The sequence below is a fragment of the Ovis canadensis genome, chromosome 18 (assembly GCF_042477335.2).
Source record: "Ovis canadensis isolate MfBH-ARS-UI-01 breed Bighorn chromosome 18, ARS-UI_OviCan_v2, whole genome shotgun sequence".
NCBI classification, from domain to species: domain Eukaryota; kingdom Metazoa; phylum Chordata; class Mammalia; order Artiodactyla; family Bovidae; genus Ovis; species Ovis canadensis.
In genome coordinates, this window is record NC_091262.1 from 62584299 (window position 1) to 62728477 (window position 144179).

The window sequence follows — 144179 nt, forward strand, 5'->3', positions numbered from 1 at the left end:
TTTTGCAAAGCACGCAGACCACCTTAAGGAGTCGGCCGCCTGACTGACCCTGGAGACCCGGCGCTGCAGGGACTCTACCAGGGCCTCGCCCTGCACAGTCGTCCCCCAGAGAACCCAGATGATCTTGAGTCAGGGGCCGGGTCCTCCACAAACCCTCTCTGCTCTCTCTTCACCTTCAGTCCTGGAGCCTGAAGGACAAAGCCCTTCTACTTACTGTTCTCTGTAACAGTGCAGTGCAGAGGTGTTTGCTGGGGAAAAGGCAGCAACCGGCCGGGCCTCCAGGCCACCGATGGTGCCAGTTCAGGGACCAGGCCACTCTGAGGAGCACCATCAAGTGTGCCTGACCTTGTCTCCGCCCTGTTACACCTGAGGGGAAATTCATGGTGATCCAAGAATTTTATAACAGCTGTTGACTAAGGAGGGGGTGGGGGGAGCCTTAAATTTGATAATTGTGTTTTATTCTGAAGATATCCTGAGGACTTAAGCCAAGCTTTCAACTAGCTGGAAGAGATTGCTCCAGCAGAAGTTAGAGAGGAGGTATGGTATATATCAGTTCGGTTCAGTTCAGTCGCTCAGTCATGTTTGACTCTGCAACCCCATGAATTGCAGCACGCCAGGCCTCCCTGTCCATCACCAACTCCCGGAGTTCACCCAAACTCATGTCTATCAAGTCGGTGATGCCATCCAGCCATCTCATCCTGTCATTCCCTTCTCCTCCTGCCCCCAATCCCTACCAGCATCAAAGTCTTTTCCAATGAGTCAGCTGTTCGCATGAGGTGGCCAAAGAGGTTTGCAACAAAAACCAGGTAGTTGGAACATCAAAAGATCACTGTTAATTAAAGAAAATCAGACATCTGAAGTTAATGAATTTAGCACATTGCTCAGTAGGGGAAGATGCAAGAGTCTGGGCTCATTGAAATCCTGTCTTTGATAGGCCGTGTGGGGCAGGTGTCCTGTTTTTGTCCATCCTGGATCCCCTCAGGGGGCACGGTTGGGTGTGGCTGTAGTGACCTCTCTCTTGATAGCCACAGCATCCTTCCTTTACTGGCATGGCAGGCAGCATTTTTCTCATCCATCCACCTAAGTTGTTGCATACTTGTGAAAGCAATAAAACAGACTCGGGTGTTTCGGAAACTATACCCACTCATATTTTTAAAACCTTTTTAAAAAATATACATTTGAAAACCAATTTCATCTGGCCAAAAGAAGCCTAGAAGGACGTAAATATGAAGGAGGCAAACATAGAAGTGTTCCAGAGCTCCAAAAGTGGCTGAAAGATGGATTTAATCATCTAGGGAGAGTTTAAAAAGAGAAACTAAAGCAGTCTCCAAACATTCCTGATGCTGCAAATAAAAAGAAACATTTTTGAAAGAAAAAATATTTTTAAAATTTGTATAATAATATAAATTTTAAAACTCAGATTTCATTAAGAAGAACTGGGTGGGTGAGAGGTAATAAGCAAGGAGAAGGTGATGGTGGTTGTTTAGGTGCTAAGTTATGTCTGACTCTTTTGAGACCCCAAGAACTGTAGCTCACCAGGCTCCTCTGTCCACAGGATTTCCCAGACAAGAATACAGGAGTGGGTTACCATTTCCCTTCCAGGGGATCTTCCCAACCCAGGAATGGAACCTATGGCTTCTGCCACATCTCCTGCATTGCAGGCAGATTCTTTACCATTAAGCCTCCAGGGATCCTCAAGGAGAAGTCGGAGGGGAGTTTAAACTGCTCTAAATGATAATCAAAGATATGGTTTTACTCTTTGGGAGTTAGACAAATGTAAATTTATGAATGCTTTTGAAAAACTTTGAAAGCCCAAGTACCACTAGCAAAATTTAAATAGGTGTGTGACTATCTCCGAAGGAAGATAAAAGCAAAGAAAATGAGATCCATATTTCAAAACAATGAAAACGCACAGAAATGGGAAAACAAAACATGAAACAAGATGACAGGTAACACCAAACATATTGAAATCAGAGGGTTGCAGATCGAGTCCCAAACTGCTGAGTTTAAGAGCCCTATATAATATCAAGTGACATAAAAAGGAAAGGAAAATGTATGAAAAACAAGGGCACAGGAGAAAGAAGCAGTGATGAAAATACTCATAACTAATTCATCCGGCCCCATCACTTCATGGGAAATAGATGGGGAAACAGTGGAAACAGTGTCAGACTTTATTTTGGGGGGCTCCAAAATCACTGCAGATGGTGACTGCAGCCATGAAATTAAAAGACGCTTACTCCTTGAATTGGTTCCAAATAGGAAAAGGAGTACGTCAAGGCTGTATATTGTCACCCTGCTTATTTAACTTATATGCAGAGTACATTATGAGAAATGCTGGACTGGAAGAAACACAAGCTGGAATCAAGATTGCCGGGAGAAATATCAATAACCTCAGATATGCAGATGACACCACCCTTATGGCAGAAAGTGAAGAGGAGCTAAAAAGCCTCTTGATGAAAGTGAAAGAGGAGAGTGAAAAAGTTGGCTTAAAGCTCAACATTCAGAAAACTAAGATCATGGCATCTGGTCCCATCACTTCATGGCAAATAGATGGGGAAACAGTAGAAACAGTGTCAGACTTTATTTTTTTGGGCTCCAAAATCATTGGAGATGGTGACTGCAGCCACAAAATTAAAAGATGCTTACTCCTTGGAAGAAAAGTTATGACCAACCTAGATAGCATATTCAAAAGCAGAGACATTACTTTGCCGACTAAGGTCCGTCTAGTCAAGGCTATGGTTTTTCCAGTGGTCATGTATGGATGTGAGAGTTGGACTGTGAAGAAGGCTGAGCGCTGAAGAATTGATGTGTTTGAACTGTGGTGTTGGAGAAGACTCTTGAGAGTCCCTTGGACTGCAAGGAGATCAACCCTGGGATTTCTTTGGAAGGAATGATGCTAAAGCATCATTAAGAATTAAAAGGAATATAAGGCCAAAAGCATTATATAGGATTGTTTTACATTAAAATAGGATTATTTTTCATTAATAAGTGATACAGTCCTTAGTACATGGACAACAGTCAAATCTCTATATGCCAACTAGGATTGTATCGAAAACACACACAGGAAATATGTCCATAGACATACAAGGATACATTTTCAGCAATGCAATAGTAGTAGAGAATTTTGACACTGTCTGCATCTTGGCCAATCAGATATAGGCCAAAAAAAAAAAAAAAAGGATGATATTTCAAGGAATACATAAGATCAGTTTATTGGATATGTGTATCATATTATTTATACCACAAACCGAACACCAACTCCTATAAACCTCCTAAAGTAAAACAGAAATCATTAAGATCAATTTAGAAATAGCCAAAATGAGAACACTTACACATTAAAAATACAGTATCACCAATGAGGTACTCTGAGGAAAATATTCACGAACATTCAAAGAAAGCATCATAATAAATGAGCTGAGAACTCCTAAGAAAGCAATAAAGCAAGGCAAGGGTAAGCACAAAGGAATTAATAAGAGAAGAAAGTAATGAAGATGAAAATAGAAAAATATCAGAATGATAACCCCAAAGATGGTTCTTTGAAATTAAAAAAAAAAAAAGGACAAATTTCTGTTGGCTCTAATCAGAAAGCAAAGACAGAAAGTAGTTACAGAGTATCAAGAATCTAGATAAGAGAAACTTTTTAAAGTAAAAGATTTAAAGTTTTGAAAATCTTGATCAAACAATGGAATACAGCTTCACACCAATTAGTCCAGCAAAAATCATACAAATCTAACCAGTGTTGCGCGTGTGTGGTGGATGCGCCGAGAGCGGCTTTGGTTTGGAGGGCAGGAAAGACCGGAGACACCAAGTAGCTCAAAAAGTTGCTTTTCCTTTGATCTGCTCCCAATGCAGCAAATAGTGCAAAGGGCATGATGCAGGTGGGTGGGTGTGGCTGCCTGTAACTTTTCTTGCTTTTCGTGGTGGAACACTAGAATTTCAGTCCACCATGTTAGAGAAGTACAGACTGGAGTGATCCCTGATTTTTTTATACCCTGCTGCTGCTGCTGCTGCTAAGTCTCTTCAGTCGTGTCTGAATCTGTGTGACCCCATAGACGGCAGCCCACCGGGCTCCCCTGTCCCTGGGATTCTCCAGGCAAGAACACTGGAGTGGGTTGCCATTTCCTTCTCCAATGCATGAAAGTGAAAAGTGAAAGTGAAGTCGCTCACTCGTATCTGACTCTGAGCGACCCCTTGGACTGCAGCCTACCAGGCTCTTCCATCTAGGCAAGAGTACTGGAGTGGGGTGCCATTGGCTTCTCCATTTTATACCCTAAGATACATTAAAATCCGGACTTAGATTTTGCTTTGCAAAAAGTCAAGTTGCCTTGCTTGTGCTTAATGTTCAGATTGACATTCCTGCTGTGCCAGCTCTGGGCCAGTCTCCTTGTCTGGGTCAATACTCTTACACTGTAGGATCCAGGTGTTTTCAATCATGTTGACTCAGGGGATTTGGATGCCAAAGCACAACATGGCATAGCTTTCCAGAGTAACACCTAGTACTCTGATAGGTCTGTTCATTTGTTTATTCACCCATTCATTTGTTAACCAAATATTTAACAGACTTTTATGTATCAAGCAATGGAATAAAGTCTGCGAATACTTTGGGGGAAAATTACTGCCCTCATTAGGGACAGCACAAGCTAGTGAGAAAGACAGACACAGTAAAAAAAAAAAAAAATTATCATATCAAATGTGCACAGGTAAGCTATGGGAGCAAGCCATGAGAAGTAAGGGAAGTCTTAACTGGGGAGCTCTTTAAGGACAAATATACAGTATTTGTCTTTCTCTGGCATATTTCACTTAGCATAATGTCCTCCAGTTTCATTCATGTTGTTTCAAATGGCAGGATTTTTCTCTAAGGTTGAATAATATTTCTTTTTGTGTGTGTATACACATATATACATATTTTTCACATTTTCAACAATACTATATTGCACACTTGTAATTAGCTAAGAAGACTAATTTCAGTTTAAATCTTCTCAAGATAAAATTGTAGATGCAACTGTAACTGTGTAGAGCTGATTCATAAATTACTTAGCTTGATTATGGTGATATTTTCACATTTATCAAAACATCAAGCTGAATACTTTAAATATATACAATTTTATATATCAAATATATCTCAATAAAATTGTTTTAAAAAATGAAAGAATAAGTATGAATTTTCTGGCTAAAATAACTCCAGGCAGAGTTAGCCTGTCTCTTCTCCCTCCTACATGAGTCTCTGAATTCTATCCTTCTCATTACCCCTCTCCCAGCATCATCCCTCTTGCCTAGATGTCCACAAGCACTTCTCAGCTGTCCTCCTTTTTTCAGGTATGACCTAAATCAAATCCCTTATGACTATACAATGAAAGTGACAAATAGATTCAAGGGATTAGATCTGATAGACAGAGTGCCTGAAGAACTATGGACAGAGGTTCATGACATCATACAGAAGGCAGGGATCAAGACCATCCCCAAGAAAACAATATGCAAAAAGACAAAATGGTTGTCTGAGGAGGGCTTACAAACAGCTATGAAAAGAAGAGAAGCAAAAGGCAACGGAGAAAAGGAAAGATATACCCATCTGAATGCAGAATTCCAAAGAATAGCAAGGAGAGATAAGAAAGCCTTCCTCAGTGATCAATACAAAGAAATAGAGGAAAACAATAGAATGGGAAAGACAAGAGATCTCTTTAAGAAAATTAGAGATACCAAAGGAACTTTTCTTCCAAAGATGGGCACAATAAAGGACAGAAATGGTATGGACCTAACAGAAGCAGAAAATATTAAGAAGAGGTGGCAAGAATACACAGAAGAACTATACAAAAAAGATCTTCATGACCCAGATAACCACAATGGTGTGATCATTCACCTAGAGCCAGACATCCTGGAATGGAAAGTTAAGTGTGCCTTAAGAAGCATCAGTATGAACAAAATTAGTGGAGGTGATGGAATTCTAGCTGAGCTATTTCAAATCCTAGAAGATGATGCTGTGAAAGTGTTGCACTCAATATGCCAGCAAATTTGGAAAACTCAGCAGTGGCCACAGGACCAGAAAATGTCAGTTTTCATTCCAATCCCAAAGAAAAGCAATGCCAAAGAATGTTCAAACTACCACACAATTGCACTCATCTCACACACTAGCAAAGTAATGCTCAAAATTTTCTAAGCCAGGCTTCAACAGTACATGAACCATGAACTTCCAGATGTTCAAGCTGGATTTAGAAAAGATTGCCAACATCTGTTGGATCATTGAAAAAAAAGCAAGAGAATTCCAGAAAAACATCTACTTCTGCTTCATTGACTACGCCAAAATCTTTGACTGTGTGGATCACAATAAACTGTGGAAAATTCTGAAAGAGATGGGAATACCAGACCACCTTACCTGCCTCCTGAGAAATCTGTATGCAGGTCAAGAAGCAACAATTAGAACTGGACATAGAACAACAGACTGGTTCCAAATCGGGAAAGGAGTATGTCAAGGCTGTATATTGTCACCCTGCTTATTTAACTTATATGCAGAGTACACCATGAGAAATGCTGGACTAGATGAAACACAAGCTGGAATCAAGATTGCTGGGAGAAATTTCAGTAACCTCAGATACACAGATGACACCACACTTACGGCAGAAAGCGAAGAAGAACTAAAGAATCTCTTGATGAAAGTGAAAGAGGAGAGTGAAAACCCCGGCTTAAAACTCAACATTCAGAAAACTAAGGTCATGGCGTCTGGTCTCATTACTCCATGGCAAATAGATGCGGAAACAATGGAAACAGTGACAGACTTTATTTTGGGGGGCTTCAAAATCACTGCAGATGGTGACTGCAGCCATGAAATTAAAGACACTTACTCCTTGGAAGAAAAGTTATGACCAACATAGATAGCATATTCAAAAGCAGAGACATTACTTTGCCAACAAAGGTCCATCTAGTCAAAGCTATGGTTTTTCCAGTAGTCATGTGTGGATGTGAGAGTTGGACCATAAAGGAAGCTGAGCACCAAAGAACTGACGCTTTTGAACTGTGGTGTTGGAGAAGACTCTTTAGAGTCCCTTGGAGTGCAAGGAGATCCAACCAGTCCATCCTAAAGAAAATCAGTCCTGAATATTCATTGGAAGGACTGATGCTGAGAAAGATTGGAGGCAAGAGGAGAAAGGGACAACAGAGGATGAGATGGTTGGATGGTATCACCAACCCAATGAACATGAGTTTGAGTAAACTCCATGAGTTGGTGATGGACAGGGAGGCCTGGTGTGCTGCAGTCCATTGGGGTCACAAAGAGTCGGACATGACTGAGCAACTGAGCTGAACTGAGCCTTACCAACCTCCAGATTGTCCACTCCAATCAGACATTTTCCTGCTTAAAATCTGCCATGGGATTCTCAGTGCCTTTAAGATAAAATCTAAACTTCTTAACCTGGCTTGCATGGCCCCTCAATATATGACCCGTGTCTATCTCAGCTGTTTCATCTACTGCATTTTCCCAGTGGATAAATTTGGAGAAGCAGATATTGCCCAATTGAAATACCCCGCTAGACTCTTGTAAGTTAGATTTTCTTGCAGGTTCCAACGGTCTCTTTGCAACACATCCCTAATGTAATACCCAGGTCTGGGAATTTGCTGTATATTCTCAGTGATGGTGACAATGCTTGTAGTAATGATAGTACTGGAAACAGACTATATCTCCATTTAAATTAAAGAAATCAGTCTGGGTGGAGAGGGAGAGGAAAATAGGTGGGAGGTGGGTGGGAGTGAAAGAGGGATATGTAGGACTTATTTACAAGGTTGAGCACCTCAACTCAATTTCAAAACACCTGCGGTGGAGGAGATAAGCAGCAGAGGGTTCTGGTAAGTGTAAATCCCAAATCAATAGGAGTTTGAGTCTTTGTTCCTGCCTGGAGTTCTATTCTAACAGGCAATTATAATGAAGGAGTCAGCAGTGTGGAGAAGGTCTATGAGAACTGGTGTACCTGGATGTAGGCAGAGAGCTAGAAAGAGCAACCGAAGTTTTCAGAAACTTTACTGAAGGATCCTGAAGTTACTTGAAAAATCACAAATCAGTATACCAAGCAAGAGGTCACTGCAGCATGGGGCAGTGATGGAAGCCCACAGCCAGTGGCCAAAGTGTGGACCGACTGAGTTTGGGAAGATCAGTAGGACCCCTGCAAGCAGGCGTGGGAGCTGGTCAGCAGAGGCTCCTGGCTGGGCTCTCCTGAAACATCACCAAGAGAGACAGTCCACAAGATACAGGGGCCACAGGCAGCGAGGGGAAGGCTGATGACCAAACACCAAATGGAATGGCCTTCCAGCCGAGCCAGTGATGACCAAATGACACTTTGTTGGTTCAACTGGCCCCATACACTTAGAGCAAGGAAGAATTGAGGAAAGGGGCAGACCACTCCAGATTGGTGGGTGACAGTTTTCATAAACAAGAAAATTCGCATGCAAGACTTGTCTTAGGTGCCCTCTAGATGAGCTGATCTCTGCACTCACCCACCAGAACCTTAAGAGCTTATACAGAGGCTTTAATTAGGTTCTGTCACCTTTTCAGTTCAGATAGACTCATCAACACCTGTTCTTTTAAGGCTGTGTCTTTGAAAGAGCCTCTAGTGTGGGAACAGTGGGCAGAGCATCAGGGGCAGGGGTGAGGAGCATTGATGTATTGGTCCAGTTCTCCATGCAACTGGTAGTCACATCCTTTCAATGAGTTCCTCCCATACCCTTTCCTCATCTCAGGACTCCATAGAAGCTCCATAGGAACTTTTAATCACCCCCAGGGAAAACAGCAAAAATAAGTCGTGGATTCTAGGGCAAATTACCTGGACTTACTCAAGTCTATCACTAAGTAGCTATGTCATCTTGCATGAGTCATTTGATCATTCTGTGCCTTCATTTCCTCACTGACAAAATGAAAATAATAATGGAGCCTGTCTCAGAGGTTGTCCTTAGCACATGAAACAGTGCCTGGCACAAAGTGAGTGCTCATTTCGTTATTAATTACTATTAAGTTTGTTATTCAGTTACAGTTCATGGTGTATTTGTGTACAATCAGTATAATATAATCCATGTACTTTACCACTTATCAGCCATGCACACTTTTATAAGGCCTTTAAGTCTTAGTTACTTTATCTGTAAAAGGCAGATAATAACGTGGACTGCCCAACAGACAATGAACAGTCAGAGAGGAGTAAAGCCTCCCATGACAAGGATGGCAACCAACACTTACAGGGCATTTAATAAGCGCCAGGCACTGTTCTAAGCATACTACAGGCACTTAATCATTTAATGCTCACACAACCCTATGAGTAGGTACTGTGATTTTCCCCATCCTACACCTGAGAAGCAGGTTCAGAGAGATTAACGTGCCCAAAGTGATTCAGCTGGGGAGTGGCAAAGTTGGGACTCAAACCCATGCAGTCATGCTCCTAAACATCTCACTCGGCACCCTCTGTCCCCTGCGTGTGTGCTTAATACCAACACCCATGGATTCTTCTTCTTAAAAGAGATAGACTATCTGTTTCCCCTTGTTTGCTAGATAGACAAACATTGATTATACTAAAGAAAAATAAAAGAGAAAGCATCTCTTAATCTAAACTCTGTTGGTTTACTCCTGCTGGAAATAGCAAATGCTCAAACCTTGATGTTTAAAAATAGCTGAAACACCCACTATATCTAACATTTACCAAAGCTGTTTATCCCTACAGATGATCTCCATTCATATGATAAGTTCACTCGAGCATGGAAACATAAGTCAGAGAATTTTTGGCATTTTAGGATCTTCTACTAAATACAACTTTCTTACACAAATTCTCCTGGTTATTGTTATTGTGCTTTTGCTTAAAAAATGAACATCATACTTTAAATCTATATTTAAATGGTAACCAAATGAAACATGACTGAAATATTAAATATTCTGCAAGAAATTGTAGGTCAAAAACGTGGTCAATCTGGAGATTTTAGGGTTATGTGTGACCTTGGAATCCCCTCCCAGTCTCTCTTAATTGTGCTGCAGAGTCCACAACTGCTTTTTTTTTTTTTCACAATTGCTACTTTTAAAAGAATTGATTTACAGAAAATTTTAAATTTTATGTATTTGTAATTTTCTTCTGGGAACACAGATTTTTAAAGTTTTCCATGCATGATGTGGAGATTAACTCAGACTTTCCAAATCTGTACACTTTCAACAAACTATTTTTTTACTTTGAGGGTCCAATTATTTTAGACAGGAGTAGAGATTAGCTGTAAAAAATCACACACTAAGGCATGAGCATTGATGCTTTTTAAAATCACAAAAAAATAATTAACAATATCCAGAATTTAAAGTGGAGGAGAAATACTAAAAAAAAAAAAAAAAATGACTTGTTTCCAGTTATGTAGTAGCTGCTGCCCCTGTGTGGTGAAAAAGGGTTAGTGCCTTCAAGCTATTTTCACCTCTTGTTTGAAATTTCTTCAATATTTTCTAACATTTCTCTGAAGTGTTTTCCTTGTTATTTTTATTATGTCATTATTTTCTTCCCTTAGTCGTTTTCTCTTTTGTTTATTGAAGGCCTAATAATATTAATGTGAAAAAACCACAGTGAATTAAAATTTTCACACAATTCAAGAACTAGTTCAGCAATTCTACAAATCAGTAGAAAGTGAAAATAATACAGAGAAATGTAATGACCTAGCCCTTAACAGAAAAAAAAAGCACAGACTAATTTTTGTCTCTTGACAAATTTGTTTTTCAGTCCTTCTAAAATCTAATAGTAAAGAAGACATGGCAGGAAATATTTTAGTATTAATTTCATTTAAGAACAAAAGTCCGAAATAAAGGACAGATACATTCTAATGTATGAATCATCTACCACAGAAATTTTTCACTGATTATTTGAAATGAAATTATAATTTTCTTTACAGGAAGGATAAACGAGAAAATACTTCATGTCTCCCTCCCTGCATATATCTGACTGGCAGGTTAGTTCTTTTTCTAACTTTCTAGAATCATCAGCAACTGATGTTTTTAGCACAAGGCATTGCTCTATAAATAATTTTCATCTCTAGTCTACAGCACTTATGCAACCTACATAGTATTGCATATAAAGCGAGTGAATGACAGTATCTCTGAGATATTTTTTAGCAACAATTACCGAGGAACACTTAGTGGTTACACAAGGTGTCATAGACTTGTGCAAAGAAGCTTCCAGTTTCAGCATGGACTCCCACCAGGGTGGGACTCTCGTCACTGAAACACCCTTCCCGTGGTTACAGCCCACAGAGAAGCCCCACCAGCAGGGCAGACCCAGTGGGCAGAGGAGAACATAACCACCGATATTCTGCACAAAGCCGCATGTCAGGTCACCATCTTCATTAACAGGAAAAGCAGACAGATGGCCTTGGCTAGCATCTCGAGAGGCAAATGTAGCCTTCCACTCGAATCCATTGATAAAGATTGGTCTCTTTGGGTTTACTTTGAGCTGTTTGTAAGCAAATCCTGTGACTTGGAATAAAGGTCCTAAAGTGAGAATTGTGTATCACAGAGCAGATGCCGTGGAGGAAGAGGTGAACAGGTCGGACCCAGGAAGCAATCTCCAGGTCCCAGGAAAAGAGTATATGGAGACTAGAACTATCCCAAGACATGCTGATTAGGAAGCTTCACTGAGAGAAGAACCAGAGACTGACAATGGAATTCTCTGTGTCTGTGTAGTTTACACTCTTCTTGTGGATAAATGTGAAACAAGTGACTTGGACTAAGATAACATAGATAGCAGGATACAACGTGAGCTGTAAGATAGACAGCATGCAGAACTGTGAATGAAATGATGAACGCTTTCCTCCTAGCAAGAATATGACTATTGTTAAGTGGGACTACGTCTATGACTTAAGAGAGATCTATTAGGTAGAAGTGGCGCCCAAATTATCAACCTGCTAGGGTCTTCCTCATGTGGTTGATGGATAGAAAATTACACACACTGAACAAGTTTAAAGGGACAGAGAAAAATACAGTAGCTCTCAAAATTATGATTCATGATCTCTGCTCATTCAAAGCACTAATTATAAAGACGTAGAGTGAATCATGTGTAATTCCCATTACTCATCAATATTAAGATTTTTTGTTAGGAATCCTCTTGGATACTGTTAGAAAGACACCCAAACCAGGTGAACCTTATCTGTTCCAAGTGAGCAGATAAGGCATCTTCTGGGACTCAAATGTGCCACCTATCTTGCTGTCTGATTAGTGTTCTCAATGCTGAATCCCTTTTCTTTCCAACATCCAGGTGAAAAGGTAGTATCATCATTGGCACTGTGACCACTGTTTCACCAAGTTAAACTCTTTTTCAATAGTGGGGATTTGATGTAAGGGCACATTTGCAACTGGTTCAAGAATCCGCCTGCAACGCAGGGGACAGGTTCAATTCCTGGGTTGGTAAGATCCCCTGGAGGAGGAAGAGACAACCCGCTCCAGTATTCTTGCCTGGAGAACCCCATGGAGCCTGGCGTGCTAGAGTCCACAGGGTTCCAAAGAGTTGGACACAACTGAGCGACTAAACAGCAACAACGACGACACATTTGGGAGTAAGGGTAAAGGATTCCATAAATACCCACGCTTCAAGATTCAGGGGCACCTAGGAACCCTACCCAGCCATGGCTCATGAACCTTCACCCTCTGGTTCTATAATCAACATGCCTCTTCCACTCTTTGTTTCTTCTCTATCATTTTTCCTCTCATTACAGAACATCTGCTGCTCTCTGAGTTTTCCTATTCAAATTTTAGAGGAAAGGAAGTATACACAGTCTAATTAATTGCCAGTACCCTTACTGGGATATCCTTACACTTGCTACTTGGAAGAAAAGCTATAACCAACCTAGACATCATATTAAAAAGCAGAGACATTACTTAGTCAACAAAGGTCCGTCTAGTCAAAGCTATGGTTTTTCCAGTAGTTATGTATGGAAGTGAGAGTTGGACTATAAAGATAGCTGAGCACCACAGAATTGATGCTTTTAAACTGTGGGGTTGGAGAAGACTCTTGGGAGTCCCTCGGACTGCAAGGAGATCCAACCAGTCTATCCTAAAGGAAATCAGTCCTGAATATTCATTGGAAGGACTGATGCTTAAGCTGAAATTCCAATACTTTGGCCACCTGATGCAAAGAACTGACTCATTGGAAAAGACCCTGATGCTGGGAAAGGCAGGAGGAGAAGGGGATGACAGAGGATGAGATGGTTGGATGGCACCACCGACTCAATGGGCATGAGTTTGAGCAAGCTCCAGGAGTTGGTGATGGACAGGGTAGCCTGGCATGGTGCAGTCCATGGGGTCACAAAGAGTTGGACACGAATGAGCGACTGAACTGATCCTTACTGGGAAAACTTTTTCATGCCAAATCACTTTATGGGTTAGCAGCCAGTCTGCAGCTTAGAGATGCCTTTAAATGATCCCATGCCTTTGTTTAAGGAAGAACCTGGGACTGACTGCTTATCTCAGCAGAAGGGCTGCAAGCAGACGACTTGCTGAGTGTTATAGGCGTGCTGATTGATATGTCTAGAATGCCATGTTAAGGATTTGGTTTTCTTACCCTGTAGTGGCAACCTTAGATTTTATTTATGAGTGGGTTTTATCTATGACAGGTGCAGAGCCATATATAACATGTAGCATGGCTACTTCATTATTAAACATATTTTGTGATTATATTAATAAATAAAAGTAAACTCTGGTCATGTTTAAACATATCTCTTTTCAGCCGTCACAGTTTCATGATCTATTTAATCATAAAAAATCCTTGCAGCAGCCCACATAACTATTGTTTTGTGGAAGGTCTTGCAGAAAGGTGGAGATTTGTTTGAATCCAGTTAATTTCCTTCATTAGACAGCTGGACAGCTAATGATATGGACATATGGACTTAAAACTGAAAGGTGCGGATGTAGCTGTCTCCCATAGAGGCTGAGTAAGCACAATGGGCGCCGTGAACATTCTTGCCAGAGAACCTGTAATAACAAAGCGTGAGCTCCCTGAAACCATGCTGGACTTTAGACTCCAAATGGAAACTAATCATTAGAGTCATTTACAAGCCACATCAAAAGCTGTATGATACTCAATAAGTGAACATAATCGAAAGTGCAACTGTAAATAAATATATAAGAAGATGACAGAGTGGGAGGTGGGAGGGAGGTTCAAGAGGGAGGGGACATCAGTATACCTCTGGCTGATTCGTGTTGATATATGGCAGAAACTAACACAGTATTACAAAGCAGTTATCCTCTAGTTGAAAATAAATTCAAAGAAATAAAATTTTTAAAAAGGAGATGACATAATACACACAGAACAGCAGTCTGTTGGTGTAGAGACTGCTCAGACTGTTGAGTTCCTTTTTCTAATTCCATGCATATCCACGTCTGTCTAACCCATAATGGTTGCCTAGTGTGTTAACTGCTCAGTCATGTCTGACTCTTTGCGACCCCATAGACTGTAGCCTGCCAGGTTGTCTGTCCATGGGATTTCCCAGGCAAGAATACTGGAGTGGGTTGCCATTCCCTTCTCCAGGGTATCTTCCTGACCCAGAAATAGAACCCAGGTCTCCTGCATTGCAGGCAGATTATCATCTGAGCCACCGGATATCCATGTCTATCTAACCCATAATGGCTGTCTAAGCAACTGATAAATATTCAGTTCAGTTCAGTTCAGTCACTCAGTCGTGTCTGACTCTTTGCGACCCCATGAATTGCAGCATGCCAGGCCTCCCTGTCCATCACCAACTCCTGGAGTTCACTCAAACTCACGTCCATCGAGTCAGTGATGCCATCCAGCTATCTCATCCTCTGTCGTCCCCTTCTCCTCCTGCTCCCAATCCCTCTCAGCATCAGAGTCTTTTCCAATGAGTCAACTCTTCGCATGAGGTGGCCAAAGTACTGGAGTTTCAGCTTTAGCATCATTCCTTCCAGGACTGAGCTCCTTTAGAATGGACTGGTTGGATCTCCTTGCAGTCCAAGGGATTCTCAAGAGTCTTCTCCAACACCACAGTTCAAAAGCATCAATTCTTCGGCACTCAGCCTTCTTCACAGTCCAACTCTCACATCCATACATGACCACTGGAAAAACCATAGCCTTGACTAGATGGACCTTTGTTGGCAAAGTAATGTCTCTGCTTTTGAACATGCTCTCTAGGTTGGTCATAACTTTCCTTCCAAGGAGCAAGTGTCTTTTAATTTCATGGCTGCAGTCACCATGTGCAGTGATTTTGGAGCCCCCCAAAATAAAGTCTGATACTGTTTCTACTGTTTCCCCATCTATTTCCCATGAAGTGATGGGACCAGATGCCATGATCTTAGTTTTCTGAATGCTGAAATATACCTAGTGAAGAGCATTTCATAACATGCCTTCACTTTCACAGTCCTAAAAAATGGGATGCATCTTTCCTAAAATAATTAAAGCTATTCCAAAGTCTATTACTCAGAATCTTATTTTCTCAACATCTTTATCAAAATATAAAAGCTGATTCTGGGTTTTACCAAAACCCAAGATTCAATGAACACATTCTCTTTAGGTACATGATACTGTACTCCCATTAATATTTCAGTAACTTAATAACCTTTGTAATAGAGATACTTACTTGCTGAAAAGGGATATTTGATAAATCAGTTGGCTTAATGTTCTCATTAAAAATATAATTTTAGAATGATACATTTCAAGAGATCATACAGGATGGAATAACCTGGGCTCAGCAGAGGAGGACTGTGGCTGACTCTGTACTCCCCACCTACCTTGTTAGCACTTAGTCAAAATCTGCATTTATCATCACCAGGTGATTCTTATGCCTGGTCAAGCTTGAGAAGCACTGTGCTATGATTCTCTCATCTCCATTGAGTTTTTCTTCCCAGATGTTTTCAAACATGCAAATAACTTGACCTGTCAACATCTCACAAGGATTTTATGAAGATTAATTTTCTGCAGATTATTTTTAAATTGCCTTCGCGACAGGAACTATCAGCCCTAAACCAGTAAATCTAGTGAAATGTGATCGTCACTCATTGGAGGTTCTTCAATCAGAACGCTTATCACTTCAAATGATGTCTTTGCTGTAACTCCTAAGTAATCTACAGATTTGTTATCCTTAGAAAAATGTCTAACCCTTACAAAAATTGTTGATTTTATGGATTTCCCTGTTTTGCTAAAACAAACAGTGCAGTCCTCAGACAAGTTTAAATGTACACATAGGATCCTACTGCGGCTGCTTCACCCTGTTAAGGCAGCTGAGCAAGATCTTGACACAGATCAGAAAATAGAATTCATCCCAGCAGCAGCTCAGGTCACATTTTCCCTAGGAAACAGATTCGCACCCCCTGGCTTTTCATGCCCTTGTCTCTACCTAGAAGTGTACTCTGATTACTGCAGTTGGAAAACACACAGGACTCTACCGTGAAGTAGGTACATGATGTCCTGCTTGTAAAGTGTATTGCTAAACTAGCACAGACTTCCTGCATTACGGGCTGCCCCGCTCTCATTTAATGACAGTAACAGAGGGCCAGATGGCTTTGTAGGTCAATGGTTATAGTGTTGTGTAAAACAGATTTAAATATTCACCATCAAATTCTGGTCAGGGCTTCTTTTTGGTATGTCACATATTAGTCCTTCCCAGTTCACTATCTTTTCTTTAAAAGTGTAAGTCACGTGCAGGGCTCAGCAATCTACAGCTCTCCTGTCTTAACTGGCACTGCAAGCGACCTACAGAGGTCAATCAACCATCAAGGATATTGTGAGGGAATTCTCGAACTGGGTAAGGAAATAGGGCTTCATGATCTCAATGGACTCTTTTCACTAAAATTTCTCAACTTCATTAAGTACTTCTATGTTCATAAGGAGTAAGCATATGATTTTAACATCAAGTTTTCCCTGAAATCCATTAGAGAATAAATTTTAGATGGCTTGGTAATTAAACAACTAAACAATTATGCTTCTTAATTGGCCTGGACCAAAAAATTTGAATAACTGTTCATTTAAGATTTCCATTAAAAAACTATTCAGAATATGAGCTGATACTCAATTTCCTTCTTCGCTTTCAAAATGCATTTAAGACTTTCAAAGCTTATTATCTTTTTGGTTTTATGAAGCATCTCCTCCATTTATTTTCTATCTCATTAAAATTCTTATTTTACCTTTATTCCCTTTCTCCTTCTTTCTTAGATTTATTTGTTGTTCATTTTCATTTTCCTGAGTTGATACAAAGTTCATCTATTTTCAATCTTTTTTCTCCAGTTGCCTTTAAAACAATATATCCCTATAATAATCTTTTTTTCCATACCACAAGATTTGATAGAGCACTTTTATTGTTCAATTCTAAACATTTTATAATTTTCATTGAAGTTTCTTATATAACTCATGAGAAAATAACCTTGTTTCCAAGGACAGCAGTGTAACAAAGTCAGAGCACTTGGTTTGAGTTTTATTGCCATATGCCAGCAATTCCAAATAATATCAGTGATAAAATACTCCAGCTTGAAAAAAATTTTATTGGTCTACAATCTATACAACTGCTATGGCTACCTCTGAGTTATAATATGTGTGTAAGTTTCTGATTATTACATTGAGAAAGTGAAGAGGAACTAAAAAGCCTCTTGATGAAAGTGAAACAGGAGAGTGAAAAAGTTGGCTTAAAGCTCAACATTCAGAAAACTAAGATCATGGCATCTGGTCTCATCACTTCATAGCAAATAGATGGAGAAACAGTGGCTGACTTTATACTTTTTGGCTCCAAAGTCACTGCAGATGGTGATTGCAGCCATGAAATTAAAAGACGCTTACTCCTTGGAAGGAAAGTCATGACCAACCTAGATAGCATATTAAGAAAGCAGAGACATTACTTTGCCAGCAAAGGTCTAGTCAAGGCTATAGTTTTTCCAGTGGTCATGTATGGATGTGAGAGTTGGACTGTGAAGAAAGCTGAGCCTGAAGAATTGATGCTTTTGAACTGTGGTGTTGGAGAAGACTCTTGAGAGTCCCTTGGACTGCATGCAAAGAGATCCAACCAGTCCATTCTAAAGGAGATCAGTCCTGGGTGTTCATTGGAAGGACTGATGCTAAAGCTGAAACTCCAATACTTTGGCCACCTCATGCGAAAAGTTGACACATTGGAAAAGACCTTGATGCTGGGAGGGATTGGGGGCAGGAGGAGCAGGGGACGACAGAGGATGAGATGGCTGGATGGCATCACCGACTCGATGGACATGAGTTTGAGTAAATTCCGGGAGTTGGTGATGGACAGGGAGGCCTGGCGTGCTGCGATTCATGGGGTTGCAGTCGGACACGACTGAGCAACTGAACTGAACTGAACTAAACTACCTATCCTTTCATAAACATTGTGTTTGTTCCATACTCGGAACTTAATTCAGAGAAATCCCATACAATCCAGTCCCAACATACAGACACCCTTGTCTTTGGAAGGTTAAATTAGTAACAATTTTTGAATCATTTCATCTCCCTTCAAGAGATTTTTTTTTTTTTTGGTCTTCAATATCCATTGGTCAAAGTATCCTAGTGTTTAAACAATAGGTTCAATAAACAGTGGTAATTACAATCATGAAGAAACAATTCACTCAGTCCTTATATGGTCACCCAGAGTTTTTGTTTGTGGTTAAATTTTTAAACAGTGAAACAGTGTGAACTTTGAGGTGTAATCTTTTTTGCAAGTGCAAATTTTAGTGTGCATATGGAAACCTTTACTGAGTTTTAGTATCTTTACAATTAAAACTTTCTTTTTGAACTGTTTTAAAATTTATGGACTGACCAAGAAAATAAAACATTACATTAATGGCACAATTTAGAAATTTTTCTTGGTGCAAAGTTTTAGATGTGGTTGATCAGAAATTAAAATAGTTGCAGTCTAAACAGAACTAAACAGTGTACAGTAAAACATTTTTAAAATTGCTCCTCCATTTTTAAATTGTGAAGAGCAGCACACAGCAGTTGCAGAGAATCAGCTATGCGATGACAAAAATGTAAGCTATGCATTTACATTGAATAATCAAATTTGAAGAATGCCAGGAAAGCAACAGATGTTGGTCTTAAATGATCAAAGAAATTAAAAGAGCAATGCTCAAATGCCTTGATCATTTTCACCATAAAAGGACATTTGTTCTAAATCAATGGATCAAATAATGTCAATGTTCACCAGCATTGAGGTATTTGTTCTCATTTTTGCAAAAGAAAAATTTTGGAGGATTTTTATCAGATTTAAAAGGAATTTATCTTCAATTCTCTGGTTTATATATATTAGTGGAATTTTTTAGTCCAAGAAGCATTTTGAAAGCCATTAGGATAGATCCTAAAGAAAGTTTTAAGGATCCAGGAATTGTGAAATGGAATATTTATGAATATCTAGGAAACTTAACTTTATTTTCCTATTTGTGTTTCTGTTGCTTTAAATAATAAAGCAATTACTCACTCAACTATGAATAAAGAATGATCAACCTGGCTATGAAAACACCAGTTTTTACAGTCTCAAGACACATTGGCAGAATGTACAAAAACAGTACATGTAATGTTATTATTATAGTGAAAGGCCAATAGATATTTTTCTATATTCATAAAATACACTAACAAAGTATTAATCCACTATTTCTTCCTTTTTGTGTTCATTTACCATTCTTTCCCATTTGCCATACTGCCTTCTTAATCTTTCTTGCTTTTTCTTGATTGATCAAATTACTTTTATTGTTTCTTTTCCTCTACCGGTTTGGAAATTACATATTCTGGCTTAAAAAGTATGTATCCTGGTTTTATCTTTGTTATCCTTAACTTCTAAAAATACATAGCTAATGTTATGTTGATTTAACAAAACCTAAAGTTAATATTTCTACCCATCTTCCAAACACTTCAGATGTATTAGTTACTATATATGTTTTTCTATGTTTACTTATGGAAAAAAATCCTCAATTTCCCAAGTATCACATTCTCAACCCAAATAATTTGTCTTTATTTCAGTATTAGCCATAGATAGGGATGGGGGAGTAAAAAATGTGATTTAGCAATGTAACTTCAGTATTACATACTTGTTATTGCATGCCTATTATTATAGTCACCAGATAATATGTTAGACAAGCTTTTAATATGTTAAACAAAGAAGGGACAATGCACATACGAAAGGAGAATGTATTAATTTCATAGACTATTAAAAAGCAAACAAAAAATAGAAGTATCTCTGAAATTACTTGATAAAATGCTCAAGATGAACACAAACCAAATATATGAGTACCAGAAGTATGTATGCATGTACATCAGAAACAGGGATAATATAGACATTAGAAAACAAATAATCCTAATTTGTCAGTATTGCTTGAAAAATAACAAAATATATGTTCATTTGTTTTTAAAGCCCAGTGCAATAAGCCACAGCACTTGATCTGTAGCAGGCAATAAAGAACACGTCTGCTCCCGTCACTATACTGACCCCAAACAGCATACCTAAGACTAAAGCCTAGGCAGAACTAGAGACCACCCTCCAGCCCCACCTTTTCAATTGCTTCCTTTGTACTATTTCTAGGGAGAGCTATAGATTTGATATATAGTATACAATGTTACCAGGTCAAAGTGTTTGGATTTTATTATGAGGGCAAAGGGAATGACATAATCATAACCCAGGTTTCAGTAAACTGAGGAGATGGAGACAAAGAGACTGGGGAAAGCAGACTGGTTAGAAAACTAGTTCACCAAACCAGGGGAGATATAATGAAGGTAGAACAGCAGTAGAACGGAGACCAGCCAACAGTGGCTTCCCTGGTGGCTCAGAGGGTAAAGGGCCTGCCCGCAATACGGGAGACCCAGGTTCGATCCCTGGGTTGGGAAGATCCTCTAGAGAAGAAAATGGCAACCCACTCCAGTACTCTTGCCTGGAAAATTCCATGGATGGAAGAGCCTGGCAGCGCATGGCGTTGCAAAGAGTAGGACACAACTGAGCAACTCCACTTAAACTTAAAAAAAAAAAAAACAGATTAGGGAGATACTAAAGAGCTGGAATTGGTACAGTCTGGTTACTAAAGATATTGAGGAGAGGAAGAGTTGAAAATGATTCCTTGGTTTCTGGTCTGGCCTGGACAACAAGCACATTCCTTAGATGTAGTCTGGGCTAGGAAATATGAAACCGAAGTTTATCAAGTGGAGAAGTAGATAAAGAAAATATCAGGTCGCTTTTGCAATCAGCCAATAAAAGAATAAATTCATTCTGTTACAACAAACTATAACTGTGCATAGATGAGATCTAAATTCACTTTTAGAGATAAGGGCACCAAGGGTAAGTAGGTTCAAGAATGAATTCCCAAACAGTTCTGGACACACCAAAGCTTCTCAGTGCTGCTCATGATTTAGCAAATATTCACTATCCACTCTAAATTCATAGAAAGGGTTAACATTTCTTCCTTCAAGTCTATTTAAATAGCTAGCATTTAGTAATAGCTAAAAAATAATCCAGATGGCTTCTTTCAAATGGTAAGTTAAAAGGATATGATGATATATTTGTTCATCCTTACCCCTTAAATACAGAGGTATTAACACTTTAGTTCTCTCAGCTGTAATGAGGACAGTTTAGGGGTAAGTACCAACTCACCACCCAAGAGAAGAAATAACAATACTTTCTTGAAGGACCCAAGTTAAAGGGGCCAGGCCAACTAAACATGTATCATCATCACAGGGACTCTTCTCAGGTCCTGACAGCAAAAACAAATAACTATGTGGGGGATGAAAATGCTCTAAAATTGATTATAGTTATACCTACACAACTCCATGAATATTTAAAAACTAGTGAATTGTGTGAGGTGAATTAACTCAATAAAGCTGTTATTTGTTTTTAATAAGTGACTTTTTGATCTATCAATAGCAGGTTTTATAAATGCTCTAATTTTACACTAGGCTTTTCAGGCTTACTAGATTTCAAAGTAAGCGGGAAAACAGAGAAAATGTATATTTTATTGGTATTTAGACCTATCATAGTTCAAATAAAATGGAACAGAGCAATTTTTTATTCTAATCAAATAAAACATATAAACAATTCATTTAAAGTATCTGTTTTACCATCAAATGATTGTGTTCATGCAAATACAATCATCGCACAGTCCTTCTAAGCCCATATAGTAGCACCACCTTTTATTGCAGTACTTGATGTAAATTTCATTGTCAAACATATCTGGCTTTAGCAATGTAAACATCTGCTACAAGTAAACTTTAAAAGGTAAAAGTGAATGATACTAATGAATAAATCAAAAGAGAACTGAGCATCATCACATGATAAAATTCAACAAAATATTAGATAATACTGTTTCAATAAGAACTACAACTTAATACAGTTCACGAAATGGAAGCAAGAACAGAAAGTAGTGTGTAAACTCCCAAGAGTTTAAAATACTGAAGGATATAATATAAAACTTACCTCAGAAAAACAAAAGGAAATAACAAAAGCATGCAGTGAATATTAAATTTGGTTTAGAAGTTACAATAGTCTTTTTACCACAAAGCCTTTCTAAAATGTACTGTGATGAAACTATTTCTTTTCTATTTCCCCTTATTAAAAAAAATATGTTTAATCACATAGTTGGGTCCTTTGTGGAAATTTCACATGTTATCAATTATGGGAATTATCACCCAGAAAAACTTTCATCTCTAAACTATTTTTTTCAAATGACCAAAAACATTAAATTATCTTCATGAAAATTACCATATATAAAGTCAAATAATTCCTAAACAAGTCATCATAAAAATAAATCTGCCTTAACAGAGTAGGTACAGAAGAAATGTATACATAAGTGCTGAATATCATGGAAAAATATTCAATAAATCGGTAAAATTGTTCACATTTATCATTACTGTTGATTTTGTTTACTTTCTGATTAAAATTAAGAAACAAGTTTTCAAAAAGTCAGGAACATTCAGTGCCACTTTGAATTTGTCTGCAACATACAAATGAGTTATATCCCTGCAGTGCAAGGCAGACTCTATTTTTACTTTTTAACATAATTAAGTTATAAAGCATCACCGACTAGATGGACATGAGTTTGAGTGAACTCTGGGAGTTGGTGATGGACAGGGAGGCCTGGCGTGCTGCGATTCATGGGGTCGCAAAGAGTCGGACACGACTGAGCGACTGAACTGAACTGAAGTTATAAAGACCTCAAATTTCTAAAACCAGTTATAATACTGTGGCAAGGAAAACAAATTTGTTCGTATTGCTCTTATACTCTAGCTTAATCTACAAACATGAACATTTTTCCAAATGTTGTCTCAAACCATACTAATACAAAAAGAGTCTACAGAGATCTCTGTTGATTTCCACAGAGTAAGTGAAGAGAAGAGAAAAAAAGAAACAAATACTATTTCATTCTCTCAATCTTAATAAGTTCAGCACATCAAGCAGCACTTGACACAGCAAGTTTTTTCAAGTGATCCATGAACACTTGCAAACTAACATCATCTGTGAGAATCGGTGCGCCAGACTCCTAGAAGAAAAGAAAGATATTTTCTATAATTAAAAACACAGGATGATACCTTAAAATATATAAGCAAATGTGTAAAAAAAAAAAAAGACAAGGAAATCATTTTAAGCAGAATAATGTCTACGTTCTTGTATAATAAAGAATCTGACTGGTCTTTGTCCCAGATTCCTGAGGGGGAGACTACATCCTTGGAATTAACCAACAGCAGCATCTGTTATTCATGAGCCCTTCAGATCACACTAGACTTTATGCTGTGAGATGAGATGACTCAGGATAGGGACCAGTCACCAGAAAGATCAACCATGTAATTAGATGGCTGGGCTTTAAGAGAGCCTGACCTCCAGGGAGGAAGGGATGGTGTGGGGTGGTAGGAGGCTAGATTTTCAATCAATCATACAAAACAAAGGCAAAGGGAAAAAAAAAAAAAAAACACTCGATACCAGAGTCAAGTGAAGATTCCTATTTGAGGAATAAATACATCAATACATCAGCTGGGAGAGTGACAAACCCCGATTCCATGGGAAAAGGAATTATCAGTTCTACAATAAAACTGTAATCATAAATACAGTGCTTTCCTGAGTTCTGTGAGTTGTTCTAGGGAATTTCCAAACCTGATGGGGAGTTGTGGGAACCCATCCTCTTATTCACCCCACCCACCCATCTCCCATCTGAACACTCTCCCTTTCTCACCACCCCCCACACATGAAATTGTAGCCAGCCGGTCAGAAACGTGGGTAACCTGGGATTCAACTTTCAGCTGGCATCTGAAGTAGGGTAGGTCTTGTTGTGGACCATATCCTTTAACTTTTGGGGTCTGCACTAACCCCAAGTGGTCAGAGTCAGATTTCTACTGCAATTCATCAATTAGCATTAGAATGGCTCCATATCCAATTTAGTCTTTAAAGTAGTAAAGTGTTAATTTGTCTTGAATGTATTGGTGCTTTTATCTCTACTAAGAAGTAAGCCTCCCTCATTGCTGCCTGTTTACTAAAATAAAATTTCAATTACACATATTTTAGCAGAACTGCCAGCTGGAAGGAAGAGAATTTATATCATGTTTTAAATAAAACACATATATTTTCATTCAAGTCATTTTCATTGATTCTTGTGGGTTCTATGTAATTAACAAGAGTTAGGGAAAATTCCTGACTTTTATTTAAATAAAAACCATGTTGATGAAATGATCTTAATAATCCAATCCACTAATAATGAAATTTTATTGTAGCAAGAAAGTTTCCTGGAGTATTTTATATCTGGATTTTTAAATTCTTCACCTGATATCCAATTTCTTATTTATGGGTATATATAAAAGTCTAAAATAAGGAAATTCAGTAATTTTCAGAGGATATCAGCAAATTAGTGGCAAACATGAGATAAGAATTTATAGCTCTTGTGGTTCTTATCTGGCATAGCCACAGACATGCCATAACCTCTCCTGAAAAGGAAAATCAATCTTATTATGTGTTTTCATAGGTGAATTCATAAGAACTTGAAAAACTACATAATGAAGGGAGACAACAGCCCTGGCATTAAGAGCTTAGAGACTGGAGCCAGACAGACTGAACTCAAATCCTGGCTCTGCTGCTTACTGCCTGTACGACTTTGAAGAAGTGACTTAACCTCTTTGAAGTCTTAGTTTCCTCATTTGTAAAATATAGATAAGAACAGAACCTATTGCACGTGGTTGTTATGTTGATTAAATGAGTTAAATTGTGTAAAGCAAACAGAACAATACCTGACAACGCAGTTGGCCTGCAACATTATTATCTATTTTAGAAAATCTGTTCTTTTATAGGCTGAAATACTTCTTATTCTACATTCACAGCTAACATAGGAAGTAAGGTATCAAAAATGTGACTTAAACTAGTAATAAGCCCATAGCTCCTTTTTTTTCTTCCTGTAATTATACCTGATTTTTCTTCCACTTTACACATTTTCCACCTCAATTCACCTAATCCCAGATCTATCTTTCCTAGTAAAGACAAAATATATATGGGTTTTCTACTTTATATACTGTGACCTTATTTGAAATGATAAATACTAAATGCTCAACTCAATCTTATCAAAAATTTCCAGTTGACTGATCTCAGTTTTTCAACTGTACCCTTTTTCTCTTTAACAAACACCCAGGATTGGGCAGAAAGGGCCAAGTTTTATATCATTTAGTATATGAAGCACTACAGCATCAGAGGCCTCCAGCACCATCACAGAAGCAGTGTGGCAGCGGTGCCCCCTTCAGGTCATCCATGGATAATACTTACACTGGATTCTTGATTTCTGACAAAAAGAAAACTAAGGTATTAGATTTCATAATTTTTAGCAAAATGCTTGGCTATCATGTTAACTCCCTATATTTCAATCATCAATTTAGCTTGATGGTTAAAAATTCGGATTCTGGAGTTAGAATGACCTAGGATCAAATCCAAACCCTTGTCACAGTTTATGTGATTTGGAGAAAGTTACTTTACGAAAGCGTCGATTTCCTCTTCTGAAAAATAAGATTAACAGTACGCACCTCACAAGAGTGTTTTAATAAACAAGAGTTTATGAAAATCTTAGTATAATGACTAAAACAGTACAGATTCAGCTTATTATTATCTATAAAAATATTAACATAATTTCTCTTATAAAAGTCATATGTCAAGAAAAACCTTAGGCTCTTGGTTTCTTTCTCACTTCTAATTATCACATTTATTTAATTTTGACATTTCACACAGCGTTACAAAAAAGGGATGCTTTCAAATTTAACAAAATATAAAGACTGAGAAACACTGATTTAAATACTTCAGACCAAAATTTCATTGTTTTTAGACACATGAACTAATTCAACACAGACTGAAAGATCTTTCAAATAGTTTGGAACCAATCTAAAAGGAGTTGTTTGTTTTGTTTTCATAAGATTCTATTCATAAAAGATAGGATCAAATGCCAGCTTCCCCCAAAGGTATAACTGTGACTAATTCTTAAATTTTCCTAAACCGGATGCATTTCCGGGAAAGATTATTACATTTTCTAAAATGTAATAATAAGAAGAAATCCAAACTGCTTTTAACTGCCTCTTTGAGGAAAAAACTTAATAAAATAATCTAAGGAGAGACAGACCTGATAACATAATTAAAACTACCATATAGTGTAAGGATATAATTTAACCGAATGACTGCAAATATTTAAACAAGGTTTTATCAAATGAATAAAAAGAACTCCTTTAATAACAACAAAGCATATTTAAGTTTCTCCAAAGACGATGGCTTTCAAAATTGATAGATGGATGGGTGGATGGATAAATGAATGAGTGAATAAGATAAACAATATGTATGTTTGTTCCTTGGACTGGGATTTCCTTCTCCATCATATTCACTCAGTGAAATGATCTTCCTCCTTCAGGGTCTGGCTTACAATGTTAGGCCTCTAATGTTCCTATTTCCAGGCAGTAATAATTAAGTTTCAGTTTAATTATTATAGGTTATATTATTATAGGTTTTCTTTCCTATCTTAAATATCTTTAGAGAGAGACTGTTTTCTCCAGTGATAACAAGGAAAACTAATAACTAATATTTACTGAGTATTACTGGGCATATCAAGTATGTGTCATTAAACTCTATAATAGATAAGGAAAAGAAGGCATATGGAAGTTTAGTAACTTGCAGAGTTTTCAACTACCAGCCCAGAATGACACATGGATTGATGCCTTTCCACCTCAACTCACCCAATCCCAGATCTATTTCTCCTAGACCAGACAAAATATATATGGGTTTTCAAATTTCTATACTGTGATCTTATTTGAAATGATAAATACTAATGCTCAACTCAATCTTATCAAAAATTTCCAGTTGATTGATCTCTATTTTTCAACTGTACCCTTTTTCTCTTTAAAAATATATCCATGATGGTTTTCCACCTCAATTCGCCCATAGGTTATAATAATATAACCTATAATAATTAAACTGGAACTTAATTATTACTACCTAGAAATAGGAACACTAGAGGCATAAACAAGAGCCCTAACATTTAAGCCAGTTCAACAGGTTCTTTATAAGCCTTCCATTTACATCTCCACGTTGTAATTTAAATCCCCCAAAACAAAGAACAAGTCATTATTTCCAAGAACTAAACCATGCTTTCTTAATGCAGAAAATCAGCCACAAGGAGATATGTTTTATTTGGACTTCATAACGTTAGCTCACAACACTTTGTTAATTGAATTACGTGAACACCAACAGTCATCTGGAGGGGAGGAACAACTACTCCCTTTAGAGAAAGATCTGTGGACCTGCCCCATAAACCCTAGTCTGCCACAGCCCCCCGCCCTCAGGTATTGCTTTCTGACACTGAGACTGACAGGGGCTCTTATGCGCAGCCAGTTTCACTCATCTGCTCACCTAGTCCCTACGGGCAATTGATAAATGACCCCTGATGAATACTGTTTTAAAGTATCCTTTAACTTCCCCTTCATATTGATTATTTACTATTTTCATTAACTCTATTTATTGATGCTATATTTTCTATATCCTGTGATTTTCTTTTCTTAAATTAGTTCCTCTTAACTTGTGGGATCCAGAACCAAAACCAATACTCAACTGACTAAAGTATAAAAGAAAGGCTAACTCGTGGACATCCTGCTGTCCAAATTTCCACATCACAGTATTATACTTGGCTTTTTGTCTCCCCCCACCCCCAACCAAGTAGAAGACGGTGAAGGATGATATTCAAAATCTATATGTACATGTATTATGTGGAGACAAATTTTTCTCACACGTGCTATGTAGCCTTTGAACAATTTCCAGGAGTAAGTTCCTTTCCTTGCTATTAAAAAAAAAAAAAAAAAAAAAAAACCTCCTCACTTTTCAGGACTGTTAGACCATGGACTCAATTTATCTATCTATATCACAAAAGCTTCTTAACTCCTAAAGCATCTCCACAGATTCCCCTACTCTGATCTCTATTCTCTTGTCCAGATGTATTATAGTCAATATGTGCTAATGTTTAAGGTGCTGTGGAAAGTCAAAAATGAAAGTGACACAGGTTTTACCCTCAAGCAGTTTATATTCTAATAGGAAAAATAAGTGCCATCAGAAATGGATGGAGAAAGAGAGGGGGAATGAAGGGTCAGGGATATTCCATAATATCCAGTCATACAATCACAGAAAAAGTTTCATGGAGTCAGTAAACTTTTAAAACTGAGCCTTGAGGGATGGCTGCTATGTGTGACAAGTAGTGACAGGGGCAAGTTACATGCTCAGTATACTCAGAGTGCGGTAGGAAAGCCAGTTTGATTAAAAAGACTAAATAGTAGCTAAAAGTGGGCAAAGCTATGTGGAGCACACTACAAAGGACCCTCAATAGCAACACGGAGCTTTTAGAAACTCAACAGGGGGTTATTAAAGATTTCCAGGCAGTGCTTTGACTCAGAACTGTTTTAGGGAGACCACTCTGACCAGTGCCAAAATGGGAGGAAACGGCTAGAGCGGAGCCAGCAGGTAATTCCAACAGTCTATGTGAAGAGTAACAAGGGCCTAACCTTGATTAGTGATGGGGACAGGAGGGAATGGCTAGGGAAAATAAGTCAATTATTAGGGGCAGAAAGGAGAAAATGTACATGACTAAAGTTCCAAGCCCTGGCAACTCAGAGAATGGTAGGCTCCTCTGTAAAAAACCTCCAAGTCAGTAAGTGCAAGATGGTATGAAAGAGCTCAAGTTGGGGCATGCTGCTTATGAAACGTCTACAGGAAACTCAAGTGCTCTGCACCTGGTGGTTATAAACTCCAGCCTGCAGGTCACCGTGAAGCCAAAGCAAAGATGGAGACTTATAAGTTAGACTCAAATGAAAGCTGAAGCCACAAGAATGGATACAATCACCCAGAAAAAATTCTCTAAAATGTAGAGAAGTCAAGGCAAACTTTTGAGGCACCTCTGCATTCAAAGGGCTTCCCTCATAGCTCAGCTGGTAAAGAATCTACCTGCAATGCAGGAGACCTGGTTTGAATCCTGGGTGGGCAAGTTCCCCTGGAGAAGGGACAGGCTACCCACTCCAGTCTTCTTGGGTTTCCCTTGTGGCTCAGCTGGTAAAAGAATCCACCTGCAATACGGAAGACCTGCGTTCGATCCCTGGGTTGGGAAGATCCCCTGGAGAAGGGAAAAGCTACCCACTTCAGTATTCTAACCTGGAGAATTTCATGGACTGTATAGTCCGTGGGGTGGCAAAGAGTCGGACACTACTGAGCAACTTTCACTCACTCACTCACTATATTCAAAGAAAAGGGCCTGAATTCCAATTATTGCTTTATTTCTCTTCTAACCAGACTGGGCCCCATAGTCAGTTGTTTAACAATGCTCTCAAATATTCTACTGTCTTTGCTGTGTCCATCTTTCTTACCTCTAGTTCTAAATTAGCCCCAGTTCTTCCATCTTTGATGCAATGCCTAACTACACAGCGTGGCTAAAGAACATTACGGAACCATGCTCAAGAAATTGTTAGTAAATAAAATGGACCCTCAACACTGCTGTCTTTTATTCATCCTCTATTGTTTTCTTATATTCCTTATTGCTGTTTTTAACTTGTTCTGTTATCCAGTCCTTAACCCCAGCATTTCTCACTCTAGCAAATAATCTATTACTGAAAAGAAACAGGCTTCTCCAATGAGAGCTTTTCTCACCACCTCAAAATCTTTCTGTCTTCACCCTTCTTCTCACTCTTTGCTTTTGCAGAAAGAAATGTCCCGCCTCCCTACCAGTGCTTAAACTCTACATAATGTGATCACACTGTCTCCTTCTGAGGATCTTAAACATCCATACAGTGTTCTTCTGGATCTCCCCAACAATAGCTCCTTACACTTAGTCTACAAATAAGTTTTGTGCCCTTACTCTAATAACAATCATCCTCCTACTATTCATTCAGGCTAAATTTGCAAAATATTCATTTATACTTAATGACCTCCACTTCTTCACCACTCATTAATTCTTTAACAATCTATCCTCTACACAATGACTATATTAAAACTGCTTAGCAAGGGCACAAATAACCGCCTAGTCCTCAAATCAAGTATCTGCAGCATCTCAGTATTTGTTGTTCCCTTCTTTTTCCCCACCTAGTCCTCAAATCAAGTATCTGCAGCATCTCAGTATTTGTTACTCCCTTCTTTTTCCCCACCTAGTCCTCAAATCAAGTATCTGCAGCATCTCAGTATTTGTTGCTCCCTTCTTTCTCCCCACCTAGTCATCAAATCATGTATCTGCAGCATCTCAGTATTTGTTGCTCCCTTCTTTTTCCCCACCTAGTCCTCAAATCAAGTATCTGCAGCATCTCAGTATTTGTTACTCCCTTCATTTTTCCCATCTAGTCCTCAAATCAAGTATCTGCAGCATCTCAGTATTTGTTACTCCCTTCATTTTTCCCATCTAGTCCTCAAATCAAGTATCTGCAGCATCTCAGTATTTGTTACTCCCTTCTTCCTTCTGTAAAGTTCTCCCTCACCACTTAGGACATGGTGCTCCTCTCGGTTTCCTTCCACTTCTCTGATTACATATAAAATACTCCTACCACTTGTACTTCCTCAAGGTTCTATCTCATCCTTCCTTTGCCTCTGTAGTCTCCTTGGACAACCATCCACTGTGCTAGCTTTCAGTATCACTTGTCTAATCCTTGCCCTGACCACCAAACCCAAATTTTCAACAGCCTACTCATTTGGGCAGCTAGATGATATCTCAAACTCAAGGTCTAAAATGTTTTCTTTTCACTCTCATTCTTACTGGCACATGTTCTCCTCAGTTACCCAGGCTCAGAACGCCTTACTCCCTTGTTCTCCCTCAACTATTTTTCAAAAATTTAAACCTTAGAAAGTACAATGAATACCAACATAGCGCTAAACTTAAAATCAATGATGAATATTTTGCCACATTTTATGTTTGTATCTATTTTTTCTTTTCTTTTTCTTCTTATTGAATCATTTTTGCAAGTTGAAGACATCACAATATTTTATCCCCGAACACTTTAGGATATATCTCCCAAGATCACGGACAATCGCCTACATGACCACAACACCGTTATTACTCTTAAGATATTTATTACTATACTAGTATCTGACATACAGTCTATATATTTCACAAATCATCCCAATTATGTTCTTTATAAGCTGTTTGCTCTAATCCAGAATCCAATCAGAATTCAGATTTTGCATACAGCTATCTGGCCCCAGAGTGAGTTTTACTTTCCTGCAACTGTTAATCAAATCTCACTGAGTCTCCTCTCGAAATATAACTCAAATCTATTCTTTTTCACCATCTCATCTTCTTTCTCTCTCACTTGGATTACTTCAGCCGAAACAGTTCCAACTTACAGACTGCTTCCAACTAATCTTAAGATTCAGCTGTATTATCCAAGAGCCAAAATTGGCCCTCTGGCCAAAAAGCTTCAGTGACATTCCATAACTTAGCAAATAAAAACTTAGCTCCTCAGTCCTCAGCCTGGTATTCAAGAGCCGCCATAAGTGACTGCACAATTACATTTCCAGTTTATTGTTCACTGTTCATCTTGACATATACTCTTTATCTTAGTCCATACTGTCGTCTACCTAGAATTCTGTACCCCACACAATTTCTACTTATTGCAGTAACAAGCACTCTAAAGGAAATATCTTTTCCTTTGCCATCATGAGACCCTTTCCCCTCCTTCTCCTCTCTCCCCCAGTAACACTTTAAATTTTCCTAAAAGCACACAACCCAATCTGCATTGTATTTTTAACGACTTAGGTATGTGTTTTATTTCTAATACTAGACTACAAGCTCTTCAAAGGCAGGGATGATAACTGGGATCCTGAAGTAACCAACACAGAGTCCTGCAGATTGGACACTTGATAAGTGGTGATATAGTGTATCAGGAGGCAGAATTTCTACCAAATTAAAATATATTAATAATGATGTCCAGGCCTCTAGCCTCTCTTGTTCAACCACAATCCCTGACCACTCCCAGCGTCCTGTGGCCTTTTGCGGTTCACAGCCTAGCATTAAGTCTGAATCATCACCTTCTAGTTCATTTACTACACACTTTATTGCTTTTTGTCTCAAGGGAAACATGTTAGCTTGAAATATGAAAAGTTTCTATATATTTGATATAATCACTTTTGTATTTTCTGTGGTGCCACCAAATGCTAATTCTATTTTAACCTCTTTTTTTTTATTATTACTTTTCCAACAGAAACCATTACCAAAAACAAAGGCAAAAAATGTAGCTTTCACTAAAATAACAAACTATAAAAAACACAAAGAAATAATTTCCACGATCTGCTATTTACACTTACCTGTCCCCAGGCATACATATTATTATGAGTCTGTGAGGGGTTAACTTTTGAAAGCAGGAAACGAGCCTTAAAAGCAAAGAAGAAATAATATTATCCATCAAATATAAGATTTGGTCAATATAAGCTAAACAAATACATTATGCCATATAAAATCAATTCTATTTACTATATTTCCATAAAATTAATTTTATTAAAATGAAACTTAAAAAAATGAGATAAATCTTGAAATATGTAAACCACTATATGTTACAAATAAGTGTAACCTCTCCAAATCACACATACATAATAACATTTACAGTAACAAATACAAATTGTAGAATTCAAAACTCGGCATATAAAGAGTATGTGTGCAACAATTATGACAAAGTTAGTGTGACATTTACCAAACATCTGGTCTGAAACATCAACAAAGGTTCAAAGTTTCCAAAAGTTCAAAGTCTCTACATGTTCTTTCACTTTAAACAATGACTCTCAAACTTTTTCAAACTATAGGCTATTCCATGAGAGCACTTGCCCAACATTTTGCCCATCTATCCACCATGCCTTATCATCATGAAATAATAACCAGAATTGAAAAAGAATATAGCAGTACATGTGGTGAGACATCAATGAGAGAACAAGTCATAAATTATTATTTCACATTAAAAGAACAAGACAGTCCTATCATTTGAAATTTAGTACCATACAACATCTTTTTCTACTTCTAAAGAACATCTCGGAGAAGGCAATGGCAACCCACTCCAGTACTCTTGCCTGGAAAATCCCATGAACAGAGGAGCCTGGTAGGCTGCAGTCCATGGGGTCGCTGAGAGTCGGACACGACTGAGCGACTTCACTTTCACTTTTCACTTTCATGCATTGGAGAAAGAAATGGCAACCCACTCCAGTGTTCTTGCCTGGAGAATCCCAGGGACGGGGGAGCCTGGTGGGCTGCTGTCTATGGGGTCGCACAGAGTCGGACACAACTGAAGCGACTTAGCAGCAGCAGCAGCAAAGAACATCTGGATTCAAATCCCAATTCCTCCATCTACAGTTTTCCTTGGCCACAAGTAACCTAGTCTCAGTTTTATTACCCGTAAAATGGAAACAATAATAGGACTGCTAGAGAATCAAATGAGAGAAGTTATGTAAAGTGTTATCAGCTTTGCAAATTCTCAATAGGGCACAGTAGCTTCTATTATAAATATAGTAAAACCCTAATAATAATTGCTATCATTTCTGAATAATAGTTACTGATATCTACTACCTACTTTGCAATACTGTGCTAGGCACTAGGGATACATCAATAAAGCAAGGTCTGTACTTTCTAGGAACGAGTGAAAAAAGCTTACAATAACCTATAATTAATTTATATACCTCTAATAAGAATTAAAAGGCAGCAGTAAAAGTGATTCAAGAGTTGGGCTTTCCTAGTGGCTCAGTGGTAAAGATTCTACCTGCCAGTGCTGGAGACACAGGTTCAATCCCCAGTTTGGGAAGATCCCACATGCCTCTGAGCAACTAAGCCCGTATGCTACAACTATTGAGCCTGTGCTCTAAAACCTGGGAGCCACAGCTAAACCCATGTGCCACAACTGCTACAGCCTGCACACCCTAGAGCCCATGCTCCACACTAGAGAAGCTCCTCAGTGAGAAGCCTGCACACCAGAACTACAGAGTAGGACCTGCTCACTACAACTAGAGAAAAGCCTGTGCAGCAACAAAGACCCAGCGTGGCCAAAAATAATAAAGAAAAAAAAATTTTTTTAACAGAAAAAAAAAAATGAGTGTATGTTATGGGGTCCTAACTGAGTCTTCTGTAAGGCCAAAAAGGGCTATATGTATGTCATTTAACCTTCATAACTCTAAAAATTACACAACTTTTTATAATGCCATAATGCTTTCCTATTACATGACATTTTCTAGAAAAGTGAAATGATAGAATGAGGAAAACAAAAATTATGTTACCACAAACTTTATATTCACAGACTTTGTCAGTAAACAAAGAGATCTGAGAAAAGTACACTAAATTATTTCCTAAGTTGTTCATATCTACTTGCTCAACTAAAGCTGGCATATCACCAAAACACCACCCTGGCTCTTTACTAGAGCTGAGCTGGAGGAAGAAGATGGGAGAAACCACCACCTATAGTCAGCTAGTCAATGATCTTACTGCTCTGCTCTCAAAACTAAGGCAAGAAGAAAGCACACCTTCCCCTGGAAACCATCTACCCATCTCTTTCCTTTTCATTTGCCTGGGGAAGCAGTCTATTCAAACTAACGTCAGAAGGCAAACAACAACTCATTGTAAAATCAGCAACACACATGCAAACAAACGCAGAGTATTACCTGACTGCCACCATGTTCAGTGTCAATGTATCTCGGCATTGGAAACCTGGAGTGAAGGATTTCCTGGGCATCATCCACTGGGGCTTGCAGAAGGTGGCGGAAGTTTTCATATTCTGGCATGTCCTGGTATCCTGACTTGCGCCACTGAGCTATGGTCTAATTTTAAAATGATTAAAAGAATTATTACTTTTTTCCTTGCCTAACCAAAAAATATTTTTTTTCAAATGAAACAATCCTCAGAAAATAAGAAAATCACAGAATATTATCCCATTTATTTCTAAGTTACTAATTTTTTAAAGTTACAATATTAATTTCAGTATTCTTGAGTAAACAGATGCAAAATTAGGATACTTCTTCTTTAAAAGTAAAAAGAAATAATAATGAAGAAAAAATTTTAAAACACTACACTTATCATATTAAAGTTAGCTAAAAGGTATCGCTGGGCTTCCCAGGTGGCTCAGTGGTAAAGAATCCACAAATCAATGCAGGAGACAAGGGTTCAATCCCTGGGTCAGGAAGATCCCATGGAGAAGGAAACAGCAACTCAATCTAGAATTGTTGCCTGGAGAATTCCAAGGACAGAAGAGCCTGGTGGGCTATAGGCCATGGGGTTGTAAAGAGTCGGACATGACTTAGCGACTGAACAACAACAAAAAGGTATCTACCTAAGCTTATGATAAGTAAAGGGGATTTCTGGTACAGAAGATTTCCTAGAGACTTTAAAATTAATTACTCTTATATTACGAATCTTTACCAATGGAGTTACATTCTCACAAGATACATAAAGGTAAAAACTTTAATAATAATAGCAATAATATTATAAAGATAATATACCTATAAAAGAGCATTTGAATCAATATTTTTAGGTAAATGACCCAAAAATGCCACTTAATTAAATCATCCAAAGATTTAACCTGGCTTGATTTCTAAGTTAAGTGAATCAATATAGAGAGATATATCTCTATATTTAACAGAGGAACAGTCATCTGAATTTCTGATTTCTCATTTATGCATGTTAACAAGCTATTTGAAGAAATAAAACTACTGAAAGACAAAAGAAATAATCAAAAATCTAGCTCTGTCACAGAGCTAGTGTCACAGGCATTATTCTTATAAGTTAAATAGCTCTAGTAGCTGGTATCAATTAAAAATAATAATCAATAGGTCTTTAAAAGTTCCATATATTTAAAGTGATATTTTGAATAAGATCTTCCTTGAGTGCATGCATGCCAAGTCACTTCAGTGACATCTGATTCTTGGCAACCTTATGGACTGCAGACCGCCAGGCTCCTCTGTCCATGGGATTCTCCAGGCAAGAATACTGGAGTGGATTGCTTTGCCTTCCTCCAGGGCATCTTCCTAACCCAGGGATCGAACCCTGGGTTATGTCTCCTATGTCTCCTGCACTGGCAGGTGGGTTCTTTACCACTAGCACCACCTGGAAAGCCCCTTCTCTATTACAGTGCAAATCTAATCATTTACAGTTATAACACTGGAAAAATATATCTGCACAAGTTACCTGAATACTAGACTATAACCTTGAGTATAAGTTTATGAAAAAGGAGATCTGTATTTCTCAAAGTATCTAGATTTCAGTGCTTTCTTACACAGAGGAAGCACTTAAATACCGCCTGAATGAATAAATACAGGAATGAATAGAGTTATGCTAAATAACCTAGATTAACTCAATTGCTACTCAAGTAGTCTGCTCTTTGCAATCATTTACCTATCCAATTAAGTTATAAATTTTAATTAGCTTGTGCTTTAAATGAAATCTTTAAGATCAACTGAATTTTTTCTTTACTTTAAATACTTTGTGTGGAATATTTGGAGGGTGGGGATGAGGTCTGTGTAGGGTTTTGGTTGCACCATGCAGGCTCTAGCTCCCTAACCAGGGATAAAACCTAGCCCCCTGCATTGGGAGTATGGAGTCTTAACCACTGGACCACCAGGGAAGTCCCAGAATACTTTTTAAATGGACACATGAAATAATAAAAAGGAAAGCCCGCCTACTGACTTTTCCCTTCTAAGTGTCTTCAGGTAAAACCCAAAAGTATGATATGCTCACTCTTACTTTCACAGCTATGCTTTGTATCAAATTCATTTCTCCAATTATGTGCAGACAGACGGACAAAATAACCACAGACAGGTCAACTGCAAATTAAGTCTAAAAATTCACAGAAGGAAGAATCGCATTTTACACATAACTTAATAAAAGTGGAAATAAAGTTTATCATAGAGGAGACACTAGTCATATAGCAAAGGAAGGAAAGCTTCTAGCAATATGAACTAAAATATGAATTTACTGAAACTACATGCATAGCTTTAAACACAAGGGAATCTTACCTCACCATGATAAATCAAAATCTGGAAAAATGTGTCCATGAGGAGAATACGATCTGCAAGAATGCTGCTGCTATCAAGAAGAACTGGCTGATGTGAGGATAATAATGAAAGAGGAAGAAGGAAAAATTAATTACTTAAAAATACAAAACTGATCTTTTTAGAATCTTTTAAATTTTTTAAATGTATTATCTTACTACTTAAAACCTCTTGCTATTATGAATTCTTAAAGGATGTTTCAATTTAATTTTCTGAGGAATCACTAAACTGAAGTAACAACTGAAAACAGAGTCTCAGTTCAGTTCAGTTCAGTCGCTCAGTCATGTCCGACTCTTTGAGACCCCATGAATCGCAACACACCAGGCCTCTCTGTCCATCACCATCTCCTGGAGTTCACTCAGACTCACGTCCATCGAGTCCCTGATGCCATCCAGCCATCTCATCCTCTGTCATCCCTTTCTCCTCCTGCTCCCAATCCCTCCCAGCATCAGAGTCTTTTCCAATGAGTCAACTCTTCGCATGAGGTGGCCAAAGTACTGGAGTTTCAGCTTTAGCATCATTCCTTCCAAAGAAATCCCAGGGCTGATCTCCTTCAGAATGGACTGGCTGGATCTCCTTGCAGTCCAAGGGACTCTCAAGAGTCTTCTCCAGCACCACAGTTCAGAAGCATCAATTCTTTGGCGCTCAGCCTTCTTCACAGTCCAACTCTCACATCCATACATGACTACTGGAAAAACCATAGTCTTGACTAGACGGACCTTAGTCAGCCAAGTAGTGTCTCTGCTTTTGAATATGCTATCTAGGTTGGTCATAACTTTTCTTCCAAGGAGTAAGCATCTTTTAATTTCATGGCTGCAGTCACCATCTCCAGTGATTTTGGAGCCCCCAAAAATAAAGTCTCACACTGTTTCCACTGTTTCCCCATCTATTTCCCATGAAGTGATGGGACCAGATGCCATGATCTTAGTTTTCTGAATGTTGAGCTTTAAGCCAACTTTTTCACTCTCCTCTTTCACTTTCATCAAGAGGCTTTTTAGCTCCTCTTCACTTTCTGCCATAAGGGTGGTGTCATCTGCATAGCTGAGGTTATTGATATTTCTCCTGGCAATCTTGATTCCAGCTTGTGTTTCTTCCAGTCCACTGTTTCTCATGATGTACTCTGCATAGAAGTTAAATAAGCAGGGTGACAATATACAGCCTTGACATACTCCTTTTCCTGTTTGGAACCAGTCTGTTGTTCCATGTCCAGTTCTGACTGTTGCTTCCTGACCTGCATACAGATTTCTCAAGAGGCAGGTCAGGTGGTCTTGGCATTCCCATCTCTCTCAGAATTTTCCACAGTTTATTGTGATCCACACAGTCAAAGGCTTTGGCATAGTCAATAAAGTAGAAATAGATGTTTTTCTGGAACTCTCTTGCTTTTTCCATGATCCAGCGGATGTTGTCAATTTGATCTCTGGTTCCTCTGCCTTTTCTAAAACCAGCTTGAACATCAGGGAGTTCACGGTTCACGTACTGCTGAAGCCTGGCTTGGAGAATTTTGAGCATTACTTTACTAGCATGCGAGTCTAGTCAAGAGGAAATCAGAGATGACTCTTAAGTCTGATGGTGTGCAGCACCACTGAGAGGGGAAAGGCTTTGGACAGAGAAAATTTGGAGATGGAAACATAGTTCTGAATATGAAATAGAAGGAAGTGGCCTGAACTGACATACATTTGGGTATCACATGCATGAAGATGGCAATTAGAGCTATGTAATTAGACTGCACCACTTCAAGGGAATCTAGAGAAGCCAGAGGTTGAGCCTGGAGCACACCAACATTTAGAGTTCAGAAAGGGAGAAGCCAGCAGGGGGAGTCTGAGAAGGAACAGGCAGTGAGGAAAAGGAAAACCAGTAGGTGCTGTAGGCACTGGAGAAAGTGAAAGGTGAAAGTGAAAGTGAAGTCACTCAGTCATGTCTGACTCTTTGTGATACCATGAACTGTAGCCCACCAGGCTCCTCTGTCCATGGGATTCTCCAGGCAAGAGTACTGGAGTGGGTTGCCATTTCCTTCTCCAGGGGATCTTCCCGACCTAGGGATTGAACCCAGGTCTTCTGCACTGCAGGCAGACGCTTTAACCTCTGAGCCACCAGGGAAGCCCTTGGAGAAGCCTAGAGCAGAAGGTTTTCAAGGAGAGTCCTCACTGTGTAAATGCTGTGTGAGTTCCAACAAGACAAGGGCTTGGTGGCCTTGATAAGAGTTGTTTCAGGATAATCTCAGGGACAAGAGTCTGACTAATATAGGCTGAGAAGAGAATGTAACGTGGGAACATATAAGCAACAAGGAACTCTCTGCATTTAGCCGTGACTGGGACCAGAGCAATGAGGCGGCAATTAGAGACAATGTGAAGTCCAGGGGCTTTTGTTTAACAGGAGTGACACTAAGGCTTCTATGTTAATGAGAATGATCATGAGGAGAGGAGTGACAATGCAGAAGAGAAAGAGGATAACTTCAAATGCAAAGCCTTAAGAAATGAAAGGGATTCATGGATTAAATGGAGAGTTTGAAATCTGACAGGAGCAGGCAGTGCGATTCCATTTTTCTTCTAAACAGTTTTTGACATTTTCCACATGTTTACAACTTACATATATTACTATGAAATTTAAAAAAAAAAAGTATTTCTAAGACTTACTTTCCTCATTCAAACAACTATGAGACCAAATGTATAGCTAGACCAATTAAAAATGCATTTTCTAGAAAAGTAAAAACTATGACAAATTACTTTAAAAAATAGCAACAAAATATAACTTTCTACCCACTATTTTTTTACAAAAGTGAAGGCAGCATTAGAGATCTTTAACCAATAGATATTATATTCTCTTTATACTGACCCTTCCTAAAGTTATTATTTTCAAATACAGTCATTACATACTTTTAAGTAAACAAATTGCTTTAATCATGAAACAGAAAAACTATCTATTTGAAAATAGGTTAAAATAATTGGGACAGTTCGCTAAGAAGGCAAAATGGATAGCTTTATCATTTTTCTGAGTATATATTTTTACAATCAACTATATCTTATGTTCCAAAAGACTATAGGAGAATGGGACTGTATTAAAACAAGAGGTTTTATTTATACAGAATGCCCTAATTGTCAGACACTAAACTCTGGAATACAGTTTCTAGAATCATCATCAACTGTAAGACATTGGTAAAGACATAAGACTAGTCATGAGCCCTATAGGATTTTCATCAACCCAATGACTAGACAAAATGATCTTTAATAAGTCTGTTTAAAACTTTTTTTTAATAAATAGTAAGTCTCTTATAGCTATTTATTTTTTAAAATAATTTCCTAATATAGCCTAGCATTTTATCTAGCATATAGTAAGCACTCATAAATATTGAGTATATATGAATAACAAGATATTCATGTTTGCATTAAATTCTCATATTTAATAAATATATTTCAAGAAAAACCTAGTTGTTTTAATAGCACACAGCACAGTAACAAAACCAATTTCTTTTTCTACCCCTCTTACCTCTGGTGGTCCACTAAAAGAATAAGCGTACAGAATAGGCTGAATCATGATGAGAGACTGGGTCAAGTCTTGACGCATAAAGTGGTGACGATAATATGAACTCTCATCAGGACTATTGTTGAAAACTTGCAAGAAAGGAGATCTTCTTAAATGAAACATAAACTACAAGATAAAACATGCGAGATAGCTTTTACTGATTTTAATATGGCAACAGAAGTTTACTACTATGAACACATTTTATTACAACTATGAAGACAAAAAAACAACTTACAATAAGAACATTCTAAATTGTATTTCTCAGAATCTTACCCATGATATTTATCAGTTACTTAAAAATGCAACTCAACAACAGCTAAAAAGTAAAAGAGATGACTCAAAAGAAAAACAAGACTAGGGACAAAAACCCCTTGTTTGGATTTAAGTCAAATATTTAGACTAAAGGCTTCCCTGGTGCCTCAGTGGTAAAGAATCTGCCTGCCAATGCAGGAGACACAGTTTCAATTCCTCAGATGGAAGATCCCCTGGAGAAGGAAATGGCAACCCACTCCAGTATTCTTGCCTGGAGAATTCCAAGGACGGAGGAGTCTGGCAAGCTACAATCCACAGGGTCACAAAGGAATTGCACATGACTTAGTGACTAAACAACAATAACTTAGACGAATGCCCTCAATTCCCTCACTATTTCCTGATATGAAGTGAGGTCCAAGAATTCTCAAAACACAAAGGGTTGCCTCCCTTAAGACAAGTGAGTGAGTGACAGTCACTTAGTTGTGCCTGAATCTTTTCAACCCCATGGACTATATATAGCCTGCCAGGCTCCTCTGTCCATGGAATTCTCCAGGAAAGAATACTGGAGTGGGTAGCCATTCCCTTCTCCATTAAGACAAGTAGACTCTGCCTTATTCTAATTCTCCAAAATCTCAACCAGAGACTTGGGGAAGTCTCCCCCTAGAAACATGGAGTTTCTAGGTTACAGATCAATAAAATATTTTCAAAAAATAAGAGTATCTCTGAAAAGAAGGTCGAAGCTTTAAACAAAGTTTTTGTGAGGAGCAAAAATTTGAATTTCCGTATCTCAATATTAATCATCTCTCCAGGTTAAGGTAAAATAAAATACCACTTGTTCCATAAAGATATACCAAATAATCCATTTGGAAGGATTCTTTAGAGTTTCCTTTAAATATTGTGTCTCTCTTGTAGTGTTGAATCTCACTTTCTTTTCTGCATTGTTTACATATATTACAGATCTCACCCTTCAAAATGAAAGCTCCTTGAAAACAGAATCCATGTCAACCATCTTTATTCTCCTAAATTACTTGCACTTCGTATATACTCAGTTGAATAAATATTATCTCTATTACTCATCATATAAACCTATACTTTAAAGAATATCTACCAAAATAACAGACAGATAGACTCCACTATCCAAGTAGAAAGGTTCTGTAAGATAAAGGTTCTTTTCTGTTTATCTGGGATGTCTCCATAAAGCTGTCCTCAGGCAACGATACCATAAGACTAGCAGACTGTTAAAATTACTTCCTTTTGGCAGTACTGCAATTAGTTAGATCCCTTTTATCAGATGGAAAGCTAATCTGCTTCATACCAAATTATGCTCCCCAATAAGGTTTTGGTGTAAATCTCTACTCACCACAAATATATGCTATATTCAAGGTTATCATAAAAATACTACTTACTTTTCACTAACTATTCAATCATAATACTATTTTCTTAGCTATCTCAAAACTTAAAACCTAACCAAAAGAATAATCCTGTAAAATAATAAAAGAAAACAGGAAAAGTGAGACCCAACACTACTGTCAACACTAAGAACACAGATCTTCTGTCTACTCACCTGTGGATAAAGAGAGAAAGTTTCTGAAAATCTGAAGGAACTTGGATCATCTTTGTGATACTCGCCAAACTTCTGACACTAAATAAAATAAAACTTGTTAATAATACATTCTCTGGCACAGAGCTAAAACTTCTGCCTATGTGTTTTCTATTTTTAAAAAGTTATTCTCTTTAGGAGGCAGATACTTGATACAGGATAAAACTGGGATATTATTTATAGACTTACCAAGAGAATGATTACCAAAAAAAGACAGAAATTTTAATTTTGGAAGCAAACAATACATTTGCTTCAGTGCAGAACAACTCATCTTAAAAGTGTTTGAATTTTTTTAAACTAAGTGTCTCTGATAGCAAATGAAGAGCTCTGGGTGATGGCCCCAAAAGCTCAATATGTGCCCCCTAAGACCCTACCTAAAAAAGACAACAGTCTACAGACAGAAAGATGTACTGTCAAGATACCATAGTGGCTCTAAAGGCAAAATGATGGTATAAAATTGGGTACACTTGAAAAAATGCCAAAAAGAAAGAGCTACTGAGGAAAAGAAAATCAAGATCAACAGGTAAACCAGTAAAGAAAGAACACAAAGGCAGAAACTAAAAGGCAATAAAGGAGACACATACTCTAGCAACAGGGAAGTAAACCCTCCATGATAATATAACAAAAGGCATCAAAATAACTGAGATAATCCACAGGAGAAAGTGCGCAGCACAATGCCTGACACTAAGCACTCAGTAAATGGGAACTTCCTCTTTGTTCCTCAGCAAAGTCTCTGACCTGAAAAGTTTCTATAGTACTTATGTAACTGGTCTGCTTCCTGGCAACCTCTATCAGTACTTGCATATGATCAAGGGCAAAAATAACAAGCAAAAAGTAACAAAAGGTTCACTGCTGAAAGTAGTACAGGGCTTTCGTAGCCTAAAATGTTCAGCTAAATCATTTACATAGCTATCTGTGCCATAAGGAACACATAAAAGGCATAATTGGTTTGATCACATTTTTGGCTTTCAGGAAAAATCATTTCAGAACCACAGCTAGCCAAAGGATAAAAAAGCTGCAGTCGCAGCACTAATCCTCAGAAAATAGATCTTGGTATCTGGGAATCAGAGTATTTCTGAGACAATGCGCCCTAACAACATCTCACTGATAAAACTTATAGATTAGGATAATAATTTTCACTGTCCAATATGAAAGCCACTAGCTATGATAAATTCAAATTAATTCAAATTAAATTAAAATCCAGCTTCTCAGTTGCACTAGCCATATTTCAAGGACTCAAGAGCCACATGTCGGCAGTAGTTCCATAATGGACAGTGCCGATGACAGAACATTTCCGCCATTGTAAAAGTTCTCCTGGAAGCACTGGTCAAAAATATAAAATATACTGGAGATCCAGAACATCAAACACATCGAAAAGATTCTTCAGAAAAGCCATGTCACACATCGTTTGATTTTATTAAGAGATCAGCAACTTTTTCATGTTTTTCGTTTTCATTTTTATTGGTCACTGCATTCCTTCTTTTGCTAATTCCTTGTCCATGATCTTTGCTTATCTTTTACCCCAATACTACTGATTTGCAATAGCTCTTATAGATGAAAATTTTCACATGCTACCATACATGTAATAAAGTTGGTAATAAATTGTGCTAATGGTATTTTTAACCACACAGCCTTGTGTTTCTTTTTTTTTTTTTCAGACTTGTGTTTCATTTGAATGTAATAAATCTTATAATATTTTTATTCATGGCTCCTGATTATGTTTCATATTTAAAGTCCTTTTTCATCCAGAGGTTAAATACATATTAACTTATTTTTATAAATATTGCCTATGCCACAGATAACAATATAAATTTTGTGTAATATTCACATACATAAATTTCTAATCTTTGGGTTACTGTTTAAAATTTTATTGAACACTCAAATGCCCTAGCATTAATTACTGGAATTGTGAGGAGTTCTTATTTACAACCCAACCAGAACACTACCACAAATGAGAAAAAAAAAAAACTGAAGCAAAAAGGAGGTATATCAAAGATCCACTGTTTCAGTTATTTAGTAGTAGTAAGATTGGGCAAATAAAGCTACAGTAACACAATTTTCTCGGAGAAAATAACAACACTTCTAAGAACTTTAGTCTTTAATTCAGCTATTAGTTATGCACAAAGCCAGCCACATAAATGGGCCCAAAGGGTCAAAGCCTAACCTCTGTAAGAAAATGGTAATGATGGAAGCAGTCCTTAAAAACAGCACAACTAAAGTGCCTGGTCCTACCAGTATACCAGAAAAAGTCCAGCTTCACACTGAAAGCTACTTATCAGTGGGTTTTACACAAGTTGATAACCCAAGTTGTACTATCCAATTTTGTGTCATATGTCATAACCTACAAAAGCAGTGACAGCTCCAGCAAAACGGAGAAAAGTACTTCACTACAAATCATAACCATATGACAAATAAATGTGATTACTTCAAACAGCTTTTAGATTCTCAAAGCAGTAAAGTATTTGTTAAAATTACATAGTCACAATCAGTGAAAAAGCCCAGGAAACAAGATATTTCAGAGAAAAATTTATTATCTAGAAAAGAAAAAGTCACACAGTGGATAAGAACCTAATAATGACCACATGTAAAATTAGAGTAAGTAAAATGCTAGGATAAGATGAAGTCTGAGAAATTAGAAAGGTTCCATTGTAAAACAATACAAAAAAATGAATGCATTCATGACATGTTACATGATGTTGAAGAGGTTTGTATAACTGCCTTAAAAATAACAGCTTCCCTAATCAAGCAAACAAGTCAATAGATTTCACCAATGTCATGCCAAGTTGCTAAATAACAGTGAAATTGCAGAGGACTTTTCTGCTGCCCTAAACAAGCAAAGGGCAAAACATATTTAATGCTTTGACCTTCTTATATGGAAACCGAAGTCTACCTTGGAGAAAATATGCTGGCATTTGTACTGATGGTGTCCAATTAATGGTTGGCTCCAAGAGAGGTTTTATGACTCTTGTCAAAAAAAGACAGGCTGATGTTGTCATAACACTGCTTTCTTTACAAAGAGGCACCAGCATAAAAACGCCCTCAAAAGTGAAAGAGGGAAAGCACTGGAAGATGCTACAAAAATGGTTACCTTTATTAAACAAAGACTGGTTCCCTCAATAATGTTTTAAATATACATGAAAATTTAGACAACATAAAAACTTGCTGCTGAGTAAATAGGAAGCATTAACTAAGAACTTAACCAAGCATTCTAGGTCATAACGCAAGTAATGGGTTCCTGACATGTTAAAGCCCAAGTATAATTATCATTCTTAACAACTTTACTAACATATACTTTGGTAGCCTAGACACAGATAATAAAGACTTGTCTATGTTTTGTCTGTTAATGTGTATAATTTTTATATTCTAATTAATTTCTCTTTAAACTTCCACTAAAATAAAAATAGAAAATTAAAACCACAGCAGTGGAGGAAACTATGTAAAAATACAGTAAAAACAAATACAGCAATTAAACTGGGAATTAATTTGGTATCAGTCCCCCCAAATAATAATAGGTTACATCATTGTGACTCCTTCATTTTAAGGAAGAAAGGCATTTTCATTTACTGGAAGAGATCAATGAACTCTACTATTCATCACTATGCCTTTCTCAGCAACTTGATCAGTAGTCCCTCACACAGTACTTCAGTTACACTGTCAAGTACCTTTGAAAGAGATTATCAGAAAACACTGACCATAAATAAATGCATACCGATTCAGAACAGTATGTTTACTTCTTACCAGTCTAATGAGCTGTCTGTCTAGCCATCTAAGCACATCTGGACCTTCTTCAGTTTCAGCTCTATAAATCGCCAGCCGAGCCATAAGAATGGCAGCTGCCTCCTGGTCAAAAGATGCAGCAATGTTTTGGATCTGAGTTTGAGCATCTGCCCAGCTAAAAACAAGAAGAAAACACAGAATTGCTGCTAAATTACTATGTTCATGATACCTTAGTTGGCTATTACACAGATTTAAATTTAAAAGATACAGAAAATTACTTCAATATTTCAAAATTCCAATATTACCTAGAAAAATTAGGTTTAAAAAAATCACTAATAGTAGTTTCAGTATAGTACTCACTGTTTTTCAGAAAAAAACATCCAAACCTAATAAAATCCTCTAAAATAACTGCATGTGCCTAGGTGCTTCAGTCCTGTCCAACTCTTTGCACCCCATGGACAGCAGCCCGCCAGGCTTCTCTGTCCATGGGATTCTCCAGGAAAGAATACTCGAGTGAGTTGCAATGCCCTCCTCCTGGGGATGTTCCTGACCCATGGATGAAACTTGTGTCCCTTACCGCTCCTGCACTGGCAGGCAAGTTCTTGACCACTAGTGTCCGCAGAAGCAGTACATTTCCAAACACATTCCTTAAAACATTAAGATCATTATACATAAAAATAACAGCACAGGTATGTGCATACGTATGCACACAGATACACGGGTTGGTATCACAACAAACTATGGAAAATTCAACAGTTAGAACTGGACATGGAACAACAGATTGGTTCCAAGTCAGGAAAGGAGTACATCAAGGCTTTATATTGGCACTGTGCTTATTTAACTTACATGCAGAGTACATCATGAGAAACGCTGGACTGGAAGAAACACAAGCTGGAATCAAGATTGCCGGGAGAAATATCAATAACCTCAGATATGGAGATGACACCACCCTTACGGCAGAAAGTGAAGAAGAATTAAAGAGCCTCCTAATGAAAGTGAAAGAGGAGAGTGAAAAAGTTGGCTTAAAGCTCAATATTCAGAAAACGAAGATCATGGCATCTGGTCCCATCACTTCATGGTAAATAGATGAAGAAACAGTGGAAACAGTGACAGACTTGATTTCTGGGGGCTTCAAAATCACTGCAGATGATAACTGAAGCCATGAAATTAAAAGACATTTGCTCCTTGGAAGAAAAGTTATGACCAACCTAGACAGCATATCAAAAAGCAGAGACATTACTTTGCCAACAAAGGTCCGTCTAGTCAAGGCTATGGTTTTTCCAGTGGTCATGTATGGATGTGAGAGTTGGACTATAAAGAACACTGAGCGCCAAAGAACTGATGCTTTTGAACTGTGGTGTTGGAAAAGACTCTTGAGAGTCCTTTGGACTTCAAGGAGATCCAACCAGTCCATCCTAAAGGAAATCAGTCCTGAATATTCATTGGAAGGCCTGATGTTGAAGCTGAAACTCCAATACTTTGGCCACCTGATGCAAAGAAGTGACTCATTTGAAAAGACCCTGATGCTGGGAAAGATTAAAAGCAGGAGGAAAAGGGAACGACAGAGGATGCGATGGTTGGATGGCATCACCGACTGAATGGGCATGAATCTGAGTAAGCTCCAGGGGTTGGTGATGGACCGGGAGGCCTGGCGTGCTGCAATCCATGGGGTCGCAAAGAGTTGGAAGTCCATGGGGTCGCAAAGAGTCAGACATGACTGAGCAACTGAACTGAACTGAACTGACATGGGTTGGTATATCTGACTTTAAAAATTCATTTCTCTTTATATGCCAAATTTATCCATTTACCTAATGAAAGACATTTTGGTTGTTACCAACTTTTGCCAATTACAAACAGAACTATTATAAACATCTGTGTGTAGGTTTTTGTATGGACATAAATTTTCAACTCATTTGGATAAATATCAAAGAATACAATTGATGGATATATGGTAAGAATATGTTTATTTTATTTAAAAAAAACTAACTACCTATTTGCATTCCCCTAGAAATGAATAAAACTTCCTGTTAGTCCACAAAAAAAAAAAAATTCATTTCTTCAATCTTATCAAATCTTTAATCTTATAAAAACAGAAAAATGGAAACACAAAAAATAAAATTTTCTCCCAGGCTAAATAATTATCATTTCCTAAACTGGAAAATGAATAAAGTATCAGAATTTTTTCTCATTGGTCTTTAATTCAATTATTAGTAATAATTACCTAATTAAAATTATTATGTATTCTTTTATCTCCATATGACACAATAAAACCAATCAAAAATAATAAGTAAAATTTTAGTCTAAGTGATTCATTTGCTATTATATATAAAACAGCACAATTTATTAAACTCATCTGTTCTATAAATTTAATCCAGTCAAGCTGATAACAAGGAGACCCAGCAATAGCTTTTGTTTGTTTGTCTAACATTTCACAGGCAGAGTTTTTTAATACTTCAGCTGATCCTGTTCCTAAGTACCTCACTTAAAGAAATTCTAGCAATACTTATAGCTTCATGAAAAGCTGAACCACTTTTACATGACTCAGAGCTCTAAGAAGGGATCCCAAGAAAACTCAGGCAGCAGCACTCAAATTCTTCTCCTTTTTCCCTCTGCTTTTAATTTTTTTTCAAGTAGACAAATAATTGTTTAATATTTTCCAGGTGACTTATAGCCATAGATTATCTCAGTGCAATGAAATACCGAGAAGCAGAAAACAATGAGAATGAATAAAGGAATAAGAACTGATAATTTTAAAGGTTATTTTTAGTACAATTTAAACACTTGGTGATTATACTAATAGTTTAATTACTTTTTAACTGAAAAAATATCATAGAACTAAAAACAAAGCTGTTGCTTTTTTGGCCACACAGCAGGGCTTGCAGAATCTTAGTTCTGCAACCAGGGAGTGAACCAGGGCCCACAGCAGCTGAAGTACCAATGGTTAGAACCACTAGAACACCACGGAATTCTCAAAAGCAAAATTGTTTTAAATGGGAATTTCCCCAACTTGTACGACCATGATATTCACTTGCTGAAACATTTTTCTCCTGACAACAAAATGGCTCAGCAGTGAAAAATATATTAGCAAGCAAACACATACAAATTTACTACTTAAAAGTTATTTAGCCATAAATTTAAAATTTTATTCCTAAAGTTTAAAGGGTTTGTTCACATGGCAAAATCTGTCTTCTGTATTTTCAATACTCTTTCACTATGATTCTTACCAGTAGTTTCAAACCAAACTTTCCAGATCAAAGTTATTTTCTCTATACAACACAGGATAACTTGACTGTATCTCAGGAACTTAAGTCCTTTACTTTCATATGGTTTATTCACTTAACAAATGCACTTGCCTCAGCCCCTAAAGTCATATTTCTAATAAATAAAGGGAAAAAATTAAGACTCGATTATTGAAAATGGCCAGGATAAGTTAATTTGAAGAAGCAGGTGCTTTGGTGAGACACAATGATATAAATGGCATCAAAACACATATGGTATCTCTCTACAAATAGCCTCAAAAATTCGAAGCAAAAAGAATTTGAAGATCTATAAATCCATGAAAAATTTCTTATGACAAAAGTTCCCTTTCTCTTGAAAGATTAACCTCTTTTTAAAACTTTTCATTTTAAGAGTATTTCAAACATAAAAGAAATGAGTAGAATGATCTATATATTCATCTATATATTCATTAAACAATTGTTAGCACTTTAACATTCTGTTTTGCCATTCTCTCTTCCTTTGTACACACACACTTTTTCTTTTGCCAAACTTTGTGAGAGTAAATTAAAGATAGATATATCACCTTCTCCTTAAATACCTCAGTGTGTCTCTCCTAAGAATAAAAAAGTTCCCTTATACAGCTCAGTTACAAAATTAATGAAATTAAACACCGATATAACTCCAGTATTCTTGTCTGGGAAATCTCATGGACAGAAGAACCAGGCAGGCTATTGTCCATGGCATCACAAAGAGTCGGACACAACTTAGCAAATGAACACCACCACCACCACACAATCTGGAGACTAGGATTTGGGGAAATAGTTCTTGATGGAAATTTGGCATAAAATGGAAAGTGAAGTGACCTAGCAATATGGAATATAGACTTTTGTAACAAATTAAAATTTGAGTATAGAATAATAGTTGCAAATATTCAAACAATAAAGTCCTTGGTTAAAGGGAAAAAAAAGATAAAATATTATTATCCGATATGTAGATCAAATTCAAATTGCCCCAACTGTCTCAACAATGTCCCTATAGCAAAAATTTTCCGGACAGGATTTTATCCAGGATTGCATACTGGCTTTAGTTGTAACATCTCTTTCGTCTCCTTTAATTTGGACAAGTCACTAACAGTTTCTTTGCCTTCTAAGACATTTTTGTTGTGTCTAAGCCAATGGCTTTGTCAAGTATCCCTCAATTTGACAAGCTCAGTTGTTTCCTTAAGCAAATATTTTGAATTCCAAATTAAGTTATACATGCATGTGGGGGTGGGATGTGTACATGTTGCTAAGTCACTTCAGTCGTGTCCAACTCTGTGCAACCCCATAGACAGCAGCCCACCAGGCTCCTCTGTCCCTGGGATTCTCCAGGCAAGAACACTGGTGTGGGTTGCCATTTCCTTCTCCAGTGTATATGTTGAGGGGGCATAAATAAATTGACCTATTTGCCAAGAATCAATACTTCAAAATTTATAGCATGAAATCTGAACAAACATAAAGGAAAGCTCAATTGGCACGTTTTCTTCAAAAGAATAATATATTCCCTTAACATTCATTCAAGGATTTTAAGTCAGAGCAAAGTTATAGCAGGACAATATATCTCATCTCTCTACATACTGCCCTCTACTATTTAACAGGCCATCTAACACAACACTCTGTTGAAACATTAGGCTGTGTCCATCACTCACCAAAATAGTCTCATGGTTTTCAGAAATGAAGCTGGAATTTAAGTACATTTCAATAAAAGGAGAGCTATTTCCTTCAGTGTGCATTTTCTAAACCATATCTAGATCAGGTTAAGTTTATACTGACGAACACTTCCTACCCAGACAATCAAGTCCAAGACAAACAAAATAGACCAAAAGCCTGTTCACATCTAGACTCACCTCATCTAAGAATTCTTTCCAGACTAACTTTACTCCAAAATGTCATTCAAAATAGGAAGCCAGTTTTGGGAGCACGACACATAAATTAAATCTCTAACAAATAAAACTTACTTCCTAGCAATGGTGGTCACCCGTATACGTCTCTGCCCACTTGAATGCTGATACTGAGTCACAAACTGGATTGCACCACGCCCTCCTTGAGGAATTGGAGCATTATGCTGCATAAAAATAAAAGAGCAGAATCTAAGCAAAGTCTATTACAGTGTTGTCATATACTCATGGATTGCATATCCTAGCACTAACAATTCATTCTAAAATCTATCAGGAGGATGCTTATTTCAAGGGCATACAGAACAATGGTGATTTGCCACATGAAAGAGAAATATATTGGGGAGAGGAGAAAAATTATGAAGGATAAGACGGGATTGAGTCAAGCTAGTAAACCAATTTCAAGTAATATATAATTCAGAGAAACATGAAAAAGCAAAATGAAGGGAGAAGCATAAAGAAATTAAAAGATTAAAAAAAAGAATATGTGAGGCAATTCTGCCTAACAGTAACTGGATAAAAAGAAATGGAACTAACATAGAAAAGAATGAAATAATGCCTTTTACAGCAATATGGATGGACTGAGATATAATCATACTAAGTAAGAGAGACAGAGAAACATGTATATCATATGATATCATTTATATGTAGAATCTAAAAAAAAGATACAAATGAACTTATTTACAAAACAGAAATAAATTCACAGACATAGAAAACAAATTTATGGTTACCAAAGGGGAAGGTTGGGGTGGGGGATTAGGATTTGGGGATTAACATAGACACACTACTATATATAAAACAGATAACCAACAAGGACCTACTGTAGAGCACAGGGAACTATACTCAATATTTTGAAATAACCTATAAGGGAAAAGAATCTGAAAAAGAATAGAAAAATATATATGTATAACTTTGCTATAGACCTGAAACTAACACAACATTTTAAATTGACTACAATTCAATAAAAGAAAGAGAACTTGAGCTAAGTTCTCCTCCCCTAGGTACATAAGATGAAAACAGAAATTTTAGGAAGATAATCACATGATGAACAGATGACCAACAGAAAACCATTAATGAGAAGAGACCAACAGTAATATATGATAATAATCCTCAGAAAGAAACAAGACGGTCAAAAGGGAAACTTTCTTCATGCCCTTTGATAATAGACATTCTTGCTTTGTGGTTGTTGTTACTGTCTATCAATAAGAGCCACTATCTTTTTCACAAATTTTAATAGTTAAAAAAAAATTACTGCATCTATTTTAGGCAGGCTCACTACTAATACTTCATAGTTCATTTTATGCCCCATAACTACTGGTATATCAATATTTATACGTTATATCATTCCTTAATATGATAATGTTCTCCTGCAGCAGAACAAAATATCTTTCCAAATATTGCCATCTTTTACCTTCCAATCTTTTTCTATAAATTTTGATATCTTAAACTTTCTTTCAAAAGGACTCATATATCAGTATATACCTTGCAACACCTAGGAGGAACTAGATACCTACCTACAAAAATGCATAACTAGAACAGAATTTAAGATTTTATTTATGCTACAGTTTTAAAACAAAAGACTAAAAGCTGGGTTCCCCAAAGAGGTTGGGTATTTGCAGCTCTCCCTGATGTCTCTTATTATATAGTATGTCCTCTCACCAAGGAGTGTAGCCTTGAGAAATAGAAAATGACAAAGAAAAATTTCAAAACAGAATGATCTTTTGGTCATAGCTCTGGAAATACTCATGGCCTAAATTATGTTTTCAAATATACATTTCCAAATTCAAATATAAAAGTCATACCTGATTGACAACTTCAAAATATATGGCTAAGGTTGTAGTGGGACTGAGTCCACATATCTTCCACTGACAAGTGCCACCTGTTCCTATCTCCTGTAAAAATAAAACAGCATATTTGAAGGCTAGAGAATACAATTTATCTCTGGTGGTGGTGGTGGTGGTTTAGTCAATAAGTCGAGTCCGACTCTTGCGACCCCATGGACTGTAGCCTGCCAGACTCCTCTGTCCATGGGATTCTCCAGGCAAGAGTACTGGGGTGGGAATTTACCATTGCTGCTGCTGCTGCCGCTAAGTCGCTTCAGTCGTGTCCGACTCTGTGCGACCCCATAGATGGCAGCCCACCAGGCTCCCCCGTCCCTGGGATTCTCCAGGCAAGAACACTGGGGTGGGTTGCCATTGCCTTCCCCAATGTATGAAAGTGAAAAGTGAAAATGAAGTCGCTCAGTCGTGTCCGACTCTTAGCGACCCCATGGACTGCAGCCTACCAGGCTCCTCCACCCATGGGATTTTCCAGGCAAGAGTACTGGAGTGGGTTGCCATTGCCTTCTCCAATTTACCACTATATATATATATATGGGCTTCCTTTGTAGCTGACTTGGTAAAGAATCTGCCTGCAGTGCAGGAGACCTGGGTTCGATCACTGGGTTGGGAAGATCCCCTGGAGAAGGAAATGGCAACTCACTCCAGTATCCTTGCCTGGAAAATCTCATGGACACAGGAGCCTGGTGTGCTACAGTCCATGGGGTCGCAAAGAGTCGGGCATGACTGAGCGACTAACACTTACCTATTTATACACACACACACACACACACACACACACACACATATGCCATATATATATAAAGGTGGAAACGTAGAAAAAAATACCAGTGAAAAAAAATTCACTTCAGGTTTCTAACTAATTCAATAAATGTCAAATGTATGATTTTTTTAAGATCGTATAAATATGCCATGAAATAAAATTAAGCAGTTTTCACACAAATAAAATTAATTCAAATCCTTGCTAAGTAAATTATAAAAGTATTAGCATAAGTTCCTCATATTGTAGACATTAACAGTGTACTCAATTTAATGAAGTAATTACAACTAACATTAACCTTCTATCCAATGATTTAATCCACTTAAAGAGATAGTGATTTAACATACGCCTATATGAATACAGGTTCTTTGGATCAGAACTGTGTAATTTAAGCAGTCTAATTTCCAAGAAAACATCTTAGATATAAATTTTTATATACTTAACTAATTTTTAAAGTGTCATTTCAAAGATGATTGCACACTTTATATTTTATCGCATCATTTTCTTCACAGCTATATGAGTCTACCATTTCAAAGCACGTTATACATCTCCTAGATAGAATAATAGTAAAGAAAGGAATTAATTCAGCTTGTGGCTTAGCTGGTAAAGAATTTGCCTGCAATGTGGGAGATCTGCGTTAGAACCCTGGGTTGGGAAGATCCCTTGGAGAAGGGAAAGGCTACCCACTCCAGTATTCTGGCCTGGAGAATTCCATGGACTATATAGTCCATGGGGTTGCAAAGAGTCAGACACAACTGAGTGACTTTCACTTTCAAAATCTTTAATTACTCCAATGGAATCTCTAATGAAAAAAATGGGGGGATTAATTTTGACTTTCAGAAATCTCCAACTTTCCAAATCATAATAGTTGCTTTTTTCCCCCCAGGCACAATGGGCAAGGAATAACTTAGGCATGAAAAATAGAAGACTAGTGACAGTGCAAAAGTTCTAATTTAGGGACGGATGGGAAAAGTAGTATGTGGAAAGAACAACCACAGACAGAGGTATACCAATGGGAGCTGAAGCACGTTTTACTGAAAAGCACCCACACAGTCATTTTGAAAGGAATGCTACATACTGCCACCCCAGGTCTCTATTGGATCTGCCCTGAGAATTAATGATTTTCTTTTTTAGAAAAAAAGGTCGTGACTTACATTTTCAGACACACAGGGTCCTTTAGAATTGAGAGAGACACAGGGTCCAATAGCTCCTGAAATCTTTATTTCCCTTGAGGTCTGCAAAATAAGAATATACAGTCAGCCCTCCATGTTGGTGGGCTCCACATCGGCATCTGTTTGAATGAGAGCTTTCTGGATACATGTGGCAATTTCTTAAAATAAGACAACAATGAAGTTTGCTACATCAAATGACTCTTCTTTTCACAAGCAATTTCTCTGTAGAATGCAACACTGTTGGACAGCATTTTATCCATTAATTGAACCGCTTTCAAAATTGGAGTGAGTCCTCTCAAACTCTGTCACTGCTTCATCAACTAAGTTAATATAATACTTTAAATCCTTTGTGGTCATTTCAACAATCTATACAGTATTTTCACCAGTAGATTCTATTTCAAGAAACCCCACTTTCTTTGCTCTTTCTGAAGAAGAAACTCCTCTCCATTCAAGTTTCATCATGAGACTGTGGCAATTCAGTCACATCTTCAGGCTTCATTTAAGTATTTATTTATTTCGCTGCACCAGGTCCTAGTTGCAGCACACAGGATCTTTGATCTTTACTGCAGCATGTAGGATCTTTTAGTTGTGGCACGTGGCTTCTTTCAGTTGCAACATACGAACTCATATTTGCGGCATGTGGGATCTAGTTCCCTGACCAGGGATGGAACCTAGGCCCCCTGCATTGGCAGCACAGTCTCAGCCACTGGACCACCTGAGAAGTCCCCAGGCTCTAATTCTAGTTAGCTCTAATTCCCCACTGCTAATTCTAGTTCCCTAGTTGTTTCCACTATATCTATAATTACTTCCTCCACTGAAGTCTTGAACCCCTCAGAGACCCATGAGGCTTGAAACTTCTTTCAAATGCCCGTTAAGGCTGATATTTTTTACCTCTTTCCACAAATCACATATGTTCTTAATGGCATCTAGAATGGTGAATTCTCTGCCAAGATTCATCAAATGAATGGCAGCCATGACCTTATGAAACATATTTCCTAACAAATAGGACTTGAAAGTTGAAATTACTCCCTGATCCATGGCTGCATAACGGATACTGGGTTAGCAGGCATGAAAACAACATGAATCTCACTGTCCATCTGTATCAGAGCTCTTGGAGTACCAGGTGCATTTTCAGTGAGCAGTAGTATTTAAAAGAGAACCTTTTTTTTTTTTTTGAGAAGCAGGTCTCAACAGTGGGTTCAAAATATTCAGCAAACATGCAGTAAACAGATATGCTGTCATCCAGACTATGCTGTTCCACTTAAAGAGCATGGAGAGAAGATTCTTAAGGGTCCAAGGATTTTCAGAAATGGTAAATGAGCCTTAATTCAATTTACAGTCACCAACTGCATTAGCCCCTAACAAGAGTCAAGACTGTCCTTTGAAGCCAGACACTGACTTCTCTCTAGCTATGAAAGTTCTCAATGGCATTTTCTTCCAGCAGAATAGCATTTCACCTACATTGAAAACTTGTTTTAATTAACTACCTTCATTAACTATCTTAGCTAGATCTTCTGGATAATTTTCCTGCAGCTTCTACATCACCACTTGCTGCTTCCCTTGCACTTTCATACTTTCCTTAAACCTTATGAACCGACTCTGTGCTAGCTTCAGATTTTTCCTCTGCACCTTCCTCACCTCTCTCAGCCTCCCAAGAATTGAAGAGAGTTAGGGCCTGCTCGAGGTTAGGATTTGGCCTAAGGGAATGTTATAGCAGGTTTTATCCTCTACCCAGGACACTAAAAATATCCACAATCAGGCTATTTCACTTTCTTTTTGCTATCATTCATGTACTTTTAATTTCCTTCAAGAACTTTTCCTTTGCCTTCATAACTTGGCTAAATGTTTGGTGCCAAGAAGCCTAGCTTTTGGCCTGTCTTGGCTTTTGACATGCTTCCTCAGTAAGCTTTTGATTTAAAGTGAGAGATGTGGGACTCTTTCTTTCACTTGAACCCTTTAGAGGCCACTGTATGGTTATTAATTGACCTAATTTAAAATATTATTGTGTCTCAGGGAATGGGAAGGCCTGAGAAGAGGGAAAGAGACAGATGGAGTGATCAGAACATATACATTTTCTGATTAAGTTCACTCTCTTAAATGGGCATGGTCCATGGTGCCCCAAAACAATTATGGTATTAATGGTAACATCAAAAATCACAGATGACAAATGCAATAATAATGTAAAGGTTTCAAATATTGTGAGAATAACCAAAATGTGACAGAGATATAAAATAAGCAAATGCTGGTGGGAAAATGGTGCTAACAGACTTGCTCCACACAGGGCTGCTACAAATCCTCAACTTGTAAAAAACATAGTACCTGCAAAGCACAATAAAACAAGGTATACCTAGCCTTAAAAAGTTAAACCCTATGTAAACAAAAAATGGAGTCAAAGGAAATTTTGCTTACATGATTTTTTCTTGTTTTAACAATTATCTGTGGATACTCAAGTAAAATTTCATTATATGTTTAATAATGAACAGTATTACAGTGAATAAAATCTCTAACTCCAGGTTTCAATATAAAATAACCACTATTTTTAAAGTATATATGGAATTTGACTGATGGTATTTTAAAATTATGATCAAGCCTACAAATTTCTCTCTTGGTAACATACCACACATGTCAAGTTTTAGCTCTTACCTTTATTTCTAATGTACCACCAAAGCCCATCTTAAACTGCCCATGCATATCTTTGGTAAAAACTCTTTGAAAGGTCTGCTTGAATAAAGAAGTGTTGAAAGAGTCGCCCATTACCATGTATCCTCTGCATGAAAAGAACAAGAGACAATGTGATGCCAGTACTTGGGTCCATGTGGTAAAACCAGAAAAGCAAATTATTTCTCAATACTACTAACAACATTTTAAAGATATTTCCTAAAATGTGTTTATTAACATTAATTTTAAAAACTCAATTATATGAAAATATTCCTACCCCACAAATAATCTCAATTCTGAGGGTACCTGAGTGCCCCTAACACTTGTATTTGTCCTCAGTAATTTTTCAAAAATCTTTTTTAAATAGGTTATACATCATACATTACAAAATTCAGAAAGTAAAAATAGGTACACAGTAACATGTGTTCGATGTGAGAGCTGGACTATAAGGAAAGCTGAGCACCAAAGAATTGATGCTTTTGAACTGTGGTGTTGGAGAAGACTCTTGAGAGTCCCCTGAACTGCAAGGAGATCCAACCAGTCCATCCTAAAGGAGATCAGTCCTGGGTGTTCATTGGAAGGACTGATGTTGAAGCTGAAACTCCAATCCTTTGGCCACCTGATGTGGAGAGCTGACACATTTGAAAAGACCTTGATGCTGGGAAAGATTGAGGGCAGGAGGAGAGGGGATGACAGGAAGAGATGCTTGGATGGCATCACCGACTTGATGGACATGAGTTTGGATGGACTCCAGGAGTTGGTGATGGACAGGGAGGGCTGGCGTGCTCTGGTTCATGGAGTCACAAAGAGTCGGACACGACTGTGTGACTGAACTGAACTGAACATATGTGTCTCTCCTACCCCAGTTACCCAGTTCTCCCTGCTAGTGAAGACAGCTGAGTTAATGGCAGGCATTCTCATTTTTAAAAACAAACGTCTACATGTGTATGTGTATACACATGTATTTGTCTCTGTGTGTCACAGCAAACTTAACAGTATTATACACAGTAATGAGAATACAGGGATATGTGGGAGCATTTTCACTTTATGCACTTAAATACTGTTAATTTTTTTTCCATAACCATGTACTTCTGTAAATTTGTTTTAAAAAAACATTAATTGTCAAATAGAAACTATCTGAGATGCCATTTCCACCCTAATAAATCAGCAAAGCAGTCTGACAATGTATTCTGTTGAGGAGATTGTGGGAAAAGTAGGCACTTTCATAATTGCTGATGGGAATGGAAAATGGTGCAACCCCAACGCAAGGGAATGTGACAATATACAACAAAATTAAATATGTATGTTCTCTTTAATCCAGCAAACACACTATTAGGAATCCATCCCAAAGATGACTGGGCAAACAAAACCAAAAAGCAAAATATAGGCACAAGTCTATTCACTTCAGTATTTTTACAGTAATGAAAGATTAGAAATAATCCAGATGATCATCTGTTGAACTAGCCAAATAAAATACAGTATATCCACACAGTGGAGTAATATACAATTGATCCTTAAACAACACAGGTTTTGAATTACATGCGTTCACTTACATGTGTGGTTTTGTTTTTTTTTTTCAGTAGTAATACACAGAACCATACTGTCCACTGAGGGTTGAATCTGAGAATGCAGAACTGCAAATATGGAAGAACCACAGATAACGAAGGGCCAGCTATAAATTATATTCAGACTTTCCACTATGCAAAGGGTCAGTTCCTCTAATCCTCAAATTGTTCAAGAGTCAACTGTATAAATCTATTTCCAGGATGTGAGTAAAAAATGCAAAGTAGGAAAAAATGCAAATTAAGGGAAAGTGAAGTCACTAAACAACATGAGTACAAACATTTATAAACATTTTTATAGATTTTAAATAATAACAACATTTTGAGCAGTTTTAAATGATAAAAACAATCAAAAATTAAATTAGGCAAAAGAATAAAACTGATGTGGTATAATTAATCAATGGTAATTTTTTTAATGAGATTGTATTTATTTATTTATTTGGCTGTGCCAGGTCTTCACTGAGGCACGCAGGATCTGGTTCCAGGACCAGGGATTGAAATCAGACCCCTTACATTGGAAGTATGGAGTCTTAGCTACTGAACTACCAGAGAAGTACCCAACAGTAATTTTATTTTTGATGTTGCTAAAGTCCTAATTTATATCATCTCTGATGCTATCATAGATTGTATGTTGTTAAATTTTGTTCGCTCTTTATTGCTGACTCTTGAACAACCCAGAGTTGGGACACAGACCCTTATGCTCTAGTCAAAAATCTATGTAAAACTTTTTAGTTACCCCTTTGTATCCAGGTTCCACATCCCCAAATTCAACCAACTAAGGATGGTGTAGTAATTCAGTGTCTATTCACTGAAAAAATATCTACATATAAGTGGACCTGTGCAGTTCAAATTCATGGTGTTCAAGGGTCTACTGTATTTGTTACTGGTATACAAAAATATAATTGGAGCTTGTACACTGACCCTGATTTAGAAGTCTTGACAACCTAACATACTGATTTTACACTCGGCATGTACATTCTTTCAGATTTTCTACTTTTGTAAACATACCACCTATAATGATCTACGTTATCACTACACCTAGTTAAGCATCCTAAATTACTGGCAACATATACTGCACCCTATTATCTGCTCCCTTTTACAACAAACTTTTAGGCAAGAGCTGTCTATACCCTTCCTAGTCAGTGTGGCCCTTGATCCATCAACATTAGCATCACCAAGGGGTCTTGTTTGAAAAGCAGAATTTTAAGTCCCATCCTATCCATACTAAACCCAGAATCTGCGTTTTACCAAGATATCCTTCTGACGTGTAAATGTGAAATGGAAGTCTGAGAAGTTCTGGTCTATACCAGCTGCTCACAATCCCCTCTCCTGTTCCTTTTCTTATTCATTCTAAGTCAACTTTCAATGCTCTTAGGAAAGTCACCAATGACCTTCACAGTGATAAATTACACAATCTTATAATCTCATCCACTTTTACTACTTTACAAAAACATGTAATATTCTGGCAACTCCCACATTTATATCTACAGATATAAATCCAGACCTATCATCTGCCTACCAGGTTCTAATATCCAACTGCCTACTCAATTCCTCCAATGGATGTCTACTGGCATATTAAACCAAACACGTTCAGAACTGAACTCCTAATCTTCTCCCCAACTGTTCCTCCCAGTCGTATCCATTTCAATAAAGAACAGCACAATCCTTCTAGACTCATTTGCTTTTCTCAAACCCCAGATCCAACCTATCAGCAAATCTTCTACCTTGTAAATATATCCCAAATCCAACCATGTCTCACCACCTGTGATACCACCACTTGCTATTCCTGTATCTCACTGCTGAAGACAACTGAAATAAATGACCCTTTAAAAATATTTAGTCAAATCGTATCACTCCTCTCCTGAAAACTCACTAATGACTTCCCATCTCACTCAAAGTAAAATCCAACAAACTAGGGATAAAAGCATATTCAACCTGATAAAAGCATCTACAAAACCCACAGCTAACGTTATTCTTAATGGTGAAGGACAAAATGGCTTCCCCCAATGTCAAGAACAGGCAAATCTATAGAGACAGAAAGTAGTTCAGTGGTTGTCCAGGCTGAAAGGGGAGGGCAAGGAAGGAGAAATAGAGAGTGACTGCTAATGCGTAGAGTCTCTTGCGGGGATAATGTAGATGTCCTAAAGCTAAATTATGGTGACAGAATATAGTAAAAAAAAGTAAGTTATATGCTTAGGGACGTCCATGGCTGTCCAGTGGTGAAGACTCTGTGCTCCCAATGCAGAGGGCACCGGTTTAATCCCTGGTCGGGGAACTAAGATCCACATGCCGCATACCATGCGGCACAGCCAAAAGAAAGTAAAATAAATTCTATGCTTTCAATGGGTAAATTTTACGGTATGTTAATTAAATTTCACAAAAGCCACTAAAGTAATAAAATACAACAATGACTTAAGAGTATCAAGATGAGCTTTTCAAACAGAAATTGTGCCTTTTTAACTGTATTTTAGAAAAAATTTAAAGTGAGCATCACTGAAAGGAGTATAAAAAACTTAACAGCTGTTGCCCTACAGTGGCAGGATGATGACTCGGTTACTTTTTCCAAAACTGTCATTGGTTTATATTCGTAAACTCTCATTATTAGTTTATAATTGCAAAACTTATAAAAATGTGCATACGTACCCAGTAAGGTTAGGACAGCATTTCATCTCCAGGAGACCTGTCTGATCTAATGCACATGCATAGATATCAATAACATGACCAGTGGTAGCAGCACGATTAGCCAATGCTTCAAAATGCTACAACAGAATTTTTAAGATCAAATCAGAGTAATGTACAAACGTCATCATCCTGTAACTCTTTTACCATTAATAGATCAAGATGATCTAAGAAATGTTCAGAGTCCACAATAATTTAAATGGGATCTGTCCTAATTTAACTTTCTATAATGTCTCATAAAATAATACAATAAATTCTAGTAAGTCTGGCACTTTCTTTACTTTAACTGCTATTCTTTCTAAACTCCTCAATCAAGTTAACCTTGAAGAAAAGCATAGTGAACATCTTGCTCTTCATACATAAAAATAATGGAAGAATCAACACAGAACTTTTTCTTGGCTAAATCTATACCCAAGTAACATCAAAAATAGAGAGATAATAACAAAAGTGTTAAGATAAACAAATATAAAACTTTTTTTGTAGCTCTAAGAAATATTCCAAGCTCAAAAGGGAAATTAGGTATCAGGAAAATAGTATCCATTAATAGTAACAAAAATTATCTGTTATTAACTACACACTAAAAATTGAATAATGACTACCAAAAAGAAACATGAGACAAAACAGCACAACTAAGCTAATATTGTAAACTTTAGAGAATTTTTTTAAAAGGGGGATGGTTGGGAATTAACAAGCAGAACCAATACAAGGGTGTCAAGAATCAAAAGTAGTAAAAATGCACTGACACAAACTCAGGTAAAATTGAAGTTTCATGAACAGAGAACAACTTATGAGAAAATGATGGACTATTCAAATTACGAATAATAGTCACATCTAAAGGGCAGCCTCTTGAAAATGAGAATTAGGAAAATTTAAGAAATTCTTCCTTATGGGAAAGACATTCTTTAACATGAATATTAAAAAGACACACAGGTTTTCTCCCAGGATTAATTTTTAAAGAGACACCTACTGGTGTCCACTATTAAGTTTTTAATTAAAAAGTTAATATTTAAATTTAATTTAAAAATATTAAATTTTTAAAGTTTTTAATACTTCGGCTATCTGATGCGAAGATCTGACTCATTAAAAAAAGATCCTGATTCGGGGAAAGATTGAAGACAGGAGAAGAAGGGGACAACAGAGGATGAGATGGTCAGATGGCATCACTGACTCAATGGACATGAGCTTGGGTAAACTCCAGGAGCTGGTGATAGACAGGGAGGCCGGGCATGCTGCAGTCCATGGGGTTGCAAAGAGTCGGACACAACTGAGCAACTAAACAACAAAATTAAGTTTTTAAATATTTAAAACCAGGAAAAAAAATACCCTAAGTTATCAAGGAAAAAAAGACTATTTCTCTAATTCTGAATGGCAGCTATAGGATCATCATGATATCGGATTTATCATCAAGTAATTATATTCCTCCTCCTTCATCAAATGAATTTTTCTAATAAGGCAAAAAGACTTAAAAATCAAACTTACCTTAGTTCCCTTTTTGACATATTTGGCACTGTCTTTTTCAATGTCATGCCATGATCTTATGGGTGTCTTCAATTCATCTCCAACAACCATTCCAGGCCCCTGAGTGGCTGGACCACCAATGAACATCATGATACGAGCACCAGTGTTTGGAAAAGTACACTATCAGGAAAAAGTAACCCATGAGAAGAGTTTAAAGGGAAACATATGGATACACATTTCTGATGGTGAATTTTGACATATTCTTTCTAAACAACAGGAAAGCACACATATCTCAAGAATAATCAAATGTTTAAAACAAAATTTAAACACAAGATATATCTTTCTTTTGAAGTTCTACTCTAATAGCCATGTTTTCCTAATTTGTTTTTTTTTTCCTAATTTTAAAATTATCTATAAACCTGATCCCTATAAGCAAGGTTGTTCCTCCAGACAGGAAGGAGTAGGGAAAGAAGAAGAAAACAGGGCACTCTATTTGTTCCACAAATGAATAATATCATATTTTAAATGCTTTTAAATTTCTATAAGCAGTTATTGAAAAAAATACAGAATGCATTTTCAAGCTATTTATTCATTACATTCAGAAAAGAATATATCACTTCTCGGGCTTTTGGCTAAGATCAAGTGCAGAAAAGAATGTAAGTGATATAAACTTTAATAATAATTTTAAAAATCACATACTTAACAAATCTAGGGAAGAGCAAGGAAAACTGCCTTTTAATTTTCATTTTCATATATCCTTATATATTGTTTGAATGTTTTTATTAGTTATACTTATTACTTATATGACTTTCTTAAATTAGATTAATAAATAAAAATATTCTTTTCATCCTGGGTATCATCTTGCTGATCTAATACCAATCATGTAAAGCTGAAACATCAGTAAAGAAGAACAAATAAAAGTATACAAACCACACATCTTCATGACTAGAACACAAAAAACATTTAAACTTTGAATTACTTATAAGGAAAAAAATAGACACTAAGTCCCAGTGAGCTATCTCCCATGAAAACCTTCACACAGAGCAAGGGCAGTTTGGGGAAAAGTACAGGGAAGAAAGAAGGGAGCTAGCAACCAGCACAGAACAACTGCCAGATTTAAATTAAAACTTAAAGGAAACTGAAGAAAAGCAAGAAAATACCCGAGAGCATAAAAACGAAGTAAAGAAGAATAAAAGGGCAGAGACAAAGTGGCTGAAATGGAAAACTAACAAAGATCCAATTTATGTGTAATTGGAGTTCTTAAGGAAGATAAAACAATGAAAAAAACTAACACTTAAAACTATGATACAAGAAAACTTTATAGAAACAAAAGTTTTGAATACACATATAAAAAATGATCACCAGACACTGGAGAAAATTTACCCACAAGACACTCTACTAATGCTATTAAGATAATAAAGATAAATTGCTCAAGACCTCCAAGCAAAATGATCAAATAATTTACATGGGCAAGAGAATTAGACTGGCGTCAGTCTTCTCATAATCATCAAAGCAAGAAAACAATGGAGCATCATTTTCAAAAACTACCAGAAAGAAAGGGAGAAGCAAGGCTTTCTATATCCTGCCAAGTTATCCTTCAACTATAAAAAAACCCACAGAAACAGTGTTTAGACAGTTTATGAAATTCTGTACCCTTACATCTTCTTAAGAAATTTATTAGAAGACAAATTTCATACAACAAAGGGACTAACATATTCCGAATATATAGTTTTGTACAACTTTGATTTGGAAGAATGTTAATGTTTCGCTACACATATATACACATGCAAAACAAGAATGGGATTTTTTTAAAAGAAATGGACAGAATGTGCAACAAATGAAAAACATAACCACATGAAGCGGGGGGAGGGTGTGGATAACTAACCCAGTTCACTTTTGAGTATAGTGTATTTTGTCTCATATATCCTCAGAACGTTAAATAAACATTGAGCCCTAACTCCTAGGCTTTTTTCACAGAGGTCTGAGCTAAAAATTCTCAAACTAGTCTATCTGTATTCTAGGACTGAGCAAATAAGTAAATATATTTTGAATAGTTGCAGTCAGCTTCTCACGGTCAAAGAAAGAATTAGAAATATGCAAAGTGGCAAGGACAGAATAAATCCTGTGGTACTAAATTGGAATTAGATATATCTGAAAGAAATCTTGATTTTTAATATATATAGTGTTTATGGTTTTAATAGAGATAGACATAGATGTTTTCAGGGGAATGTAGATATATGTGTAAATATATGCACACATACACTTAATTATACGGGTATGTGTGTATATATATAAATATATAGCTATAGAGAGAGACAGAGAAGGCAATGGCACCCCACTCTAGTACTCTTGCCTGGAAAATCCCATGGACCGAGGAGCCTGGTGGGCTGCAGGCCATGGGGTCATGACTGAGAGTCTTCACTTTCACTTTTCACTTTCATGCATTGGAGAAGGAATGGCAACCCACTCCAGTGTTCTTGCCTGGAGAATCCCAGGGATGGGGGAGCCAGGTGGGCTGCCATCTATGGGGTCGCACAGAGTCGGACACAACTAAAGTGACTTAGCAGCAGCAGCAGCATAGAGAGGGAAACATACCTATAGATATATCTACTTATCATCTTCTTATACATATCTGCTTCTTAGCTCTTTTCACTAGGACATAAAAGCAATGACATCCTAGTAACAGTGAGCACATGAACCATCAGTTCAGTCACTCAGTTGTGTCCAACTCTTTGTGACCCCATGGGCTGCAGTACACCAGACTCCCTGTCCATCACCAACTCCCGGAGCTTGCTCAAACATGTCCATCAAGTCGGTCATGGCATCCAACCATCTATCCTCTGTCATCCCCTTCTTCTCCTGCCTTCAATTTTTCCTAGCATCAGGGTCTTTTCCAATGAGTCAGTTCTTCACATCAGGTGGCCAAAGTATGGGAGCTTCAGCTTCAGCATCAGTCCTTCCAATGAATATTCAGGACTGATTTCCTTTAGGATGAACTGGCTGGATCCTCTTGCAGTCCAATCTTCTCCAACACCACAGTTCAAAAGCATCAGTTCTTTGGCACTCAGCTTTCTTTATAGCCCAACTCTCACATCCATACATGACTACTGGAAAAACCATAGCTTTGACTAGATGGACCTTTGTTGGCAAAGTAACGTCTCTGCTTTTTACTCTGCTGTCTAGGCTGGTCATAGCTTTTCTTCCAAAGAGCAAGCATCTTTTAATTTCATGGCTGCAGTCACCATCTCCAGTGATTTTGGAGCCCAAAAAAATAAAGCCTGTTTCCATTGTTTCCCCATCTATTTGCCATGAAGTGATGGGACTAGATGCCATATCTTAGTTTTCTGAATATTGAGTTCTAAGCCTACTTTTTCACTCTCCTCTTTCACTTTTATCAAGAAGCTCTTCAGTTCCTCTTCACTTTCTGCCATAAAGGTGATGTCATCTGCATATCCGAGGTTATTGATATTTCTCCCAGCAATCTTGATTCCAGCTTGTCCTTCATCCAGCCTGGCATTTCGCATGTTATACTCTGCATATAAGTTAAATAAAAGCAGGGTGACAATCTACAGCCTTGATGCACTCCTTTCCCAATTTGGAAGCAGTTTGTTGTTCCACGTCTGGTTCTAACTGTTGCTTCTTGACTTGCATACAGATTTCTCAGGAGGCAGGTAAGGTGGTCTGGTATTCTCATCTCTTTAAGAATTTTCCACAATTTGTTGTTATTCACACAGTCAAAGGCCTTGGTGTAGTCAATAAAGCAGAAGTAGAAGCATGGTTATGCTCCAAAAGAAACAGAGCTAAAAGAAACCAGGGCTTCTAAATGTCTGATTTCAGGTCAAGGGCAGGGAACAAGTAAGATGAGCCTTGAACATCTTACTATATTAGAAAGCAAGTAAATGTTCAAACAGTGATGAGGACATATAATAAGGACCCAGGAGCCAGCTTGAAAGGGCTCCCATTGCCCAAATCTGGACAATTTGAGTTTCAAAATAAATAATGACAGTAAAGGAATATAATCCATTGGATGAAATAAGAATTCACACTGATATAAACATAAATGAAGAACAGAACACTCTTCCTCAAGTAGAAAGTCAATAAATGTAGAAGAAATGATGGAATTAGAAAGTCACTATTTAGCCCCCCTCCCAATAATAACTGATCAAGCAAGAATCAAGAATGGACACTAAAACTACTGCATAAAAGTTTGATGAGTACACAAGGAATCTCCCCACAGATACTTACAATGGGAAAAATACAACGCTACATTGAAGAAACCTGGTTGAAACCACTCTGACCAAGTGATCAAAGCTAAGTAAACCAGCAGTAATAAAATAAGTTAACGTCACATCATGGACTTCCTGAGATGCTGCACTAAGCAGATCACAAATAAGTATTTGCATTTTTTTTTGCAATATTCCTGCCAAAAGTGCAAAAGCTCAATCTACTCATGAGAAAAGATCAGATAAACCCAAATTGAAAGTCATTCTACAGAATAACTAGCCTAAACTAACACAACATTATAAAGCCATTGTCCTACAATTAAAAATTTCAAAATTAAAATAAAAAAATTACTAGACTGTACTCTTAAAAAATATTAATGTCACAAAACACAAAGAAAAACTGAGGAACTATTAGAATAAAGGACACTAAAGAGACAAGACAACTGAATACAATACAGAGTTAGCATTAGGATAACTGGTGAAATCTGAATAAAGTTTAAAGATGTGGAAAATAGTGTTCTATCAATGTTAATCTCATGACTGTTAAATGAACTGCATTATAAAAGGAATGTTTTTGTGTAATTAAGATATACACACTAAAGTACTTAGAAGTAAAGGGATATATTTACAACTGACTTTCAAATGGTTTCACTATCTATATAAATATCTAGAGAGAGAAGGACAAATCAAACGTAATAAATGTTAACATTTGAGGAATCTGGCTAAAAGATATAAAGGAATTCTTTGAACGATTTTTGTGACTTTTCCATATGTTTGGAATTATGTCAAACTAGAAAGTTAAAAGAAAAACAAAACTGAAAGTCACAGATTATAACTCATATAAAACAGGAAATCATCAATCCACAGTGGTATTAATAAATAAATGAGTAAATTGAAAGTTTGATGAGGAATGGGATATTTTCACGGTTTTAAAGATCCTCACCATCTAACGTTTATTAATCATAAAGGGAAGAGAAATGAGAGTAATTTTACAGTGGAGACTTCTGCCAGACACATCAAAGTAATCATCATTAATAATGGGGCAAATGAAAATCACATGTCACCTGATAGGCTATAAAAGAACACAGCATTACTTCTGTGATCTTCCTGCCAATGATGCAAGACCTCAATCTAATTGTGAGGGTACCATCAAGGCAAACCTAATTTGAGAGACGTTCTATATACTGGCCTGAATCTTCCAACATGTCAAGGTCATGAAAGTAAAGGCAGGCTGAGGAAATGTACTCGAGTGAAGGAGACTAAACAGACATAATCACTACAGGTGCGTGCATGCATGCTGAGTTGCTTCAGTCGTGTCCAACTCTTTATGACCCCATGGACTGTAGCCCACCAGGCTCCTCTATCCATAGAATTCTCCAGGCAAGAACACTGGAGAAGGTTGCCATGCCCTTCTCCAGGGGATCTGCCCGACCCAGGGGTCAAACCTACATCCCTTATGTCTTGTGCATTGGCAGGCAGGTTCTTTACCACTAGTGTCACCTGGGAAGCCCAACCACTACATGCCTCTGAATTAAATCTTTTAAGCAAAAAAAAATTATTGAGATAATCAATGAAACTTGAATGAGTTCTGAGAATTAGATGGCAGTAATATATCTGTGTTACGTATTGTATAATTCAACGGATATGAACTTGAGCAAACTCTTGGAGATAGTGAAGGACAGGGAAGCCTGGTGTGCCGCAGTCCATGGGGCTGCAAAGAGTCAGATGCAACTTACAACTGAACAACACCACAATACATCAGTGTCATGTATTGTATAAAACATCGATGTATATATATACTGATATATGTATCTCACATATTTTAAAATCTGATTTTAAAAGCTGTACTGTGGTTATGTAGGAGAATATCTTAGTTTATAGAAAATACAACTAAAGTATTCAAGGAGTAGGAACATCACTTAATCACAAATAGTTCAGAGAAAAAAGTCCTTTGCAACTTTTCTAGTAACATTTCAAACTTTTATAAAAAAAAAAAACTTTTTTTTACAAAAACTCTTCTAATTATTAAGATAAAGCTAAGATATGTCAAGTTTAAAATTTTCAAATTGTATTTCGTAAAATTCTCCTTATCCTGCTTGGGTAAACATCATTCCAGAAGCTTCTCTACACATAAAAGGATATACCACAGATCAAACTTCTTTAAATAAAATCATGTATGTGCTGTCCCGGGACCTGATTTTTCCACCCAGCATCATCTTGTGCATATCAGTCCATACATACATGTACGTATTTACATTCCAAAATAAAGTTACTGTCACTACCTCAAGGAGTCCTACAGCTATGGAAAGTGCCACTCCAGAGGAACGCAAAGGTCTCTTTCCCTGTGGTACAGGCCAGGGGTCCCGCTGAAGTTCTCCCAGAAGGTCTGTGAGATTCATGTCTATCTTCTGTACTGGCTGTAAGAATCTACAAAACAAAATAAAAAGCCATTGATAAATGTTTGTGGGTGAAGGTTTAAGAAACAAATTGTCTACTTTCTTAAGAACAGAAAAAGAAGCTGAATACAAGGCAGACCAAATGGTTCTCAAACTTTTGTGTATATCAGAATCGGTGAGAGGGTTTGTACTGACACAGATTGCTGGTTCCAGGGTTTTGTTTCAGCAGGTCTGGGGTGGTGACCAAGAATTTGCATTTCAAGTAAATTCCCAAGTGATGCTGTCTACTGCTGAGAAACTCAGTGTGTACAATTACTGTAAAGAAAACACTCAAACCAAGTATTACTTTGGGACTGCATCTTCCATTTACCAATCTAGTAAGTTTTAGAGTTACTGAATTAATTATGAGAAGATATATCGACTCAGTTTTACTAATACCACCTCTGATTAGTTAAGTTTAGCAGAAAAAGCTACCCACAAAACTAAGAAGGCAAAACTAAAAGCTTATGGGGACCTATTTTTGCTTGGCTGCCCTCAAGCACAAAAATTAAATTTTTTGAACTTAAAAGTAGGAAATCAGGAATATATCAAAACTACATTCCAGGGGCTTTCCTGGTGTCTCAGGGGTAAAAAATCTGCCTGCCAATGCAGGAGACACAGGTTTGATCCCGAATCCAGGAAGGCCCCACATGCTGCAGAGCAACCAAACCCCAATGCCACAACTATTGGGCCTGTGCTCTGGAGCCTGCGAGTCTCAACTACGGAGCCCATGTGCCACAGCGACTGAGCCCGTACACCCTAGAGCGTATGCTCTGCAATGGGAGAGGCCGCTGCAGTGAGAAGCCCTCGCACCAAACGGAAGAGTAACCCCCGCTCACAGCAACCAGAGAGAAGTCCGTGTGACAAAAGACCCAGTACCATTCAGACAAACAAATAAATAAAATGCCCCACATAAGTTAAAAAAAAAACTATACTCCAATATTTAAAAAAAAAATTTTAAAGACCATATCAAAACTAAAGTAACGCCTTACATTGTAATGATGAAAAACCAACCCATTTCAGCAATGTGATGTTACCGCAACTCTTTAAAAAGTATACCAATTCAGTATTTATATTCTTAAAAATATTTAATGGTATCAGATCACTGAAGGCCTATGTTCAAGTTAAGGGTGAAGACAGATGTATCAACTGTAAAACTGGGAAGTTCTTTTTGCCATATTTATTACCTATTGGAAGGAGGTGGCTGCTGTACCTGAGGACCACGTGTTGCTTGAGTAACTGGTACTTTAGAGAGCCCCAGCATTTCCTGTAAAGAGATTATTTCTGTGATGTCTGTTTAATTACTCCCACAAAGATGTATTAACTATTTATGGCATGGAAGGTGCTTCCATAGACATTAGAAACACAAAAATAAAGAACACAAAATCTCTTCCCTTGAAATCAAAAGTTCCAGTTGGGAAGACTATCAGGTAAACAGTAATACAATGAAATAAACATCATAAGAGAGCAAAGTACAAAGTGCTAAGTGAGCAAAGATGGGGAAACTAGCTCAGAATACTTCATTTCTAATAGTCAAAATAAACTACTGTGTAATTTGAATGTCTGTATTCTTAACTTGTATTCATTTATTCCTTTCAGCAGCTATATACTTCAAGTATCTGTTATGGGCCAGGTATGTAATGGTGAAAAATATAAACAGTCCCTGACTGTATGAAAATTTAAATCTGGTGAAACCAACAAAAGTTAAAGCATTAGCTAAATTAAGTGTAATGATGCTTTTCTGCTAAGCAGCCTGAGGTGACCCCTAAAAATGGTGCACTATTCACTTGACCCAGAAAACCCCACAAAATCATACAAATCAAGAGGTTCAAATCTTCGGGTTCACTTTAAGAATACTCGTGAAACTGCCCAGGCCATAAAGGGTATGCATACCCGAAAAGCCAGCAAGTATCTGAAGGATGTCACTTTAAAGAAGCAATGTGTGCCATTCCGTCGTTCCAACGGTAGAGTTGGTAGGTGTGCACAGGCCAAACAGTGGGGCTAGACACAGGGTCGGTGGCCCAAAAGAGTGCTGAATTTTTACTACACATGCTCAAAAACGCAGAGAGTAATGCTGAACTTAAGGGCTTAGATGTAGATTCTCTGGTCATTGAGCACATCCAAGTGAACAAAGCCCCCCAGATGCGGTGCAGCACTTACAGAGCTCATGGTCGGATCCACCCCTACATGAGCTCTCCCTGCCACATTGAGATGATCCTTACTGAGAAAGAACAGATTGTTCCTAAACCAGAAGAGGAGGCTGCACAGAAGAAAAAGATATCCCAGAAGAAACTGAAGAAACAAAAACTTATGGCCTGGGAATAAATGCCGCAAAAAATAAATGCAAATATAAAAGTAAAAGTGTAATAATAAATATGATGGAGAAATAATAAGGAATTGTATAAGGGGGGTTATAAAGGAATAAACATCTCACATGTCTATGCTCCTTAATTCTCTGACTTATATGAACATTCTCTGCCCTCTCAACTATCTTCCAATCTATGAACATATTTAAAGTAATACGAATATCTCTCAGCATCTATCAAAATATCTAGACAGAAAAAGATTTTGAAAAATATACCAAGATAATCCTAGTATGTTGCACATAACTCCCCCAGACAAGGCTTTAATTTGCTCCAAAGACAAAAATATCCCAGTGTATGAATATATATATATATATATTCACAGTTCACCTATTAACTTTCAAGACTTAAAATATCTCCCCTTGCCAAACACAAAGTGTTTAGTTCCTAAGTGACATGCAAAGAAACAAAAGTGGTTGCCTTCTCTCAGTCTTCAGAATGCCTCTTCTACAAACCTTCAAATCTTTAGTAAAACAGTTTCAGTTTCACTCTAAGTTTTACAGATACTTCAAAAGTGAAGGGTCTTCAATCTCTATGATTACAGTGTAAGGCAAATGAAAGAAAGCTGAGGCCAACACTACATTTAAATAGTTATATAATATAATATAGTTATAACATATAATAGTTATAGTTATAGTTATATAATAGTTATAACATATAATATCATTATAATATAACTATATTAGTCATTCATAATATTTTCTGGAAACATATATCTAGAAGGCATTTTTAGACATACATAGAGTGATATGCAGAGACAGGCAAACTACCATTCTTGTTGCTTACCTGCAGTTGTTTGGCAGACAGATCTTTTGTTCCTCTAAAGACATAGCTTTTTGAAATGCCCTCACATCCAAGTTCATGAACCTGCACCATTCTCCCAAAAGTAATTAAGCCAACCAAAGCTGTAGGTGGTAAAAGGCTTAGTGACATCTGCATAGATTCTTTCAGGGCTTGTAAATCTTCATCTTCCATGCAAGTATCAACCACATAGAGGAATATCAAAGGCATCTGAGGACCACGCTTTTAAAAAATATTGTGATTAAAAACATGTTGTTTTAAATGTTGTTTTAAAAGTATAACACTTCAGCTCAATATATAGGATAATCAACAGAGGACTAATTAAATAATGTGTTATATGTTTAACAATGGAATTCTAATAAAGCCATTTTACAAAGGAAATATTATATATCCACTACATCATCAAGTGAAAAATTAAGTTTATGAGCATTAGTCATGTTACAAGAAAGATATTTTCACTTTCAATTTTACTTAACTGCACGAAGTTTCATTTCTTACAACAAGCATTTCTTTTAAAATAAGAAAACAGTAACTTTAAAGCTTAAAAGCAAAATTAGGTGACTTTTATAAAATAATTATCTTATCTGAATTGCATTGTAAGGGAACTAGAAATTAGTCAGAGCAGACAAATTAGTGACAGACTCAAGTGAGTCATATTCTGCTTTCTCTACAACATTCATAAGACATTACCTTAATACTTAAGTATTAAATTATGTAAAGCTGTTCAGAAAGGGAAGAAAAATTATTTTCCTAACAAGAACCAATTCAAGAGTAATTTCATTATTAGAATTGGGGATATATCATTAGGCTCCAGTATCATATTGACCAAGTATCTGTAACTAACCTTTCAACTACAAAGCAAAATTGATACTTTACTATTTATTGACCTACTTGATACAGCAAATCAAACCTCCCCGCCCAAAATCCTGGCCACCTTTCAAATAACTACAATAAAAATTACCTTGCTCAAACTGACCTTGACAGTTCTTACCCTTGAAATGCTCAATCAATTCAATGTGAGAATGAAGAATGATGCCTTTTAAGTCAGCTCAATTGAATAATTATTTTGGTATAAAGCACTGCTAAATTACTGGATATTTTAAACTTCCTTAAAGAGTTACTCTTATGTTCTTACCAGAACTACATATTCAATGCTAGAAAACTGAGGTAAAAGTTCAGCAGGTTGATTCAGTTCAGATATACCAGCGTAAGTCGGTGGAAACTAGAGGTAGAAAAAAGCAAAATTTTTTTAACAAATTATTACCAAGTAATGAAATTTTAAACTGAAAAGAATTATTTCCTGATCACTTAATCACTTAAAAATAGACACTTTAATCATTTATTTATTTAATCCTATAAAAAATTAGTCTTTATTTTTAAATGTGTATTTTCCTGCATCTATAGACCAGTACTGGTATTACAGCATTAACATCTACAATTGGGGGCTTTCTTACCTGATTCCTCTGATAACAAAAGTTGCAAGCCCAGAGTTTCGCTCGATAATCCACTTGACTGTTTTAAGAAAAGATACAATAGCTCATAATTCAGCTAAACTGTGCAGAAATTCCAATTTCAATAAAATTAACTTCTTTCTGAAAATGAATTAATTCAAACTGACAGTGAAAGCAATCTTTAAAAGCCGTGTATCTTTAGGTGTTGCCAATATTTAGTTCATACTTTTAACACATACAAGTTCACCAAAATGAATATACTGTAACTTTTAATATTCAGTAAATACCAACAATAAATTAAGATAATCCTATTTTTTTCTCCAAGTGACTCAGTAACTTCTAAACTCAGCTCTAGAAAACACATATTCAATACAAATATATATAGTTATTGAATGCCATTATTCTAGGTGCTGATGATAAGTAAATGAGATCAAACGTCCTACTATCATAAAGCTTATATTCTAGAAATGAAAGACAATAAACAATAAATGCATAAATGCAGAAGATACTTTTAGATAGTGATAATAAAAACTAAAGATAACAACGCAAGACATGAGAAAGTATTTGGGAGGGCAACTTTAAAGGAAAGCCTTAATTAAGAAACAACTAAAATGTAACTGAAATTAAAAGAAACCAGTTACAGGAAAATCTGGGGGCAAAGCAATCCAGGCAGCATGTATAGCAGCTATTGCACAAAGTCTGTGGTAGAAATAAGTATATCCAAGAATAGAAAGAAGATAAGGTATAATGTAGGCGAAAATGAAGAACATGGATGATACAGATGAAGGCAGAAATATACACAGGCTAGATTATATAGAGCTTTACAGGTCTTGATAAGGGGTTTGGATTTTTCATTATAAGTGTAATTCTCCACTCTTCTGGGTGGAGAAGAGACTGATAAAAGGCAAGAATGGAAACAGGAAGATCAGTTAGGAGGATAATGAAACCACCCAAGAAAAGATTACCATCTTTTGAAGCACCATGTACTAGCAGAGAATGAGAATAAGAGACAGGATCAGTAATGTTCTTGAGACAGAATCCACCAGATTTGCCAGTGGATTGAGTGGAAAGAGAGGGAGTAGAAAGAGGAATAAAAGGTGATTCTTCAGAGTCTGGCTTATATAACAAGAAATCACAACATTTTTGAAACACCATACCACTCCATTATGACTTTACAAATGACACAAAATGAGGTGATAGCCAGCATCAGTATCTAGAGAATACTGATAGAATCTAACAGTTTACATACTGACAATTCTGTATGTGGTTTCTTTTTAACTCATTACAACCTGTATGTGTCTAAAATTTTGTAGCTCTTTGGTTCTACTTTAATTTGAAAAAATAACTATAAACAAAAACATTTTATATAAATGAACAAGTAAGAAACTACATTTTTAAAATCATAAGGACACTTTAGTGTTTTCCATATACTTTAATTACCATAAAGGATTCAAAACGGCACGGCAAGTGGTCCTACTACAGAGAACAGGTTCATATTGAATGGGCGGCAGATCTGGTCTCTCCCTCAGTGGTGTAAATAAGGCTGCTACTGGAACGACCATTCTTGTAGCTTCCAATCGACTCGACGGCCAGACGTTCCAACTAAATCGGACTCCATCTCGTTCTTCATTTTGCTGGATGAATTCCAGATAGGTTGTCATGGTAGAGCTTGATTCTTATTTCTGTAACAAAATTAAAAGATAGTTTTAAATCCTATTAAGAAAATTCAAAGTAAGTATGTTTTTCCCAGTTCCACTGATACTCATCCATTAGAAATCATAAATGAAAGAAAATAATTATTTCAGAAAAAAATTACCAAGTGAACAATGACCTCAGTTATAACAAAATAATGAATAGCTCTACAGAACCCAAAGCTCATTAGGCCCCAAAAGAAGTATTTTTTCCTTTTTTCATTCACTCTTGAAAAAAACTACAGAAAAAATAATAAATGATAAAATTGATGTCCTATTGATTTAGGTCAAAAATGGGGAAAATCCAGGTCCTAGGTTTTCTGTATCAACCTTGTGAGTTACATCATTCTAATAAACAGATTGTCAAAAACATTAAATTCTAAAACTCACATGCTTTTCTACCCAGAAGGTAGTAAGCTTCCATTAAACTTGCTAAAGATAATGCTTAAGAGTACACAACAGAAAGATTTTTCTAAAACGAGGTACTCCTATTTTAGACAGGCCATTTTTTATCATACTAATACAGGCCATTTGAGGAACAAGAAATAAACGCATGATAAGTGTGTTCCATGTGATGTATACATCACTTACTTCTTTTGCAGAAACAATTCAGAATACTTCTAACATTCCAACTTATGAGAGCATTTTAAACTCTAATTTGAGATATATAATTTCAATATAATCATTTAAAGTCACTACCAGAAGAGGGAGATGCCATTTTGGTTAGGGCCTGGTATCAAAAGACATCTTCATCTTGTTATTCTCTAACTGTTTGACTAGGATGCCAGCTCTCCTACCTAGGCAACAGGTCTCTCTCATGCTCTCAAACTGCAGCAGTGGTTAGTGATGGAGGGAAATTATAAAATTTAAAGGTCTAAGAAGATAGAATCTCAAGTACTATCTGGCTGGCTAGAAGATTTGTGAGAGGGATGAATGGCATCAAGAATCGAAGAATTATCAAGGTAGGGTAGCCACAGAGCCAGCACGGATGCTGAAGTTGCTAAGAACAATGATGGGATGAGGAATTGATTCTAAAATATACGTGAGGGAAGAAAAGGTATTATTAGATATAACAGTTTTCAGAAAAATGCTCAAATATATTTTGATAATACAAATTACAGAAACTGATGCTTAACAAACCTAAGTATCTTAAACAGCTAAGAACTTTCCCTTCTTTAAAAGAAATAAGAATGTTATTAGTCAATTATATCCTAATTGAAAATATAAAAAGAAAATAACAATTAGACACTGTGTTTCCTCCTATCAGAATTTCAGAGACAACTAGGGAATTTTATACTAAGCAAAAGCAATCATGGATTTTTCAAAGACTGACAAAGGGTAGAGAGAAATCCTAAGATAACTGGATTTGTTTAGAAAAGATTATTTTAAAGCTAAATATAGGAGATGGCTTTGAGAAAAACAGAAGCATTCGAGAAAAAAATGGCTGTTGAAAGATAATGATAAAACAAAGGTCAAGGATAATCAGAGGGGAGTTAGAAGATGCCAACCTTAGTTTTAGCATAGGAAACAATAAGAGCTTTCCAGCTACATGTTTACGTGAGGCCAGATTTCCTTCATAGTATTCAACCAGACGACATATCAAAACAGACAGCAAGTAGATCCGAAAATCCACCTGTCTTCTATTAAGCCTGACTCAGCTGGTAAAGAATCCTCCTGCAAAGCAGGAGACCTGGGTTCAATCCCTGGGTTGGGAAGATCCCCTGGAGAAGGGAAAGGCAACCACTTTAGTATTCTGGCCTGGAGAATTCCATGTACTGTATAGTCCATGGAGTCGCAAAGCGTAGGACATGACTGAGGGACTTTTTTGGGTTTTTTTTCCTTTTCTTTTCTTTTCTTCTGGATCCTCAATAATGTTTAAGAATATAAAGAGGCCCTGAGAATCACTTCTTTAGGACTCTAGGGCTTAATTTAAAAGCACGGAAGCTGGTAGAGAAAGGCTCTATGAAACTTATCATGAAGACATCTACACACAGGCAATGGCCAGGTTTAAGTTTCTACAAGAGGCAACAAGCCTGGATTGTAACTTGACATCCTTACTTTTTATTGAGACATACTTAGTATCACCTGATTGATATTTAAGTACAATTCCCCTCCTCTTCCTCACTGTTTGTCTCCTCAATCGCTCTGCTCTAAGATCATATTTGTTCTCTAAATCACATCTATTTATTTCTTACATTATCACTTTTCAATGGCAGTCTGAAAAATATCCCACATTGTTCATCTTAACTGGTCCGATTACAGAGACATGCAAAACACCTCCCCAAATTCCCTCACCTTTCCAAGGAAGAAATTAATCTTAAAATCACTCACTCTAAAACAAATCCTGCCAGGCTTGGTCCCATATTCAACAACAGCATATCTGAAACAAAGTCCTTTTGCAAACCAGCTCTTTATGAAATGGCATTATTTGAAAAGCATTCTCTCCCCTCATATTGTCTGCATAAAAGCATAAAACTAAAAAATTTTGATTCAAACACTAAACTAGGATGCAGACAACATACTAGTCATTACATTTTATTAAGTGGTACAAAACATAAAAGACCATTCTAAAGAAATGTCTCCTTTTCAGCACAACTTACAATCATTGGGAATGTACTTTCTTATGGTATAACTAAAAGTAAAGAAACATTAAGTCACTTTAACCTAGCACATCAGATATATGCCCATTAGCCATTTTATAGATAGCTAAGTGAAACACATTGTAAATTGCAAGTAAAATTTGAGTTCCTTCCAATCAGATATATCTGTTAACAGACAATTAAATGTGGCTTTCCCACTTTTCTGTCCTAAAATCCTCAATGAAGTGTCTTCAACTACTTCCCACGACTAGATTTATTATACTGCACAAATAGCTTAACCTCTCTGATCCTCAAATTCTCATCAGTAAAATGAGGGGTTTGGGTTGGAAAACTACAAGGCCCCTTCCAAATCTAAAATTCTGAGCCAATTAAAAATGACTGAACTTCCAAAATGATGTCAGTTAAGACTACTGGAGAAGGCAGAAAAGGAAGACTTAACATAAATCTATAATTAAATCTTAAACTTCTTTTAACCAAGTTCACTTGGCTAGTTATCCACTCCTTTGAGGGGTGGACCTTGAGGAAGCTCCCGGATTCAACATACTCACTCCAGTGATTACAAGAGTAAGATTTACTATGACTTTTCCCTTCCCACCAAAACGGGAAAACATTTAGGGCCAAATGGAAGTACGGAAGATGGGTCCAATCTGAAAACTTAAGTCTATTTGTAATCAAGGCCCAAGGTGTGAGCTCTACCTGGCACTTTTCTCCTTATCCCCTTTAACTCCGAAGGCCAAACTACGAGTGTCAAGTCACCTCGGGTCAAAGTCTAGAGCTCTTCTGAAGAGACAAGGAATGAACCAAGAAGCCAAAGTACCCAGAAGCGGCGATGGGGTGGGGTGGAGTGCGGTGGGGAAGGCAGATAGGCCATGAGCGGAGGGTTGGGTGCTGCGAGAGATGCCCTAACTGCTGTTTTTTACTCGACTCTCATTTGTGATCGGGGGGAGGTGGGTGAGGGAGCCGGGTTCCCAGGCCCTTACAGAACTAAGCAGAGGTGGTAGGTGAGAAGGTGACAAGTTCAGGGCTCAAGGCAGCCCCCGACGGGCAGGGTCGCAGCCCCAGGGCACCGCTACCTAGCCCGGGGCACCCAGAGGGCAGAGTGGGCACCACCCTCGAGACCCCGGCCCGCGGACCCGCCGCCGACCTTCCCCCGCTTCCCAGCGAGCGCTCGCGGCCCCGAAATCGATCCTTACCACAGTGCCACCACGTACGAGATCCGCGCCTGTCGCAGCCTCTACCTGACAAATCCGTGCCCTCCGCCGAGCGGGAGCGGCCGTGGCACCGCAATCCCGGACCGCGCAGCCCCGCCCCCGGCCTGCGCACAGAATTCTGCTGGACCAACATGGCTGGTGCCGCCTCTGCCACGTCAAAGGGAGGGGGAGGGGCGGGGCGGGAGGGGAGGGGCGGGGCGGGAGGGGAGGGGCGGGGCGGGAGGGGAGGGGCGGGGATGGGGCGGGGCCATCCTGGGGGCGGGGCGAGCGAGCCGCAGAACCGCAGGGGAGCGAGCGGGACCGCGGCGGAGCCCGGAGGTTGGAGAAGGGGAGGAGAGAGGGGAGGGGAGAGAGGCGGAGACGGAGCTGGAGGGGCGGGGCGACAGTGACAAACCTGACGCGGATACCCGGGGGAGGCGCCGAAACCCGGTGGAACTAAAACGCGACGGTGGGGTGCGTCGTGGCGATGCGGTCTCCTCTCCCGGGAGTCACGGCGGATCCCAGTCCCCGTGGGCCTCCACGATGTACGACCTTCTGTCGCCAGACTCCTCACCTCGTTGAGAGAAACGGAGGTGTTCCCTTTACTGAACATTCGTCTGCTTTGTGCTAGGCACAGTTGCGATGCTATGATACCGCGTAGGCAAAAAAGGCCAAATATTCGATCTGGAAGAACTTACATACTATTTATACACTATTGATGTATTCCCAGTCAGTTTACCTACCCTCCTACACTGCCTCTGCCACCTCTCCCCCCTAAACACACACCAACACACACATACACACCCTCTACAATCTTTGGTTGATTCATCCTGATGTGTTTTCTGCTTCTCTTTTCAAGAAAAGAATTGAGCAAAATGGGAAAGACAGAAACTGGCGGGAAAGACACGAGTTTGATGGCCTGAGGCAACCCCACCCTTCAGTGAGGAGTCTGTTGACTAAAAAAATAATATAGTCACAACTTTAAAGTAGAGAGGTATTTTATTTGGTGGGAATGTTAAGAACTTTGAGCCCAGAAGCAGCATCTCACTAGACCTGAGAAAATTGCTCCAAGGAGGCAAGAGGGGGAGTCATGCTGTATACAAGTTTACAACAAAGTGGGGCAGGCAGTGTGACCATCAAAGGTTATTGTGAGGTAAGGGAAAACAACGTTCAGAAAACTAAGATCATGGCATCTGGTCCCATAACTTCATGGCAAATAGATGGGGAAACAGTGGAAACAGTGGCTGACTTTATTTTGGGGGGCTCCAAAATCACTGCAGATGATGACTGCAGCCATGAAATTAAAAGATGCTTACTCCTTGGCAGGAAAGTTATGACCAACCTAGACAGCGTATCAAAAAGCAGAGACATTACTTTGCCAACAAAGATCCATCTAGTCAAAACTATGGTTTTTCCAGTAGTCATGTATGGGTGTGAGAGTTGAACTATAAAGAAAGCTGAGTGTCAAAGAACTGATGCTTTTGAACTGTGGTGTTGGAGAAGACTCTTGAGAGTCCCTTGGACTGCAAGAAGATCTAACAGTCCATCCTAAAGGAAATCAGTCCTGAATATCCATCGGAAGGATTGATGCTGAAGCTGAAACTCACATTCTTTGGCCACCTCATGTGAAGAACTGACTCACTGGAAAAGCCCCTGATGCTGGGAAAGATTGAAGGCAGGAGGAGAAGGGGATGACAGAGGATGAGATGGTTGGATCGCATCCCGGACTGAATGGACACAAGTTTGAGTAAACTCCAGGAGTTGGTGATGGACAGGGAAGCCTAGCATGCTGCAGTCCACTGGGTTGCAGAGTCGGACACGACTGAGCGACTGAACTGAACTGAACTGAAGGGAAATCAGAAATCAAGTTAAGGAATTTAGCATTCTATGTATGGGAAAATGCAAGTCTCTGGGCTCACTGACTTCATTCCTTTCATATGGACCTCAACTCTCTGGGGCCAAATCCTGTTTCCTGATTGTTTACATCCTTAATTCCTTGTTCACCGTAAGAAGTGGCAAATGTGGCAGATGGCTGCTTCCCCTAGCTTCTCAGCAATCCTGGGGGTGGAGGGTAGGGAGAGGGGCATGGCAGCATCTGCTGGACAGAAGGCATTGTGTTCCAAAATTGCTGATGTCTGTGACATTTCTTATTTATTGATATGGCAGGAGTCACTCCATGTCACAGATTGTTCGTGAAATTATTTCCAAAAAGGACAACACCTAAATTCTTGCCATGCTTAGCCCTATAAGCATTTTACTGCACAGAGAAAATGATTAATTTTTTTGTTCTTCAAAGCTTATATTCACAAGAAAGAAGATACATAGCAAATACATAATTTACTTTCTCAAAGCTTGTTTTGTAAGATAAAAGAGGATGACTTTGGTTGTCAGATTTTAAACACTCCTGAAGAGGAAATGGGAATCAAAGGCCAAAATTCTGTACAGACCTGCAAACAAAGTGGGGTCAGTGTGCCACCTTAACAAGAATTCTCGACTGAAAGTACAGCAAGTAAATAGCTGTAGACAATGATATAAAGGTGGAATACGGACATTCACACACAAAAAACAAGATCTAAGAATGAGTAGGGTTAATAGAGACAGATGAGAGGATCCACTGGGATCCTGGAATTCCGTGAGGAATAGATCAAAGTACAGCACCTTTGGTAATTTCATTCATTTTATGGTCCCCAGAGAGGGATCATTGCCATCCAACTCAGTGAAGTCTAAGAACTCATAATGTTTATGTTTTCAGCTGGACAAAAGGCTGTTGTTTCCTATCACAATGAAATAAATGTTAGGATGGGTAACAAATTCAATTATATCTGTCTTTATGTACTTAAAGATTAATGAGTTTAAGAGTTAACCCTTAGGTTAGGATATTAGGATCTATTAGATCCAACTTTCGTTTTCAAAGATTTCCTCTTCTGGGAGTACTGTTTGTAAGGATTGATTTTTTACAACTTTTATTCTTTCTTAAAGGTCTTCCAAAACACAAAAATTCATTTTAAAAAATAGGATTAAAAAAAAGGATAAAATTTTGTTTTATTTGAAGTAGTTACATGGGTCCATTGAACTCTTGTAAATCTAGGATACACCATGGAAACTTACTGATCTTATTTTTCCTGTCTTGCAACATTCTGCTACTTCATCATCCATGGAATTATTTCATCATTAATGATTAATTGTTCCAAACTATGCTTCAAAATATACTAAAATAATAAGAAAATGGAAAATGATATAATTACCTAAGATGATAGAATAGTGAAGTAAGTCATCATATTGCATTATCCTTCAGTTTTCTTTTTGCAGTGCTCCAAGTACTATAACTTCTTTCAAGATCTTTGTACTATGCCTCTAGCTTTCATTGAATATAGTTGAGAATTCAGAAGATGAACACAGAAATAGAAATACAGAAATTGCTCTCTAATAATGAGAGCAAAATCTTAAACTAAGAATCTTTAGATGACCATTTCCTAAATGAATGTTTCTAAGTAAAGAATTAATGAGTCAACAATATATTTCTAAAGACAAAAACTGTGATATTCTCATTTAGTTATTCATTCAAAAGGAATAACTTCATTCCATAAGCATCTGCATGATCTTATTTTGCTAAGAGCATATATTATGGAATTCTTTCATCTTTTATGATGTTTATATGGATAATTTACTTGATAAGATTCTTAAAGGGATATTTGCAAATGGCAGTTTTGTATACAAAGATGATAAGAAGGAAACAGATAATCAGGAAATTAAAAATTCTTTGAGTTGCTCATTTATTAAACTAAAAATACAAATGTTTTGCAACTAGGTAGCAAAGAAGATATGTCCTCTATTCAACAAAATGACGAGCCTTTAAAGGTTTCAGAAAATTCTTATGTTTTGATGATGCAACTCCAAAAAAAACCAGAAGTAACAATAAGCAATTCATAGTATGCAGTAGTAATGTATTTGGAATTTGCAGTCACTATATGTAAGATGGATGTGTTCCAGACACATTATTGCAGGCAATGAGAAGGTAGTTGCGTTCAGAGCACATTGCCCATTTGGGGTATATCTTCAAAACCAGGAAAATAGGGAATAAAAACTGGGATTTTCTATGCTTAGATTACTTATTTAAATTTCCAATAAAGTTGCTCTCTATTATCCTTTTATTCTTTTTTAAATAATGACTTTATTGAATATCCCTTTAATCTAAATATGTATCAGTTATTCATGAAATGACTTGAAGATATAAACTTAAAAAGGATAATGAGTCCAGATGGTAAACGATGAAGACTATTTTTTCTGATATATTGAAAGTAAAGTAGTTTTGATCTGAAGAAGAATAGAGAATGGGAAAAAAATTTTTAATTGAAGTATAGTTGATTTACAATGTTGTGTTTGTTTTTGGTCTGGTATACAGCAAAGTGATTCTGACACATAGGTATAGATAGATATGTGTATATATTCTTTTGACTAGATCAGTCTGACTTAAGAAAATACAGCTAAGATTCATAGTAGAGAATGTTTTGCCTATGTTCTCTTCTACGAGTTTCATGGTATCATGTCATTTAAGTCTTAAGTCATTTTGAGCTTATTTTTGCAAATGGTGTGAGAGTGTGTTCTAACTTCATTGATTTACATGCAACTGTCCAGGTTTCCCAACACCACTTGCTAAAGAGACTGTCTTTTCCCCATTGTATATTCTTGCCTCTTTTGTTGAAGATCAATTAACCATACATGTGTGAGCTAATTTCTGGGCTCTCTCTTTTCTGTTCCACTGATGCATATGTCTGTTTTGTGTAGTACTACCACACTGTTTGGGCTTCTCTGGTGGCTCAGAATAGAATCCACCTGCCAATGCAGAGGATACAAGTTTGATCCCTGGTCTGGGAAGATTCCCTGGAGAACCCACTGCAGTATTCTGGTCTCAAAGAGCTGGTCACGACTTAGCAACTGAACAACACACAGCACTGCTTTGATTACTCTAGCTTTGTAGTAATGTCTGAAGTCTGGGAGGGTTATGCCTCCAACTTCGTTCTTTCTCCTCAGGATTGCTTTAGCAATTCTGGGTCTTCTGAAGTTCCATAAAATTTTTAGGATTATTTGTTCTACTTCTGTGAAAAATGTAATGGGCAATTTGACAAATATTGCATTAAATCTGTAGATTGCTTTGAAGAGTATGGCCATTTTAAACAATGGAAAATTTCTTGAGCTCCTGAGAAAGGAGTCAGACAATGAATTGGAAAAAGGGAAAATCTCCAAAAAAATCTGTACGGGCTTTCAATTTAATTATAGACATCCCTAGACCAAGGCATTTTAGATCAATATGTAAACCTGAAGGCTGCTAGTTAAACATTTACCAACATGCAACTGATTATAACTGTTTGCTTTCAGTTACATCACCCTGTAAGTCCTAGCACAAAATGACTGTTCCCTCAAATATGAATTGAGCATAAAACCTAAACAATTATAAAATACTGTTTTTATCATTATCATTCTTATGTATTTAGATTGACTGTAAAACTATAAAATCTGACATAAACCTCCCCACAGAAAAAGTCTTTTTTAAAAGCAAATACTCCTAAGATAATTACTTCAAACTGGTATTTTTTGAAAATGTCAGAATAGCCTGGCATACTGCAGTCTATGGGGTCACAAAAAGTTGGACACAACTGAGTGACTGAACAACAGCAAATCAAAAAAAGAGAGGAAGAAGGAGCAGTCTCATGGTCAAATAAAGTCTGGAAATGCCAGTTATGTAAAATAGGTCTCTTAACTTGTCAAGAGTTTTAATATGTTAATATTCATTGTGAATCTTTAAGAGTGGCATTTGTGTACATTTCCCAAAGATATTTGACCTTGGACTTTTTCCAGGGACTATCTAGGGGCAAGTGTTCTAAACAACCTATGACTTTGTCTTCGGTCATTAGTCACTTTAATCACTAGTTAATGTGTAACAGCTAATATTTTCCTTCCCACTTTTGAACCCACAGGTTTTTCCAAACTGGAGATTCCAGTAGTACAGTCAAAGAATACAAATCTCTTGAAATTGCATAGGGTCACCAGCAGATGGAGCCTTCGCCTCGACTTTTTCTTTCTGGTTTAATCTGTTTTTTGGTTTTTGTCCTGTGGGATCTCAGTGCTCTCTCTGCCCAAGGATTGAACCTGGGTCACAACAGTAAAAGCACCAAACGACTAGACCAGGGAATAAATGAACCACCTGTAGTTTTTTTTCTAACATGGATTGTCTGCTATTTGTTCAGATGGTGACATTATAAGACACTACCCAAATATTTTTGGAGTACTCACTAGAAAAAGTAATACTAAGCATCAGCAGAGTGTCCATATATATTGCATATGTGATATCATAGTCCATATAGTGTTGTAGGCTGCGCATACAACTACAACTGTTGTTGTTCAGTTGCTATGTGTGTCCAGCTCTTTGCAACCCCATGGACTGCAGCATGCCAGGCTTCCCTGTCCTTCATTATCTCCTGGAGTTTGTTCAAACTCATGTCCATTGAGTCTGTGATGCCATCCTCTATCTCCCCCTTCTCCTCCTGCCCTCAATTTTTCCTAGCATCAGTTTCTTTTCCAGTAGGTCAGCTTTTCACATCTGATAGCCAAAGTATTGGAGCTTCGGCTTTAGCATCAGCCCTTCCAATGAATATTCAGGGTTGATTTCCTTTAGGATTGAGTGGCTTGGTCTCCTTGCTGTCCAAGGGACTCTCAAGAGTCTTCTACAGCACCACGGTTCAAAAGCATCAATTCTTCAGCATTCAGCCTTCTTTCTGGTCCAACTCTAGCATCCATACATGACTACTGGAAAAACCATAGCTTTAACCCTACGGACCTTTATCAGCAAAGTGATTTTAAAAATCTGAAAAATAGTCTTGGAATGTTATATTAACTTCATAAAATAGTTTTCCATTATAGTGTTATCTAGTTTTAAATCACCTTGAATGATGAATCCTTTTCAATTTCAGGATTTCATTTTGCATATTCTTATTGCAGTATACACATGATAATAAATTTTCGTTCATGTTTGACCTTAATGAAAATGTAGATCTATTTTATTAGTTCCAAAAATGGGCAGAAGACCTAAATAATCAACATCACAATTTATTAGAGAAATTCAAATCATAGCTACAATGAGGTACCACTTCACACCAGTCAGAATGACCATCATCAAAAACTCTACAAACGACAAATGCTGGAAAGGGTATGAAGAAAAGGGAGCCCTTCTACACTGTTGATGGGAATGTAAGTTGATGCGGCCACTGTGGAAAACAAGATGAAGATTCCTCAGAAAACTAAAACTAGAGTTACCATATGATCCAGCAATCCCGCTCCTGGGCACAGATCCAGACAAAATTCTAGTTGAAAAACACACATGCAGTCCTATGTTCATAGCAGCGCTATTCACAACAGCCAAGACATGGAAACAACCTAAATGCCCATTGACAGATGAATGGATAAAGAAGATGTGGTACATATATACAATGGAATACTACTCAGTGATTTTAAAACTGCCATTTGGAACAACATGGATGCAGCTAGAGATTATGATACTAAGTGATGTAAGTCAGAAAGAGAAAATCAAATAACATAAGATACCACTTACATATGGATTCTAAAATATAACACAAATGAACCTATCTATGAAACAGAAACAGAACCAAAACACAGAGAACAGACTGGTGATTATCAAGGGGGAGGGATGGAGTGGGAGGATGGGGCCAGCAAATACAGGCTTTTATGCATAGAATGAATAAACAACAAAGTCCTACTGCATAGCACAAAGAACTATATTCAATATGCTATGATAAACCATAATGGAAAAGAATATTAAAAAAGAATGTATAAATATATAAATATAAGTATAATGAAATCACTTTGCTGTAGAGCAGCAACAAACACAAAATGTAATTCAACTCTACTTCAACAAAAAAATTGATAATCTGCAAAAAAGAATTATACACGAGTTATACAATTCTAAACTCAAACAGATCTCAGTGATCAGTTAGTCTAACCCCTGTACATAACAAATGAATGTGAGGATAATAGAGTTTAAGTAGCATATCCACGGTCAGGGTGTTTATGTCCATTTAACACCTAGAGCACTTAGCATTAGTTGCATGCCTATCATAGCCTCTTTAAATGTGGGCGAGACTTGGCATTAAAATTTATAGCTCTTGTTCAAACAGCAATTGTTTCTATTCCACAGAGTGCCCCACCAGTATTATACTTCAATATCATTTCATTCTGCCACTCTGACCAAATCCATAATTAATTACTAAGAGTACACGTGATCAAACAAAACAAATGAAATTGTATGATCGGTTCTTCATTCAGTTATAGCTAAAGAAGCAGAACATGGTTATTTTTAAATATTTTTTTAAAGTTTTTTTCCTTTTCTTTTTATCTAATGTTTATTTGATTTCTAAAGAACATAAGAATTATTAAAACCATGTAGCAAAGAAGAGAACTCCTACTTTAAAAGGAAGGACCTAGATTTGTATTCTTACTTTAAAAGAGGAGTAAAGTTTTAGGTTTGGGGTTTCTATAATTAAATTAGACCTTGCTTCAACTTTCTGGCATCAAGTACGCTTTGTGGATCTGGATTCAAAAACTTACAAACAGCACTCTCAGAGACAGAGACTGACTGTTCGTGCCCAAAGGGTATGACCTTGCATCTAATAGAATTGCCTCTCTCTGGAATTGCCAGTTTCAGTTCCAGTTCAGTCGCTCAGACGTGTCCGACTCTTTGCGACCCCATGAATCGCAGCACGCCAGACCTCCCTGTCAATCACCAACTCCAGGAGTTTACTCAAACTCATCTCCATTGAGTTGGTGATGACATCCAGCCATCTCATCCTCTGTCGTCCACTTCTTCTTCTGCCCCGAATCCCTCCCAGAATCAGGGTCTTTTCCAGTGAATCAACTCTTTCCATGAGGTGGCCAAAGTATTGGAGTTTCAGCTTTAGCATGAGTCCTTCCAATGAACACCCAGGATCTCCTTTAGAATGGGCAGGTTGGACCTCCTTGCCGTCCAAGGGACTCTCAAGATTCTTCTTCAACACAACAGTTCAAAAGCATCAATTCTTCGGCTCTCAGCTTTCTTCACAGTCCAACTCTCACATCCATACATGACTACTGGAAAAACCATAGCCTTGACTAGACGGACCTTAGTTGACAAAGTAATGTCTCTGCTTTTCAATATGCTATCTAGGTTGGTCATAAATTGCCTGCCAAGGAGTAAGCGTCTTTTAATTTCATGGCTGCAATCACCATCTGCAGTGATTTTGGAGCCCAGAAAAATAGTCTGACACTGTTTCCACTGTTTCCCCATCTATTTCCCATGAAGTGACGGGAATGCCATGATCTTCCTTTTCTGAATGTTGAGCTTTAAGCCAACTTTTTCACTCTCTGCTTTCACTTTCATCAAGAGGCTCTTTAGTTCCTCTTCACTTTCTGCCATAAGGGTGGTGTCATCTGCATATCTGAGGTTACTGATATTTCTCCCAGCAATCTTGATTCCAGCTTGCGTTACTTCCAGTCCAGCATTTCTCATGATGTACTCTGCATAGAAGTTAAATAAGCAGGATGACAATATACAGCCTTGATGTACTCCTTTTCCTATTTGAAACCAGTCTGTTGTTTCATGTCCAGTTCTAACTGTTGCTCCCTGACCTGCATATAGGTTTCTCAAGAGGCAGGTCAGGTGGTCTGGTATTCCCATCTCTTTCAGAATTTTCCACGGTTTATTGTGATCCACACAGTCAAAGGCTTTGGCATAGTCAATAAAGCAGAAATAGATCTTTTTCTGGAACTCTCTTGCTTTTTCCATGATCCAGTGGATGTTGGCAATTTGATCTCTGGTTCCTCTGCCTTTTCTAAAATCAGCTTGAACATCTGGAAGATCACAGTTGACGTATTGCTGAAGCCTGGTTTGGAGAATTTTGAGCATTACTTTACTAGCATGTGAGATGAGTGCAATTGTGCCATAGTTTGAGCATTCTTTGGCATTGCCTTTCTTTGGGATTGGAATGAAAACTGATCTTTTCCAGTCCTATGGCCACTGCTGAGTTTTCCAAATTTGCTGGCATATTGAGTGCAGCACTTCACAGCATCATCTTTCAGGATTTGAAATAGCTCAACTGGAAGTCTATCACCTCCACTAGCTTTGTTCGTAGTGATGCTTTCTAAGGCCCACTTGACTTCACATTCCAGAATGTCTGGCTCTAGATAAGTGATCACACCATTGTGATTATCTGGGTCGTCAAGATCTTTTTTGTACAGTTCTTCTGTGTATTCTTGCCACCTCTTCTTAATATCTTCTGCTTCTGTTAGGTCTATACCATTTCTGTCCTTTATCGAGCCCATCTTTGCATGAAATGTTCCCTTGGTATCTCTAATTTTCTTGAAGAGATCTCTAGTCTTTCCCATTCTGTTGTTTTCCTCTATTTCTTTGCATTGATTGCTGAGGAAGGCTTTCTTATCTCTTCTTGCTATTCTTTGGAACTCTGCATTCAGATGCTTATATTTTCCTTTCCTGCTTTGCTTTTCACTTTTCTTTTCACAGCTATTTCTAAGACCTCCCCAGACAGCCATTTTGCTTTTTTGCATTTCTTTTCCATGGGGATGGTCTTGATCCCTGTCTCCTGTACAATGTCGTGAACCTCTGTCCATAGTTCATCAGGCACTCTGTCTATCAGATCTAGTCCTTTAAATCTATTTCTCACTTCCACTGTATAATCATAAGGGATTTGATTTAGGTCATACCTAAATGGGATTTCTTTGGAAGGAATAATGTTAAAGCTGAAACTCCAATACTTGGGCCACCTCATGTGAAGAGCTGACTCATTGGAAAAGACTTTGATGCTGGGAGGGATTGGGGGCAGGAGGAGAAGGGGACGACCGAGGATGAGATGGCTGGATGGCATCACGAACTCGATGGACTTGACTCTGAGTGAACTCTGGAAGTTTCTGATGGACAGGGAGGCTTGGCATGCTGCGATTCATGGGGTCGCAAAGAGTCGGACACGACTGAGCAACTGAACTGAACTGAATGGTCTAGTGGTTTTCCCTTTCTTCAATTTCAGTTTGAATTTGGCAATAAAGAGTTCATGATCTGAGCCACAGTCAGCTCCCGGTCTTGTTTTTGCTGACTGTATAGAGCTTCCCCATCTTTGGCTGCAAAGAATATAATCAATCTGATTTCGGTGTTGGCCATCTGGTGATGTCCATGTGTAGAGTCTTCTCTTGTGTTGTTGGAAGAGGGTGTTTGCTGTGACCAGTGCGTTCTCTTGGCAAAACTCTATTAGCCTTTGCCCTGCTTCATTCTGTACTCCAAGGCCAAATTTGCCTGTTACTCCAGGTGTTTCTTGACTTCCTACTTTTGCATTCCAGTTCCCTATAATGAAAAGGACATCTTTTTTAGGTGTTAGTTCTAAAAGGTCTTGTAGGTCTTCATAGAACCATTCAACTTCAGCTTCTTCAGCATTACTAGTTGGGGCATAAGCTTGGATTACCGTGATACTGAATAGTTTGCCTTGGTAATGAACAGAGATTATTCTGTCATTTTTGAGACTGCGTCCAAATACTGCATTTCAGACTCTTTTGTTGACCATGATGGCTACTCCATTTCTTCTAAGGGATTCCTGTCCACAATAGTAGATATAATGGTCATCTGAGTTAAATTCACCCATTCCAGTCCATTTTAATTCACTGATTCCTAGAATGTCAAGGTTCACTCTTGCCATCTCCTGTTTGACCACTTCCAATTTGCCTTGACTCATGGACCTAACATTCCAGGTTCCTATGCAATATTGCTCTTTACAGTGGGTCATAAGGGCTCTCACAAGAGATGAGCTGTATCTTGTGGAGTATAGTAATTTTTAGAGCAATGGTTCATTAATCTGACTACCCAAGATGGACTCTCACCTCCATCCACTTCCTAGCTGTATTATCTGGGCATGTTATATAACCTTTTCTGAGCCAGTTTCTTCATCTGAAAATAAATATAATAATTGTACTTACCACTTAGAATAACAACATATCATGATAAACTGTATAAAACATTTAGCCCAAGAAAGAGAAAAGCAGTTTCTAAGAAACTGAAATTAGCCTGGCTCTATCTCTGGGTCGGGAAGATCCCCTGGAGGAGGACATGGCAACCCACTCCAGTATTCTTGCTTGGAGAATCCCATGGACAGAGGAGCCTGGCAGGCTACAGTCCATAGAGTAGCAGGGAGTCAGACATGACTGAAGTGACTGAGCATGCACACATGGTCAGGCCTAAAAAATCACATATAAGTATTTAATCAAGGAACAGGATTCATCAGAATTGTCCTCCTCAAAATTGTCCCCATTTCCCGACAGCAAACCTCCACTGTCCCCACATTACCTAATAAAGCCCAATCCCTACGATAGTGTCTGACACATAATAGAAAACTGATAAACCTAGACAGCATATTAAAAAGCAGAGACATTACTTTGTGAACAAAGGTCTGTCTAGTCAAGGCTATGGTTTTCAAGTAGTCATGTATGGATGTGAGAGTCAGACTCTCTTTATAGAGAGACTCTCTTTATAGAGAGAAGGCTGGGGGCAGAAGAATTGATGCTTTTGAACTGTGGTGTTGGAGAAGACTCTTTCGAGTCCCTTGGACTGCAAGCAGATCCAACCAGTCCATTCTGAAGGAGATCAGTACTGGGTGTTCATTGGAAGGAGTGATGTTGAAGCTGAAACTCTAATATTTTGGCCACCTGATGGGAAGAGCTGACTCATTGGAAAAGACCCTGATGCTGGGAGGGATTGGGGGCAGGAGGAGAAGGGGACAACAGAGGATGAGATGGTTAGATGGCATCACTGACTCAATGGACATGGGTTTGGGTGGACTCCAGGAGTTGGTGATGGAGACGGAGGCCTGGCGTGGTGCGATTCATGGGGTCGCAAAGAGTCGGACATGACTGAACGACTGAACTGAACTTAACTGAAACGTGAATTGGATGACTGAATTTATTAAAGTTTAATGGCATAAAAGTGACAAGCGAAATTTCAGACTGTGGCCAAGGAGAAAAGAACTGACAAAGTATGGTAAGACAGAATTCTAGGGTGTGTGATAAGTTGTTTGAGTCATGTCTGACTCTTTGAGAGCCTATGGACTGTAGCCTGCCAGGCTCCTCTCTCCATGGGATTTTTCAGGCAAGAATACTGGACTGGGTTGTCACGCCATCCTCCAAGGGATCTTGCCAACCCAGCGATCGAACCCATGTCTCTTATGTCTCCTGCATTGCCAGGTGAGTTCTTTACCACTAACACCACATGGAAGCCCCAAATTCTCGGGGAGTAAATCTTAAAGAATAAGGAGGAAAAGATAAAATGGATGGACTAAGCTATGTTTCTCACTTGGAATGCTTTCAAAAAATTTCAGGTTCAGAGTCCTACAGCCAATAAACAAGAGTCAGAAACTCTGGAGGAGAGAGTTATAGGACCCAGGAGTCTGTATTTTCAGTAATTTCTTGCAGATAATTCTTATATACACTAATACTTGAAAATAACTGAGCTGCTCAAAAGGACATAAAGTACAGGGACAAATTTTTCATTTAGCTCTGCAAGTTTGACTTAGCAGATGCTTCTGTCATCAATAAACATACATTCTGTGCTCACAACCTTCATATTACTCCCACAGCCAAGCACCAATGTAAGAAATATTGAAACATAAAAATCTTTCCATTATAAACTGAGAAGTGACTGGAAATCTTTAAAAACAGGGCCTCAGAAGCAGTTAAATATCTTAGAAATAGTTCTTCCTAGGAAGAAATGGTTATTATAGTTTTAGAAGTTCAGATTTCTAAAAAGTTAAGTTTCTCTTCAGAATAATTTCATCAACAAAATAGAGTTTCTTCTCAACTGTCTCATATCTCAATCAAAACATTCAAAAATACTTAGTGCAGGGGACTTCCCTGGTGGTCCAGTGGTTAAGACTTCACCTTCCAATACAGGGGCTGTGGGTTCTATCCCTGGTCAGGAAGCTAACATGCCTCATGACCAAAAAACCAAAACATAAAACAGAAGCAGTATTGTGACAAATTCAATAAAGACTTAAAAAAAATACCTAGTGCAATTTCCTATTTATAACGTGTTCCAAAATTCATTCCTCAATTCTTTTAAGCCAGATATGTTTTAAAGACCAGACAGTAAGCCTTATAAATGTTTAATTAATTTCCTCTCTCTTGAATGAATTCATTCTTGTGTATTTAAAATTTTAGAACCATTTCAGAATTATTGATGTCCTTTATTACACACTTCTTTTGAAAAATTTTTCTTATTATTTCCTGGGACAAGCTTTGTTCCATTTTGTTATCTCTATCCTTGTTTCCTTCATGCATGTGTAATTCTGCCATGCACTTATATATGGAGTCCAGTATTAAGAACTTTTCCTTTGTGGCTGACCTAGTAGGTTCTTTTCTACAGAAAAATGGGCAGCAGGGGGGGGGGGGAATTGCTAATAAGCTACTTTCCAAAGAAAAAAGTATGTGTAAGAAAATCCAGAAATGACACATTATGATTTCTAATTTATTCTTCATCATCACCAAAATGTTCAGTGCCAGGAGTGTTTCTCTGCATCTCTTATAAGTTTGTTTCTTCTAAAATCAGCAAGATTTTTTAAACAAATAACTTTTTAGTTTGCAGCCAGGCAGTTTCTTTCCATGTCTCCCAATTGTTTAGTTAGTATTTATAAGCACTAATTCTTAAGCACTTAACCTAAAGATTGTCCTTACTTTATCTCCAGTTTAGAAAGTTACATTCTGGTTTTAAAATTAATTGCATTCAATCTAAAGACTGATTTAAGAACAAACAAACAAAAAAAAGCCTGAAATTAAACAGACCTTAGAAAACAATTGTATTCACTCGGAGCTTGTTTAGAAAAGACTGAGACATAGTACTTTCATTGTTTCTTGCAAGTTGTGACCTAGCATAAGTTAACTTAATCCATTTCTGCCTTGTTCACTCACTTGTAAAGTGGAAATAATAGGACCCCCTCACAAGATTGCCCCTGAGATTAATAATGATAACTTCTGGGTGTTGGCATTAACTTTGTTCTTTGCACTATTTAAGAAATCTCTCTTAAAAAGAAAAAGGGATGGCTACTCTATTATACAGTCAACAAAAACAAGACCAGGAGCTGACTGTGCTTCAGATCATGAACTCCTTATTACCAAATTCAGACTTAAATTGAAGAAAGTAGGGAAAACCGCTAGATCGTTCAGGTATGACCTAAATCAAATCCCTTATGATTATACAGTGGAAGTGAGAAATAGATTTAAAGGCCTAGATCTGATAGATAGAGTACCTGATGAACTATGGAATGAGGTTCGTGACATTGTACAGGAGACAGGGATCAAGACCATCCCCATGGAAAAGAAATGCAAAAAAGCAAAATGGCTGTCTGGGGAGGCCTTACAAATAGCTGTGAAAAGAAGAGAAGCAAAGAGCAAAGGAGCAAAGGAAAGATATAAGCATCTGAATGCAGAGTTCCAAAGAATAGCAAGAAGAGATAAGAAAGCCTTCTTCAGTGATCAATGCAAAGAAATAGAGGAAAACAACAGAATGAGAAAGACTTGAGACCTCTTCAAGAAAATTAGAGATACCAAGGGAACATTTCATGCAAAGATGGGCTCGATAAAGGACAGAAATGGTATGGACCTAACAGAAGCAGAAGATATTAAGAAGAGGTGGCAAGAATACACAGAAGAACTGTACAAAAAAGATCTTCATGACCCAGATAATCACAATGGTGTGATCACTCACCTAGAGCCAGACATCCTGGAATGTGAGGTCAAGTGGGCCTTAGAAAGCATCACTACAAACAAAGCTAGTGGAGGTGATGGAATTCCAGTTGAGCTATTTCAAATCCTGAAAGATGATGCTGTGAAGTGCTGCACTCAATATGCCAGCAAATTTGGAAAACTCAGCAGTGGCCAAAGGACTGGGAAAGGTCAGTTTTCATTCCAATCCCAAAGAAAGGCAATGCCAAAGAATGCTCAAACTATGGCACAATTGCACTCATCTCACATGCTAGTAAAGTAATGCTCAAAATCCTCCAAGCCAGCCTTCAGCAATATGTGAACCGTGAACGTCCAGATGTTCAAGCTAGTTTTAGAAAAGGCAGAGGAACCAGAGATCAAATTGCCAACATCCACTGGATCATGGAAAAAGCAAGAGAGTTCCAGAAAAAGATCTATTTCTGCTTTATTGACTATGCCAAAGCCTTTGACTGTGTGGATCACAATAAACTGTGGAAAATTCTGAAAGAGATGGGAATACCAGACCACCTGACCTGCCTCTTGAGAAATCTGTATGCAGGTCAGGAAGCAACAGTTAGAACTGGACAAAGAACAATAGACTGGTTCCAAATAGGAAAAGGAGTACGTCAAGGCTGTATATTATCACCCTGCCTATTTAACTTCTATGCAGAGTACATCATGAGAAATGCTGGACTGGAAGAAACACAAGCTAGAATCAAGATTGCCGGGAGAAATATCAATAACCTCAGATATGCAGATGACACCACCCTTACAGCAGAAAGTGAAGAGAAACTAAAAAGCCTCTTGATGAAAGTGAAAGAGGAGAGTGAAAAAGTTGGCTTAAAGCTCAACATTCAGAAAACGAAGATCATGGCATCCGGTCCCATCACTTCATGGGAAATAGATGCAGAAACAGGGGAAATACTGTCAGACTTTATTTTGGGGGGCTCCAAAATCACTGCAGATGGTGATGGCAGCCATGAAATTAAAAGACGCTTACTCCTTGGAAGAAAAGTTATGACCAACCTAGATAGCATATTCAAAAGCAGAGACATTACTAAGACATGCCGACTAAGGTCCATCTAGTCAAGGCTATGGTTTTTCCTGTGGTCATGTATGGATGTGAGAGTTGGACTGTGAAGAAGGCTGAGCGCCAAAGAATTGATGCTTTTGAACCGTGGTGTTGGAGAAGACTCTTGAGCGTCCCTTGGACTTCAAGGAGATCCAATCAGTCCATCCTGAAGGAGATCAGCCCTGGGATTTCTTTGGAAGGAATGATGCTAAAGCTGAAGCTCCAGTATTTTGGCCACCTCGTGCGAAGAGTTGACTCATTGGAAAATACTCTGATGCTGGGAGGGATTGGGGGCAGGAGGAGAAGGGGACGACAGAGGATGAGATGGCTGGATGGCATCACTGACTCGATGGACGTGAGTCTGAGTGAACTCTGAGAGTTGGTGATGGACAGGGAGGCCTGGCATGCTGCGATTCATGGGGTCGCAAAGAGTCGGACACGACTGAGCGACTGAACTGAACTCTATTATTACTAGATAATTTTGGATAAATATAAACTGATCTTTGGCACAGCCAAGTAGAAGAAATTCCTCTGGGAAACTAATTTTACATTCATTTGGCATCAGATAAATCTGTGTTGGAATCGGCTCTTCTCTTTTGTTGTTCTTGTTCAGTGGTGTCTGACTCTGCGATCCCATAGACTGAAACACGCCAGGCTTCCCTATCCTTCACCATCGCCCAGAGTTTGCTGAAACTCATGTCCCTGGGGTTGGTGATGCCATCCAACCATCTCATCATCTGTCCTTCCCGTCTCCTCCTGCTATCAATCCTTCCCAGCGGCAGGGTCTTTTCCAATAGGTCTTCCTTAGAAGAAAGTTACAATTGTCCTTAACCCCTCTTTCAGTCGATTTCCGTCCCCACAAACTTTGCATAATACCACTTACTTTAAAAGACAGTAAAAATTAAATGAGGAAATGCAGGTGATGTGAATTTAAAGCTCAAGAAATGATCGTTACAGTAACTGCTCATTAACTTAAAAAGTACTTACAGTTCCCTCAATACTAACGATGCATAAAAGTTAATAACCCTCAGTCTTAGAAAGGTATAAGAATAAAACCCAGAAAAACTTCAGAACCATTTCTACAAGGAACTAAGTTCGCAGTCTTCACTACAGCACCGGACCCTTAAACTCTGGAACAAGCTTCACGTTTGCTCATGCACAGTTACGACCCGTAAGGCCGGCCTCTTGCTCAACTCCGCGCCTAACGCGCCTCTACGTGCGCCTGCGCTGTGACCCCAGCTCTGGCGCATGCGCTGGGTGGGACGCTCTTCATTGAAAACTATGGCGTGGGTACCTGCGGAGTCTGCGGTGGAGGAGTTGATGCCACGGCTTTTGCCGGTGGAGCCCTGCGACTTGACGGAAAGTTTCGATCCCAGCGTACCTCCGAGGACTCCCCAGGAATACCTGAGGCGGGTCCAGTGAGTGTTGGACCCTGTGCGGGTGGGCCGGTTGTCCTTACGCCCTTGGGCACATCGCCCGTACCCCGCTCGACCCCAAAGTGCGATAAACCCCACTTCTGTTCCGTCCCCATACTCGGTCAGAACAAAATCCCTTGATTACATCTTTGTGTGAGCGAGTTTCTGTGAACTTCATTTTATTAAACCTGATTACTGGTGACAAGATACATGCTCTTAGATTGCTTTCAGTCCAGATAATTTAAGAAATTTATTGTTTAGAGCTTCCATTGCAATTCTGAAGTTTGTAATTTTATATTGAACTGTAGAAGTTGGATCGCTTGTTATACTACACATGAACAATAGTAATCACGTTTTTTTGCATTTATCACTTGTTTGTAGGATCGAAGCAGCTCAATGTCCAGATGTTGTGGTAGCTCAAATTGACCCAAAGAAGTTGAAAAGGAAGCAAAGTGTGAATATTTCTGTGAGTGTTATTACGCATCAGGGGATTTTTTTTTTTTTCCTCCCCGCAAATTAAAAGACGGAGGCTCAACCGTATAGTGTCAGAAAGTATCGGACAGGAGCAGTTAAAATGTAAGATTTTATTACTGTATGTTCAGTTAGACAGTTGCTTGTGCTTTTTCCCCCAAAAGGACAGCTGGCGTTTACTACCTGCAGAGAGACTTTTAGTAACCCTGACATTCCTGGAGCTTCTAGCACTTTAGGAGCATGACCCGATCTTCATGGAGTCTTTAAATAGGTTATTTATGCTAGCCTTTATTTTTAAGGTACCTTTTACCAGTTCACAATTATTATTGGGCTGGCGTTTAATCTTAGAGTAGTTTGTATGTTTTGAATTTGACTAGGTTTTGTTTTTTAAAAATAGAAACCCAAGTATCACACTTTTCTACCTACTTGCCCACTGTGAACCTTTTCATTCATTTATTTATCCAGCACATTTTTTAACTAAGCAACTTATGTGCCAGGCACTGGGAGTACAACAGAGGATGAGACAGAAAGTCCCTACCCTTGTAGAATTTGCTCTTTCTCCTGAGGAAGACATTAAAAAAACAAACCGTTATATATTATGTCTATTGCTGTGAAGAAAGTTAACATATAAGGACCAGTAAGTAACAGGGAGAACTAGTCTGGATGGAGTAGCCACAGAAAGTCCACTTGATGCTGTTTAACCTATGGTGGAAGGAGAGCAGCAGTTTTTAAATTACCACAGTTCCTTTTCCTTTTGTGTTCTAAGTAATTTGTTTATCTGATGTTTATTATCAGGAGATTTTAACTCAGATACTATAATGTTTCATATAATTCCTTTACAGAAATTTTTAGTTGATGACAGATGGTATCTTGTATACCTGACTTTTGAAATGTTACCATACTGAGTTTTATTTCAAGGCAATATGTGATCAGTTGTGACCTATGTGCTGTTTTAAGAAACAGAAGTAGCCCTTGTAAAGTCAAATGCTTTTAATTATTTGCATTCTGCTCATACCAGAATGTTTTATTTGCATTATGTCTTTTTGCTTCAAATAGTTTTGCTATTATAGAAAGGTAGTCCTGGGTTATATCTTTAGGTCTCATACTTGGATTTTGTAGAAACTCCAACTATAAACTGTTCCAGATTGCTTTTACTAAAGCAACTATATAAGGATCTTTTCTTGATGTTTTAAACTCAGACATAAATGAATTGCATCCTTTTTTACATCTGCAAAAAGTACTTCCTTTCTTGTGTAGTCTTACTAGCTTTATTACTCATTTTTCCTCTTGATTCTGCTTTTACTTTGCAGAGGCTTGAGAGTCTAGTGGTAACACTTAACATTGATTCTAAAATTTATGAACTGATCTCTAGCTTTCAGGATGCCAGCCTGCCCCAGAAGGATACTCCCCCACTCTGCAGTGGCAACAGCAACAAGTGGCACAATTTTCAACTGTTCGGCAGGTAGCTGTACTTTAATCATTTAATCAAATTAAAGCCTTCCTTCAGATTTATTTCTGTTCTTAGACTGTAGTTGGAAAAATTGGGGCTGCTAAATATGTAACGATAAGAATATTCATGAATCAATTACCAAATTATTATTATTATAATCACTTGACATAATACAATTTGAAACATTTTCCAGGCTTTAAGATTGTTAGAATGTTGTGCAGCAATTGATTTCTTTTGAGTTATCCATTCTATGATCATTTGTCTGATTTCTCTTCCTTTAGAGTGTGAACAGACATAGAAGTCACTGGAAATCACAACAGCTGGATAGTAACGTGACCATGGTATGTAAGTTTCTCTCTTTAGATCGTAACTATTATAACTATTGATTGTAACTATTATAGCTATTTGAAATAGTCCGTATTTACTTCCAGTTCTTAAAGATTCTCTTGTTTAATCCATATTATTTTCATTCTCTCCCATCTACTATTAATAGTAACAGTTCCATTGTCTTTTCGCCTGAAAAGGGTAGAATAAGTAATGCAAGTTATGTTTATGACACCCTTAATCCACATCTTGAGAGACTTTGGATCAGTCTCTACAAGTCTGTAAAGGTTCTTCTAGACATTTGGTTTTCAAGAAAGTAAATACATTTTCAGTATTTACAAAAAGATTGAATAAAGGCTCCTTGGATTTTCTTGATGAGGTAATGGTGCCAATACCAATGATTGACTTTTTAGTAAAGTTTGTCATGCTTACTGGAAAGTACCATTTGATGTTTTATCAGCTTAGACTAATTTTTTAAAATTTGTAATTGGAAGATAACTGTTTTACAATATTGTGTTGGTCTCTGTCCTACATCAACATGAATGGTTTACATATGTCCCCTCCCTCTTGAACCTCATTCGCACCTCCCACCCCATCCAACCCCTTTAGGTTGTCACAGAGCACCTGATTTGAGTTTCTTGTCTCATCCAGCAAATTTCTACTGGCTGTCTATTTTACATAGTAATTTATATGTTCCATGCTGCTCTCCCAATTCTTCCCACCTTCTGCTTCTCACACTGTGTCCACAAGTCTGTATCCTATGTCTGTATCTCCATTGAAAAAGTGAAAGTGTTTGTCACTCAATTGTGTCTGACTCTTTGCAACCCTATGGCCTGTAGCCCACCAGACTCCTCTGTCCATGGGATTTCCCAGGGAAGAATACTGGAGTGGGTTGCCATTTCCTTCTCCAGGGGATCTTTCCAACCCAGGGATTGAAGCCAAGACTCCTGCATTGGCAGGCCGATTCTTTACTGCTGAGCAACCAGGGAACCTCTTTAACCTCTTATGGAGTCTCATATTCTGGAGAATCAAATGAAAGCTGTTTATTTTCAGAGAGGGGAAAACACACCTATTCATACAATTTTGCTCATTGTTTCAGGTGGTTCATAGATTTCAGGGGGTTCTTTTGGCCATGCTGTGCTCCCCGTGGGATCTTGGTTCCCTCACCAGGGATCAAACCCATGTAGTGTAAGCATGGAGTCCTAACCGTTGGCCCACCAGGGAATTCCCCACAGATTTCAGATTTTAGAAGCTTCTTCTAGGTAGTGCTTCCTAACGTGTTTTAAATGGTGTCACTTTGGGATAAATGGAGGAAGCTGTTCTCATGGCCTAAGACTACCAGCTGAAATCTGAGAGATTCAGTGTAACCTCTCTATATGCTTCTGTATACTTGTTGGACGCTCTGCTCTAGGAAAAGTGTGAAAGACACTAACATCACTTGCCCAGAATCATTTAACTCATAAAAAGTATAGCTGAGATAGAGACCAAACTTTGTCTGATTCGAAAGCCTTTCACTGTACGGTGAGGTCTCCTGGTAAGAAGAAGGAGAGGACGGTAGGTAGGTAGATACATTTTTTTCCTTGCTCAAGGTAAGGACTTTTGGGTACCTATATAATTCAAAAAGAAGCTGCACCAGTAACAGGATGGTGATATAATTTTGTCAAAAGAGAAATGACAGCATAATTGATTGATTTAATAAATGAAGATCCTCCATCAAAACAATGGAATATTACATAGCAGTAACACATATATTCATCATGGCAGATGTGAAACATGTAAATAATAAGATGAAGAATTTTTAAAGCAACCTCTGAAGGCAACTATGTAAATATGAACATTGATTGATTGATTGATCTAATCATTTGTTAAACACCAACCGTATGTAATAATTAGGATTTTCAGTGCTACCTGAAGCAGAAACAGTCTCTGACCTAATGGAGTAATGGGAAAACATTGTTCCAGGACAGTAGGCTTTTACCTATTAGGGGTTTTGTTCTCCTTCTGAGGATCTAATGAAAGCTCTTTCTCCTCAGGGGGGAAAACTGCATATGTATGTAGAATGATTTGTGAGGTGATGTGCCCAAATAAAAATTGTTCTGTTAACTGAATCACTTTGCTATACACCTGAAACTAACTCTATTATAAATCAACTATAAATAAATTTAAAAAATTTAGGTTCTGTTAGGGTTGAGCTGAAAGGTCATGCTTTTTTCATCTGACAGTGCAGAATAAATCTATTCCCTCTTTGATTGGACAGCCTTTTATGTGAAGTATGTAATTATGTCTCCTTCCTTGGGATAAATAGGCTTCATTCTTGTAAGCATTCTTAGTGTATTTTTTTTTATATCAATTTTACGTCTTTATCACCCTCTTTTGAGCACTTCCTTGCTTGTCAGTGTTCATTAAAGTATGATCCAGACTGAAAATGTCCCACATATGGTGTGGCCACCTGGGTCCTGTTCTGGTTTGCTAGGACTGCCGTAACAAACCACCACAGATGGAGCGGCTTACCAAACAGTAAGGTATTCTCACAGCTTTGTGGGTTAGAGGGCTAAGATCGAGGTGTCAGCAGGTTTCTCTCAAGGCCACTGTCTCTGGCTTGCAGATGGCCATCTAGCTGGGTCCCCACGTGGCCTTCTGTGTGCGTACACATCCCTAATGTCTTTTTATCGGAATTTCCTCTTTCCCACAAGAATGTCAGTCAGATTGGATTAGGACCCACTCTACCCACCTCATTTTAACTTAATCACTGCTGTAAAGACTCAGTCTCCTAACCAGCACATGCTGGAGGTGAGGATCTCAGCATAGGAATTTTGAGGGGACACAGTTCACTCCGTTACAAGCACTATATGTTTGTGTGAGATGGTGGGAATATGAAGGAATCCTCACTTGTTTTTTCATTGTTCAGTATTAAAGAAAATACATAAGTAAGTTCTTTTTTTTTTTTTTTTCTTTTAGCCAAAATGTGAAGATGAAGAAGGCTGGAAAAAATTTTGTCTAGGTGAAAGGTTATGTGCTGAAGGGGCTATTGGACCAGCCGCAAGTGAAAGTCCTGGAATCGATTATGTACAAGTAAGTGATACTGTGACTAAACAAACAAAAAACAGGTCATAGTTTTGGAGCGAGATTTAGTATAGAGACTTAGCAGAATATAGCTTAGGCCAAATCCAGTCTCCTGACTGTTTTTGTAAGCCCATTTGCTAAACATAGAAGCATAATAGCTTTTTTGTTTTCCAAGGTTGTAAAAAAAATTTAAAAAGCGACTAATATATGACTGATGTATAACAGCCTTTTTCTAAAACAGTGTGTGCTTTAGCTGTTTAATAATTTTTTGAGCTAGATAGGACTTTTTTTTTTAATGATTAGGCAAGGGTCAAACAGTGAGTTCTGAGTAGTCAGAGAAACAAAGGAAAACTCAGGTGCTTAAAAACTCAGGTGCTTAAAAATGCTTAATAAATTGCAAATGAAGGGTCAAGCAGTGAGTTCTGAGTAGTCAGAGAAACAAAGGAAAACTCAGGTGCTTAAAAACTCAGGTGCTTAAAAATGTTTAATAAATTGCATATTCTGGTGGTGAAATGTTGAGGCTATGTTTAATTTATATTTTATAAATATAAAGATTATTTATATTTCATATGACTTTAATAATAAAGTATGTGGCCAGCTGCTTCTTGTCCTTCAGGATTCGCCTGCCCCCAAGCTTGCAGATGTTCATATATCTGCATTACTGGTAACTCCCTATACCATGTTGTCTGTTGTGTTGAATAGGTATTTATTGTTTTCTCTTTGGTGCCACGTTTTGTTTTTCTCATTTAAAATTAGTTTATCCCCTAAATGTGAAAGCTCTGAAAATCACTAAAAAAGACCCAAGACCTCAATTTAAAAAACAAAAACAAGCAAAGGGTGTAAAGAGACATTTCACAGGAAGGAAATGCAAATTGTTCTTATATGAGAAGATGCCCAAACTCTTAAAATAAAAACATTACTTACATCTCCACTGAGCTGGCATTTTTCAGTTAACATTGGTGAAACAAGTTTGACACACTGTTAATAAATAAGGGCTGGGGAAACAGGCAGTCTTAATGCATGGTGGTGGGAGTGTAGAAAGATTCAGATCTCTGAGAGCTAATTTAATGCTGTTTCTTATATAGCATTTCTTCTATTGGATTATATCCCTAATGTATGTTACTTTTCAAAATTTTTTAATTTGGCAAAGAATATATATTTATTCAGTTTGTTATTGCAAAATACACTTTAATGCGTGTCCACTTAAGTTTCTCGAAAGTCAGTACTGTTTTCATAATCAAAGCTCCCAACATTAAAGTCCAAAATAACTTTTTTTATTTAAAGCAGATTAGGTTTGAAAGAGCTCATCCAAGTACCCTTACTTCCCCAGAATGTTTGCTTAGCTAAAGATTTTTGAAAGAGTATGCACAACTTATTAACATCACACTTTTTTATTACATGCTTTATTTTAATATCTTCATTACTCAAAATCATTCTATATTTTTACATTTATGTATTCAAATGTCAAGACATTGTTTTCTTGGGTATTATTAGCATAGTAGTTCATGGAATGTTTTATTGTAATATATAATGAAGGAATTTTATCTATGTTTTATTTTCATAAAATAGCATGTTGAGAAATTCACCAATTAAAAAAAAAAATGAAGCCCCCCCCACCCTTCCGCTTTGTAATACCACTTAGTAAACTTCAGTCTCATTTTTCTTTCAGATTGGTTTTCCTCCCTTGCTTAGTATTGTTAGCAGAATGAATCAGGTAAAATATAGCTGATAATAATAAGAATATATGCATGCTTCTGTTTGCAGTGTGTGTGAAGATATTTGAATACATTTATTTAATATTTACAGTATGTAAGACCCTGTCCTAAACTCTTTAAAATTCTTATTTAATCCTCACTACAACCTTATATGGGGAATTATTATTAATATACATTTTTTTAATAAATGAGGAAACGGATGGCGATTAAGTCAAGGTGGTTTATTGGCAAGTTTTAATGGCAGCACTGGAATTCAGTCCCAGGTTGATCTCACTTCAGAACTCATGCTCTTTATCATGGTGCTAAACTATTCATACATTTATGTTTCAGTTATAAGTCTTAGATTATGGGGTTTGAAAAAAAATACTAAGGTTAGATTGCTATTTCTAGTTCCAGATGTTGGGCACACTTCATTAAGAATGAAATTTGAATTTCTTGGGTCAAAAGGGAAACAATATGAATTTTAGTTGTTCGGTCTCTCAGCACTAGGAACTCTGTTGTCCACTTAAAGAGCAAATAAAACTTTGATTGTTTTGTATTCACATATATTGGATACCCTTGGAAGATAAATTTTTTTAACAAGTCATACTCTTGTAAATAATATACTGGCCTACAGTTTTACTTACTTGATCATTTACATTAAGATACTCTAATAATTATACTAAATTCAATGAGAATGACTTTTGTAAGTGTCCCATCTATATTACGGAGAAGGCAATGGCACCCCACTCCAATACTCTGGCGTGGAAAATCCCATGGACGGAAGAGCCTGGTGGGCTGCAGTCCATGGGATCGCTAAGAGTCGGACACGACTGAGTGACTTCACTTTCACTTTTCACTTTCATGCATTGGAGAAGGAAATGGCAACCCACTCCAGTGTTCTTGCCTGGAGAATCCCAGGGACTGGGGAGCCTGGTGGGCTGCCATCTACGGGGTCGCACAGAGTCGGACACAACTGAAGCGACGCAGCAGCAGCATCTATACTAGAATAAGCTAGAGAATTTGGTAGATTATATTTCTCTAGCTAACTTTGTATTTAGATTTGTACTTTGATTTAATGAAAATAAGCTGAATTTATGCAAAGACTTCTTTTTAAGAGAGTGTGGAATTAACAAAAAAATAGTTCTGAACTAAATTAGTAGTTACTAACTAAATCCTAGGATTTAAACTGTGTTGATAATTGAAAATATATAAAAATATTTGTCGAAAAAGCCTTATCTCACTGAGTGTTCCATCTAATCAAATTACTAAATAGAGTCAAACGTTTCTCTCTAAGTCTAAAGAAGTCCATTTTAAGCAGTTGTTTTCTCACTGAACTTAATGTAACTCAGCTTGAACTTATCAGTGTTTTATTACTAATGCTGTTCTTCCATCTCTTCCCCCTCCCCCTTTTTTTAGGCAACAGTAACTAGTGTCTTGGAATATCTGAATAACTGGTTTGGAGAAAGAGACTTTACTCCAGAATTGGTAGTACTGCATCTTTCTTTTCATAATGCAGACAAAATTATATATACTTACCTTATATGTAAGCTATGGTTCTGTATTATTTATATATATGTACGTGTTATTCAGCTATATGTATAATGCAGACAATGCTTGTTTGCAGTAAAATAAGGAACTTACAATAGAATGTTAATCAACATAGTACTTCCTTCATTGAGAATCTTGCATTGGGGAGAAAAACCATCAACCAAATAGCTGGTTTATATCCTGGGAGAAGCTGCGTATCTTTTCACAGATCAGTAACAAACAGAATGGCTACCAGTCTGCAGACCCCATTTCAAATAGTCCTGGCTTAGAGAAGTTTGAAATGCATTTTCTAAAATGGCTTTGAAATCCAGTCCACTAAAGAATATCAGAAATAGGAATAATAGCAAATATATGTGCCAGGCTTCATTCTAAGGATTTTACGTATAATAACTCCTCGAATCCTTGAATAACCTATGAGCTGTTATTTCCATTTTACAGATGAGGAAACTGGAGCACATAGGGATTCAGTAACTGGCCTTAGGGCACACAGATTATAACTGGCAGAACTGAGACTCATGCTGGGGCAGTTTGGCTGTACTCTGACCAACTCTACTGTACTGCCCTTCTGTTTTATTGCTTTACACTCACAGCTTAAAAATTTTTCACCTTCACAGTTGGGTAAATTTGATAGATGTTATGTAAATGAATTGCCCACTTAATCCCCTCATAAGAAATTTTATCATCCTTTGCAGTTAGATTTGATTTTAAAAACAAGTATTTTTCACCACTGAGGATATTTGCAAAAAAGAGTGTATCTGAAGCTTCAAGGCTCCCAGTCATAACACAAGATATAATCTTTGCCGTCCAGAAGCTTCTGGTCAAATTTAAATGTATGCTTGCTCTTTTCACATAGAAGAGAATCCCACTCACTCTTTGTGAAAGAAACCTGGATGTGAATCTTTTTGTTCAAGAGAAGGTCATTGAAATAAAGCTTGAATAGAGTGAAGCCATTTTTTTTTTAAATGGGAAAAAAAACCATTGACTTGGGGTTGCTTAAGGAGCTAACTTAGTGTGTTGTACAAATTGCTATTTAAACTTTGTTCAAATACTCTTGCGTAGTCCCTGGAGTGATGTGTTGCTCCAAATAAACTCAGTCGTGCGTACTGCTGGTGGAATATAACTTGATAACGGCCTTTCTGAGGTACAATTAAGTGATTATAAATTAAACTTATGGTGTAGTTTGCCTACTTATTGCTTTCTTAAATCCTGTATAGGGAAGATGGCTTTATGCTTTATTGGCTTGTCTTGAAAAACCATTATTACCGGAGGCTCATTCACTGATTCGGCAGCTTGCAAGAAGGTGCTCTGAAGTGAGGCTTCTGGTGGTAAGTTCAGACTCACTATTCCACATCGGAAGCACTCAGCAGCTTCTGTGGTGGTAAAGAATGATTTCAGTGAAGTAACAAAAGGTGGACTATGTTGTTAGTCGAGATTAGATTTAGCCGCGTGGTAGAAGAGTCCAAAATAACATTATCTAAAATAAAATGCAAGTGTTTTTCTCAGACAAAGGGAGTATGAAGGTAGGCAGATCAGATCTAAGGTGGCAGTAACCCAGGCCTTCGAGTTCTGCCACTTGTGGTTTCCCTCCCCAAGCTCACTTCATAATCCAGGTTCCACCAGTATGTTTCACTAAAGGAAGCTGGGAAGAAGAGAAGGTTCTCCCCTCTAAAGAGCCTTCCCAGAGCCTCTTACAAGCACATCTGGCCAAAATAGCTCATTGGCCAGAATTTGGTCACATGACCATAAGGAACTATAGGAAATGTTTATTTTAGTTGGGTGACAGTGTACCCATCTAAAAATGAGCTTCATTTGCTACATAATATGGGGAATCAAGAAGCCACAGTGGTCAACTAACAGTCTCTGGCATAATAATGGTTTTGAATTTTTCCATTTAGACCCTTCCTCTAACTCATGCCTGCAGCATTACGATATAAATTAATTCGATGCCAGACTAAGCTGATTTTTTTTTTCATTCCTCCTTTCACCTGCACAAAATAAAAAACTGTTCTCCACTGACTACTCCAAAATAGTTTCATTAAACTTCCATGAGATGGCACAGACTAATTTACATGGCCTGTACTCCGAGCAAAATGTAACTTATTACTCACTGTATATTTAAAGTGAATTTTAGGAAATGTATAGTTCAGGAACAACTTCCTTCATCATTGAGAACCCTGATCTGAAATATTTTCTTTAAAATCTGTTTATATATGTTTTTTCCATTAGTGTCCAGTTAGGACACAGGCTTTTTTCAGTCTTACACTTGGAATCAGGAAAAGTATCTCTCCCAAGTTATCCTCCTTAGAGCCCTCAACTCTTATTCCTTTCTAGGATCTATTCAGGAGCTTTCTTTAAAACAAGATCTTAGATGTTTCTCAAGGAATCATTAACTCTACAGTTTCTCTGTTTTCTTTGATGTTTTCTATATCCATGTCATTATTATTGTCATCTAATAAAATGTTCATGTTTTGCACCGTGAAAGGAAACTTCCTTCAAAAATATTAGGTGGTTGGGACTTTGTTGGCAATCCAGTGGCTCACAGGGAGCATGGGTTTGACCTCTGGTCAGGGAACTAAGATCCCATATGCTGCGAGGCCACAATAAAAGAAGAAGGAAAAATTAGGGGATAACAGTCTGCATTTCAAGCTTTCTTTTTTTTCTTTTTGCCTTTTAGGACAGCAAAGATGATGAAAGGGTTCCTGCTTTGAATTTATTAATCTGCTTGGTTAGCAGGTAAGTAATCCTTGACTTCTTGCTTTATAATAGCATTATTAATGGTGGTAGAAAGTATTGTTTCCATTTTACAGTGAGGAAGTTGAGGCATAAGGAAACAGTATTATATGTATCACAATTCCCTTTATTTCTAGTGTTTCTCTGTAAATAATGCTGCATTGAAGATTCTTATACACATAGCTCTATTTATTGCCTAAGGGGAAATTCCTGGAAATAAATTAAAGGGCTTGCATGTACTTGTAAAACTGAGATATTTATTACATTTGCCTTCTAGAAAGATCATACCACTCTGGGTTCCGACTAAAATGTTGGTGAGAGTGCCCATCTCCTGTTATTCAACACTGAGCGTTTTCAGTTGATGTAAATATTTCCATTCTAGTAATAAAAAGATGCAGATTAATTGTATTTGCTTTGTATGGTTATCCATAAGGATAGAATATGTTTCATTTTATTGCAGTTTTTTTAAATTGCTCATGTCCTTTGATCATTTTCAGTTATTTAGTATATTTTTTATTTCATTTCTTACATTAAAATTCCACCTGGAATTTACATGAAAATGTCTTCATATTCTAAATTCTTAAATGTGAATATGTGTATACACACACACACATATTTATTTTAGGTCTCTTTCTGGACTTGCTATTTTTATTCATTGGTCTGTTTTTATTCCAACACTAATAACTTTTTAATGCTTTATAATATATTTAAATACTGGGATATTAAGTAATACTGTGTTCATTTTTCCCATTGCCAAGCGAGATACTTTTTCAAAATATAAACATGTTCAGCATGTAGTTTCTTGATCTATAATAATTATGCTAATGATGATAATTAATACTTAGTGGTCAATTTGTGCCAGGCATTTTTCTTAGTGCTTCAAAATAGGAACTCATTTAATCCTTAGAAGGTAGGGCAGAAGTTTCTGAGGCTATAGACTTCACTTAGGAAAACCTATAGGTTATAACAGGTTTGAAAACCAGATAACATAGGCCTTGACTCTATTGTAACAGCTTCAGTGTAAGTAACTTACATGGTTATAAGTCTTCTGTGTTTTTTGTTGTTGGTTTTCTTTTGATAGCTTTAAGGCAATAGCTGCTAATTCATAGAAATACCCTATCAGATGAGTAGGATCGCATTCAAACAGGATCCAATAACTGTTGTGCGGGCATAGTTGCTTCAGTGTAGTGTCTGACTCTTTGTGACCCTACAGACTGTAGCCCACCAAGCTCCTCTGTCTGTGGGATTCTCTAGGTAACAGTTGTGGAGTGGGTTGCCATGCCCTAATCCAGGGGATCTTCCCAACCTAGGGATCTAACCCAGGTCTCCTGCATTGCAGGCAGATTCTTTACTACTGAGCCACTGGGAAAGCCCCCCAGTAACTGTTAGGCACCTTAATTATTTTACCGATCATAATTATTTTTTATGCTCCTTATTATAGAGGTTTTAAAACACATAAAAATATAGTAAAATAACCCCCCCAGACTAATCTACCACCCAGGTTCCACAGTTACTAACTCTACACCAGGATGTTTCATTTATCTGTTTTGTTAATATATTTTAAACAAATATTGGACATATTATTTCTCCTGTTTCAGTGTATCTGACTGATAAAGGGCTTTCCGGTAAATTTAGTGATAACTCAGTATCATCTGATGCCCAATTGTGTTTCATATTCCCTAATTGTCCCAAGAATGTCTTTTTATGTTTGAATTGTTCAAACCAGGATCCAAGTAGGATGCACTCGTGGCGTTTGTCTGGTATGTCTGTTAAGTACCCCCACCAGCCCTTTTGGTTTTTTTCTTTGCTATTTATTTGTTGAAAAAACTGGATCCTTTGACTTGTAAAATTTCCTGTATTTTGGTTTTGACGGCTAACTACATGGTGGTGTGTAATGGTTCACTTATCCTGCATGTTTGCTGTAAACCGGTAGGTAGGTCTAGAGGCTCGATTATATCTGATAATGTGTGTTTGTGTGTTTGTGTACAAGACTGTGTGCTCTCGTGTCACATCAGGAAGCATACAGTGCCTAGTTGTCTCTCGTAGAGTGGTGTGAGGTTGATCTTCACGTTCAGGTAAAGGGATATAGCAGTCATTCTTTTTGATGCTCAAATTGGTCTATCTTTGGATAGTGGGAGCCCTTCAGATCAGTTCCTATGCTTTTTGGTCTGTAACCTCAGTGGCCTATCAAAAGAAAGCTATCAAAAAGCTTTCTTACTTTCTGCTCTGCCAAAATGACTCAGTTATATCTTGGGCACTTCTGGCTCCAGATCTGGAATTAGTCTCTTCTCCTGGGAGTGCTGGTTCCTCTTTCAAAGTAGAAAATGATATCTAGAGTCTACATTTTGAACATTAGGGAAGCTAGGTGTTTTGGGGTTGGTCATTGCATTTAGGCCTTTTCACTGAACAGAGCTATGAAGTATGTATTTTTTAGAAAGAAAAGTAAAATCATAGGTCCAAGTTGATATTTCAGTTCTAACTTAAGATTACTTGATTTTTCTTAACATAATTATTGACTTTATCCTACAGTACGCACATGGTAGTTTCAGAATAACAATACTAACAATATGGCCAGTTGTAAAACTGTTGAAGTCCATTTAAGAATTCTTTGCAGTTCTTTTTGTTCATGGTATATCTTTCTAGTTACATATATTGGAACATCATGTTTAAGATTACTTGGAATTATTCTCCTGTTTGGTTTATGCCACCAACCTAGTATAGGAGAAGATTCATTTAGTGGAGTCTGGTTAGTGATTTTATTTTTACTTAAACTTGTTTTATAATTTCATAAAATGCTTAAATTGTTCCAGAGTTAAAATTGTAATTTGTATTGGAGCATTTTAGAATCCATCTTTATCCTCTGTAGTCTCTTTTCTCCCTTTTGTAGTTATCTGTTTTATTGTTAATTTTTTATTTATCCTCCCATTCACTGTTTCTTTTAAAAAATATAAGCAAATATATGTATACCCTGCACATGCTTACAAAACATAGCATACTTAGCTTTCCATTCTATGCTTCGTTTTTTTCACTTACTGAATCCTGGGAATCACATGGTAGCAGTGTAGATATTTTCCTCATTCCTTTTTTTAGAAAAGCTTTGTAATCTTTCACTGTGTAGATGTGCTGTAGTTGATTCAGCCAGTCGCTTTATTAATGGATATTTGGGTCATTTGTGGTCTTTTGCTATTACAAAAATACTATTTTTTATAGCTGAGTAATATTCCTTATATATGTATATAGATGTATCTTTTTGAATGTGCTGCAATTAATATTTTAACTATACATTAATTTTTTTAATTGAAGTATAGTTGATTTACAATGTTGCATTAGTTTCTGGTGTATGGCAAAGTGATTCAGTTATGCATATATATGTATACATATTCTATTTTTCAGATTTTTTCCCATTATAGTTTATTACAAGATTTTGAATATAGTTCATTGTGCTGTACAGTAGGGCCTTGTTTATTTTGTATGTAGTAGTTTGTATCTGCTTATTGGGAACTCCTAATTCATTCTCCCCTGCCCTGCCCCTCACTTTTCTCCTCCAGTTACCATAAACTTGTTTTCTGTGCCTGTGGGTCTGTGTCTGTTTTGTATCATTTTGTTTGTATCATTGTTTAGATTCCACATAAGAGTGACATCATATGATATTTATCTTTGTCTGACCTACTGCACCTTGTATGGTAGTCTTTAGGTCCATCCATGTTGCTGCAAATAGCATTATTTCATTATTTTTTATAGCTTCGTAATATTCCTTATATATGTGTATACACAGACCTTTTTAGCATTTTCTCCAGATATATGAACAGGAGTGGGATCGCTAGATTGTATGGTAACTCTCTTTTTAATTCTTTTTAGGAACCTCCGTAGTTTTTCCGTAGTGGCTGCACCAATTTCCATTCCCACCAACGGTGTAGGAGAGTTCCCTTTTCTCCATACCCTTTCCATCATGTGATGATGGCCATTCTGATTGGCATGAGGTGATACCTCATTGTAGTTTTGATTTGCATTTCTCAAAAAATTAGTGATGTTGAGCATCTTTTCATATGCCTGTTGGCCAGCTGTATATCTTCTTTGAGGAAATGTCTGTATAGGTTTTCTGCTCATTTTTTTTTTATTGGGTTTTTTGGTTATTGAGTTGCATGAGCTGCTTTTTTTATTTTGGAAATTATACCCTCATGGATCACATTGTTTGCGAAGATTTTCTCCCAGTTCATAGGTTCCCTTTTCATTTTATGCTTTCCTTCGCTGTGCAAATTCTTTTATCACCAGGTATTTTGACCAGCGTGACTTAGCCGATGAGCCGTCCTGATGAAGCTGATCTCTCAGAGACAGAAGATACTTGTGATGAAGACGCTTGAGTCTGAGGAAGTGCAGTGCCAGTTAAGTGCAGATTGCCTCACATTTTCAGCACCGTGTGAAGAGTCTTCAACTTAACCTGTGCAACTCAGGTTGATCTTCAGAAGATAGATTGTATTATTTTGAATATCTGAGGTATCTGTAAAAGATCTTACCCAGTTTTTAATGAATAAGCACTTTTCTGTAATCACGTGCTTTTAAAGCAAAAGTGAAAGATTTACTGATGAAGCATCCTACACAGAAACTGTATGGTGAAATTGTACAGAGGTCTTTGGTGCTGTTTTGTTGTTTATTTACATGTACACATATAAAATTTGATTGAAAATGTTTTGGTTACTAAATTTTGTTTGACTCTTAAAAGACAACAGACTAATGTCCTTAGTATTAGAATTAGGATAATCTAGTTTATATGGCATGTGTATTCATAGTTAGCAACAAAATTAGTCTGATGTTTTCTCTTTAAGCTCAGACTTTTTTTTTTAAAAGCTTTCTTACATAAACGCAATTTTTTCTTTATAGATCATTTTCTGTAATACGGTAAAAGGTCAACTCTTTTAATTTTTATGCCACATCTTTTATCATATTGTTTACAGTTTTTCTACTTCTCTATCTGGTAGGAGTGTTTCATACTGTAAGTGACAAAAGACCCAAGTAGCAATGGTTTTTCAAATAGGGATTCATCTTTCTCATATAACAAGAAACCTAGAGGAGCTGGCATTGGTTCAGTGACTCCACTTTACCAAGGTGTTTGAAAGTCTCTTAGTTTTTCCTTCATAGTAAGATGGCCACTGCAGTGCAGAGCAGTGTGTCTATATTCAAGATAGAATAGTTGAGGAAGGAGGCAGAGCCTCCCACATCTGATCCTTTTCTCATAAAAGCAAAACCTTCTCCAGAAATCCACAGCAGACTTGTGTTCATCTGTTGGCCTTGAACGTATAAAATCATTACCTCTAGCTCCAAGAAGAATGGGGAAATGAAACTGTAAGCTTTTCCAATCTTTCTAATGGGAAATGGAAAAGGAAAAGAGGATTGGGAATAAACGTGGATTGGGCAACCAATAGTTTTGTCACTAGTTATAAATGGAGCAGATATAATTTTGTATTTTAATCTTTTCTACCACGTTGTCTTCCAAAAGTTGGTTTTGGCAGTGGGGGAGGGGGGTCGCACCCAATGGCTTGTGGGATCTTAGTTCCCCAACCAGGGATTGAACCCCGGGCCCTCAGCAATCAAAGCAAGGAGTCCAAACCACTGGACTGCCAGGAAATTCCCTCAAAAAACTGAGTTTTAAATGGTAGCCTAGTAGTCTTAAGTTGTGTTTTACCAGAATTTAAACAGTCTCTCATTGTTGGATATTTAATGTTTTCAGTGCTAATCCAACATAGAAAATATCTTTTATGTACAACTTTTTCCTTTCTTTGACCAGAAGTTCCCAAGAGGAGGATTGAAAGTCATGAGATTCCAACAGTTAAATATTGGTTTTGCAATTTGACTTAACTGAGGTTTTAAAAATTAAGAATTTTTTTTTTCTCCTTAATTCTGGTTTGAGAAGTTCAGGGCTGGTATAGCAGCTGGCTGTAATAATATCTTAAATATCCTAGGCTACATCCAGATTTATCTTTCATCAATCTTAGAGGATAGTTTTCATCTTTTTAGTCATGATATGGTGGTTTTCTCTCTTTGAATCTACATTCCAGGGAGGATAAAAAGGTATCACACTTCTTGATGTCCTATCAGGGGAGAAAAGTATTATAAGAAATCCTCAACTTACAACTTATTTGCCAGAATTACGATATTTTCTACTCAGAATGAAGGCTGGGAAATGTAATTATTGGTGAGCACATTGTCACTCCTACCAAAAATGGTTCTGTTAGACAAGAGTGTTGAGTAGGCAGCCAGCAGTGTCTACCATGAAGAGTTTAGATTTCCAACCAATAACCACAAGTAGCCTTGTAATAGACTCATGTTCTTTGCTATTTGATCTTTACTGGGTAAGGCTAGCGACTGATTGATTAATAGTAAAGGTCTAAAGTGGCAGTTATTGTTGTAACTAACGTGTAACTTTTCCATGCGTAGTGGCTGAGCATGTATTTATGGTCACTGCTCTGGTGGCTCAGATGGTAAAGCGTCTGTCTACAATGTGGGAGACCTGGGTTTGATCCCTGAGTCAGGAAGATCCCCTGGAGAAGGAAATGGCAATCCACTCCAGTACCATTGCCTGGAAAATCCCATGGACAGAGGAGCCTGGTAGGCTCCAGTCCATGGGGTTGCAAAGAGTCGGACACGACTGAGCAGCTTCACTCACACAGAAGAATTAACATTCCTGAGGACTAGAAACAAAAAAGGCAATTTTGCATGTACAGAAGACAAGTGGTATACGAAATTATTTTAATGCTGTTATACCTCTGTTTTCCAGCAAGTTGTAGGTCTATAATATTTAACTGAAAACTTATTTTTGTAATAACTTAACTTGGCATAAGGATATTTTTCAGGAATACAGAAACAAGATATTTTAAGTCACAAATATATTTAGGCAGACTACCAATATAGCTGAAGGGTTTATCAAGTCTTTAACAAATAAAAGTATCTTCTGATGTTAATGAGAAATTGAAGAGGAAAATTTTTCCAACTCTTTGACACAGAAATGTTTCAAGTTCATTGAGAAATTACACATTTTAAATACAGAATTTAGAGGTAATTATTTTGAAAATAACAGCTACCATACAGTAGTTTAATCAGGTCTGTGGGGGTATGGACCAGATAAATTGGATTGCACCTGTTTTTTTTTTTTTTCATATAAAGATTCATTACTTCTTTTGGTCAGGAGGACATTATGCATTCATTAAATTGTTTGTACTTTTATTGTATGCATTTTTTTTAAGATAAGATTATTTCATCTGTGTCTCTTAGCAGAATAAGTCAATTAGAGACTGAACTAGATGAAAAGTGGTTTAAGTTACCAGTTTTACCATCTGGGGACAAAAATAAAAATGCGTTAGAAACTGAGAAAGATGAGTATAGCAGTATATAGTAGACAAGCAGCCCAAATGGACCAAGACAGGTTCTGATGACATCTCCAGGCTTAAGTTCCTTTATAGAGGTTTGGCTAGTAGACAAGGGTTCAACTGTCATCATGGTTAGTATAGGCCACTGACTATAGTTTATAAAAAATAGTTTATAAAGCTACCTCACAGTTTGTCATTCATATAGTATATTTACTTTTGAAACATACATCTGCTCTTCAACACAGGTTTACTGTTCACTTAGGGCTGTTGATGACTATAATTAAAATATAAAGTTGTACAGAAAGATACCCCAAAAAAATCTTTATTGTGGGATTACTTTAATCTACTGTACAATTTACTTATAACTTTCAAGTCTTTTGGATACACTTAGTCATATATATTTATATATATTGCATGTGTAGTATCCTGTAAGAAAACAAAAACTTTCTCTCTTAAGACCAATTAACATCATTCCATGTAGTACATACAGCTCTATTTCATCCTTTTTACTGGCTGCACATCCTTGTTTGCCAGTACAAATCAAGTGCCATCAATGAATATAATCAAATAGTGAAAATCCTTATACATACAATGAACATTTAGGTTGGTTCCACTTCTTGGCTATTGTTAATAATGCTGCAGTGGACATGGGAGTGCAAATAGCTCTTCAACATCCTGATTTAAATTATTTGTAATAAATACTCTCTCAAGTGGGATTGCTGGAATATGTAGTAGTTCTACTTTTAAATTTTTGTGTAATCTTTATACTCTCTTCCACAGTGTCTGTATCATTTTAACATTCCCACTGAGAGTGCACAAGGGTTCCAATTTCTTCATATCCTTGCCAACACATTTTTCTGGTTTGGGTTTTTTTTAATGGCCATCCTAACTGGTGTTGGATAGTAACTAATGGTGGTTTTGATATGCATTTCCCTCATTAGTCAGGATACTTAGCATCTTCATATACCTGTGTATGGTACAAGGGTCCATTTCCATTCTTTTGCATGGGGATTATTCAGTTTTCCCAGTACCGTTTCTTGAAGATATGCTATTAATTTTTTCTACTATTTTGCTTTATTTGATTTTCTACAAGTCTTGAAAAGGCCTTCTCTACTACAAGATCATAAAACCTCATATTGTCTTTAGCACCTCATGGTTTTATTGTTTTATATGTAACCCTTTGTCTTCCCCTCCCCCTACAGAAAAGAGAGAATTCAGTATTCCCATACTGTTTCTTGTATAACCTAACTTTTGCCTCACCTCTACCAAGACAGGCTTATATTTTGGCTACAAGTGGTGGCACTAATGGTAAAGAATCTGCTTGCCAATGCAGGAAACACAAGAGATGCAGGTTCAGTCCGTGGATTGGGAAGATCCACTGGAGAAGGAAATGGCACCCAACTCCAGTATTCTTGCCTGGAGAATTCTGTAGACAGAGGACCCTGGCAGGCTACAGTCCATGGGGTCGCAAAGAGTCAGGCACAACTGAGCACACACACACAATAAAATACACAAAAGGGAGACTGAACAATACAAGGAATTTATTATAAAAGTCCAAAGGTATAGTAGTTCCAGGATTGGCTAATTCAAGAGCACAATTCAGGTGCTTTCTATCTGCACCTGCTATCCTCAATATGATAGCTTTCATCTCCATGCTTGTCCTTTCATGATCATCAGATGAAAGAAGAGATAAGATATACACTAGATGAGCACTGACCTCAACCCACAGAAGCTTATGGGCCCATGAATACTGGTGTGACTATCGATTCATCCACCCTTCTGCCCTTGGGGAAGACTACAAGTAAGGGGAAAAAATAGAGGCGTTAGAATCTTCACCAGCACTTCCACAGGTGGAGAGAAACGGAGACTGTAATAGGAGTAAGTATAACATTTCCTTCCTCAAATACCTATTATTCTTTGGCTCTGGGGTCACTGAATTCACATCTGTATCCGACTTTATCTAGATTATATTTTACTTTATTACATTAATGGAGCTTTCAAGAACTGAATTATATGAAAGTAAAATAATGTTTTAAAGCAATTTAGGCAGTTAAATATATCACACACACACAACACACAATGTATATAATGAAATCCTTATACATGCATAAAAACTCTTAGTAATAAATTATAAGCAATAAGACAAAGTTTAATATTTAGTGTACTATTTGCTTTTTTAATAACTAAAATTCATAAACCAAAATTTGTTCATTTTTACACAAATGATTCTGATTGGTGCATACTTTTCATTACACTAATTTACCAAACCCTGAGTTTTGCTTCTCCATTTCTGGTTAAATATGTATCACTCTAAGCAAATAAAAATGTTTAAATAAGGGTCCTGCATTGGTGTTTAGTTATTTGAAATTAGGTTTTCATTCTGAATAGTTTCAGTAAAGTATATGTTATAGTAGAATGTCTCTACCTGCTTTAAGGTCTGTCTGAAATTGATAAAATACAACCTTCCTCCTGCTTAAGAGTGCATCTTTCATTATACAAGTTAGCAAATAGCTTATATCAGTACAAATGTCCAACAATGTAATTAAATCATTGCCATCTGAAATACTTTATACAGGAATAATTTATCTCTTTACACTAGTAAAGCCTTGCATTTCAGTAGGTTCTATAGCTTCTGTATCATCACTTGAAATTTACCTAAAAAGGAAAACATGAAAATCATTTTGATTTCAGGTAAAAGGTAAACTGTCTAAACATCCATTTTCTGCTCTATTTAATAAGTTGTTTCAATCAAGAAACTTGCTATATCAAATGACTTCGCACTATTTGATAGTCAATTTCATTTTTATCATGATTATCTGGTTTGTGAATGAGTGCCTTTGTTTCTCTGATTTCTATATTTTATGTATTTCATTTCTAATTACTATGAATAGAAAGGAAATACAGTGATGCTCAAGCCAATTCTTGGTTAGTAGCTGTGGTGAAGAGATTTTTGAAAAGGAGTTTAGTGATGACTAGTTGGCTTTATCTAGTTTTAAATAATAAATGTATTTGAGAAAATTTTAAAAAATCTTAAACATTATAAGGAAATTTGCTATCTTAAAATTTTCCTTTAAAATTAAGAGTCACCCTTTAAGTTGTCTTATAAATTTACATTTCCTTAGCACACTTTCTTAAATCATTGTCTATTATGAATTTAAAAATCATTGACTATAAATATAAGTATGCTACATATTACTACATTGTGTTAAAACTGACAAAAGTAAAATGAAATGGTTTTAGCATTTTAAATGTCCTCTAAGTAACAAAAACAAGAAACAAACACCACCAGACCTGATAAATAACTGCTAAAAACATTTGTTAAGAAATATGAAGTCAACTTACAGGCAGGCATTGAAGATACTTCAGCTGTTACAATACTTTTTATCCCCAAGTTTGATAAGCCACCTCTGATTAAGCCACATGTAAATGCTAAATACTAAAAGGAACAAAAGTATAAAAAGTATTAAGGATTTACTCAGACAGTAAAGGTATTGATTAATATGACATTTAGTTAAACCTTGATGTTAATAAGTCACTTATTTGGAAAAGCTATATAATAATTTTTCAAATTATTAGAAATTCTTATTAGATTTCCCAGCTCCTTGGCAACTAAACATGGACACATGACTTAAGTTCAGTCAACTCACTGGTCTAGTCCATGACCCTGAATCTACGAGTGACAGAAACAAGCTGGAAAGAGGTTAGAATTAGTTCTAGAGACAGCAAAGGTGGTTTGTGTCTACCGTCAGTGCTGCTTGAGGATTCTAACTAGACTGTCCTTGTGGAGTGACCTGGCTGCTTTAACTTCCCATGGTGTCTTTTTTCCCTCTCTAATTTTGGCCACACCATGTTGACCACTTGTGGGATCACAGTTCCCTGACCAGGGACTGAACCTGGGCCATAGCAAATCCTAACTACTAAACCACCAGGAGATTCCCCTAACCATGGTTCTTGCCTGTTTTCTGAGCCTTCCCATCAATTCTGTAAGCTAACTAATACGATTCCATTCAATCAAGATTGGTTTCTGCTTTCTACAACCAAGAATCTTGACTTATTCAAGACGTATAGCCTGCCACAACAAAGACTTATCCAGTTTAAAGGATCAAAGTGCCAATGTTGACAAACTGCTAAGGAAACAAGGAAATGGGACTAAGCCATAGCAGAGACAGCACAAAAATGAGAACCAAAAAATCAAATAGTCCAAGGTATTTTATCCCCTAGATTTTTGTATTGCATGATATTCAACTATGTATGAATAATAAATTATTTTATAATATACATAAATGGGTACTGATAGTTAATCAGATATGGAATTATGAAGTTATAAACTGGGGGAGAACTTAGAGATTGTTTATAATATATTGTTACAATCAGTTTTATTAATAAGGAAACTAAGGTCCAGAGGGGATCTGTAAGTTGTGGAGTTAGCTTAAAATCTAGATTTCTTTGGTCCCAAGTTCATACTCTTCCCACTACACGAAACTGCCTTTGTGTTAGATAATTTAGGTGTGGACAAATTTTACAGATAAAAAGCAGCTTTTACATACTGCCCAATGTATTTTAATCATTTCAAAGGAACCCTTATATTAAAACTTGTAAGCTTTTCTGTAATACATCTGGCCTATTGATTCCTACTTGAGACTGAAAAAAAAAATACAGGAAACCCTGAAATGCACATATGCTTAATACAAAACATATTCTTAGGAACAAATATTAACTATACTAAAAAAAATTTTTAATTTACTGATGGATAAATATGAACTCTGAGGTGAGTAATTTTGTATAGCTAATACCAGTTTTTTAAGCTTGAGTATCTTTTCTGATGTATCTGTACTATATTTGAGAATCTTATCATCTACATTTTTAATGGCATTTAAACTATAGAGTTTCTTGAATTGGTCATCATAAGCCTACTTAGTTACAAGTTAAAGTATTTCAATATGATAAATATCTTTATTTCATAGAGCAGTATTTAGGCAAAAGGAACAATTTTAAAACATTTTGAATTCAAGTCTGTGATTAGCATTGTACTTTTCCCTACATTTCTACTTGTTTCATAATTTAAAAAAACAATCTTTTATTCCATTAAATACCTTTGATGCATGTTCTAAATATTGTTTTCCTGCAGACATTTGAGTAAGCAGGCGAAATTTGTTGTCCTGAAGTACATAGATGCCCTGTCCCAAAAATAGAAAAACATCCAAAGTCAGTGTAATCTGTACTCTTCCCTTCAAAACAATTTAAGAACTTTTAGAAGTTATTAAAACTCTCCCTTCCATTGGTCAAATTTTCTTTATACAAAGAAGTGTTGCAGTGTTCAAGCTGAAGAGTTGTTCATCATTTATAACACTAATATTTACTGTATGCTTTACAGATACTGAAGACACAAAGATACATAAAACAGTTCCTATCCTTAAAGAATTCAGTCTAGTGTGAAAGAAAAATACATTCTAGGTGAAATTAGCAGCTATATATAATTAACTCATACCTAGAAAGCCAATAATCAGAGTCACTTTTCCCTATAAGCATTTCAAGTACTTCTAGGCTAAGGCTGACGTTATCTGAAAAAATGAATTTTACTGGTAGCTAAGAGATAACATTATTTTCATTTTTTATACTTCAGTAAATGCCAAATATATTCTAAATATCTCCTAGAATTTTACAAAATAAGTCAATTTTTGCATACTCTCTCAGGCAACCTATTAACTTTTATATTAACAATATTTTAAGAATAAAAAATACAATGGCAACTAAACAGGCAAGAATTACAATGAGACTTCAGGAATTACTTGAAAGACAGAAATGTGATGTATCTGTGGTTCTGCATATTATCACCACTAAGTAATAATAATGAAAGAACCAAGTCCTAAAACTGTTATCATTCTGATATTTGCTACTTTTAAAAACTTAAAATTTTATTGAGAGAAAGGGACAGCTGTCATTATAGATAACTGCCCTTGTCTTTATTCACTATACCCTATTAGAGAAAAAAAAATGTTTTAATAACAGAAACATTCCTAAGTTTCTGAGAAATTAAGTTTTATATAACAAGTAAATCACTAAAATAGGACATTTACATTAAGATAAAGGACTTTAAAAACTAGGCCTTAATTTATCTAAATACCTGATGATTTGTCCTTAGATTGTCGATTTGTTTCTTGAATACTGTAGTCCAGAAATCTTTACAAATGAACTTCATGATATCTAACTCATCCTTGAACCTTGCAGTATCTTTTGTAAACCTAAAAAGATCAACTAGAAGTAATACAGTACTTTTCATCCCGAGAAAGCAGGAGGGGCAAATTATTCACTAATTTCCAAATGCCACAATAGCACTGAACATTTACTGACAGTCATAAAGTGATAAGCACCAAGCAAAGTAGTTCCCACTTCAATGAATTCACATTCTGTTATATAATGATGGGGCTAAAATTAGTCTAACAGTAAGCAATTCTAGGTACAGCTGACATTTTTTTTAAAAAAGCTGAGCATGATCATGGTACTGTTATATAAAATATGAAAGAAAGAGAGGTCGCTCAATCGTGTCCGACTCCTTGTGGCCCACGGACTGTAGCCTGCCAGACTCCTCTGTCCATGGGATTTTCCAGGCAAGAATACTGGAGTGGGTTGCCATTTCCTTCTCTAGGGGATCTTCCCAATCCAGGGATCGAACCCAGGTCTCCTTCATTGCAGGTGGATTCCTTACCACCTGAGCCACGAAGGAAGATCAGGAAAATATTAAGAGTTCAGTTATTTCAGATAGTGAGAAAGGAATACTAAAAGAAATTGACCTGTAAGTTTGAAGATGATCACATGCATAAACAGAAACTAAGGTACGCATTTAAACCATATTCCGTTTAGGATAAAGAACCTACTAGCTTAAGTAGGAAATGCAACAAGATTTTAGATAGTTGTTTCAGCACACCAAAGTTTTGAGGAAAAAAATTTAAAACAAATACATATTTTCTTCAAAGTTTGAAACATGCAAGTTGGATAACTGACTTAAAATAGCATTAGACCTAAAAGGAAATTTCAATCTGTGAATAAAGAACAGAGAATAAATAAAATTTAGGAACTAAAATGAAAGTATCTCAAGTTTTATGCAATCTTTTGAAATGGATCATCTTTGTTCATAACCTACCTGGAAGAAAATTTTCAAATCCATACTGCTCACCTTTCTATCAATCCTTGTCCCACTCGAAACCCCATGTTTTCCAGTTTAGTTATACAGCGTCCATTTTCCTATTTAAAAAAATAATAGTTTTGAATAATTTTAGAATGCCAGAATGTAAATATTTCACTGAAACATTGTGAGAAAAAGTGAATTACAGGTCATATTTGAATTTTCTTAATCATTTTCATAATGCAATAAGATAAACAGAGAACTGTTACTACTTTTCAGAAATGCCAAAGCCTCTTCCCAATTACTTTTCCTGCTTTCCCTGGCTTTTTCCATTTTCAACTACTCTTTCCGATATAAAACAGGTCAAGGTATTGCTTTTGACTTTTTTCTGTCATTCCCTTTGTGCTGTCACTAAGTTCTCAGTTCTGCTTCAAAATGTTTCTTAGAGTCAGCCAAGCTTTCTATTTCCTAGTGTATCTTAGTTGGTGACCCCCCATCCTATTTCTGGAATCATGCAATTGCTTCACTCTTCCTTTGACAATCTCATCCACTCTTAAGGCTTTAAATAAAACCTATGTCAAAGACTCTCAAAATTCTCTGGATGACCTACAAAGCCCTATACAATCCAGACTTCTGTGCCTCTCTAACCTCACCTCCTCTTCTTCACTCACTCCATCCAGCTTCACTGATTTCCTTGCTGTCCTTAAACATGCCAGGCAGGCTCTAGGCAGCTCCCCATCTAGAAACTCACATGACCACCTCACCGGCTTTAGGTCTTCCCTCACATGTCATCATCTCAATGAGGCTAATTTCAGTCTTTTAAAACAACAGTATCATTCCACTTCAGAAACTACCTAATGATTCTCAAAGTGTGTCCCAAGACTAGCAACATCAACATCACATGGGAACCTGCAAAACTACAAATTCTGTAACCCCATCCCCAATTCAGTGACTCAGAAACTGCAGGTATGCATCAGTAACCTGTGTTTCAAGAAGCCCTACAAAAGTGATTCTGATGCTCTGATTTCTCTGCCTAATTTGTCTCCAAGGAACTTCTTTCACCATTTAACGTAATACACATTTTACTAATTTTATACTGTCCATGTTCCTCCATCCCCACCTACTAGAATACAGCAACAAGAGGGCAAGAAATTTTATGTATTTTGAAGCCTTTGTCTTCCATTAACACCACAGGCCTCGTTATCTGCTGAAACTTCTAAGTACTCCACTAACAGGGCTAACTACTAAATCTTTGGTACAGATTTTAGCAGACACAATCATCTAGTGGTCCCACTGTGTGCGTGCTCAGTTGTATCCAACTCTTTGCGACCCAGTTGACTGTTGCTCATCAGGCTCCTCTGTCTGGGATTCTCCAGGCAAGGATACTGGAGTGGGCTGCCATGCCCTCCTCCAGGGGATCTTCCCAACCCAGAGATCGAAGCCATGTCTCCTGCGTCTCTTGGGTTGCAGGTGGGTTCTTTACCACTAGCGCCACCTGGGAAGCCCTGAGGTCCCACAGGCTCCTTAAATATGGCATGTTCAAAATGATACTATCTTAGCATCCTCAGCTTGCTCTGCCTCCAAAATTCTTTAACCTCATTAATGGCACCACCATCTATCTAGTTACTACAACCAGACAACTTCCATTTCCTTCACCTCTGTGCTGCCAAGCCTACACGTACACTGCAGTCCTGTGGGGCCTATCATGTACATGCTTTTCCAAATCGATCTTCTCTCCTGACTGCTTAAATTAGCTCTTAACCTTTCTCTCCTGGTCTTCAGTTAGAGCCTTCCAACTGATCTCCTTGTCTCTCTAGTTTTTTCTCCTTTGATTTATTTTCTGTATTTATGGTATAGACTTTCTAAAAACCAAATCGTGTTGTTTCTCCACTGGACCATACAGCACCACTCTGTTAATTTCCACACCCATTTCCAAACATGCTCAGGTAGAATGACCTGTAAATCATGATGCTCTTTGTGAAACAATCTATTCTTTGTAGAATCACCCAGGAATATATTGATAAGCAGGAAATATGCTTATATGCAGACATTCTCAAATCTTAACTATGAATCACATGAACTTCTGAATTAAGCCCTAGGAAAACCTTCTGATGTTGCTACCTGTTCATTCACTTTGGCATCTGTGAGTGCTCACTAGTAAGTACCAAATTTTTAAGAAAAACTTAGGAATATTTTATCCATTAATGTAAAAAAATTATTCCCAATAAATTGCTAAATGTCCAGTTATTCAATTATTAGATTTAATACCTCTTTGGTGCAGTTGGAAAATTATTGATTTAAGTGTGAGAACATTAGTCTTTTCCTTGATTTCACTTACACTTATGACTTCATGTCTAAAAAAGATATTTAAAGACCATCCCTGGATGATAGAATTATGTCTTTCGTTTACATTTATTATGAAAAACTGGAGGCACACTCAAAGTAGTGACGTTAACAAACCCTCATACACCAAGATGCTAGTATGGATTCTAATCTTCAAGCCTACTACATAATTTTTTAAAGATACTTTTTGCTTATATGCACTTATAATTTTTTCCCCACCATACACAAACTGCAATAGGAAAAGAAAGTTATTTTTAATGATTCAAAACTTTTGGATTTCCTTTCTCTTATAGGACTAGCACATCTCTCAAAATTATCAGTCACGATTAGAACAACTGGTTTTGTTTTAGTTTGGCTAACCCATTGAGCGGGGGAAAGGGATTTTTAAAAAAGGTTTTCCTGGACAAGAGCTGAAAGAGGGAAAGAAAGTAGAGTAGAATGAAGCAAGCTGATGCATATGTGGTGGGGCAGGGAGCAGGGATTTTATGATAAAAGAGTAAAAGAGGTGTGTTACTAATTATTCTCTGGGGAAAAGGATTTAAGGAACGCTAACTCAACACAAACACAAATGTCTGCTATTAAGCACTAGCACTTAGCACAGATGCTAAACATTAACTACTTGTTGTTAATGATGTTAAAGTCAAAAGTTTGTAATTTGGAAAAAATATCTTATTACTGATGGATCAGAATAATAGACTTTGTGGGATTCCCTGGTGGTTCTGTGGTTAGGAGTCACTGCCGAGGGCGTGAGTTCAGTCTGAGAACTAAGATCCTGCATGCTGCAAGGTGTGGCCAAAAAAAAAAGGATAAAATTTGCTTTATTTCCAATACTCTTCCTGATGTCTTCCTATTAATGTCTCTAATGCATAATTAATACCAAAGACTGAATGTATCTCCCCGAAATTCATATGTTGATATCCTAACCCCCAGACGGTATTAGGAGGTAGAAGGGGCCTTGGGAGATGATTCTGTCTTGAGGGTGGAGCCCTCAAGAAAAGCATTAGTGTCCTTATAAAAGATATCCCAGAGAGCTAGCTAGTCCCCTTTCACCTCGTGAGCACACAGCCAAAACACATCTATCTATAAACCAGGAGGAGGCTTTCACCAAACACTTAATTTTCTGGTGCCTTGACTGTACTTCCCAGCCTTCAAAACTGTGAGAAATGAAGTTCTGTTGTTTATAAATCACTTTGGCATCTTTGTTACAGCCCCCTAAAACAGATAGTATCCTGCTTATAGTTCACAAACTGACAGTACCTCTTCCTGGATGTCCTAAGGTGCCACAAATTCAACCAGTCCAAAATAATTCAGTATCTTCACCTCTTCTCTATTCCTTCTCCAACACCTGGGGATAATTTTCAATTCTCATTCCTATACCTAATCAAATCTTAGAGATTCAGCCTCCTCTCTCAAACCATTCTCTCCTCTTTATCCAGATCTTCTTCATCTCCTGCCTGGACTCCTCCAGTAATGGAGCTGCTCACTACAAGAGCTTCCCTCTCCAGTCCAAAGACTACTTTTATCTTTCTGAAATGCAAATAGACTGTATCATTCTTTTAAAAAATCCTCCACTGAGAAGGTCCATGTTTTTAATCATAACAAGGTTCTTTCTAGCTTTAGGTTTCAATACTTTTCACTCTCCACCTATTCAATCTAGTCACAGTGAATGCTCATATTCACTCGTAAATATGTAGGCATATTATAATACTCATAAATATGTAGACATATTTAAATACTCTACACCTTTCATTCCACTATGACTTTACGTTTGCCTAGGATGCTTGTCCTGCCCTTACTTTCTACCCCTCTTTATCAACAGCATTACAGAAACTAGAGCTTCTGACCTAAGCATGACTTTAGAATACTTTATATATGAAGTCCTACAACTCCATTATTTCATACCACCCAATACTGTTAATTATTCATTGAACCCACATTCCCCAATGAGGCAGGGACTTCATCTTATTAATCTAACAGTGTCAGGCCCACAATACACTTAACATATTTTCTAAATGAATCCATTAGTGTGAATGAAGACTCACATACATTAGAAGTAACCTCCAGGAGGATGGGGCCATTGTTTCCTTCATTACTATATCCCCAGCGACCAGCTCTGACATATAATGCACACTAAATTTTTTTACATTGTGTCTCCTAATCATAGTAACACATGCAAAGTTTCCTTTGCTTCGACCTCAAATCCCATTAACCTTCTTTCTCTGAGTTTCCTGGAGTGTTAATGAGGGTTAGGGATGTGGATGGAGGGACAGGATTCTCAGGCTAGGAGAGGTCTGTCCAGTGGACAGCTGCGCAGTGCTGGAAGTGACAGTGGAATTAAGTCGGGGTGCCAACATCAGCAGTTAACTCTGCCGCAAATCAGGGCAGGGGCAACACACGGAAGGGAGAAAACTAAGAAAATCTGTGGCCTGCCAGACACAGATACAGGACTGGACAAAAAGATAGCATAGAGTAGAAAATACGAAAGAGACAAGAATGCAAGACTGGACAGCTGACAGGTTCTAAGACTTAGGATACCTGAAGGTGGACCAATTTGTCTACACTTCGGGAGGCGACGCGTGGCATGCGACGGGACAGGGGTTGAAGGAAAGAACTGAGTGGAAACAAGGAGTGTCAGGGCGTGTGGCAGCACTCACCACCTCCCCCTGCTCCGCGGACTTGTACACTCCAGACACCATCTCGTTATGCAGAAGCAAAAACAACGCCTCGTCCGCCATTTCCTGCTTATTCTTCCAAGCTCGAGGTTTCGGCTCCCGTTTGGGTCCGGCTTGGGGATTCTGGATAGCGCCCCAACCGCTTGGACAGCTACGCGGCCGGCTCAGTCCGAGGCCAGGCCCTCGTTGCTAGGAGACCAGGAATCCACGCAACTTCCTAAAGGCTGGTAACGGAGCGAGTCTGGTCCCGGGGCGAGCTCACCCCAGGGCCACTCAGCCCTACGGCTGAACAGGAGAGTCTGACAGCAACGGAAACCAAACCCAGCCGGTGGAGACCCGATCCGGCCCCTAGGCGGGGAGATGAAAAAAACAACATCCGGTCCTCTCTACCCCGGCATTCCGCCAGCTCTATGGTCGCAGAGTTGCTTGCCCGGGGTGAAACACTGGCGCTGATAGGAGGAAGGATTTTTCGTGTGCTAAGTGGAGAAGTTGGTAAGAGAAGAGAACAGCTCCCGCTGCCGTCTCTGTTAATTTGTTTTGTTAGAACTGACAACGTTGTCTAATAGTTTTATTAAAAGCTTCCACTTCTGCTATATGCTCCTAAATATGAAAAGTTGTAAGGAGTGAATAAATCGTAAGTTTTCAGGCTATAAATTTTAGGTTGGTGATGGACAGGGAAGCCTGACGTGCTGCAGTGCATGGGGTCGCAGAGTCGGACACGACTGAGGAGTGAACTAAACTGATAAGTTTTAGGTATATTGAGAAATTATCCCAATCCATTTTCGATAAGCCTAGGTATAAGATTTAGAGCCACTTTGGCTGCCAGGAAGTTTACTGGGAGTAAGGGACAGGGTGGATGGAGTAACAAAAGAACAGGGAAATTTTAATCAGAAAATGCAAATAAAAGACTTCAGAAATGCGACGTCACTGTGGGATGGAGTTCATATAAGAATCTATGGTGGATGTGGGACAACTGCTGCACACGTGCAAATACAAATGTTAGATCATATGCACATTTCAAATTTGGCAAACTTTGGCTTAAACGTGTTGCTGCGCCTATGATTAGTTCTTTTCTTAGTAACTTACAGAGAAGATTTTTTGCCCAATGAATTCATTGCTTCCCTCAAAACTAATGCTGAGTTTCTCAAATTGTTAACCTTTCAACTCTTCATATCCTTTCATAAAATTTAAGACCATGTACCATAATTGGAATTGAGGTGGGTTTGTTTTTAAACATGTCCCTTCTAACGTTTCAGTTTTTTCAACCACCACAAAAACAAGCATATGTTTCAACAAACCCTTTCAAAAAGGACTAATTTTGAAGAGTATTTTGTAATCTTAATCTTGATTTTTCCAGCACTAAAATTTCCCGTTTGTAAAATCAGGTCCTTTATGTCCAATTGTATTCCCCCTCATCACCACCAGCAAGGTCAAAGATTAGGCAAAAAATTGATGTCTTACTAAGGTCAATTTCTCAAACCACAATATCGGTGTCTTCGGATCCTTTGGAGACTAGAGGGGAAACTAATACTTATTGAGCATTACTAAATGTTGGACGGGGCATTCTACTGATTAACCCCCGTAAATGAGACTTCAATTTCCCCAGGATGATAGTAATAGATTCTAAGGAAGTAGGACTAGATCCTACCTTTTTGGCTGACTCTAAAAGCATCTTCCCATGGAAACACTGTTACACTTCGTGGCACTATTACCACACTAACGTTCCAAGTACCACCTACTACACAGTATTGTGATAAGGATCAATGAGACTAAGCATGCTCACAATCAGTTCAGTTCAGTCGCTCAGTCGTGTTCGACTCTTTGTGACCCCATGGACTGCAGCATGCCAGGCCTCCCTGTCCATCACCAACTCAAGGAGTTCACTCAAACTCATGTTCATTGAGTTGGTGAAGCCATCCAACCATCTCTTCTGTCTTCAATCTTTCCCAGCATCAGGGTCTTTGCAAATGAGTCAGTTCTTTACATCAGGTGGCCATAGTATTGGAGTTTCAGCATCAGTCCTTCCAATGAATATTCAGGACTGATTTCCTTTAGGATGGACTAGTTGGATCTCCTTGCAGTCCAAGGGACTCTCAAGAGTCTTCTCCAACACCACAGTTCAAAAGCATCAATTCTTTGAGGCTCAGCTTTCTTTATAGTCCAACTCTCACATCCATACATGACTACTGGAAAAACCGTAGCTTTCACTAGATGGACCTTTGTTGGGATAGTAGTGTCTCTGCTTTTTAATATGCTGTCTAGGTTGGTCATAACTTTTCTTCCAAGGAGTCTTAGTTTCATGGCTGCAGTCACCATCTGCAGTGATTGCTCACAATCAGAACCATGTAATTTTTTTTTTTTCCATACCACAGCTGCAAGCAGTTTAGTTTTCCAACCAGGGATCAAACCCGAGCCCCTTGCAGTGGAAGTTTAGGAGTCTTAACCACTGCACCACCAAAGAAGTCCCAGAATCATTTAGTTATTTATCAAGACTCATCCTTCTTGGCTTCCCAGGTGGTGCTAATGGTAAAGAACCTGCCTGCCAGGAGATCCTCCTGCAGGAGATCCCTGGATCAGGAAGACTCCCTGGAGGAGGGACCAGCAATCCACTCCAGTATTCTTGCCTGGAGATTCCCATGGACAGAGGGGCCTGAGGCTATAGGCCATAGAGTTGCAAAGGCATGACTGAGCACACACACATCCTTTTTACCCAGCTTTACGTTTTCTTTTTTTGTATAGCACTTAACCCATTTCTACCACGTTTTATAATTTACTTATGCTTTTATCTGTCTCCTCATTTTTCCCATTGCCAAACTCCTTGTGGGCAGATATCTGTATTGTACACTGACTATCCAAGTGCATGGCACATAGTAGGCATTTCATAAATATCTGTCGAATGCATAAGTACAGGAAACATCTTTGCTTCCTGAGAAGCGTACAAACTTCGTGGAAGCAGAAACCACAGCTATCTGGTTCCAGGATTTTTGCAGAGTCCAAGTTAACAGATCAAGAATTTTAAGGATTGTTATATGAATCTAATAGTAACTCGGATTAAATACTGCTGGCCCGCTAAGCTTAGTCCAAGGATGCCTGGCTAACGAGTGAAGGATGAGAACACAAATATTATCCCTAACATTGTTCCTCAGAACCCATTTTAAACCAACCAGCTGCAGCCTAGCTGTAGAGGCTAATACCCGTTATCGTCGCTTTTTTTTTTTTAGTATAGCCCTGCACATGATCTGATCATTATTTTTGTAGTTCAGTCTGTCACTGGTCTGATCATAGAATGATTCTGGACCGGCGTGATTTAGGACAGTTACATTATCTCCAGACTCAATTTCCTATCAGTAATAAGAAGCCTGAATAACAAGCTTATTCAAGCCTTTGGCTTGTGGGGGATTGCCGGGGTCCAGCCCCGGTGGATCCAGGGTGATTCGAAGGTGGGGGGACGGAGTCGGCGTCTTTGGAAAAATACATATTTAATCACAGATATAGAGAGATTAGAAATGGATAGTGTAATAGGAAGATTAGTGGAGAAAAAGAGGCTGAATAACTTGGATTACGTGGAATAGCATCCATGCTCCAGATGGGAATTCAGCCAAAAAAACGGGAGTAAGAAAGAAGCGACATGGGGGAATCAGTCTTTCCGGAAACTGATCCGATTTCTTTATTTTTGGGTTTGCTTATATACCTTTTGTTACACATAGGGATGAATACAGAGTCACGCGGGGGTCAGCAGTCCTGACCTTTATCAAAATCAGGTGCTTCACATAAATGTATAAAAAAAAGGTCTTGGGGATATTACATCATCTTCTGGCCATGAGTGAGACCTGCTTACATTTTATGATCCTTTCTTTCTGATAACCAAAAAAACTTATTTCTTCCAAGGGTGTTTTTTCTTAAACCAGGCACCACCCTCCAAATAAAGTTACATTCCTATAGGGTGAGGGTGTAGTGAGTTACAATCAAGAAAGGAATTTATTCAACCCAAGGTTAACATGATTAGTCTTAAAGGTTAATACTTATTTCTCCTATATGCTTAAAGGTTAATACTTATTTCTTCCTATATGCTAGTTATATCCATTATAAGGGTAGGGAACATGGAGATTTAGCAGCAAACATCAGCCCAACAAATGAAAATCCTTTCACCAATGCTCCCCTTAAGATCTATTTAGTCTTAAGATATGATAAAGTTACATTCTTACACAGCAAGGACACAGTGATTTATAACAAAGTACAGTGATCTATTACAAAAGAGAAAATCCATTAACTCAAAAAGTCTAGTATTGCTAACATCAAAAACTACTATATTTCCTTTGCTATACTCCAAATACATTGATTAATATATTCCCAAGTGCCTAAGGATATGGAGGCCTGGCGGCAATCATTGACTCAACAAGAAGAAAAAGTCCTATGCTAATTAAGACTCTCAAAATACTCCAAAACTCTGTGCTGTTTATGGTTGAGACGTAGTAAACAATCATGTGCCTAGTGGCAGCAGTAAGGATAATCCTGTCACACAAGCTAGTCTGTCAGCAGAGAGGTTTGACCTGAGACATCCCTGTCCCACCCAGAGCAGGGAATTAGTAGCAATTATTGACACAACAAATGAAAAACCCTTCACCAATATAATTCCTAACCAACTATACTAATAATTTCTAACTCCCCAAAAGATTTTGCCTTTAGTAAGTCTAAAACATCTCATGCCTCTCAGGTTAGGAGGCTGTAGACAATCACATGTGGCCAGACGAACCTATACAGGTGGGCTAGATAACCTTCAGAGGAGTCCGTAAGCTGAAACACTCTTGTCACGCCCAGGAATTTTTATTGCTTTGGAGCTGCACGTTTACTCCTTCTCAGAGAGAAACGGTTATGGGGGAGAGCCCCCCGTAAAGTCAGAGGTGTAGGTGAGAGCATAAAACAGACTCTGGTTTTGGGGTTAGATGCTCGGGAACAGGGGGTTTCCTGAGGCTTGATCACGCCTTTGCGTATGCCAAGCCTCCTTCCTCATGACCTTTGCCATGGGCGGAATTCCTCACGCTGGCCCCCGGCAGGGGATAATGTATGTAAAGTGTTTCACAGAGTACAAAATAACTGTTAGCTATTAGGAGGAATGACTTTTCTTTCACTCTCTTCCCTCCGCTCTTTTAAGGTTTAACCTAATCAAGAGAAGTCTGCGCCCCTCCCACCGCCTCTCTGAGCATGCGCACCAACGGAATGGCCGCACCCTTTCCTAATCAAATCATTTACGGGGGGAAGACGGGGAAATAGACTCGCCTGAACCCTACTCTGAGGGTATCAGGTGGTAAAATGATAAGAGGCACGTTCTCTACAGGTTAAAAGGGCCAGGAAGACCCCGCTCTCCTCACCAGAAGAGCTGGGCCGCGAACCCACGTCTCCGAGGACCCAGGTACTCAAACCCGCCCCAGCTCTGCGCTAGAAGCGGAGCCCAGCCACCCGCAGCTAATTGGGGAAGGAGGAGACCCCTGCCTCACTTTTCATTGGCCCAGAGTCACAAAGGCCGGCAGTTTCTCCCCCTTCCGGTTGCTGAGTGGTTGAGGCCGAAATACAACGCCTTTTGCCATTGGCTGAACCCAGCTGTCAGTCTTCTGGCGTCTTGCGGCGCGACACAGGCAGGCGCGGCCTATAGAGCAGTCTCGAAGCCTGCTGCAGGGAGAAGATGGCGGTCGCAGTGAGAACTTTGCAGGAGCAGCTAGAAAAGGCCAAAGAGAGCCTAAAGAATGTGGATGAGAATATTCGCAAGCTCACCGGGCGGGATCCGAATGACGTGAGGTAAGGAGTGGATGGGAAATGCTGGCTACCAGAGGCGGCCGTGAAGCCGGGGTGAATTGGGGGCGGGGAGGGCGGTCAGCCCTGAGAAGACTGGAACATCGAGGCCTGTTCGCGGGCAGCCGTGGGACCCTGTCCTCGGTGAGGTGGGAATTTCCAAGGCCTTCAGCGTTAAGTCCTGGGTCTTGGGTGCGTGAGGAAGGAGAGCGGAGCCTGGGTGCGCCGGGATGGTCTCCGGTCCTGTGGGAAGGCCGGGACTGCCGATTCCCGCCCTCGGCCCCGCAGGCCCGGAACTGCAGCACAAAGCCTTCCTCCTTCGCGGGCCACCCGATTCAGGGCTGGCCCTGGGACCTTCCGGGGACGCGGTCCGCTGCCTCACCCTCCGGCTCTTGCCCACGTGCAACTTTCTTTGGGTTGGTGAAATTTGAACCTGACTCAGGCCTGTTAACGTGTAGTGGTGTTAAGATAAATACAATTTTGTGAAACTGGTCTTGGGAAAACGAGGAAGTTAGTAAAGTGCTTATTGCCGTGTTTCGGGTTTGAAACCGTCATCTTGAAACTTTTCTGTTTATTTTCTCTTGATGGTGAACTGCACCCGTTGAAGTGTTTGGTGCTGTTAGAAACGATTGTTGAACTGATTTGTAAATTATTTTGTAGGCCCATCCAAGCCAGATTGCTCGCCCTTTCTGGTCCTGGTGGAGGTAGAGGACGTGGTAGTTTATTGCTGAGGTAAGATTTCCTTAAAATTTAATCTATTGGTACTGTACTAAATTAATGAATCGGTTTAAACAAATTTCTTGCTAGAGCCAGTGTTAAGAAGTTTGATTTGAAGCTGTGATTAGCTGTAGTTCTCTGTATGGTTAATTTACATACAGCTAGAGATTGAAGAATACGGTAACTATATCAGTTATGTGCAAACTTAATATATTCTCATAGATCTAAAAGAAATGCTATAAGAACATCCATCTTGAAGTAAATGTCCATTTGAGGTTACTTTATTTGGAAGAGGAGTTTTTAATAACAGCAACTAAATTATCTTCTTAAATAGAAATAACCATTTTTCTTAATTTTCATATGCTTTATGTTGGACATTTTTATTGCAGGCGTGGATTCTCAGATAGTGGAGGAGGACCCCCAGCCAAACAGAGAGACCTTGAAGGGGCAGTCAGTAGGTATGTTGGAGGACAAGATTCTGAAAGCATACTTTATTTTATGAGGTAGAATGTAAATATTTAATATTGTTGAATTGAGTTGTATTAGGATTGAGTAGTATATCACTTACTCTGAGTCTTTTCACTTGGTATTTGACTGAACTGAGATAGCCAGTATCCCTCAAAACTCAGTTCTTCATGGCAGTAACAGAAATCTTAGCACATGGAGAAGGAAATGGCAACCCACTCCAGTATTCTTGCCTGGAAAAGTCCATGGACAGAGGAGCCTGGCAGGCTGCAGTCCACGGGGTTACATGACTGAGCACGCATGCATGATAGAGATTGGAGGGAGATGGGTTGGTAGCAGTAAACTGGTAGAACTAAAAAAAGAAAGCACAGTAAAGGTCAGGAGAAAGATAAGATGGAGGAGATTGTCTGTCTGTGTTACTTTCCTGTCTTATACTACAAAAGCTTAACTGGGTTGAGAGCTGCTGCTGCTGCTAAGTCACTTCAGTCGTGTCTGACTCTGTGCAGACACGACTGCGGCAGCCCATCAGGTTCCCCTGTCTCTGAGATTCTCCAGGCAGGAACACTGGAGTGGGTTGCCATTTCCTTCTCCAATGCAAAAGTGAAAATGAAGCCGCTTAGTTGTGTTTAATTCTTAGCGACCCCATAGACTGCAGCCTACCAGGCTCCTCCGCCCATGGGATTTTCCAGGCAAGAGTCCTGGAGTGGGCTGCCATTGCCTTCTCCCTGGTTGAGAGCTGTAGGAGATCAAAGTTTGAATTGGCCTTTTAAAATTCCCTTTCCTGTGTCAGGCTGGGAGGGGAGCGTCGGACTCGACGAGAATCACGCCAAGAAAGCGACCCAGAGGATGATGATGTTAAGAAGGTAATTGAAATTAAAAGAACTTCATAGAGGGTGAATATAGTATTTTCACCTTACTACATTTAGTAGAGTGCTACCTGTATGTTAGTTAAATTACTGAGATTTCTTTTCTCCTGCAGCCAGCTTTGCAGTCTTCAGTTGTAGCTACCTCCAAAGAGCGCACGCGCAGAGACCTTATCCAGGATCAAAATATGGATGAAAAGGGAAAGCAAAGGTATCTTAAGTATCTTTCTGGAGGAAAACAACTCTTGTTAAATAATGCAGTTTTAAGAAAATTTTAGGAATTGTTCAAGTGTCTATACTGTGCTTCTTTTAGGACATGGCAGGTTTAAATGAAGTAGAATGTTTTGAAACTGGATTTTGTTTTTCTTTTCTTTAGGAATAGGCGAATATTTGGCTTGTTGATGGGCACCCTTCAGAAATTTAAACAAGAGTCCACTGTTGCTACCGAAAGGGTATTTATGCAGTTTTTCTTTTGCTTCCTTTATTAACCTGTCAAAGTAGTTGATTATGTGTTAAATGTTTAAAAAAAACTTAAGATTTAATTGCAAAATTCACAACATGAACTGATATTTCCTAAGGAGGGAAAAAGATTTAATTGCCAGCCTAAAATGAAGCTAAGGAAAAACTTAAAACTTTCTCAAGTTGTTATTAACTGGTTCTTTCTGAGGTGCTGTTAAGTAACTTAGTGAACTTTTCTTTGTTGTTCAGTGAGCCTAATTTGACTCAGGGAACTTGGATTCAGATTTCAGCTCTATAGCAATCTCATTTTCAGGTCTTGGGCAAGTCTCTCCATGTCTTCAGGCCTTACAGTACTTTCTTTCAAACAGCAAGTTGAACTTGTTAATCATTGTAATTTATTAAGTAATTATAATTTCTAAAACACACTCAGGTACTCTAGAAGCAGAAGCATAAATTATATTCCCTGCTCTCCAGAGTTTATTTGTCCTATTTGCGAAAGTTTTTATTTTACTAAAGCTACAAAATTGTGTCCTTGGAGTTGAATACCAAGTTACTGCTTCTCAGAGGAGAAGGGAGATAGCAATTCAGTTATAGGAAGTTAATAAAGTTATTTCAGAGAGTGAACTAGTTGTCTGTTCTAGGATATCACTTGTCTCCAATTTTTTGCTTTGGAAAGAGTACCTGAAAATAACCTATACAGACAGTACTCTTCTCCTTCAGGTGAACTTTTAGGTTATTTCATATATTGTGTTGGAATGGAATAGTAACTGATATTACAGCTAGTAGCTTTAAAATTTTTACATGTAAAGGCTTCAGTCCCCATTTCCTGAAAAGGAAACTGCAGTCTGCTTCAGATGCCAAGTTTGAATTAGCTGGTGTCCTGAATTACAGGTGTGACACCTGTTTGCAGGCATCAGTAAAGTTGCAGTGTTTCACATCAGGGTGCATAATAAGCTTTTAAAGGTTATTGTTTATTCTTAGCAAAAGAGACGCCAGGAAATTGAACAAAAACTTGAAGTGCAGGCAGAAGAAGAAAGAAAACAGGTTGAAAATGAGAGGAGAGAACTGTTTGAAGAGAGACGTGCTAAACAGACAGAACTGCGGCTTTTGGAACAGAAGGTTGAGCTTGCGCAGCTGGTGAGTATATTTTGGAATTCTAAGATTGGTAATCCTTCATGTTGACAAAAGCACTAACCTTTTACCTTTTCTTTAGCAAGAAGAATGGAATGAGCATAATGCCAAGATAATTAAATATATCAGAACTAAAACAAAGCCCCATTTGTTCTATATTCCTGGAAGAATGTGTCCTGCTACCCAAAAATTAATAGAGGAGTCTCAGAGGAAAATGAATGGTAAGTGTAAAGAAGAGGTCCCTTGAAATTTCCTTAATGGGTAAGGTAACAGACTCATACGTACATACATATTTATTTCTTTCATGTAGCAGTTGGAATTCGTTAATGTTTTAGAACGATATTCTTAAGGTGCTAATGTGTTTAGAGTACAGGATCATTTGTTTCATGACAGATGTTAGATACAGGAAACCTAACATATTAGGTGGTGCTTTTGTTTCTAAAGCGTTTGTGTGAACTGACTTCTTTTTTTGCTTGATATTCTTAGTAGCCAGGTTCAAATGCTGATGAATCAAGAAAAAGGTGAAGATTGATGTAGTCTATAGAGGAAGTATATACATGGAAGGATAGATACTACTAAGATTGTGATTAGCTCACTTGTCTCTCTGGGATCAGAAAAATTAATTCATGATATACTATGAAACTGATTGTTTAAAAGAAGTTTTGTTCTTTTTCATTTAGACTGCAGTAAAATAGGAAGATTGTCCTGTTTTTCCATCAGTTAGATAATGTGTAGTTTTATCTGTTACTGATTTCTTAAAGTGTTTAGGTTTCCAGTGTGCTTTTGTCATATCAGTTTGGAATTACTTACTTGACATAATCAGTCTTGTTATCTCTTTACAAAAAAGACATTTAGATAAAACTCCAATGACATTTTGTGACCAGATGTCAAATTGTGACTTTGAATTTTTTAAATCTTAGTAAATTTTACACATGTAAATTTTTATTCTTTAGCTTTATTTGAAGGTAGACGCATCGAATTTGCAGAACAAATAAATAAAATGGAGGCTAGGCCTAGAAGACAATCAATGAAGGAAAAAGAGCATCAGGTGGTGGTGCGTAATGAAGAACAGAAGTCGGAACAAGAAGAGGGTAAGGTGGCTCAGCGAGAGGAAGAGTTGGAGGAGACAGGTAATCAGCACAATGATGTAGAAATAGAGGAAGCAGGAGAGGACGAGGAAAAGGAAATTGGTATAGTTCATAGTGATGCAGAGAAGGAACAGGAGGAGGAGGAACAAAAACAGGAAATGGAAGTAAAGATGGAGGAGGAAACTGAGGTAAGGGAAAGTGAGAAGCAGCAGGATAGTCAGCCTGAAGAAGTTATGGATGTGCTAGAGATGGTTGAGAGTGTCAAAAATGTAATTGCTGAGCAGGAGGTAATGGAAATCAATCAAGTTGAAAGCATAGAACCTTCAGAAAATGAAACTAGCAAAGAATTGGAGCCAGAAATGGAATTTGAAGTTGAGCCAGATAAAGAATGTAAATCTGTTTCTCCTGCAAAAGAGAATGTTAGTACTCTAGAAATGGAAAATGAGCCTGAGGAAAAAGAAGAAAAAGAATCTGAGCCCCAACCTGAGCCTATGGCTCAACCTCAGTCCCTGCCTCAGCCCCAGCCCCAATCTCAATCTCAATCCCAGTCTCAGCCCCAACAAGTACTCCAGCCCCAGCCTCTCTCTCAGCCTGAGACTTTGCCGTTAGCTGTTTCACAGCCACCACCTCAGGTTATTCAGGAGCAAGGGCATTTACCACCTGAGAGGAAGGAGTTTCTTGTAGAATCTGTAAAACTCACTGAGGTGACAGAGCCAGTGCTGACGGTACATTCAGAGAGCAAGAACAAAACTAAAACGAGGAGCAGAAGTAGAGGTCGAACTAGAAATAAAACAAGCAAGAGTAGAAGTCGAAGCAGTAGCAGTAGCAGCTCTAGTAGCAGTTCAACCAGTAGCAGCAGTGGGAGCAGTTCCAGCAGTGGCAGTAGCAGTAGTCGAAGTAGTTCCAGCAGCAGCTCCAGCACAAGTGGCAGCAGCAGTCGAGACAGTAGCAGCAGCACGACTAGCAGTAGTGAGAGTAGAAGTCGGAGTCGGGGCCGGGGGCATAACCGAGATAGGAAGCACAGGAGGAGCGTGGATCGGAAGCGGAGGGATGCTACAGGACTAGAGAGAAGTCACAAGTCTTCAAAAGGAGGTAGTGGTAGAGATGCAAAAGGATCGAAGGATAAGAATTCCCGGTCTGACAGAAAGAGGTCTATGTCAGAGAGTAGTCGATCAGGCAAAAGATCTTCAAGAAGTGAAAGAGACCGAAAATCAGACAGGAAAGACAAGAGGCGTTAATGGAAGAAGCCAGGCTTGCTTAGCCTATTCTTTGCAGCAGAAGATTTCTTGATGAGTTAAAAGGATTACCTTTCCTTGTAAGGAGAATGCTGCCTTAAGAATTGCATGTTGTAAAAAATTTTTTGGAAAATACAGACTGTTTGTTTACCAGACATTCTTGTACTTTTGCATAATTTTGTAAGAGTTATTTATCAAAATTATGTGAGGTTCCAAAATATGTAAAAACAATAATAATAAAAAAAGATTAACATCCCTTGTCATCTTTTTTAAATATCCTATACTCTTCAGTAAGAATCTGTATATTTTAATAGGTAAATCTTTAAGTCTGTTCCCTTCTGTATCATACATTGCTTTTGTAGAAATAAATGTGCATTTGTTTCATTAGCTTTGGGATGTCCTTGTTGACGCTTGTATAATAAATACCCTCTTGATAACAATTTCAGCTTTTATCACTAGATACTAAACGTGATTAGAATGTTTTTGAAGGTTTCATCACTTTTATTTGCCTTAGACAATTATTTTGAGTTGTCAAAGTCAGATCTTTCCAGCTTTGATGGGAACATAGTTTGTTCTCCTTCAAAATCACTTAGCACATTTTTCTAATCTCCCTTGTTATTTTAATCTAAGCATTTCCCCATTTTTCCTGTTCTCATATTTAAACTATATATTTGGTAGATAAAATGCCAGTATGGCTGGCATTTTCTTTATGATTATGGGAGCATCTTTTGTCTCCATGGTTACTTCTGTGATACAGCATATACATCTGTTAAAGAAAATAATTACTTTCTAGGGGAAGGAGGTAGAAAAGTATTTTCTAAACTTGGATTTTAAGTTTGTGGTCTTGTCCTAACTTTTGTGTTGGCCCTATCTGAAACATGCCAATATGTGTTTTCAAGAATTTTTGTTTAAGTATTTGTGTGAAAGTTTACAAAATGAAGGAACTTCATCTACACTTGAATCTGTAAGCAAGATAACACGCAAGTGGTACCAAATGATTATTTGTTGTTTTATAAATTTGTATGAATTTGGAGTATCTGTTGCCCATTACTATACATGTGCAAATAAATGTGGCTTAGACTTGTGTGGCTGCTTAAGACTAGTACTTGTATTAACTTTTTGATGCTTTATACAAGAGAGCACTTAAATTGCAGATGGTCTTTTTTTGAGTTCATTATTTTTTGTTGTGACTGTAGCTTTAGGCTTAATTTTTAATATTCATTATGCCTTCTCTTGACAAGAAAACGGTAAGAGTTAAAATGTCAGCATATTTACAGCATTATATAAATGTTAACGTGGTAAAAGAAAGATCTCTAAAAAATCCTTTCTTGGAGCAGTTATTAAATAGTAAACGTGTAGATCTCAAGCTGCAAAGCTAGATACCTGCATCCCTGGGCCAGTTGTTTCTACCAAGAGTCACTTTTACCTAGGAATTGTAATGCTTTTCAGCATGCAGTATGAGCTTTATTTTCTTGTGTGCCATTATGGGGAGAAGGTTGGTAAACACTTAAAAGGGATAACCATAGGACAACCTGATTCTTTTCTTAAAGCATCCTTGTTCGATGAATCTAAAATACTTACATGTATTAAGATCTTGTACAAATTAAATGTTCACTCATTTTTATCCAGAAAATTTGAACTGTTGTCATGGTGCTTATACAGAAGATTATTTTGGGATTATAATGCATGAGGAGAAAAAAGGAAAAGATCTTTGGAATATGCAGAACAACTTTATTTTGGTTAAGCTGTACTGATGACGTATATAAAGAAAGTTCTAATAACTTTGTTAGCTTTTTAGTGGTATGCATTTATAAATTAGAAAGTTTCATTTTTAAAATTGGGTTTTGCTTTATCCTTGTAAATGATATTTTAAGGAATTTATGTTCAGAGAATCGTGTAATTGGTTCCTTACAAAGATACAAGAAATGTTAGTAAAAGTAGTGACAGTTTCTTAGGGGAAAAAGACATACAGGAATCCTATTAGAAATTATTTTTATGGGAAAATGTAGAAGCTTAAAAGGGGTACATTTACTGACCAAGGACTGCAATTAGTTTGGATCTCTTAATTAGAGACCTCTAAGAGGCTGTTAAGAAAACACTTTGCTCTAAGAGTCCAAGGTTAGGTATGGCCACGGAAACTAGAAAATAGTATGTATCGTCTTCGATAAGCTGTATCCAGCCTAGGGCTTGTCCTTGCACTATCTAAAACTCTGGTAATTATACACATATATAGTCTAGCCATTAGGGCCAAGTGCTAATGCACCAATTGAGTGAGTTCATAGGCTACTGAATTGACAGATGATTACATGGGATAGTAATGTAGGCCAGTGCCCTCAGAATAGCAAGTCACTAGCATGTTTGGGTGGAGAAGGCAGTGGCACCCCACTCCAGTACTCTTGCCTGGCAAATCCCATGGACAGAGGAGCCTGGTAGCCTGCAGTCCATGGGGTTGCTAGGAGTCAGACACGACTGCGAGACTTCACTTCCATGCATTGGAGAAGGAAATGGCAACCCACTCCAGTGTTCTTGCCTGGAGAATCCCAGGGACAGAGGAGCCTGGTAGGCTGCCAATCTATGGGGTCGCACAGAGTCGGACACGACTGAAGCAACTTAGCAGCAGCGTATTTGGGGGTCCATTTCTTAACATGAGTTTTTTAGATCATTTTTTTAAATCCTTGAGTAAAAGTGAAATCAGTTTCCCTTGAGATACTGCCATTAAAGCACTTAGCCCAGCAAACCTGTTGCCTGTCTACATGTTTGGACTTGGCTTGTGTAAGAAATCAGTGGGGAGGATTGCAGTTTGGCA

At 37.8% G+C, this 144179-nt stretch overlaps 4 protein-coding genes across 6 annotated transcripts; 2 read left to right on the forward strand and 2 right to left on the reverse strand.

Annotated features, from left to right (window-relative positions):
• Positions 1-21900: 21900 nt before the first annotated feature.
• On the reverse strand, positions 21901-80750 carry SEC23A (SEC23 homolog A, COPII coat complex component). The gene is made up of 20 exons (XM_069558771.1): positions 80568-80750; positions 76524-76765; positions 75087-75144; positions 74768-74854; positions 73618-73854; positions 71656-71735; positions 70316-70460; positions 63832-63990; positions 62317-62432; positions 58097-58220; positions 55436-55516; positions 53486-53575; positions 51747-51853; positions 46553-46706; positions 42779-42856; positions 40927-41088; positions 37408-37494; positions 35062-35217; positions 32734-32799; positions 21901-23443 (listed from the first exon to the last, which is right to left on the reverse strand). The coding sequence occupies exons 2-20, from the start codon at positions 76742-76744 to the stop codon at positions 23354-23356; spliced, it is 2298 nt and encodes a 765-aa protein (XP_069414872.1). The 5' UTR covers positions 76745-76765; positions 80568-80750; the 3' UTR covers positions 21901-23353.
• Positions 80751-98585: 17835 nt separating this feature from the next.
• GEMIN2 (gem nuclear organelle associated protein 2) lies at positions 98586-114815 on the forward strand. The gene is made up of 10 exons (XM_069559032.1): positions 98586-98849; positions 99228-99312; positions 100690-100779; positions 101049-101108; positions 104050-104163; positions 105824-105868; positions 107268-107336; positions 108614-108724; positions 110074-110132; positions 114402-114815. The coding sequence occupies exons 1-10, from the start codon at positions 98680-98682 to the stop codon at positions 114439-114441; spliced, it is 843 nt and encodes a 280-aa protein (XP_069415133.1). The 5' UTR covers positions 98586-98679; the 3' UTR covers positions 114442-114815.
• A 4196-nt stretch (positions 114816-119011) lies between these two features.
• TRAPPC6B (trafficking protein particle complex subunit 6B) lies at positions 119012-130046 on the reverse strand. Of its 2 annotated transcripts, none has more exons than XM_069559033.1 (6): positions 129611-130046; positions 124665-124732; positions 123615-123732; positions 122584-122667; positions 120833-120926; positions 119012-120145 (listed from the first exon to the last, which is right to left on the reverse strand). In XM_069559033.1, exons 1-6 carry the CDS (start codon positions 129689-129691, stop codon positions 120114-120116), a joined length of 477 nt encoding a protein of 158 aa, XP_069415134.1. In that variant the 5' UTR covers positions 129692-130046; the 3' UTR covers positions 119012-120113. The 2 variants fall into 2 exon arrangements, with proteins under 2 accessions (XP_069415134.1, XP_069415135.1); XM_069559034.1 differs by having other exon boundaries at positions 129492-129966.
• PNN (pinin, desmosome associated protein) lies at positions 129687-142470 on the forward strand. 2 transcript variants are annotated; one of them, XM_069559029.1, is made up of 10 exons: positions 129687-130120; positions 134781-135421; positions 136076-136147; positions 136522-136590; positions 137388-137460; positions 137577-137671; positions 137837-137912; positions 138901-139056; positions 139133-139271; positions 140004-142470. In XM_069559029.1, exons 2-10 carry the CDS (start codon positions 135309-135311, stop codon positions 141374-141376), a joined length of 2166 nt encoding a protein of 721 aa, XP_069415130.1. In that variant the 5' UTR covers positions 129687-130120; positions 134781-135308; the 3' UTR covers positions 141377-142470. The 2 variants fall into 2 exon arrangements, with proteins under 2 accessions (XP_069415130.1, XP_069415131.1); XM_069559030.1 differs by having other exon boundaries at positions 130030-130120; positions 134964-135421.
• The last annotated feature ends 1709 nt before the right edge of the window (positions 142471-144179 follow it).

Excerpts from the sequence above, each read along its gene's own strand:
- SEC23A (XM_069558771.1), bottom strand. The coding sequence starts at position 76,744 with ATGACAACCTATCTGGAATTCATCCAGCAAAATGAAGAACGAGATGGA. Across the intron at positions 75,145-76,523 it reads GCCGTTTTGAATCCTTTATG|TCAAGTGGATTATCGAGCGA; the intron begins GTAATTAAAGTA and ends TTCTTAAAACAG. Across the intron at positions 58,221-62,316 it reads TGCTGTCCTAACCTTACTGG|AGGATACATGGTAATGGGCG; the intron begins GTACGTATGCAC and ends CTTTTCATGCAG.
- GEMIN2 (XM_069559032.1), top strand. The coding sequence starts at position 98,680 with ATGCGCTGGGTGGGACGCTCTTCATTGAAAACTATGGCGTGGGTACCT. Across the intron at positions 105,869-107,267 it reads TTGTTAGCAGAATGAATCAG|GCAACAGTAACTAGTGTCTT; the intron begins GTAAAATATAGC and ends CCCTTTTTTTAG. Across the intron at positions 108,725-110,073 it reads CTGAAGTGAGGCTTCTGGTG|GACAGCAAAGATGATGAAAG; the intron begins GTAAGTTCAGAC and ends TTTGCCTTTTAG.
- PNN (XM_069559029.1), top strand. The coding sequence starts at position 135,309 with ATGGCGGTCGCAGTGAGAACTTTGCAGGAGCAGCTAGAAAAGGCCAAA. Across the intron at positions 135,422-136,075 it reads CGGGATCCGAATGACGTGAG|GCCCATCCAAGCCAGATTGC; the intron begins GTAAGGAGTGGA and ends ATTATTTTGTAG. Across the intron at positions 137,913-138,900 it reads CCACTGTTGCTACCGAAAGG|CAAAAGAGACGCCAGGAAAT; the intron begins GTATTTATGCAG and ends GTTTATTCTTAG.
- TRAPPC6B (XM_069559033.1), bottom strand. The coding sequence starts at position 129,691 with ATGGCGGACGAGGCGTTGTTTTTGCTTCTGCATAACGAGATGGTGTCT. Across the intron at positions 124,733-129,610 it reads CCGCGGAGCAGGGGGAGGTG|GAAAATGGACGCTGTATAAC; the intron begins GTGAGTGCTGCC and ends TTTTTTAAATAG. Across the intron at positions 123,733-124,664 it reads GGACAAGGATTGATAGAAAG|GTTTACAAAAGATACTGCAA; the intron begins GTGAGCAGTATG and ends TGATCTTTTTAG.